General features: G+C 45.3%; 11 protein-coding genes, 1 long non-coding RNA gene and 1 pseudogene across 20 annotated transcripts; 8 read left to right on the top strand and 5 right to left on the bottom strand.

Moving 5' to 3' along the window:
- Window positions 1-12,061: 12,061 nt before the first annotated feature.
- On the bottom strand, window positions 12,062-14,156 carry LOC100822396 (annotated as a pseudogene).
- Window positions 14,157-16,051: 1,895 nt separating this feature from the next.
- On the top strand, window positions 16,052-23,719 carry LOC106866846. Of its 5 annotated transcripts, none has more exons than XR_002962616.1 (5): window positions 18,792-20,791; window positions 22,390-22,473; window positions 22,576-22,719; window positions 23,052-23,196; window positions 23,301-23,719. XR_002962616.1 is itself a non-coding variant. In XM_014902950.1 (4 exons), exons 1-4 carry the CDS (start codon window positions 16,346-16,348, stop codon window positions 23,083-23,085), a joined length of 399 nt encoding a protein of 132 aa, XP_014758436.1. In that variant the 5' UTR covers window positions 16,052-16,345; the 3' UTR covers window positions 23,086-23,173. The 5 variants fall into 5 exon arrangements, 2 of the variants coding, with proteins under 2 accessions (XP_014758436.1, XP_024313899.1); XR_002962617.1 differs by having other exon boundaries at window positions 18,792-20,819; XR_001407866.2 differs by lacking the exon at window positions 18,792-20,791 and adding an exon at window positions 20,860-22,235.
- An 8,300-nt stretch (window positions 23,720-32,019) lies between these two features.
- On the bottom strand, window positions 32,020-33,823 carry LOC100822004 (pentatricopeptide repeat-containing protein At3g29230). Its single transcript, XM_003564047.4, has one exon. It carries the CDS (start codon window positions 33,508-33,510, stop codon window positions 32,059-32,061), a length of 1,452 nt encoding a protein of 483 aa, XP_003564095.1. The 5' UTR covers window positions 33,511-33,823; the 3' UTR covers window positions 32,020-32,058.
- A 2,124-nt stretch (window positions 33,824-35,947) lies between these two features.
- On the top strand, window positions 35,948-51,665 carry LOC100821686 (kinesin-like protein KIN-14L). Its single transcript, XM_003564046.4, has 23 exons — window positions 35,948-36,388; window positions 36,947-37,070; window positions 37,794-37,880; window positions 37,975-38,145; window positions 38,294-38,400; window positions 39,135-39,266; window positions 39,430-39,608; window positions 40,022-40,183; window positions 40,379-40,470; window positions 41,776-41,927; window positions 42,004-42,177; window positions 42,838-42,984; window positions 43,835-44,020; window positions 46,114-46,185; window positions 47,221-47,276; window positions 47,397-47,613; window positions 48,539-48,730; window positions 48,836-49,054; window positions 49,410-49,760; window positions 49,837-49,935; window positions 50,083-50,223; window positions 50,313-50,471; window positions 51,024-51,665. The coding sequence occupies exons 1-23, from the start codon at window positions 36,170-36,172 to the stop codon at window positions 51,459-51,461; spliced, it is 3,876 nt and encodes a 1,291-aa protein (XP_003564094.1). The 5' UTR covers window positions 35,948-36,169; the 3' UTR covers window positions 51,462-51,665.
- Window positions 51,666-54,380: 2,715 nt separating this feature from the next.
- LOC100821382 (mediator of RNA polymerase II transcription subunit 6) lies at window positions 54,381-58,266 on the top strand. The gene is made up of 5 exons (XM_024458011.1): window positions 54,381-54,831; window positions 54,939-55,122; window positions 55,298-55,367; window positions 56,672-56,781; window positions 57,847-58,266. The coding sequence occupies exons 1-5, from the start codon at window positions 54,575-54,577 to the stop codon at window positions 58,006-58,008; spliced, it is 783 nt and encodes a 260-aa protein (XP_024313779.1). The 5' UTR covers window positions 54,381-54,574; the 3' UTR covers window positions 58,009-58,266.
- Window positions 58,267-62,371: 4,105 nt separating this feature from the next.
- On the top strand, window positions 62,372-68,394 carry VRT-2 (MADS-box transcription factor 55). 2 transcript variants are annotated; one of them, XM_010229553.3, is made up of 8 exons: window positions 62,372-62,782; window positions 65,413-65,494; window positions 66,874-66,935; window positions 67,017-67,116; window positions 67,210-67,251; window positions 67,556-67,597; window positions 67,740-67,894; window positions 68,032-68,394. In XM_010229553.3, exons 1-8 carry the CDS (start codon window positions 62,601-62,603, stop codon window positions 68,039-68,041), a joined length of 675 nt encoding a protein of 224 aa, XP_010227855.1. In that variant the 5' UTR covers window positions 62,372-62,600; the 3' UTR covers window positions 68,042-68,394.
- Window positions 68,395-75,041: 6,647 nt separating this feature from the next.
- On the top strand, window positions 75,042-78,860 carry LOC100821772 (MADS-box transcription factor 55-like). Its single transcript, XM_003560869.4, has 8 exons — window positions 75,042-75,055; window positions 75,197-75,257; window positions 76,659-76,720; window positions 76,802-76,901; window positions 76,995-77,036; window positions 78,054-78,095; window positions 78,238-78,392; window positions 78,530-78,860. The coding sequence occupies exons 1-8, from the start codon at window positions 75,042-75,044 to the stop codon at window positions 78,537-78,539; spliced, it is 486 nt and encodes a 161-aa protein (XP_003560917.2). The 3' UTR covers window positions 78,540-78,860.
- A 6,084-nt stretch (window positions 78,861-84,944) lies between these two features.
- Window positions 84,945-91,367, top strand: LOC100846893 (peptidyl-prolyl cis-trans isomerase CYP40). The gene is made up of 10 exons (XM_003564043.4): window positions 84,945-85,350; window positions 87,036-87,536; window positions 88,237-88,324; window positions 88,427-88,479; window positions 89,086-89,190; window positions 90,456-90,531; window positions 90,610-90,647; window positions 90,715-90,798; window positions 90,883-90,967; window positions 91,063-91,367. Exons 1-9 carry the CDS (start codon window positions 85,132-85,134, stop codon window positions 90,889-90,891), a joined length of 1,173 nt encoding a protein of 390 aa, XP_003564091.1. The 5' UTR covers window positions 84,945-85,131; the 3' UTR covers window positions 90,892-90,967; window positions 91,063-91,367.
- A 4,366-nt stretch (window positions 91,368-95,733) lies between these two features.
- LOC100846584 (blue copper protein) lies at window positions 95,734-96,770 on the top strand. Its single transcript, XM_003564042.4, has 2 exons — window positions 95,734-96,058; window positions 96,191-96,770. The coding sequence occupies exons 1-2, from the start codon at window positions 95,878-95,880 to the stop codon at window positions 96,451-96,453; spliced, it is 444 nt and encodes a 147-aa protein (XP_003564090.1). The 5' UTR covers window positions 95,734-95,877; the 3' UTR covers window positions 96,454-96,770.
- Window positions 96,771-96,801: 31 nt separating this feature from the next.
- Window positions 96,802-99,297, bottom strand: LOC100846280 (pentatricopeptide repeat-containing protein At5g18475). Of its 4 annotated transcripts, none has more exons than XM_010229551.3 (2): window positions 97,306-99,297; window positions 96,802-97,062 (listed from the first exon to the last, which is right to left on the bottom strand). In XM_010229551.3, exon 1 carries the CDS (start codon window positions 99,187-99,189, stop codon window positions 97,681-97,683), a length of 1,509 nt encoding a protein of 502 aa, XP_010227853.1. In that variant the 5' UTR covers window positions 99,190-99,297; the 3' UTR covers window positions 96,802-97,062; window positions 97,306-97,680. The 4 variants fall into 4 exon arrangements, with proteins under 4 accessions (XP_010227853.1, XP_010227854.1, XP_014752386.1 ...); XM_010229552.3 differs by having other exon boundaries at window positions 97,326-99,297; XM_014896900.2 differs by having other exon boundaries at window positions 97,337-99,297.
- A 258-nt stretch (window positions 99,298-99,555) lies between these two features.
- LOC112269756 lies at window positions 99,556-100,691 on the top strand. The gene is made up of 2 exons (XR_002961723.1): window positions 99,556-100,083; window positions 100,175-100,691. It is a non-coding gene; the product is annotated as an uncharacterized LOC112269756 (long non-coding RNA).
- Window positions 100,692-101,282: 591 nt separating this feature from the next.
- Window positions 101,283-103,966, bottom strand: LOC100845976 (protein CURVATURE THYLAKOID 1A, chloroplastic). Its single transcript, XM_003564040.4, has 5 exons — window positions 103,240-103,966; window positions 102,992-103,134; window positions 101,901-102,005; window positions 101,740-101,811; window positions 101,283-101,655 (listed from the first exon to the last, which is right to left on the bottom strand). Exons 1-5 carry the CDS (start codon window positions 103,637-103,639, stop codon window positions 101,584-101,586), a joined length of 792 nt encoding a protein of 263 aa, XP_003564088.3. The 5' UTR covers window positions 103,640-103,966; the 3' UTR covers window positions 101,283-101,583.
- Window positions 103,967-104,366: 400 nt separating this feature from the next.
- On the bottom strand, window positions 104,367-105,534 carry LOC100845670 (glycine-rich protein HC1). Its single transcript, XM_003564039.4, has 2 exons — window positions 105,373-105,534; window positions 104,367-105,117 (listed from the first exon to the last, which is right to left on the bottom strand). The coding sequence occupies exons 1-2, from the start codon at window positions 105,461-105,463 to the stop codon at window positions 104,618-104,620; spliced, it is 591 nt and encodes a 196-aa protein (XP_003564087.1). The 5' UTR covers window positions 105,464-105,534; the 3' UTR covers window positions 104,367-104,617.
- Window positions 105,535-111,126: the final 5,592 nt, after the last annotated feature.

The raw sequence follows: 111,126 nt of genomic DNA, 5'->3' as shown, positions 1-111,126 counted from the left end.
CCGACGATGTCGAGCCCCCAGACCGCGAACGGCCACGAGGAAGGAATGACATGTAGGGCTTGCGCCGGCTGGTTGCTCTTCTTCGAATGGAACTGGCACGCTTTGCACGTCCTCGCCAGCCGCTCTGCGTCGGCCAGGGCCGTGGGCTAGTAGAAGCCGTGCCGAAACGCCTTGCCGGCTAGAGCCCGGGAGGCCACATGGTGTGAACATGTGCCTCGGTGTATGTCCTCCAACAATGTGCGCACTTCATCCTGCGGCACGCAGATAAGCTTGACACCGTTCGCACGCCTGCGGTAGAGGTTCCATCCACCACAGTGTACATCATGGCTTGCCGCGCTACCCGTTCCGCGGCGACGTCATCTTCCGGGAGAGCCCCTCCTTTCAAGTAGTGGGCGATCTCTTCCGCCCAGAGAGGGATCTTCCTGCCAACGCATGCCGCTATCTCAACGGCATGGACCCCTGCTGCTGCAGGGGTTCCTTCGGTTGCCGGAGGGGCGTCCCCGGCAGCCGGCTGGGGAGCGACTGAAAAAGCCACTTGCTTCTGACAGAACACCCCCGCCGGAGGTTTTCGGCGCTCTGCTGCCATCTTGGCTAGCTCGTCAGCAGCGAAGTTATCCTTCCGCTTTACGTGCTCCAAACGCAAACCTTTGAACTTACTTTCTGCTTGCGGACCTCCTCCACGTACGGCGCCATTTGCGGGCAGTCGTAGTCCTTGTTCACCTGGTTGATCACGAGCTGGGAATCGCCGCGAACAACTAGGCGCTTAATGTCGAGGGCGACCGCCGCCCGCAACCTGGCGAGCAAACCCTCGTACTCCGCCATGTTGTTGGTGGAGTTTGCGAAGTCGAGTTAGATAGCGAACCTCAACTGGTCCCCTGTCGGTGATTCAATGACGACTCCAGCGCCTGCTCCTTGAAGGCTGAACACACCGTCGAAGTAGAGGACCCAGTGGTCCTCGTCCGGCTTCCCGGGCAGGCTGGTCTCCGATTCATTCTCTTCCACGCCCGTAGATGTCCATTCCGCGATGAACGCTGCCAAGGCTGTGCTCTTAATGCTTTTGGAGTTGGCAAAATGGAGGTCGAACTTCGACAACTCCATCCTCCATTCGGCCACCCTCCCGGTGGCTTCACGGTTGGTGAGGGCCCGCTCAAGGCAGAACCTGGACACCACCATGACGTGGTGTGCCTGAAAGTAGTGGCGCAGCTTGCGGGACGCAAGGAGAATCCCAAGAAGGAGCTTATGTACTTGCGGGTACCTCGTCCGCGCGTCGCGCAGCACCGTACTAACGAAGTACACCGGGTGATGCGCCAACCGCTTCCGTGGTGCCGAGGTTGCCGACTCAGGGGTGGTACCCGGGTCCGAGGCGGTTGCCAGGGGCCGCTCATCCCCCTGCCCCGCAGCCTCAGTCCCTGAGACATCTTCCTCCCTCTCGGCAACCAGCACCGAGCTGACCACCTGGTTAGGTGCTGCTAGGTAGAGTAGCAGCGGCTCACCCAGCTTGGGGGCGACGAGGACGGGCGGCGACCTCAGGTACTGTTTGAGTTCCCGGAATGCCGCCTCGGCCTTGGGAGTCCAGTTGACTGGACCCTTCTTCTTCATCACCTTGAAGAAAGGCAGGGCACGCTCGCCCAGCCTGGAGATGAAACGTCCCAGCGCGGCAACACAGCCGTTGAGGCGCTGGACATTCTTCACCTTGCAGGGGCCTCCATCTTCTCGATGGCTTCTATCTTGCTCGGGTTGGCCTGTATCCCCCTGTGTGAAACAAAGAAACCCAGAAGCTGCCCGGAGTTGACACCGAAGGTACACTTTTCGGGGTTCAGCTTGAGCTTGATCCTGCAGAGGTTGTCAAATGTCTCGCGCAGGTCATCAATCAGCGAGTCCCCACGCTTCGATTTGATGACGATGTCGTCCATGTAGGCCTCCACGTTGCGGCCTAGCTGGGGCCCAAACATTCGCGCAGGGCGCGCTGAAATGTGGAGCCCGCGTTCTTCAACCTGAAAGGCATGCATGTATAACAATAACAGCCAGCCGGGGTGATGAACGTTGTCTTCTCCTCATCCTCAACCGCCATCTTAATTTGATGGTAGCCGGAGAAAGCATCCAGAAAACTCAGCAAGTCACATCCAGCGGTAGAGTCAACTATTTGATCGATACGGGATACAGGGAAGGAATCCTTGGGGCATGCACGATTAAGATCCGTAAAATCTACACACATGCGAAGCTTATTCCCTGCTTTAGGCACTACTACAGGGTTAGCCAGCCAAGTAGGGTACAGAACTTCCCTGATCGCCCCGGCAGCCTTGAGCTTGTCCACCTCTTGCTTGATGAAATCCTTACACTCTTGTGCTTGCCGGCGGACCTTCTGCTTGACGGGGAGCGCGTCCGAGCGCACCGCGAGCCGATGCTCAATCACCTCCCTGTGGACTCTAGGAAGATCCGACAGTTCCCAAGCAAACACGTCGGCATTATCCCGGAGGAAGGTGATGAGGGCGCTTTCCTATTCGGCAGTAAGGTTCGACGGTAACGGTGCGCTCCTTGTCGCCGTCCTGGAGGGGCAACTTCTTCACCTTGGCGGCCTCCTCCCGGAGCTTCTGCCCCTTGCCGGGGCGCGAGCTTGAGCCTGCGCCTCCCCCGACGAGCTTTTGCGGGGTAGCGCGGGCTTTCTTCGTTGCCGGGGCATCGCCTGACAAGCTGCCGCCTCCGGCAGCATCTTCGTCGCCGGCGTCAGCTGCGGCAGCGGCCCGGATGACTTCGCCAACGCACCAGGCCGCGTCCTTGAGGTCGCACCTGATGGAGAGGACTCCATAGACGGACGGCATCTTCATCACGCCATAGGCATAATGTGTGGCCGCCATGAACTTGATCAGCGCTGGCCGACCAAGGATCCCGTTGTAGGGCAACGGGGTATGCGCCACGTCGAACACTATGTGTTCGTTCCTGAACGCTTCCTGGGACCAGAAGGTGCCCGGCAACGTGATGCGTCCCAGCGGGCGCACGATCCCGGGGTTCACCCCCCGAAACGGGTCGATGGGCTTCAGCTGCTCCACCGGCAACTGAAGTTTTTCCACTAGCCTGGCGGACAGGAGGTTAAGCCCCGCTCCGTTGTCCACCAGCACCTTGGTCACCATCATATTGGTAATGATCGGCGAGACGATGAAGGGTATTACCCCTAAACCCAACTGCCGTGTTGGGTGATCGTCGGCGCTGAAGGTGCTCGGCACGTGCGACCACCTCAGCGGCTGTTGCAGCTCCGCATCCGGCAACAGTGCGCACATGTCACGGGTGAGGCGCTTCACCGCGGCGTGGGATGGGAGAGCGTAAGCTCCCCCATGGATGCAGGCGACGCCGCGAGGCTCCTGGAAGCCTGGCTCGTCGCCACTAGTGCAGTCGGACTCGCGCTGCTCCTCAGCGCGTGCCCGGTCGCGTCCCCAGGGTGGGCGGTCCCACCCCGCGCGGGGCTGACCGCGTCCCCCTTGGGGTTCGTCCTTGCCGGCACCGCTGCCGGCAGGCCTCGGTCCCGTTCTGGGGTCGTTCGGGCAATCTCGAGAGAGATGCCCGATGTCACCGCAGTTGAAGCAGGCGCCGGCAGCGCGGCGCTCTTCATGGCGTTGCTCTCGCCGCTGCTTGATCCCTTGCAAAACGCGACAGTTTTGCGCGTCGTGGGTGGAGTTGCTATGGATGGGGCAGCGGGGCGAGTCGCCGGGCTTGCCACCGGACCTGCCACCCGGCGAGGCCTTCTTCGCAGGCCTCGCAACAGGAACCCCTGAGTCCGCAGCGAGAACTTGCTTCCCGCTGCGCTTGCGGGAGCTCTTCTTCTACGAACCCTCGCCAGGGCTCGCGGCAGCCTTAGCTGCTAACTCGGGTGCTAGGCGCCCTTCATCGGCCATGGCGCATTTGTGCGCCAGGGCGTACAGGTCCTGCGTCGTCCGGATCCGGTGCATGCTCAGCTTTTCGCGCATCTTGGGATCGCGGATGTTGATGGCGAAGGTGTTGATGATGGCAGCCGCCTCCGGCTCTGGGATGGAATAGGAAAGGTTGGAGAAGCGGTTGACGAAGGCCTGCAACGTCTCTCCCGGCATCTGCACGTTAGTGTGCAGCTCCGCCATGCTTCTCGGGCGCTTATAGCTGCCCTGGAACGCACTCACGAACTGCTCGCGCAGGTCCGCTCAAGTGGTGATGGATCCGGCGGGCAGGTTGAGCAGCCAGGTTCGTGCTGATCCTTTCAGGACCATCGGGAACCAATTGGCCTTGACCTTGTCGTCGGCGCCGACGGCGTCCATACCCAACGTGTAGGTCAGGAAGAAATCCTTGGGGTTGGCGGTCCTGTCGTACGTACCGACCGCGGGCGCTCGGAACTTACGGGGCCACGTCACCCGCCGCAACTCGCATGTGAATGCGGTGCAACCGTCCTCGGGGCCCATGAGAGCGTCTTCCTGCTCCTGTGGGCGCTGGCGCTCTACCTCACGCATGCGCCGGCGCTCCAAGCGCGGGCGCAAATCCTCTTGCTGGCAGGCATTCAAGATGCCGTGCCCATCGCCCCCCGGAACGGTGGGCGACGAGTTCGAGGACCCCTCCGGGCCCCCGTCTCCTTGGCCTCCCTGCGGAGGGGGAGGATTCTCCCCCTGTCGCGAGGCGAGTGGCGTGTCCCCAAGCTCCGGGTTCTGCCCGTGGCCGGAGCCTACCGGGGCGCCCTCGCCTTGCAGCTACTGGGCGGCCAGAGCGAGGAGCGCATCTAACTCCTCGCCCCACGTCTCGTGCACCGGCATGCCTTGCTGCGGTTTCGTACCGCACCATGACGCACGCAGCAATGATGGCTTCCGTCGGGGTTCGTGCGGGGGGCAGCCGGTTTCCCGAGCGGCTGCTTCCCGCTCTGGCCTCGGACGCCTCCGGGTGCACAGGGTGTGCACCCCCGGGGGTCGCCCGCGACGCGGTATGCTCCTGGTGCCGCTGTCACGGAGCATCCTCGGCCCGCGACTCACCCGCTGCCCGGCGCGGGCGGCACCGTGTGCGCTCGCGCGACTAGCTCCGGCACTGGGGGCAGCTGGTCCCTCGGCCGATTGTCAGGAGACGGCCGAGGAGGTGGGGGAGGCAGCTGTGTTTGCTGCCCCCTCGAGGTCTCAGGGTTCTCCTGAGCCCCCGACTCGGGTCGCATGTCATGCGACCGCGTCTGCGCCGCTGGGGCTTCACGCGGGTCTATACGCGGATCACCAGCCCGCTTGGGGGGCATGGTGACTATTCCCGTCGGCGAAGAAGGCGGGGCCGACGTCGATGCAAACGATGCTGCCGGCGACCACCAGCAGGCTCTTCTCCCGCGCCCCCTACCTGGCGCGCCGGATGTCGTCGCTCGGTCCTCCAACACCGAGGGCGTGCGGTCACGGCCCCCTTTTAGGTCCGGTAGGGGCGTCGGGGTTTGCCCCGGCGATCGCCGGCTCGGCCGATGAGGCCCTGCAGGGCCAGCGAAATGATGTACTAAAAGTGTGCGCTAATCAAAGAACAGATACACGCACGTTTTTACCCAGGTTCGGGCCACCCGGAGGTGTAAAACCCTACGTCCTGCTTGTCTGAGCTGATATTGGTTGTGAATCAAGTGTTTACAGGTTGCCGGATAAGTTCCTGGGTACTCTCTCCCTTTGGCTAGGTACTCCTTACTATTCTCTGCTAATGCTAGGGGCTAACTGTGGGCTGATCGAACTCAACCGAGCCCTACTGTCTACTGGAACCAACTGAGATTCCAACAACCCTTTGACCGTTGGTGGGGGTCCTCCTTTTATACTCAAGGGGATGCCACAGGTGCCACGGTGCATGGGCTACAAGTGTCGAGCGAGGAAGCATACAACTCCCCCCGGGTGAGCTGGTGGCGCGCATGGACGCCACCTCCGTTGCTAAGGGTCTAAAACCCTAGAGTAGGATTGGACAGCCACTGTTCACTTGATCTTAACGGGTAACGCCCCTCCTGTCGGCTCATTTAATGAGCTGTGCGCCCTACTCCTTGTCCCGGTGGGGCTGCGCACCCCACGCCCGCCACGCGCCCGCGTGGCGCTGTTAATCTGCCTACTGGGCCCCACGTTTGAGGCGGGGGCATGTGCCTGGGAACCCCCTGTCTCGGCAAGTCGCTCCCCGGGAAGCGCCCGGGCCCAACGCACCCGGGAAGCGGCTTCCCAGGAGGTGCCCAGGAGGGAATATTCCCAGAAGCCCCGCTAGCCCTTCCGGGCTGGTAGCTTGCCGGACTTCTCGTAGCCACTGCCCGGGATGGAACCTTCCCGGGAACTCGGGGACGGGGCCCACGCGTCGCGCAGTGGTGGTACCCCGGGTGCCACTGGTGCGACACCTTGCAGGTACCCAGAGCAGGGGGTGGTGGCCGAAGAGCCCCCCGCCGTCCGCACGGTTCGCGGCCGGCATGTCGACTTCCCCGCTGACCGTGTGGAGGTCATGGTGACGGCTCATGGCACTGATGCTGGAAGGGACGCTACGGGAAGTGGCGCGGTCCCAACCAAATCCGGCAGAACGGCGAACCTCCCCCTGGAGAAGCCGGAGAACATCGCCGCTCATGCCGGCACGTCGGCCCTGCCGCCGAAGCCGACCCAGCTCCAGGCCTCCATCGAACGGCTGACCGCGCCGGTGGCGTCGAATGCCACCCGGCCCAGCTGCAGGCGGAGTTGGAGTTGGAGCGACAAAAATTGCAGAAGGAAGCTGTTGACGTCGCTCACGCTCGACAACAACTGGATATTTCACTCCGTGAGTATAACAAATCCCATGGTCTTAGTTCTACTGTGTTTACTAACCCTAGCCAAGTTGGGGAGGTGCGAAACCGTGGCAAGAACTTGAATGTCGAGATGACTAGAGATGCTAGGGGTGTGCCAGCAGTGTCGGCAAGTTACGCCTCGCCCTAAAGCTGAAATACAATACCCCTGTCAAGAATCTCAGAGCAGCTGTGGCTGCGGCTGAAGAACTGCCGAATCTTACAGGAGAGGCACTCCGACAGCCGCAGCTACGCATGAAAGAGCTGCTCCGCACAGCTATTGAGCAGAATGAGGCATACATGAGAATGCACGGCAAGCCCGGTGCATCTCAGGTTATTCACTTGGCAGCGGATGCCAAGGCCGAGTTGACAAGCAAGCGTCTTCGCCTGGTGGCAAGCGAGACAAATGTGTCAATTCTGGTCAGGATAAGCAGCTGGAGCGTTATGACCCAGCCCTGGCCGAGAAACAGATGGTCAGAAGGGTTGATGACAGCCAGAGAGGCGTCCCGGCGACAATCGCCGAGACTAGCAAGAACATTACTCGTTTGATCATGGACACCAACCTCGGGGTCCGGCACCCAATACTGCTGCAGGTCAGCAGGGTGTCAGGCGCAACCCCTCATATCGAGGTGAAGATCGCCGATATGACCATTATGATGACGGATACTCGGCCATGGGTGACAAGGGTTATATCAGGCGAGAGCGTGATAATCTCGGTCCACTCGGAGCCCGAGCTGGGAACAGGCCAGTGTCGCCCCTGAATGCCCGACATCGGTTTGACATAATTTATCTATCTGAGCTCCTGGAGGAGCAAGGCCCTCCGGGACTGCGTTGTTTTGCGCATCGGATCATGAGGGAGAGACCAGCTTCGGGTTTCCAGCTGCCCAGGGGTACGATAACATATGACGGCAGTACTAAGCCGGAGGATTGGCTGGAAGCCTATGTCACTGCAGTAAGTGTGGTAGGCGGCAACCACAGATGGGCGGTACGTTATGTACCCAAGATGCTGGTAGGGCCGGCAAAGATATGGCTGAACAATTTGCCGGAAGGCAGCGTCAATTGCTGGATCGACTTTGAAGAAGTTTTCGTCAGCAATTTCACTAGCACTTACAAGAGGCCAAATCGCCCTCAGCAGTTGTCCATGTGCAAGCAAAGAGACAACGAGACTGATCAGGATTACCTGACATGATGGAACAATCTCCGCAATTCATGTGAAGGGATAGTGGAATCGCAAGCCATAGCATGGTTTGCCCAAGGATGTCGGCACGGCAGCATGTTGTGGCAGAAGCTGCAAAGAGAGATGCCGGCTACCCTATCTGAGATGATCCGAATCGCCGACATGTATGCGCTTGGCGATCCGACTCAGCCATCGCCGATGCCGGTAGAACCGCAAAGAGAGCAGCCGACATACAATCATGCCGGGGCATTCCGGAGGAACGATCATCAAGATCACCGCAACAAGAGAAGGGATGACAAGGAGGATTACCGATATGGGCCAGTCCATGTCGCCGCTATTCAGGATCAACCTGATGCCGGCTCCAGCCAGCGTCAGAAAACAGGAAATCAGCAGTGGGTCAAGAAGGGAGAACAAAAGAAGCCCTGGTAGGATAAGCCAAAGTATACGTTCGAGGTGATGCTGGATCAGCCTTGTCGTTTTCACACGACCAACCCCAACAAGCCGGCGAATCACACAACGCGGCAATGTAGCTAGATGCAGCGGGCCGAGAACGGAGAGGCAAGTTGGTTGCCCCTCCCCCACCGCTCACCGGCGCTAACGCCCAGATTCTAGGACCCCCTCCGGCAAATAATGCCTTCAATCAGGTGGAAGACCAAGGTATTCCGCAACATGCCGGAAGAAATGAGTACAAGGAGCATTACCAAAGCTACATGATCTTCATCACTGAGCCAACTGTCAAGCAAAGTCAGCGCAGGCGAGAGATGGAGGTTAATTCTGTTATGCCGGCTGTTCCAAAGTTCATGTATTGGTCGGAGTAGGAGATCAACTGGAACCGGGCAGACAATCTTCAAGTTATGCCCAACCCTGGTGGATACGCTCTGGTGGTCGACCCGACACTCATCGGGCCCGACATTAACGTCAAGTTCACTTGGGTTCTGATTGATAATGGGAGCAGCAGAAATATTCTGTACTGGGACACGATGCTCAAACTCGGCATTACCGATAACATGCTTGAGCCCTGCCGGACTACCTTTCACGGTATTGTGCCGGGAGTGATGATGAGGACATCCCAAATAATGATACAACCACAGCCCCTACAGCACCTACACCTCAAGTACCGGAGATACATGGACCAATTACTAGAGCTCGTGCACGACAACTAAATTATCAGGTACTTTCGTTCCTCCGTACTTCATTTAATATTAATGAGAATATGCTGCTGCCTAAGATGGGTTCTTTTATGTGTTTTAGGAATGAAGGACCTAGCTTGCACCTCAAGGATCAACGTTGGACAGCAAACCATGGAGGTGGCAACAAGGTGGCGGGAGCTAGCTCAAGTGATGATTTCAGAACATTGAAACCGCCATAACGAGAGATGAGAAGAAGGCCGCATCCTCTTCATAAATGGGATTTCGGCCAAGTGGAGGATTCCCCCTCCAATGGGTATCTATGGGCCAAAGATGAGAGTTATAACCTTGCTTTATTGGGTCTAAGGCCATGTAATAGGGTCCAGCCAATTTTTAAATGTTTTCGTTGTGTTTTAGGAGGATTCCTAGGCCGTTTCGGAGTCACTCAAGGGCCTGTCCGAAAACCACCAAGTTCCCCTCCTATTTATACCCCATGAGCCCCCCCATGGAGCCTTGGGTTTTGATTACATAAAGTTTAGCCTTTGCTACTTTCGTGTAATCGCATGTGTCGGTTAGACCACCTGTTTTACCGTCATCAAGACTCCAACTATATTGAATATTCAGATTCGTGAACCTTCATATCTCCTATTCGCAATTTCAGATTGCTTTTCATCTTGTTCTTGCTTGTTCTTCGATTGCTTGCAGGAACAAAGACCTTCGTGGTCAGGTTGATCGTGCCCCCGCGGGATCAATAACCTTCTGGAGTTGGTGTATCGATCGCTAAGGCGCTGCCTCCTAGGTTGTAGTCGGATCGTCAACATCACCTCCTACCAAATTGATAATTAGGTATCTCATCGAAAGATCGGGACACCCTCGAGGCTATCACGTGGTATCAGAGCGTAAGGTTGCTCGGTGAGATTTTTCCAGTTTATCCGTAGTTTAGATCTGTTTTTACCTATCGTCCAGAAAAAGCCAAACAAAAATTAGAATTAGTTACCTTGTCCTAGAACCAATCTGAGCCTTGCAATTTTCACATTAGTATTTGCATTGTTGAATCTTTGTTGCATTAATCATGTCGAGTTGCAAATGACCTTTCTTTTTTTTTATCCCCAGAAACTCACGCAAAAGAAGTTAAGACCGGAAAGCTGCACGTCGGTCTGTAGGAGAATAGCAAAGGCTGTAGTAAGGATAACTCAGAAAAATATGAGAAAATATGGGTTAGAAGCGTATCAAAACAAGCTTTCCAACAAGTGCAAGATCACTCGAAACAGAGGTCGAACGGTGGAGAAAACTGAGATATACTGCACTGCCCCGGTGCCGAAAAACGGGTGCAGAAACTTCGGAGCACGAAAAGTCCACCTTAGAGGCCGAATTTGAGGGTCAAGGAGCCGTTAATTTCAGAGGATGTGCCTCGTCGAGAGCTTTCCGAAAAGTCCTGGAACGTCCAAATCTGACTTTGTATGCAAAAGATACGGCCGTTTTAGTGAACACGGGTCAAACCCACCCGAAACTCTAATTCTACTTGTACTCGGGTCCGAAACTGACTCGAACTCTTCCTCTTTTTTTTTCGTTTTTTTTTCTTTCTTTCCTTTTTTTTTCTTTCCTTTCTTTTTTTTTCACAACTTTCGGAACAACTTGATCTCTAAACAAAATTCGATCTATTATGAAACACTTTCCAAAAGCAGTCTTGATTGGACTCGGACTCGAACTCGAACTCGCGGCTGAAAACTATAACTTGCCGACTCGATGTAGGACTCGACGAGGGACTCGGTGGAAGATATGATGGCGGCGGAAGATTATGGCGGTGGTGTGGCAGGAAGTTTGGTGGCGGAAGTTTGATGGAAAGCAAAAATCTGAAAAACGATCCAATCTAATCCAGCAACTCGACACGATTAATGCAGCAAAGATTCAACAATGCAAATACTAATGTGAAAATTGCAAGGCTCAGATTGGTTCTAGGACAAGGTAACTAATTCTAATTTTTGTTTGACTTTTTCTGGACGATAGGTAAAAACAGATCTAAACTACGAATAAACTGGAAAAATCTCACCGAGCAACCTTAAGCTCTGATACCACGTGATAGCCTCGAGGGTGTCCCGATCTTTCGATGAGATACCTAATTATCAATTTGGTAGGAGGTGACGTTGAATTTTTAGTTTTTAAGAACGTATCAATTTTAATTTTTTAGATTTAAACTTTTAACTTGTAGAAATAAAAAAAACTCACCGTTGTAGATCTGGGCCCTCCATCGGAGCATGCGGGGCTGTCGCATCTATCCGCGTGGAAAGCCGATTCGGGTCAGGTCAGAGGGTGACATGGCGACGAAACGAGTAGGGTTGGACACATGCCGTCTGACAGGTGGGCCCAACCTGTCGGAACTACCATTGAACTTCTTAATCCCTCCAATTAGGGTTTTGTGAGAACGACTGTCTCAATAATTATGGTTTTTTAAATTATTAACAACAATCGTGGTTTTGTGAAACACTAACAACAAGAAGTCCGATTCGTGAAATTTACTCCGGCGATAATGCTGTCATGACTGGTGTTATTGGTGTCGTCGATAATGAACTCATGCCGCTAGCAGGGTTCTTGACCATCGTTGTGTTATCGGCAGGGTGCTCGAGTATGTACTCCATCTGATACTAAATTCTTGTCGAATTTAGGATCGGAGGGAGTAGATGTCAAGTCACATGTAGGCATATGTAACGTGTGTCATCGTGATCGATATGTCTTTCCTTTTTGTTAGAAACAATGGTAGAGAAATCAAGGGAGAGAATCATGATTTCTCAAGATGTTATAGTGGTATGTGAGTGGCATATTTAGAAGGGGCCGGGGTAATCTAAATTCGGCGCATGCTCTTGTCTGTTGTGTTACTAGTAGTTATTTTTGTCCGGTTTTACTAGTATAGTGAATGAGTAAACTTACCTCCTCTTGAAATAAACCACTAGAGCTCAAGTTTCTCGTTTGCGACAATAATAGGGAATCCAAACCTATGGGAAGGTATTTAATTTTGAATGGTAAATAGAATATGCATGGCATATAACAATCTCTTCGGTACATGTTGAAAATTGTACATGTGCAACTGTAATGAACGGTGGAAATGATGCCATGCACGCACATAGGCGTGCATAATTCATTACACACTTTGTGAATCATGCTCGCTGGCAACAGCGATTGAATGGACAAACAAACTAGTGGATTATTTAGAAAGAGCACTAATTTGAGTCATCCATGAAAGGATAGTCCGTGTAGCCAATGACGGGGTCTTGCGTGTAAAAAATGGAGCGGTCGTAGTTGTTCAAGCGAGCTCCGAGCTCGAATCTCCTGGGTAAATCCGGATTTGCCAGAAACAGCCTCCCATAAGCAATGAGGTCAGCGTAGCCATCGGCCACCGCCTTATTGCCTTCCTCTCGATCATACCCACCGGTAGCAATCAGCGTGCCATTAAACACTTTCCGAAAGAGCAAGAGCCCATGGGGAATCTGCCTCTGACTATCCACGATGACCATGCGGGGTTCCACCATGTTGCAGTAAAGGAACCCCTGAAGCTCGTTCAGTTTTCGCACCATGTATACGCCAAGCTCATGCGGGTCGAACTCGAAGCAGCCCATGTCATAATCCGCGAACGGTGATAGCTTGATGCCGACACGATGCGCGCCGATCTCACGTACGACGGCCTCAATCACCTCCACCGCGAAACGGCACCGGTTCTCGAGGCTACCGCCGTACCTGTCAGCACGAGCGTTGGAGCTGTCTTTCATGAACTGCTCCAAGAGGAACCCGTGCGCGATCTCCACCCCGTCGAACCCCGCCTCAATGGCGTTCCGGGCAGCACGCCTGAAGTCATCCACGATCAGAGGTATCTCGTCTGTTTGAAGCCGCCGAGGCTTGGAATGCAGCGTGTCTAACTCAGCGTCGAGTATCATCGTCTCCCTGTTGCTGGTGATGCTGCCGGAGGTCGCCGCGTCCTGCAGCTTCGGCCGGAAATCTATTTTGTTTTGTTTATTCACCATATAAACAGTGAGTCGAATTAGTAAGTAATCACCAGATCAAATAAATTCGTCAATTCACAATTCATCAACTCAAATGGACGGAGATATCGATATCAGATCCTATTGATATATGATCGCTTTCTTAATTGGGAGTAAAAGCGTGTTATATATACCGTGTGTAGCGTACCAGATCTGGCAGAAGAAGAGCGCGCCCGTGCGGTGAACGGCATCAACGATGGGCTTCCATGCGTGGACTTGCTCCTGCGTCCAGATGCCAGGGATCTCCGGGTACTCTTGAGCCGTGGAGGAGACCCCCGTGACCTCGGAGATGAGGAGGCCGCCCCTTGTGGCTCGCTGCGTGTAGGGCTCGCTGCGTGTAGTACGCCGCCGCGTGCGGCTGCGGCAAGTTCCGGCAGGAGCGGCAGCGTGTGAGCGGCGCGAGCACCACCCGGTGGGAGAGGTCGAACTGCCCCATCTTGTACGGCGTCAGCAGCGGAGTATCCTCCTCTTTCGGGGATTTGTCGGCCATTATTGGGGAGTGTACAGTGCAAACGCGATGCGACGGAAGAGCTAAAACTTGCTCTGTTTCTTGCTTCTGGTCGGCTATCTCTTCTATGCATGTGCGATGTGCCTCGCAGCGTCAGATTCCAGTGGCTCATGGTCTGGCAGCATATGTATGTGTTGGAGTGGACCTCTCCGACCGTCCGACGTGGTCAGCTTTTTTAAGTTTTACTTTTCTTTGTTTTACACATGTATTTTTGGAGTGTTTTTCATGTAGTACTTACGTTTTCGTAGCTATGTGGATCGAGTCCTTGTGGTTAGGGCGACGCTAGGCGTCGGCCGGGCGGCAGGAGCGCGACGATCGACCCCCTCCCCAGCCGTTCATCAAGCCGCATCCTAAACGTTCGATTCAGCCTCTCCCTCCCATGTAAACTGAACCAGACTCTGATTTGCAGCAGAATCGGCCGACCGTTGCAGCACCACCGGCCACCATTGGAACCACTGACCGACGGTCGCAGCACCGCCAACTTCCGTTCGAAGCACCGCCTGCCATGATCGCAGCAGCATCAGCCTCTGTTCGCCGCACTGCAGTCCGTCGCTGCAACGCCGTCTGTCGTTCCTAGCCCCGCCTGCCGCCGTTCCAAGCCAGCCGCGCCGCCGCCGATCGCAGCCCCGCCCGCCGCCATTCAAAGCAGCGAACAACGCCATCCGCGGGTTGTCGCACCGTCGGCTGCGGTTTGAAGCAACGCCTCGAAGCATCGCCGCCCGCCCGTCGAAGCACGCCGCCCGCCGCTTGCCACAACCCCGGCCGCAGGTTGCAAGCAGCAGTGCCCCCTCCCCCTTGCAGCAGCGCCGCCCGCCGGTCACAGAAACGACACCTGCCAGTCACAACACTGCTGGTCTTAGGTCGCAGCCCCGCCGCCCGCCAGTCGCAGCACCGCTGGTCTCTGATCGCAGCAGTGGCGGGCTGCCCTCGCAGCATCGACGGTCTCCGCGCGCACCAGTGCCGACGTCCAAGCCTCGACGCAGCACCGAACCCCTCCACTTGCAGCTGTGCCGGCGGCCTGGCGTGAGTGCACCGACGCACTGCGCAGTGATTTAAGATGCGTCTCATGGAAGAAAACAAAGGAGGAGGGAGACGTACGAGAGAGAGAAGAGATAAGAGAGATGGGAAGGGAACCGTTTTCTTCTTGCCACGTGTCAATCACTGAAGGAGGCCGACGCGCGCTAGAAAATCAGTCGGTAGATAGTAATCATTTACCTTGTGGTTATATACGAATTGGTTAGAGGGGTGAGTGTGTGATCCAAATTCTAAATACTCTCTCTCTCCCAAAATAAATGACCTGAATTTGCATAGATTCTTATACAAATTCACGTCACTTATTTCTAGAGCATCTTTCTTTTTCACGGTGAGGGTGGTACTACCACAAAAGGCCCAAAAAGGATGATCCCGCAAAATGAAAAAGAGAGCCAATGATCGATTGAGTTCGTGGGGCTGGGGCTCACAGTGTCATCTTTTTTTTTAGTTTGACCGGTCGATCTACTCTACTCCATTCTCCAATCGTCATGCTTTCCGTCACGAGACTTGTCGACCGATTAGATTGTTTGTGGTCGTTTTACAGCAAGATTAATAGTTTAGCCTACTGCTGGCTATAAGGTTTTGTCATGTCATCTTTAGCTAACGTATAGTTAGCATGTATAATAAAGTGGCTACAAGAATGTATTACTTTGTTATGAGGAGGCCCACATTGTAGTCTCATAGAGTGACTAGGAGCACGTGCTGCAGCTGGCTATTAGATAGTAGCCCACTTCTCTTCTCTCTTCTTTTCTCTTTCCTCCAACTAAGCAAAGATACAATATTTAAATCCTTAGAGCTTGCTTACGTCACCTTATTATTCTTGCTCTTCTCTATTCTGTGGGCACATAACCAAATGTATAGTTTTCATCAAGGACTCGAGGCTCGATCACGGGGCATCATAAAGTGGAATGCCGTATGAAAGTTTGCTTTGGGGGAAAACAAGCAATGTATGGCATGCCCGGCTTCTTAAAAACCACCGGTGACAAGTTTTACATGGATGCAAGATATTCTTGCAGATCATTCGTTTAAGAAAGCTTGAGTTCAGGTCGCCAAATTCGAGTGTTGTTCAGAATCTAACATTGACGTTGCACGTGGGTACGCGGTGCCAACGTCACTACAAACATTCAGTTGACTGCATTTTCTTTTTCTACTAATTATAAAGGCACCAACATATTCTTTACAACGTCCACTCCACTAAACATACATAAAATATTAATAACCTCACAATCAGACTCAGTGAAACAGATTACTCCTTAAAGCAGCATGAGCGCTTAGCGATTACCTGTCGAGACCGAAATTCCGGAGAATCTTTCAGCCCCGTCCGCGTTTGTTCCGGAAACGTTTTTTTCTTTCTTTTTTTTTCTTTCAGCCCCAGCCGCCTCCTCCCCCCACCGGCTTAACTGCCCCGCCGCAGCAACCTTCTCCAGCCGGCCTCCGCCCTGCCCCCCAGCCCGACTCTGCCCTCCCTCTCGATTGCGCCGTGGCCCGCCACCCCCTTCTCGATTGCGAGGCGGTACTCCACGGAGACTACGGTGGCGCCCCTCGCGCGTGAGAAGCTGCGGCATATACGCCTCTTATTCCCTTCTGCCCGCCGGCGACCTCTCCTCATCCCGGAATTGAAGAAAAACAGTTTTGTGGATTTGTTGCTCCTGGTGTTCGCGGAAGGGACGGCGGTGCAGCACTGATAGTAAGGATCGGGTGAAGACGAGTCAGGTCCTGTCCACCGCGAAGATGCTGGCCTGCACGCTCTCGGTGGTCCTCAAGTCCTGCCGCCCTCGCGCGCCCCCCGCCGTCGCCCTTGCGCCCCAAGCGTGTTGCTGTAATAGGCAGCAGCCAAGGAGCATCGGACGACCTACCGTCAGTCCAAGGTGAGCTGTGACCATCTAAGTAATTCAATACTGATTGCTGCGTTGATTTCATCGGGGCAATAGGCGCAACATGTGAATGCGTCTGTATATATTGAAATATTATTCCCTAAGAATCTTTTGAATCTGTAGTGCAAGGCGACTAAGTGTCACAGACCTTCTTACAACAATTTTAGTGGATCAGTCCCCATCATGTCTAATAGAAAGTGAAGTGTTTATCGTACTGATGTTGAGACAGAAAACCAAATCCAGGGGATACTACCTGAAAATTTAAAAGAGAATGTAATGTCCAAACAATAGATTTGAATGGAAAATCAAATTGAAGGTAGACTACCTGTATCATTCTCAAATTAAATCTGTTCAGCCAAGCATCAGGATCATCAACATTTTCTTTAAAGAAAGAGGCAATTATCTGTATATAAGCACCTAAGTGATAGGATTGAACGTACTTTTTTTTTTTGAAAGTGGGTTGTGTATTAATAGGAATTAGAAGTTTGATTACAATCGCGTGTGACCTGGCTCAACACGCAGGAAGGCACAGAGTCGCACAAAACACCGCTGCACAAAACACTACGGCCCCAATTAGCTAAGCCATGCGCCACTTCATTATCAAACCTGTTGATCTTGTGGTAAGTAATTCCCGGGTCGAAGGACATGATCTGCTTGATGTCTTCGATGATGCCACACAGGTGGGAGTGACATTTCTGGGTGCTGTTAATAGCATTAATAACAGAGACATTGTCGTTCTCAATAGTTGCCGGGAGATTAGAGAACATGCGGAGGAGTTTGGCACCTTCCAGGCAAGCAGTAGCTTCAGCAGATTCGGTGTTGGGGCAGTTCATCAAGCTGTTCCAAGTTGAAGCGATGACGACACCGTGGTGATCTCTAATGATAGCGCCCAAGAAGCCGAGTTGTCGGAGATGGTGAAGCTCGCATCCACATTAACTTTAACCATACCTTGGATTGGGGGGCGCCAACCAGAGGAGGCAGCGGCAGGAGCTGGACTCTGCCGAGGAAGGGGATTTTCAATAGGTTGTTTTCCTTTATGATCATGAAAGTGGTCCTTGGAGTTTGGGGTAGAGATCGAATTCACATAATTGAAAAGATATTGAGCTGAAGCTTCGACCTGGGCATCACCTTTCGCAAAGATCACGTCATTCCGGAGGTGCCACGCTCTCCACCATAAGAACAACAGCTTGATTTTGATATCCACACTCACACGATCGAGCAGGACCAGGACCCAATCATTACCAGAATATTGAAGGACATGCTCAGGGGGAAGGGACCAAACCTTGCGAACACTTAAATGCAGAGCTCGAGCTTTGGTGCAGGACATGACGGCATGGAAACCATCCTCCGGTTCCATGCCACAAATGTTGCAGGTCGGCAGCAGATCCATGGCGCGGTTGTGTCTGTTAACCTGCACTGCCAAGGTGTTAGTAGCAAGTTTCCAGCCAAAGACATTAATTTTTGGGTGAATTGGTGCATTCCAGATATTAGCCCAAAGTCTTCTCTGTCCATCCTCGTTGGCGCTGGAACTAGAGAAAGATAAATTATGTTTCAGATCCAGGGCGAGGCGGTAGGCACTCCTAACAGAGAACAATCCAGATTTTTCAAAGTGCCAAGCAACAAAGTCGTCCAAATTATAAGGAAGGGGTTTTATTTTGAGAATCTCATCCGCATCGAAGCCATGAAATATGTTGCGGATGCGCTCGACATCCCAATCACAGGTCCTCGGGACGAGCAGGTCTGACACCCGACGGATACGGGAGTGGTTCAAGGGGGATGAGGCTTGAAGATTGCGTCGAGGAATCCAGTTGTCCCGCCAGACCTGCACCTGTCTACCAGAGCCAATGCGCCAAATGATGCCTTTCTTTAGGAGCTCGAGTCCATGCATGATGCCTTGCCAACACGGGGAAGTACTTTGGATGAACGCCGTATCCGTTAAGGTGCTGTGCGGGTAATATTTAGCCTTAAGTAATCTGGCACATAGGTAGTCTGGAAACTGCAGCAGCCGCCAAGCTTGTTTTGCAAGAAGCGCTTGGTTAAACAAGCGGAAATCCCTAAATCCAATACCCCCGTGAAACTTGGGTTTGATCAGTTTTTCCCAGCTCATCCAGTGAGTTTTCCTCCTGTTTGTTTCATCTCCCCACCAGAAGTCTCTAGCAATGTGCGACAGATCCTCGCAAAGAGTCGCCGAGAGCTTGAAAACACTCATGGTGTAGGTCGGAATAGCTTGGATGACGGACTTAATAAGCACTTCTTTCCCGCCGCAAGAGAGGTATTTTTCAGCCCAATCTGAACCACGTTTACTTATTTTCTCTTTGATTGTTTGGAACTTGCCGTCTTTCATTCTTCCCTCTGGAACCGGAAGACCAAGGTATTTGGCTTCGAAGCGGCTAGACTGAACTCCCAGAATTTGCATGACTGCTTTTGTGTTATTGGCCGAACAAGAGTTACCCAGCATAATAGAACATTTCTCTTTGTTAAGGAGCTGACCGGTGCCTTTCTCATACTCCAAAAGCACTGAGCGGATTTTGAGAGCTTGGTCTCGATTGGCTCTGAAGAATAACAGGCTATCGTCCGCAAAAAGGAGATGAGAAATTCCAGGGCTTCATCAGCAAATATGCAGCTCATGAATAGCTCCCCCATCAATCTCTCTCTGGAGAAGCAGAGACAAACTTTCAGCAACCAAAAGGAATAGGTACGGGGAAAGGGGGTCACCTTGGTGGAGGCCTGTGGGAGTGTGAAAACGCTCCAGCTTTTTGCCATTAAAGCGGACACTATAACTCACAGTGGTGACACAAGACATGATCCATTTAATCCATTGGTCTGCGAATCCAAGCTTGGTCAAGGTGGTTTGTAGGAAGCGCCAGTCGACCCGGTCGTAAGCTTTAGATAAATCAAGCTTGTACGCACAGAAACGACCCTTCTCATCATTGCTCTTTTGTATGGTGTGAATACATTCGAAGGCGATCAGGGCATTATCAGTGATCGCTCTTCCAGGAATAAAAGCACTCTGCGACTGAGAGATGATGTCCTGCAAGAGTGGTCTGAATCTGTTTAGTCAAACATTTAGAGATGATTTTGTAAATCACATTACAGAGACCGATAGGGCGAAAATCTTTCAAATTAGTGGGATCCTTGATCTTTGGAATTAGCACAATGGTAGTGTCATTCACTCCTTCAGGCATGGAACCGGTACGGAAAAATTCTCTAACGGCTCGACAGATATCTTCCTTCAAGAGGGTCCATTGTCGCTGAAAAAATCTGGCCGGCATGCCATCAGGTCCAGGCGCCTTCCATGGGCCGATCTGAAACAATGCGTCACTAATTTCTTCATCCGAGAATTCCCTGCACAGGTTTAAGTTCATCTGATCAGTGATTTTCGGGGTGAAAACCTGAGCAGCAAAGGAGGGATTCACATTGTTGTCGGCACTGTAGAGGTTCTGAAAAAAGGCAGTGGTCATCTGTTCCATAAGCTGAACATCTGCAGTAAGAGTCCCATCAGGTTTCACGAGTTGATTGATATTATTTTTCTTTGCTCGCCAAGTGGCTTTGCGATGGAAAAATTTAGTGTTGCGGTCCCCTTCTCGAATCCACCCAATTCTAGATCTCTGACGCCAATAGATTTCTTCAGAGTCAAGAAGACCATCCATTTGTTTAGACAGAGCAGTAGCCTCTTGTTGACTCGCGTGGCTCGGATTGGCCAGAGCTTGACCAATTTTCTTCCTAGTTTTCTCAATCTTCCGGGGAATGGAGCCAATGGTACGAGCACTCCAGGAGTTCAAGGACTGCATCACACCAGTCAGATTTTTAGCAACATCTCCGAGGTCGGTAGGTCGCCGATGCAGCTCCCAAGCAGCTTGCACCTCACTGTCCAGCTCCTGAGATTGTTACCAAACTGCTTCGTAACGCAAGTGCTTCTGTTTTTCATGAGCTTCTTTATTGGGGTCAAGCTGAATTAAAATAGGGCAATGATCAGAAGCCGGAGAGACAAGATGCTTGACCTGACAGCGAGGAAAAATTTGAGACCAACTCGGGTCAGCCACTGCGCGGTCCAAACGAACTCTGACATTCCTGTCACCAGCCTGTTTGTTATCAAAAGTCCAGGGTAAACCATTAAAGCCCAAGTCAAAGACATTGCAATAAGAAAGAATTTCTCTGAAATCTGCCATCTGCTTATCTGGGCGTCTGCGAGCAGACAGGTGTTCTTTCGGCCACATTGCTTCGTTGAAGTCGCCGCAAGAAGCCAAGGAACATCAACAGAAGACTTGATGCGGCGGAGAAGCTCCCAAATGTGATGTCGGAGGTGAGTACGAGGCTCGCCATAAACAAAGGTGCATCTCCATTTTATTCCTTTATTTAGATCATTGATCATTACATCGATAACCCGGTTGCTCAACCCAAGAAGCTGAACATCTAAGCCCTCATCCCAAAATAAAGCAAGGCCTCCTCCTTTTCCTTTCTTGCCGAGGGACTCGTTGGATGCGGTGACCACATTCTTCAAGCCGAGGCGCCAGCGGAGGGCCTCCACCACCTGCTTACTTTGCCGGGTTTCAGACACAAAGATGATCTTCGGGTGATGCACTTGGACCAGACGGACCAGATCATGAACTGTCCGTGGGCGGCCCAACCCACGGCAGTTCCACGTCAGGATCGTCATTGCTCCTGACAGGCACTGTCCAGCATGCCTGTCAGGTTGCCGACGGCCCCGGGGTCAGCTGCCTCTGAAGTTGCTTCCTTTGCCTCCTGATTTTCTTCCTTCTCTCTGCCTATCTCACTCTGAGCATCACTCTCTATCTCTCTAGCTGCTACATTTGACGTTACATTGTTCTGTGTCCCCTCACTACCTAGAATGATTACAAGAGATACAGATTCTCCCCCCTCAGCAGAGTTGCTCAGGTTCTTGGTCTCATTGGTGTTGTTGAAGTCGCCTTGGTCTTCCATCTCTCTCAGCCTGCGAAGCCCGTCCACGCCAAGGCAAGCTTCAAGGGACGGCCACATGTGAGGTGATTTTTTGGCCGCAGGGGCCAGAGCCATGTCTTCATCTTCGTCAGGTCGTGGCCGCGGAGCCCCCAGGTTTGGGCACTGGGTTGGCACCGCCGACGTGCATCCCTTATCTTTCCGGGCTCTCCTCTTCCAGCTGCTGGTTTCTTGTGTGGAGGGACTGCGTGTTGGTTGTCGGTGGCGTGAGCTGGTGGAGGCTCGGTCGTCAGCTGCGGTTGCTTGACAGTGGTGTCTGAAGGGACGACCAGTTGGTTGCAGGTTGGAGTCGTAGCTTGGGGCAGGTCCTGCACTGAGAGGAGGAAGTAGCTGGTTCGTTGGAGATGCACCACGGGAGGGTAGAAGAACGCTGTCGGCGATCCTGGCCCGTGGTCTCGGGGAGAAACCAGCAGCGCGGTCGTCGTGTCGGAAAGCGTCGACTCCCAATTCGGGGCTGTAGTTGTTCATCTTCTTGCTGTCGGGGAGGGTGCAGTTGTCGATGGCATGTCCGATGAGGCCGCAATGGAAGCAGAAGTTGGGGAGGCGCTCGCAGAAGACGGACACCACCACTTCCTCGTCGGTGACTTCGTCGATGAGGAAGATCCACTGTTGCAGAGCTTTGTTGATTGGCAGGATTGAACGTACATTAGAAGACTATGGTCTATGGATCAATGAGGCACCGTTCATCTAGATTCGTAAAGACAACCCACTGTCCAAGTATTAGAATATAGGTCAAAATAATATGCTCAGAGTTAAAGCTCCATATATGGGTAAGATTAAGGTCTCTGCCTCTCTGGAGCAAATTTTACACATACGATCATCTGAAAACCAATGACAATATTCCTTTGATTTCGACTGATATAGATACAATATGTTAACTGCATTACAATTCTTTTGCTCTTCCATGTTCTTGGGATGTGACAGAGAACGAAGCTATTACTATGTCATCTCGCAATCGCACTGGGCCACCCACCCCATTCCAAGATATAAGCAACGACCAAGACTTGGGTAACTAACAGCCACCAGCGCCCACTAATTGTTAATGCATGGTTCCAATATTTGTCCACTTGGTCGATTTAATTTATTTCTTGAATCTTCTATGTGTTGCAGCTGCCAGATGAAGCTATATTATCTGAGGCCGTTGAATCTCCTGCTTTGCAAGAGTGGGTCAATAGAGCTCCTGGTGTTGGGGATCGAATCGAAGAGATCGCTGGAGCAGAGCAGAGGCGAGTTCATCAGATCATTACCCGTTAGGTAAACTCAATGAAATCCATGAGAGGATCACTGCTATCTATTGTATGGCATTCCATGTCAATACCACTAAGAACTTCCATTTTGTCAATTCTTGAAAATAGTCTGCAGGCAAATGCAGTTCTTCAGTTTGTATAGCTGAAGCTGTTCCCATTCTCTGAATATAATGTTTTGATGTTAAATTACATTGGAAATGCTGCTGCCAAACTGAATTGGTTTTGACATGTGAATACACAAATTCTGTACTCAAACAATTTCTCTTCCAAAAATAGAGGTCAGTTAATTTACCTGCTCTGAACTTTTGTTTCTCTTCACTAAGTGAATCCCTATTGCAGCAACTTTGTCAGTTCTGGAATCTCCAGGAGCTGAAGCTCAAGTGAACGAACTTAGAAAAATGTCAATAAAATTAAGCAAAGCACTGAACTTTGAAGGGATCAGATCAATGGTAGAAAGGGTGTCACAAAAGAACAGCACTCAATGGTGAGTACCTTGTACATTTGGCTTGTTATAGCGTTTGGCATGCACGTGCTAATTGAACCTTGATGCTTTGGAAGTCCTAATATATGTGTATTTTTTCAACATAGGGATGCCAAAGATGTAGAGTCAACAGCTAATCGGTCAATGCAGGAAGTGGGAAAAAACGACGAAAATATTGTCACGGTAGAGACTGAATGGCTCTGAGTTGCCACATGGAAACACTCCTTTGTTATCTCATGGACTCTTGTTATCTCAATTTAGTTGGAAGATTAGAAGTATTTTAATGACTTTAGGTACGCATCTATTCTATATGTTATGAAGATAGCTCAATTTCATATAATATGAAGTCACTGCATCTTCTCAAAACTTGCATTTACTAATTCAGAGGTTTTATGTTAACTCATAGTACATATACACAACCAAGCTGTCATTTATCAAGGAAAAACACTTTTGCTGAATCATAATAATGTGTTATATCCCAAGTTTCTCCCAGTTGAGAAATCATGTATGACATCTGAAATGAATCAGGTTTAACATTTGAACTAGAACTATTATGGTTCAGAAATGTGATTCAAAAAACATGTTTTAAATTTTTTAGGACGTGCATGCACGTACACACTTACTAGTCAAGCGAAAGGGGAGAGATGGGCTGACCTTTTCCCTGCTATTACCATTTGCCATAGTGGGCTTCACCCTGAGATCAAGTGAATTTCGGGCTGTTTTGGCCTGGGAACTCAAGTGTGTTCGTCCCACAAAAACTATAAACAAAAGCGCAAAGTCCACATGTGTTTCTGTGCTAATTAACCTCGCTACAGTTATGTACTAGAATCCTCTCCAAAAGAAGTAAGGATCATCTAGGGAGATGGCTCTTGAGTTCTCCCTCCGCCCCTTCCCCTCGCTCAGGCAAACCCTAGGTCAATGTTGGGAGATCCTTCGTGATTCCGACCATGGGTTCCGGTCATGGCAATCCATTTGGGCGCGCCGGAAACAGTCCATCGAGGTGCACCACTCCGGTTCGTACGTTGGCGCATTTTCAGTTTCCGCTTTCCCCTTTTGCTCTCCCTTTCCTTCCAGGTGGTTCCACGTGGTCGATCACCAATGGTGGACTCTCGCGTGACACTGAGGAAGGGGCTCCACATTCGGAGTGGTTCCCACGGATCGCGACTGTCCTCAGTGGTCAATGGAAGCCGTCGTCGCACGCTACTTCGATTTCTAGGGTTTCTGTGGAGAGCACCAGGGGTGAGGCGTGGCCGCGAGTTGGAGTTGGGAGCGCGCCGCTCTCAGATCTCCCTGTGCGCTCCTTCACCCAGGTGGTCATGGCGGGTCGAGGCAATGGTCGAGCTGACTGGCAGGGAGGTCGTCATGGTGGTTTTGGTGGAGGAGGGGGATGGGATCCCGGTTATGCTCAGGGAAACTGGAATAATTGGCAAGGGCAGCCGCCGTTCCGACCTCCGCCAACGTTCCCTGGTGCGCCGCCACAGTATCAGGTACCGCCTTCTGATCCTTATGTGCATTCTGGCAGGGGATTTGCCAATTGGAATCCGAGGCATCAGACTAGGGGTCAATTCATGGGGCATATGAATCAGAGTAGGGCATATGAATCAGAGTATGGGTGGTTTCCCTCCAACAAACCAGGAGCAATCCAATTTTGGTCAGCACGGCAGTGTTCAAGGGACCGGGCAGGGTGGTTTCGCTGGTGTGGTTCCTCGGTCTGGTGGTGCACAGACTCGGGTGGTGGGCAGGCTGCACGTGGGCTGAATTCTGCTGCTCAGAGAGGAGATGCAAGTAGCAGTGTTCAGAGATCTGTGCAGTTGGGTTCGGGTGCCACTTTGCCACAGCATGCTTCGCCAGCGTCTTCTGATGGGGATAGAGTTTCTGAACAACAGGGCAGTTTGGCAGTGAGGCTTTGTTATAAGTGTGAGCAGGTTGGTCATGTGATTAAAGATTGCAAGACTGTACTCTTCTGTGACGTTTGTGGTAAGGATTCACACCTGACTGCTAAGTGTGTGCTGCCTCATCAACCAAAAGCTACTGTTCAGCTGGTTGGGAGTGCTGCAGATGGCCTACAGATGTTTGTAGCTCCTCTGGTCAAGAAAACTTCTGTGGAACCAAAAGATGCTATGGCCTTGGTTAATGTTCATGTAGGAGAGATTAATGCTGAGCAGTTGGTTAATGCTTTCAAGAGGATGTTTCAGTGGGGATGGACCTGGACTGCTAAAGCCTATGCCCCTGGCAGCTTCCTAATGAAATTTCCTTCAGTTGAAAAGATCAATGAGCTACATCAATTTGGTAGTTTCTGTTTGATTGGTGAAAGAGCTGAAATTCTGGTATCTAGATGGTCTTCTGAAACTTTAGCTCAGTTCAAATTATCTTCTGTGTGGGTGAAGCTCTCTGGTATTCCTGAGTCTCTACTGAATTATCAAGGATTTTGCATGGCTGGATCAATTCTAGGAACTGTTCAGGAAGTGGATATGGTGAGCTACAGGAAGCATGATGTGATTAGAGTTAAGGTAGGGGTAATGGATCACTTGAAGATACCTGAATGGGGTCCATTGACTGTGGATCCTTTCATCTATAGAATTTTCTTCCAGGTTGAGAGAGTGGTTGAGATTGGTGGCCCTCTTATTGGTGGAGTTGTGGTCAGGAATACTTCCAGTCAACCTAGACAGTCAATTGAGCAAGATGGAACTAGGCAACAGAAAAGATTCAGAGATGGCCAAGATGGCAAGCATGATGCTGAACTTCCCAAGGAACTTGGTGATCAGGAAATGGTTGTTTCAAGCCAACCTGAGGCAGATGGTCTGAATGTACTTCACAGAGGAGGTGGTATGCTGGACTTTCAGGGTGAAAGGGCTGAACACAGTGATAGGATTTCTGTTGTCAATCAAGTTAACTTGAGGTTTGCTAAGGAGACAGAACAGTTAGACAACTTGGAATGTTCTGATGCTGAATCTGAACCTAACAGTCCCACTCAATTTGCTAGGAAATGTGGTCTGGGTACACAAGCTATTAATGAGATGAATGCAATGGACTATAATGTAGAATCCCCTGAAAATGTTGTCCCTATTGGTACTCCACCTGCATAGTTTGATGTATGTGGCACTCCTAAGAACTATGCAGATGCAGTTAGAAATGGGCAGAATGGGCCAGCCAAGTCCCCTCTACCAGCTAAAGAGGTTAAAAGTAAAAAAGCCAACATGATTGATGATGGAAATAGAAGGAGAAGCAGTTGAAATGCTAATGATGACAAAGCAGCACTGGACAAGGCCATGGACAGGGCAAAGCTTAAGAACCTGGAAGCTACTAAAGGTAATGATTCAGACAATCCTTTCCCTACTGTTTTAAATTCTACAGCCTTTACTTTACAGCAAATAGCTACTCAATTAGGTGTCAATATTGGTAATTCTGCAGTAGATATTGATAACAACTTGCAAATTATCAAAGGGTTGGAGGAGGCTAGAACAGCGTTATATATGTCTGGTTTGAGAACAAGTAATGAAGTTATCCAGGAACATAATGCAAAATTAGATAGTTTTGATCCTGAAATTATGCATGAGCTACTTTCTTCTTCTGAAGATGAGCAGAATAACTTGTCTGATTTCTTTAACTTTCAGTTTGGTAGTAGCAGTAGTAAAAAAAGTGTTAAGGTTAACACTGGGCATATCAGTGTTAAACCTAAGGTTAAGAGTAGGAGATATAATAAAAAGAAAAGTTAAATGTCAGGTCTCTTTTGGAATGCTAGGGGTTTCGGTCTACATAGTAGAAAGAAGTTTCTTCAGGAAACTATCTTTGAGCAGCAATTAGTTTTTGTGGGTGTTCAGGAGATCAAGAAAAAGGATTTTACTGATGTTTGGTTAAATTCCTTGACTTGGGTTTCTTCTAAAGGTACGTCAGGAGGATTGTTGTTGGGGGTTAATGATTCCTTTTTGAAGTAGGTGAATGTGATAAAGGTGATTACCATATTAGAATGGTTATTTATGATAGGAAAAATGATTTTAAATGGAATTTGGTTATTATTTATGGAGTTGCTCATGATAAAGATAAGGCTAATTTTCTGGTAGAACTAGTTCATATGTTGGGTTATAATGATTTGCCTATTGTTATTGGTGGAGACTTGAACATTATTAGGAAAAATGTCTAATAGGAATAAACCTAAGAAGCCTAGTAAGTGGACTGCATTGTTTAATGGTATTATTGAACATTGGGCATTACAGGAAATAGAACTATCTGGTAGAAGTTTTACTTGGTCCAATAATCATGATCCTTTATTTGAGAAGCTTGATAGAGTTTTGGTTAGTCCTGATTGGTTAGCCCATTATCCTTCAACTACTGTATCTGCTTTGCATAGAGATGTGTCTGATCATGCTGGGTTACTTATGAATTTTAGTAAAACACCACCCAGAGTTGCTAGACCTTTTAAATTTGAATTTAGTTGGTTTTTGCATCAGGAAATGTATCTGATTGTTCATAATGTTTGGACTAAAAGTTTCCCTGGTAAGAATTTTGAGGATTTCTGGTTGAATAGAGCTAGTTTTCTTAGAAAACAATTGAAAGGTTGGCACATTAACCTGATAGGGGCTACCAAGAGACTTAAAAAAGATCTCTCAACATAGATTGATGCCATTGATAGAAACAATGAACATGCTGGTCTTTCTGTTGATGATAGGAATTTAAAGTATAGTTTAAAGCTGCAGTTAGATTCTATTTCTAAGGAAGAAAAGATCATTTGGTTCCAAAGATCCAAAGAACAGGTTTTATTGGAAGGTGATAACAATACTGCTTATTTTATGGCTAGAGCTAGTGGGAGACGAAGGAAAACTAAAAAATTTAGTCTAAATCAAGAGGAGGGGATGATTGTAGGTGATAAACATATTTTAGATTATGCTACTGTCTTTTATAAAAAGTTGTTTCGTCCTAGTGATTCTCTTTCTTTTAGTCTAGATGTTCCTGTTAACAAAGTTTTAGATGATGATGATAGGATCAGGATCATGCTAGATTCTGATTTCACTTTAGAGGAAGTAAAACATGATGTCTTTTCCATGACCTGATGGTTTTCCAATTGAGTTTTATCAAAAATTCTGGTACTTGGTATGCCAGGATTTGATGTATTTATTTAGATTGTTTTATGATGGTAAGCTTAATATTGATAGATTTAATTATGGCAAAATTACCCTGCTCCCCAAAGGGGAGGGGGCTGATAAGATTCAGATGTATAGACCCATTTGTTTATCTAACACTTTGCTTAAATTTTTTACCAAAGTCCTAAATAATAGAGCAATGCTAGTGGCTGATAATGCTGTAGATTTGGTTCAGTCAGCTTTTATTAAGGGTAGATATATATTAGATGATGTGGTGCTTCTACATGAAACTTTGCATGAGATTAATAAGAAAAAGGAGTAGTGCTGTTTTGTCCAAAGTAGATTTCGAAAAGGCTTATGACAAAGTTAATTGGTCATGCCTTATGCAAGTTTTAGATATGAAAGGCTTCCCTGCTCACTTTATCTCAATGGTTATGCAAATAGTCAAGGGGGGGAGTGTAGGGATTAGTGTTAATGATCTGCTTGGACCTTATTTTAAAACAAAAAAAAGGTTTGCGCCAAGGGGATCCTTTATCTCCTATTCTTTTTAATCTGGTGGTTGATGTCTTGAATGTCCTTGTTAAAAGGGCTCAAAACCAGGGGTTGGTTAATGGTTTAGTTCCTGATTTAGTTAGTGGAGGTTTAAGTATGCTACAATATGCAGACAACACTATTTTTCTTTTTGATGGTGATTTACATGGTGCAAGGAACCTTAAATTTCTGTTATGTCTTTTTGAACATCTAACTGGACTTAAAATTAACTTTCACAAAAGTGAGATTTTCTGTTTTGGGGCTGCTGTAGAGAATAGCTTAAATCTAGCTCAGATCTTTACTTGTAAGGTGGGATCTATGCCTATGAAGTATCTAGGAGTACCTGTTCATGTTAGGAAATTGAGTAATGCTGATTGGAAGGCTACTGAAGATAAGGTACAACATAAACTTAGTTGCTGGAAAGGGAAGCTTCTTTCTCTAGGTGGTAGACTGGTGAAAGGGCATTTCTCTCCCAAGTGGTTTTGGTGGTGATGACAACGTGTTTTGTTATCTAATCTTGTGCTAAGCATTTCAGGGTTTATAAAGAACTTGTCACAAGATGAATCGTGGACCCTCAAAAAGGAAAGAAGCGTAGTGGTGTTTAGCGGTTTTTTCGGTTGATTTGAGTCGTAGGACTTCCATACTATTAAGAGGGGATCCACAAGGGAAGGTAACGGGTGAATCAATTTCACGTACACGTCTACACCAAATTGCACCCACTAAAAAGCCTGCCCAAAAAGGTGTGAGAAGAAAACATTTTTCTGAGAGTGTTTCTGGCCTCTCAGGTTTCCTCCCGCCCGAACCTCCGGGTGCTCTCTGTAAGTCCCGGGGGAATATGCGGAACTTCCGGTGTATATTCGGAACTTCCGATCAGCCAGAAGTTCCGGCCTACCCCGACCTGTGCCTAACGGCTCAATTTTTGGAAACCCACTTGTATACCCCTTCGTCCCCAATGAGCCTTTTGACCAAGCAAGCAGCGAAGAACAGCACCACTCACCTCAAGAACACCTCAAGCATAAATCTCCAAGATCTCCCTCCTAGCCACTCATAACTCTTGATTCTTTGAGGATTGAAGGAGAAGATCTTGCTCTAGGGTTTCACCAAGTCAAAAAGTTGATTCTCCTTGTTTTCTTTGTGGATTTCGTTTCTCTTGGGTTGTTGGGAACCCTAGACGGAAGTGGTCACCTCGAGCTTTCCCTTGGTGTGTGAGGAGCTCGGGGCTTGGATTGGGAGCCTTCAATTGAGTTGTGGAGTTTGCCCCGATCAAGTTTGTAAGGGTTCGGCGTTCGCCCTCAAGGAAGCCATTAGTGAAACTCACCTCACCTTTGTGGTGTTGTGAGAGCTCATCCCACCTTTGTGGTGTGGTGAGTTGGAGAATAGAGTGAGCCTTCTTGGCGTCTCTACCTTTGTGGTAGAGCACTCCTCCAAACGGAGACGTACACCGATCCCAATAGGTGGAACTCCGGTGAAATCTTCGTCTCCACATGTGGTATCATTTCCCTTTACATTCTTGCTATCTATTGTTGCTTGAGCTATTGCTTGGGCTATTGCATTTCATTCTAGGGTTGCATTCACTTTAGAGAATCTAGTAAACCCTGGGATTAAGTGTTTGTATCTTTCAAGAAAAGAAAAAGAAATGCTAAAATTTTGTTAGTCTCCTATTCACCCCCCCCCCTTCTAGTCGACCATACCGATCTTTCAACTGGTGCTTTTAAATTCCAGTCTTAGTCATGTACCTTCTTATATGATGTCTGTATATTTGCTTCCTAAGGGGTTTAAGAAAAGAATAGATCATTTTAGAGCTAGACTTCTGTGGCAGGAGGATCAAGGTGTTAGAAAGTACCACCTTGTGAGTTGGCAAAAAGTTTGCCAACCCAAAGATCGGGGGGGGGGGGGGAGAGGGCTGGGGGTTGTGGACTTGACCATTAAGAATATTTGTTTTTTAGGAAAATGGTTGTGGAGACTGGAGAATGGAAATGGTTTATGGCAGCAGATGCTTAGAACTAAATATTTGAACAAAGAGACCTTAAGCCAATGTGAAAGTAAAGCTGGCCAATCCCATTTTTGGCATGGGCTGATGCAGGTTAAAGATGTTTATAATCAGTTTAGTAGGAAGGTAGTGGGCAATGGTAAGAATGTACTTTTCTGGGAAGATATTTGGTTAGGAAATGAACCCTTTAGTGTTAAATATTATAGGCTTTTCAACATCTCTCTTAATCATGGTATTACTGTGGCTGATGCTCTCCAAGGAGGCTGTCAACATATGACTTTTAGAAGAAATTTTACACCAGAGACCTACCGGTTATGGGAGGATCTCAAAGCCCTTTGCTCTCAGATAGAACTGGGTACTCATGCTGATAGTAGTCGTTGGCTTTTGGAGAAAAATGGTCAATTTTCTGTTAAATCCTTCTATAATGTTTTAGCTGTTAAACAGGTGGATTTCCCTTTTAAGTACTTCTGGAAAATTAAGCTACCTCTTAAGATTAAAGTTTTCATGTGGTTAATTGACAAAAACAGTATCTTAACTAGAGATAATCTTTTGCATAGAGGGTGGCAGGGGCCGAAGGAATGTGGTTTCTGTGGGAATGATGAGAGTATAGATCACTTGTTCTTACATTGCCCTCTGTTGCTAAGTTTATTTGGAGGGTGGTTGGTTGCACATTTCGCATACCCTCATTTCCTATATCCATGTCTGCTTTACATACTTGGTTTGACTCTTTCAATGGGAATTGTCAGACAGATTTTAATTGTTGGGTCAGCTGCCTTGTGTTGGTCCTTATGGAAATCCCGAAATGTTATTTGTTTTCAGAATATTTTCCCCGATGATCCCACTAATTTGGTATTTTCGCTATGTTATTGGTTGGATGTTTGGTCCATATTACAGAAATCTAACATGAAGATGCAGCTGTTGGAGGCGTCAGCTACATTGCGCCGGGTCGCGTCTGATGTGCTGAGCAAATCCCATGGCTGGCACTTATGCAAGAGGCTGGAGGCTGGTTGATGGCAGTGTTATATTCTGTTTGCTGTTTTTTGGTCCTTTGCTGGAACTGTAATAGACTTCGGTAGGAGTTTAAAGTTTGGTCGTTCCAGGAGTCTCTGGCGACCCTTTTCTTTTTCTGCTGAACATGTTGCATGTGACCTGAACTGCTATGATTTAAATGAAATCGGGAGCTTGCTCCTTGTTCCAAAAAAAAAAAAAGTTAAGGATCATCCGTGCTAGGTGAAAATGGAATCAATATGAGTGTCAAACAACCGTTCAATATTCATGCTGCTCTTCAGTTTGTGCAGCAGCTGCTAGATCACAGCTAGTCCGGCCAGGCTCCTTCCCGTTCGCCCGGGCCGCGTTCATCATCTTACTCCGTCTCCGGTGCATCTCGACGTGATCCCACCTCTGCAGGGACGCGTACATGTTGGACAGGCCGAACGCCGCGCCGTCGTGGGAGTCCAGCTCCGCGATCTGCTCTGCCGCCCACTGGCCCACCCTGACGCCGTCCTCCTCCCCCTGCTCCGGCCCCGGGCCGCGGGCGTGCGCGTGCGCGTGCAGCAGGAGGCTCCCCAGGATCTTGGCGTTGGGCCTGACAGGCATCGCCCGCACGAGGCGCGTGGCCTCGCCGAGGAGCCCAGCGCGGCACAGGAGGTCCACCATGCAGCCGTAGTGCTCCATCCGTGGAGCCACCCCGTGGACCGGCAGCATCTCTGCGAAGAGCTCCCGGCCCTCGGCCACCAGGCCGGAGTGGCTGCACGCCGACAGGACCGCCACGAACGTCACAGCGTCGGGTTTGACGACCTTCTCGACCATGTCGCGGAACGCCCTGACGGCGTCCTCGCCACGACTGTTCCTCCCGAGCCCCGCGATCAGGGTGTTCCAGCAGAAGAGGTTCGGGGCGCCGCCCGGCATTGTGACGAACACTTCGAGTGCGCGGTCCACGCTGCCGCACTTGAAGTACATGTCGATGAGGGCGTTGCTCAGCACGGCGTCCGCGGTTGTCCCCAGCCGGCGGATGGAGAGATGGATCTCCCGGCCCAAGGCCAAGTCCCCCGCCTGCGCGCAAGCGGACACCGCGGTGGCCATGGTGACCGTGGTGGGCCTCAGCGTCTGCTGCTGCATCAGCCGGCGGAACATGGCGATGGCCGCGGCGGGGTCTCCCCGGCGCAGATACCCGGCCATCATCGTGTTCCACGTGACAACGTCCCGTGGCGAAGAACCGGTCATTCGGTCGAACAGCTCCTGGGCGGCGTCCATCCGTCCGGCCTTGCAGTACCCATCGATCATCGCGTTCCACGACACGAGGCTGCTCGTTGTCGCGCGGAGGCTCGCGTCGAAGACCTCCCTGGCGGAGGCGAGGTCGCCGGCCCTGCAGTAGCACGTGAGCACGGTGTTCCACGAGGCTGGGGTCCTGTCAGCGTCCGGCATTCGGTCGAACAGCCTCCGGGCATCGGCCGTCCTCCCGGAGGCACCGAGCGCGGCTAGCATGGCGTTGAAGGCGATCGAGTCCCTGCGCGTCATTTCGTCGAACAGCCTCTGGGCGAGAGCCAGGAGGCCGCGCTTGCCGTAGCAGGTGAGCAAGGCGGTGGCCATCACGACGTCGGATGCGTGGCCCAGTTTGCAGACGAGGCAGTGGAGGGCCTGTTCTTCGCGGCAGCCGGGGCATGCCGCGACCGCGCGTACTAGGGCGGCGCGGCCGTGCGGGGCCATCATCATCTGCATCTGCCGTATGACCGTATCTTCTCTCTTTTTTAGCTGGAAACTGAATCTCCATTAGCCGATTGATGCCGGCAAATAACCAATACTGGGTTCAAATAAACCGTTCCCCCAGCTGCTTGAACCTATGTTCAGAATTCTGCTTGTGCACTTCAGTTGGTGCTGTATGTTTGTCAAATTCAGTACAGTGGAGAAGAACACAGCTACGGAATTGCTTTTCCTTTCTCTTTCCTTTTTGACGGTGATGAAAACACCCATGGAGAATGTTTAAGCACAGCACGACTTGACTTACTGTTTTATTTGACATTAGTGTATTTTTTAGTCACAAATATATTTGGTATTTGAAAGATTGGGTGCTCATCATTTCATCAAATATGAAGTCATTTTTTCGATAGAATTTTCATTTGGTTGAGTTTGAATTCCTGATTCAAAAATAATGTTTGTCGGCCATGTGGATTTGTAGAGTTAAAGACAAATCCATGGAAATGATGTCTTTTAAAGAGGATTTGAAGTTAGGTATATGTGTGATTCATTGAATTTTAGATTGAAGTTTTGTGCCCAATTATGTGTTAGCCTAACAAGTTGGTTCTTAGAATTACAAAATGAATTTTAGAATTGCAGGCCCGCATGACGAGAGCCAAATGAGTTGCAATATTGAATTTTGGAAACCTATTTATAGGATTTTTCTTGTTTGCACAAGGATATAATAAATTCAATGCATTTTAGCCTGCAAAAAGGCATAGGTTTAAGAAATGTTTGAAAGAAGAACCTTATGCGTAAAAATACTACATGGAATAATAATCTCAATTTATGTCACACTTCATGTGTTTCAGATTCCATATGTTTCGCCCAAGCCTGGTGTGTTCATATCAAAACTTACTCTTTTTGAAACCGAGTGCAAATTCTATACAAGAACATAGGTGTTTAATTAGGAAGAAATAAATAGTTTGTCCAAACCGCCTAAAAACAGAGTATTAAGTGTCTATGATAATTTATTGCTATATTTTGCACTACAGATAATTGACCGGTGCAAACTTCAGTACTCGTAGAGGTTTGTGAACATTCCTACGTAGGAGAGTACCATTACAAGTGTCAATGATTTTTTTGTTCATGAAAAGGAGTAAAAGAAGTGGGCTAGCATACATTTGCTCCAGGAAAGACTTTTCCCGTTTGACTACCACATAATTTATTACTCCCTCCGTCCCATATTAAGTGACTCCAATTTGCTTAAATATGGATGTATCTATGTCTAAAAAGTGTCTAGATACATGTAATAGAAAGTCACTTAATATGAGATGGAGAAAGTACTAACAATCGCAACTTTGTAAACACCTGCATTACATTTTTTTTATCACATGGCAATAGCTACCAAAACAAGTTCTTGGTGGAAACACAAACAAACGTGAAAATAACCGAAGGATAATATGGAAATCTTATTCGCATTTAAAATTATTGCACTGAATTTTGACAAGGCATATTTTAAAACAATTAGGTTCATAAGGGTAGGACAACATGGACATTTTTATTTCAACAACAAACATATTATTAGAAAATATATTACAAACTAAAAAAAAAAATAAGACTAAAAGTAGTTGTGCAAAGCTATAAGGAAGTATGGACCCAACAGTTTTTTAGTGCCCAGTTGGTTAGATTTCATGTGGTGAAATTAACCCATCAGAGGTAAAGTCCTAAACTTGACATTTACATTTGTTTGATTTTATCGCAGGCTTCAAATTGTGATATTCTTCAGTGTGAGCTGACGTACCCATCAACAACAAAATGATTGTTTCATCAACTTGATCATATGCCGGCTCAGTCTATCGGAAGTTCTCATAGGAGTAGAAGTCCGTTAAGTTTTACAGCGCTGCTTCATGTACGACAATTTTCTTAGAATTCACACACTAAGTAGCAGCCATTGATAGCAGCAGCTCGAAGGTGCTACAGCCATTGATCGGAACGTCGTACACAAATCATACCTAAAGGATCCTACATGAAGTAATTCCGTAAGTTTTAATTCTCTCAAAGTTGCTCATAGGGCAGCGTGTATGTGCATATGTCCGTAGGGGTGACGTGCGTGTTTGTGAGTGTTTATACACTTTACAAAACTTTAAATGCACTTCAAATGAGTTTAAAATTTTTGAAGTCACTTGCCGCGGCTTATTAGTACTGGATGGCTTGATTTTTTTTTTCAAAACGGTTCCATTTACTCCACGCAGGTTTCTCAAAGTCCATTTAATGTGTCGACACATTTGGTCACCTTCTGCCATAAAAACCTTCCCGTTTTCTTTCCCCGTCGGGTACACCGACCAGCTACCGACCATGTACTCCGGTGGCCCCGCGGCGGGGGGCCCCAGAGAGTGAATTCAAACCACAACCGAGCCAAGAAGAACAAAAACTGATGCCAAAAAGCTCCCCCGGAACAAGGGAACAAAACAAACGCGACGAAATGCGAAAGCGGAAAAATTTCTGGCCCCTGTCGTCTCTCCCCCTCTCGCGTCTCGGTCTCGCGAAGCGATAGATAGAGTAGAGGGGCACCTTCTCCTCCTCCTCCGTTCACCACCACGGCCTCCTCCTCGTGCCCTCGCCTCTCCCTCCGCGTCCCCCAAAACCCCAGGCCCGCCGACGCCTCCCTCTCGATCTAGGGTTTCCGGTCGTCGCGGCGCCAATGGCGGACACGCGCGGCGGCTGGTCGTGGGACGTCCCCGGGTTCCAGCCGGCTGCCTCGGCGTCGGCGTCTGCTGCCGCGATGCCGCTGGCGCCGCCGACCGCCATGCCCCGGGCGCCGCCGACCGCCATGGTGGCCCGCTCCTCCGAGGGGCCTCCCCGCGCGGCCGGCGCGATGCCCGTCGCCGACCGCCTCGACCAGCTCGCGGACAGCGTCCAGGTGCTAGTTCCGCTCTAGACTTTTGCATTTGGTGGTGCCTGTAGTAGTGTACGGCTCTAGTTTGATTTTGTCGGGATGATGGATAAGCTGGTTTGGCGCTCCGGACCACTGATGCCAAATGTATTTCACATCGATTGAGCGAAAAAATTAAAATAAAGATTTTTTTTGGTTAGGTTCCATGAGTGAGCTACTGATGTACTCCGTAGATGATTTGGACGGCTGTTGATTCCAGCGTTCTTATTCCATACCCTCTTTGCTCGATTTCTTGCGGGGCATAGTAAATGTTCTCTAGTGGGTCCATTGCTCGACCTAGCAGTTTAGCAGCAGATATATTTATAATTTTGAAATTGGTTTTGTTGGTGAGCCGAATTTGGCTGCGTTCAACTAGCAGTGAATTGATTTGAGGTGCCTACAGGTATATGACGTGCCAGTGTGCACATCAACACTGATTTGTGCACAATAATTTATGCATTCGATCCGTGACCCTCTTTTTTCCGTCTTTCTGTTTGTGTTGGCATTTAGCATTTGCGAACTTACATTTATAAATTACACTTGTAGCTTGCTAGAGAGGACTGCTTAGAACTTAGACAAGAAGCTAGTGATCTTCTTGAGTATTCTAATGCAAAACTGGGCCGTGTCACTCGCTACCTTGGATTTCTTGCAGATAGAACTCGGAAACTAGGTAAATTCAAAATCTCTTCATCATGACCTTCAGTTACTTATTAGCTTATTTATTTCCCTTGTGATCAGTTCTGCTTAATCATTGATAACATGTACTAGTTCTGTATGTTCTTCCTTCTCATTTTGTCTTGTTGATGTTAATCTTGACTGGATTTTCCGGGGTGATTATCATTGGGTTTTGATGGATCTTAGAATATGTTATATGCTTGCAGTCAAATTTAGTTCATTAGCATATACAACAGTACCATATGGTTTCAGGTATCTGCAATGTAATGTTTCCTTGTTTGTATAATATAAGGTGTGTTATAGACTTATAGGCAACTCCTCTATTCATATAATCGTGCTCTGTTTTAAAATAGCCAGGCCAGGAGATGATTATCTGTTTAGCTGGTATATGTTACAATTATAGTGAGTTGGACAATAAATCCAATAGGTGGTTAAGTGTATTTTACCATTATGTGACTGGAAGTATGAATAGTGAGTGTATTAACCACTGGTAATAACATTATGTCAAAATCATCAAAACAACATAACTAACCGACTTTGGTTTTTGTTGGATCATCTCATGTTGGTGAGGGCACTTTGTTTTTACCGGTCACGGACCGTTTCAAAAGACATAGAAAATCATGCTTCTTTGTTTGTTGCCACTTGCTCTGTTGTGCTAGGCGTATATATATTTAATATTATTTTCCATAGTTACCTGAGTATTCTTTTGCTGCTGTAGATCAAGCTGCGCTTGAAACAGAAACTAGAATTACTCCTTTGATTCACGAGAAGAAAAGGCTTTTCAATGACTTGCTGACCTTGAAAGGTACCCTACTATGTTTCTTACTGCTTTACTTTCACACACACCTTTTGTGCATGGGGTCTTTTTAGCTTTAGTCATAATTATTAACATTTTGCAGGCAATGTTAAAGTGTTCTGTCGTAGCAGACCATTATTTGAAGATGAGGGTCCATCTGCGGTTGAGTTTCCAGATGATCTTACTATCCGTGTAAACACTGGAGATGAGTCTTTAACCAACCCTAAGAAGGATTATGAGTTTGACAGGGTATATGGACCCCACATTGGGCAAGGTAAGATTGATGTGGTTGTCACATCCTCCCTGTGGATGGTGGCCTATGCAGGTTGCAATAGAAATGATGGATCAAACCTGTGACAAAATGCTAATATTTGTCATATCATTTCTTCTTACACTGATTCTGTCCTTCAAATGCTTTCCAGGTGAACTTTTCCACGATGTTCAACCGTTTGTGCAATCCGCGTTGGATGGGTACAATATCTCCATATTTGCATATGGCCAAAGCCGCTCTGGAAAGACACATACACTGGTTTTCATCTACTCCGATGTCTTTATAATTGTTTTCCATGAACTTGCACATTTGAACTTGCAGAGTGTTTAGGACATACTGATGTCATTCTTAGTTCCAAAATTCTGTTTTAGCCCACCATTTTTTATGTTTCTGTGTTAATGGTTTTTAGAAGCATAACGGTAAAAAGAATAATATCTTGGTATGTGAAGTATCATAATTACCAAGTATATTTTTATCAACTCGTGACTATAACATTACATACCATGTATCTTAGCAAATTATGTAATGGTGCTATTGAGGGCCATTAGAATGATTACTGTTAATCACTTGTGCACAAAGAAATGCAATGACGCTTCTGGAACACCATTCTCATCTACTCCTTCCGTTCCATAATTCTTGTCGAAATCTTACATGTATCTAGACACTTTTTAGGAATAGATACATCCATTTTTGGGCAAATTTGAGACAAGAATTATGGAACGGAGGGGGTACCTTTTATGATATTGAATGAACTTTGAGAGTAAAACTAGTGTATTCGAGTTACTTTGTTGCTTCATAAGATCCAAGCTAACAAGAGGTAAAAGCACATGCTTGCTATGCTCTCTCTTTTTTACGGGAAAACTGTAGAGGAGGCCTAAAAAATATATTAGACAAGAGCAATTTTTACAAGAGGGCTGCACATAAGAACATACATTTGTTTAAATTCTTACATGCAAGATTCTTCAACTAAATTTTTCATTCTTTCTTCTCAGGAAGGATCTAGCCATGATCGGGGTTTATATCTGCGATGCTTTGAGGAGCTCTTTGATCTTTCAAACTCGGATACTACTTCCACCTCACACTTTAACTTTTATTTTACTGCCTGTGAGCTCTACAATGATCAGGTGCTAATACAATTCTGTCAGTGGAATTCGTTATGCCACCGATAGGGCATGCTAAATAGCATATCATCTAGCTATTGTTCCGTGTCAAGATAACATGACTGTAGTTTCCTTTTATAGGTTTTGATGTCATAGCAGCTTAATCTTGTATATTCTTTCCACACAGGTTTGGGATTTGCTATCAGAATCTAGAAGCACAGTCCCAAAAGTTCGGATGGGTGTGCAACAATCCTTTGTGGAACTTGTGCAGGAGAAAGTTGAAAATCCACTGGAATTTTCTGGAGCCCTAAAGATGGCACTTCAAAATCAGTCTGTAAATTCGATGAAGACCATCGTATCTCACCTGTATGTGAATATGTGCTGTTGTCCTCCTCCCCATCCCCCATAATACTGCTGCTTTGTATTATCAGATGTCGTTCTTCTGCCTAGTACATTTGTTGGATAAAGATTTGAAAAGGGCGTGCTTCTGGTGGCATGTTAATGTTTTTTTAGTCCTCAGTGGCTCAACCATAGGTTTGAATATCTCAATATTCACTAGTGCCTACTTGAATATAAAAAGGATCCTTTGCTGTTCTGGATTCATTCCCTTTGAAGAATACTTAATGTTGACTATTCTATTGATGCATCTGTTATTGCCATTGGAACTTTGAATCAAACTTTCTGTACAATATTTCTCCTAAGATACTGTTTGGATAGTTCTTTTAATTTTTTGGTTTGGTTCCTGTCAGAATATTACAAAAATTTCCTTTTCTTTTCAGGATTATTACCATCCATATACACTACAGAAATTGTGTAACGGGAGAACATCTATACAGTAAGCTTTCCCTAGTGGATTTGCCAGCGAGCGAGTGTCTTCTTGAAGAAGATGCCAATAGAGACAATGTAACAGACCTTTTGCATGTCTCGAAGTCACTGTCTGCGTAAGTATTTGACTCGTAACCATGTTTCTAGTTTTTTGGTTTTCATCATTGCCTCATTATTGATTTGATTTTCAGTGGCTATTCATTCTTGCATGAAATGCTACCTTTCAGTGGTGCACATTCTTTTCTTGTGAATGCATTTATCATTGTCTTTTTTCTTTTACGCAAATGTGTTCTGAATGTTTTTATGTTTAGATTGGGTGATGCTTTGGCCTCGTTAAGTGCAAAGAAGGAGCCTGTTCTGTCTGGGAATTCAAGACTTACACAAATCTTAGCCGACTCTCTTGGTAAATAGTTTCTTTCCTTGTAGAGGCTAATGCCTTCTATATATTTGCCGTCTTTAAGTGCAAAGTAGGATGTTCCTGGTTAGTTGCAGCGAAGTGCTAAAAGAGGGTGCACATGGAATCTACCTCCTATGTTCCTTTACTCCCCACACAAGAACTATACATACACAAATGCAGAACTTTTTTTCAGATTGCAGATGCAAAATCAGTCTGTCATGCTACATAATTTGAATAAAAATTAGATCCATGTGATAAGATATAAAAAGATCATTTACCAAAATTCTAATTCTTTATTTTTGGCAAAGACAAATTAAAATTACTATGAAGTGAAGTCTATCTTATTCTCTTATCTGTTTTGTTAATCACAGTTTGTACTGGTTTAATTCATTAGTTCGAAAGGATGCTAGGCCATATGAGACTATGGCTGGATAACAAGCCAGCTCTAACTTGTCAAGCTCATTAGCATTAGCGAGCAAAACAAAATCAGCTCAGCTCTGTTCGTTCAAAGCCCAAGTTTGGCTTGTTTAATTTAACCAGAGGTAATCATGTACAGTGAGCAACTTGAGAAGGTCTGTACTATCTTATACAACATATGTATAATCAAATTTATGTGACTTTGGCAGGTCGCTTGTTAGGCCCACATTTATAAACACGAGCTTAACCAGCCTCACGAGTAACTCTGTAAGTTGCTCGTTAGGCCACTATCTTAACGAGCAAAAAACGCGGCCGGCTCGACTCATTAAGGAAATGACTTTGGAATGAGTCGAGATGCTCATGAGTTTTGGGTTTTCTGTCCACCGCTATATGAAACTCTCACAATCATAACTTTTAATGGAATTTTTTTATGTTTGATAAAGTGCAGTTTTAACATGTGTAGAAGCCACTTCACTAAACACATCCTCATAGCGAACATGTTTCGTGGATGCATGGTTGATTCATGGAAATGCATTTGCTTAGTAAAAATCAGAGTCTCTTACCCCTTTGTTTCATAATCTAAGCTCCCCTTCTACTTTTCACACATTGAGAAATGGTAATAAATGTAAAAATCAACATGAGAGGGAAAAAGTTAGCTTGCATACCCTTGTTGAACAGCGGAACTACCCGATGGCCGATGCTACCATTCATATGGTTATAACTAGGAAAAGTTTGATTAGACACTCTTAGTTTTTGTAGGGCCCTTATATATTTGAACGTGCGGAAGGGCAAATGGCCAAATAGTGCCCTATAGCGCTAAAAGGAGGTAGTATAAGACTAAGTAAAATTTCCACGTCCTACCATTATTGGTTTTACATTCCTTCATTGGTGCAGGAAGTAACTCGAAGATTTTGTTGGTTGTACATGTAAGTCCAAGTGCTTCAAATTTGTCTAGAACTTTGTCAACACTCAGTTTTTCTGCGAGAGCAAGAAATGCTGAATTGAGCCTTGGAAATCGTGATACTATCAAGAAATGGAAAGACGTGGTATAATTTTGATCGATCTCTGCATAATTCCATTATCTCTTATAACCATTTAATCACGATTCTATTTTATTTACAGGCGAATGATTCACGTAAAGAATTACATGAGAAAGAAAAGGAGGTTTCAGACTTGAGGCAAGAAGCTTTGGGGTTAAAACTTTCTCTCAAAGAGGCTAATGATCAATGCACGCTGCTTTACAACGAAGTACAGAAGGCCTGGAGAGTTTCTTCTACACTACAAACTGATCTGAAGGTCAGTACTGTTTAGTTTATTTGCCCCCTTATAATTTTGAATAAATCTTGTGTCAAGGTGAATACAGTCAATTTGGCCGTTACAGCGCGTGATTGTGATAACTTTGAACGCTAATATACACTAAATATTTAGATTTTTCAATTATATTACTCCGTACTAGATTTGTCACCAGAGGTACTTAGATATCATTTTATATCTTTTGCAATTCTTAATATGTTAACAAAGTATTAGTCAAATGCGCATATTGGGCCATTGTCTGAACTCTGAATGTACTTGCAAACAAAACGGTATTTTTGGGAATTTATAGTTTTAGGACCCTGCTCATGGGAACGATTAATACTGGGGGGTGGGGTGGGGGGTGGGGGATGTTAGTAGAAAGGTTCAAAGATTGAATAGTTATAGGTCAAGTTAGCAATGAGCTCTCGTTCTTTTAGGTGGAAAGCTACATTTGATCATCATCGGTACACCGGTTTATGCTTATGATGCATTTCTATTAAGTTTTCAGTAGTTTATTTTGTTAATCTGCCATCCATATACATTTGTAGGATGTTCCCAACTACCAATTATAGTTCACTTTGTAAAGTTTGGATATTCAACCTGCTGTCTCATATTACAAGTTGAAGGATATTGACATTTTAGTTGTCTTGTTATTTATTGCAGTCTGAAAATTTAATGCTCACTGATAAGCACAAGATTGAGAAAGAACAGAATAACCAGCTAAGGGAGCAGATTTCTCGTCTTCTGGAAGTTGAACAAAAGCAGAAAATAAAGATGCACGAACGTGATTTAACAATTCAATCGCTACAGGTCAAATGTTAACCCATTTCCCTACTATTAGCAATCTACGTTTGTTGAGTTAGATTTGGCAGAATTTTGTTTCAATACCGGTGCTTAACTTTTCTCCTTGATCAAGTTACCGACTTACCGTTGCCTCCTTTTTAACATTTTTTCTTGATCAGTGTTATTGTCAACCTACATTTTAGGTTCTTTCTCTCTCTGCTATGCTAGTACAAAAGCTAGGCACGTGTAGTCATGGGTATGGGGTAACATATATCTGTAAACCAACCTACATGATGATGGTTGGTGCATTTCTATTTAGCGAGTGTTGGCTCCATGGCAGAACATGACTATGGCGTTTGGATCATATCATGTCCAAATGGTAGCTGCTTCTTACAAGTTACAATACAGCCGTAAAAAAATCATGCTTATTTAACATTGACTCATGAATAATGGTACAAGTATATAGAACAGACTGCCACTCTTCCTCGGGCTATTATTCACCATGATGTTATTATATAGGTGTGTTTTCTGCATTAGACTCCCGTTCCTGCTTTACGATATATCAAAACATTCTTTTTTTCCCTACTGTGTTTTACTTTACATAGATGTGCCAGCAACTTGCCAACTAACTTCTTTGTTATTTCTCTCCTCATCAGAACATTAGCGACTGTAACTTCTAGTACAATTTGTGATTACAAAATGTGATTACGACCAGATTATCTGTCTCGCTATTTAATAGTGTGTAGCACTGTAGCAATTAGTGGCTACAATTTGAGCTTTTAACTAATTGCTGTGGCTTGCTTATAAAGTCAACCTTTTTATATATCCTGATACCCACTTGTAGTCTGCTTGCTTATTTTCTTCCAACAATTTACAGGCAAAACTTAAGTCCATTGAGTCTCAACTTAATGAGGCTCTGAACTCTAGTGATGCTAGATCAACAATTGGGTCTGAATCTGCTTCAGTTATTTCAACCCCGAAGATGATGGAATCAACTGCTGATTCATCATCAGTAACCAAAAGGCTTGAAGATGAATTAGCAAAGAGGGATGCTCTTATTGAGGTATCAATTCTTTTATGGGATTATCTTTCATCACTATGTATTATTTGTTTCACCTAAATGTATGCAAATTTGAGGTTTTTTACTTGAATTATATGGTTATGTAACTATTGAATGTGAGGTTTTTGCTTGAATTATAAAGAGTAAATGCAGAGAAACACATACGTAGCGGCTCTTGTAACAGAAAACCACGAACCCAGGTTTTTTTAACTGATACCCACGACATGAAGACTAATGAATAACCGAAAACCCGAAAGTGACCTGTTAAGACTAGTTAACCTTCATGGCCCGCATGTCATACATAGAAGCCAGTTCTTTGCCTCACAGCTCATTTCCGGCCGCTCAAGCCGGCTTATTCCCGGCAGCTCCTTCCTCTCTCTCTCTCTCTCTCTCTCCATTCTCTCACTCTTCTCACTCCCGGTTCTTCTTCCCCAGCTCCGGTTGCGAGTGCCTCTGGCTCTTCCCATGCCGACCGCGCCCACCGCCCTGTCGTCTGCCTCGCCTCCTCCCTCCCTCTCTCCTCGTAGAGGCCCCCGACGGCGGCCGAGGAGCCGTGGAGAGCCATGGAGGCGGCTGGAGCTTGAGCCTGTGTGTGCACAGCTCCTTGCTGACGGAGCCTCGCCGGAGTTAGATCCTACATCCGCACGGGGCTCACGACGCCCAGCTGCGCGCTGCCGCCGCTCTTCGCCTTGGAGGAGCTAGACCGCCCCCACCTCCGCCCGCTCATCCGCCTCTCCCGCGCTGACGCCCCGCAGCGCGGCCAGGGACCCGAAGGCCCGAACTGCAGCGACGAGGAGGAGGAGGAAGAAGAGGAGCCAAGCACGAATCGAGCGGGGCGAAGGGGGGGAGTTAATTAAGGGGTTACCGTACGAACTAGCTTCAGTCGCAGAGCTCGGCGAAGTCGCCGGAGCGCAGGCGCCAGCCGTGGTGGCGCGGGCCTTCCGATTTGGGGTCCTTGCAGCGCGTGTTGAAGCAAATCCTGGGCCGCTGCTGATGCGAGGATGGCGGATGGGGCTGCTGCTGTTTCTGCTGATGTGAGGCGCCTGTATGGGGCTGCTGTGGCTGCTGATGCGAGGCGGCTGGATGGGGCTGCGGTTGCTGATGGGATTGGGAAGCGGCCGGATGGGGCTGCGGCTGCTGATGCGAGGCGGGTGGATGGAGCTACGGCGGCGGAGGGGCGGAAGAACCAGACAGCCACAGCGGTGGAGGGGCGGAAGAACTCAGGCCGATCACCGCTGGCATCGCCGTCATGCTCGCCGGTGAAGAAGCAGGCAATGGATCAAGGAGGAGGAAGAAGACGACGGGCAATGCCTGAGAGAAGCCACCTCAAAGGGGATAGCTAGCCTGGGCCGGCTCATATGTCGGCTCGAGCCGTTTCCTTGCACTTGATCTAGTAATTAGGATCCTTTGTATGACATGTGGGCCACGGGCGATTAACTTGGTCCAACCGGCCACTTTCGGGTTTTTTGTTACTCGTTAGCGTATGATTAGTGGGTATCAGTTAAAAACCCTTGGGTTCGTGGTTTTTTGTTACAAGAGCCACTAGATATGTGTCTTTGTGCAATTTACTCAATTATAAAACTAGATCATATAGTAAACCAGTCATAAAGCTATAGCTATATTATATTGTAAAATAATAATAAACCTGGACTTATTTATTACAGACCTGCTAGCTATAGCTTCTATACCCAGATTAGGAGACCTGCTAGCTCAATCCTAACAGCTTCTGTTGTTGATCATTTCCCCGCTGATGTTCAACACTAATTTAAGTGGAGACCTATTTGCATCATGTTACATTTTAGTCGAGTAGTTCTGTAACAGATACCGCTGTTGTTCTTTTGTTTAAGTTCGGTGCTCGTGCTTCATAGCTACCACTCACTACTGCTGTCATCTGGAGTTTCTTATTATGCTATATTTATGTCTATGTTTTTCTATTTTTTATGGTTAAGCAAGATAAGTCAAGTTCCGAGCATTGTCACTTTTCCTAATTATTTCACACTATGAGCCTATGACATCAATTTCTTTAATGATGTCTTCATTTTGCTTATGTCAATTTTTACGAACCTTTGAAGTTTTCCCTGCCTTGCTTAATGTAGAAATTGCATGAGGAGAACGAGAAGCTCTTTGACAGGCTTACTGAGAAATCAGGATTAGGAAACTCTCCTCAGGTGTTCTTGAATATCTTCTCTTTATTCTATCATTGGGTTTGCCCGGTTTGTTATGATATTATTGGTAGTTCTTGATTTTGTTGATGTTGGATTCCTTTACTACTTGTGAAAGATCTCAAGATGTGTTATTTGTAGCATTTTGGGCTGACTGTGCATGAGTCTTGTAGGACATGTTGAGGCATGCCGTGCACTTATATTTGTTAAGGAGGCAGCTAAAATAATACTTTCCTAATCTGCAATTGAGGGTGTGATAAGAGAGTTGATCAAGATCTTCAATTGCTATGGTGTCTAATGATTTTTTTTAAGCCATCTACCTTGGAATGATCTAGGAACGTCACATATATGCAGAAATTTTAGTTTGCTTATTGCCCCTTCCTTTTTAGTCCTTTTAAACATTAATTGTTAACAGAATATCTGTTGCTCTGTTGTCCCTTAGCCTAGTTTGCTTATTGCCCTTTCCTTTTTTGTCCTTTTGAATGGAATCAATGAACGTTAATTGTTAACAGAATATCTGTTGCTCTGTCGTCCCTTAGCCTTTATAAGAGAAAGCTTGTTTAATGTAGCAATTGCAGTAATTCAATACTGGCACGGGAGTTGTTGTTTTAACTTAAATACTCCATGTCTCCCTCCTTTTCAGTTTGTAAGGCACATGCATATTCCTATATCATCAATTTGACCAACGAAATATGACTTGTATGCCACAAAACATATACCATTAGAAACTTCTTTTGAACACAAATTCAGTGCTAATACTTTGTATGCAATATAGTACGTATTTTAGTGGTCAAACGGATGATCTAGGAACACACATGCCTTATAATCTGAAAAGGAGGGAGTATTCTGTCTTCCTTCTCAATGTTTTTCAGGCTACTGCACCAAAATGAGCTGTGCCAAAAAGCTTTTATTTTATAAACACCAATTGTGATACCATTTCTTTTCAGGACTTCAGTAACACTATTTGCAAAAAAATTGAGAAAATCTTTATTTACTTTTTTTTTTCTATGGCATTCTCATGCAATAACTATTTGTCCATAGGCTCCAAGTCCATCTTCAAACCAAGCTACTAATGCTCAGGGAAGGGATATAGGCAGGTAAAATTCTAGATTCTACTATGCATATACACTGATACACGGTTCAATCGGTCAATCTCACTGTTTTTAAATAAAAATTCAATACATGTGATGATGTTCCATTGAGAACTAAATTTGCAGGAGCAACAGTGCCAAAATACAATCACCGGATGTATTTCAATCGGCATTATCTCAGGACAAAACTGGAAACAGTGGAGCTATCGTGAAATCAAGTAATGAGTTAGCAAAAACTACACCTGCTGGGGAGTACCTTACATCCGCACTGATGGATTTTGATCCTAACCACTTTGAGGGATTTGCTGCAATAGCTGATGGTGCAAATAAGCTTTTGATGCTGGTCAGTAATGCTAATTTAACAAAAAATATGTATATTTACTTGTAAGAGTTTTATTCTTTTCTTGCTAAGGTGGTTTTGCATATGCAGTTTCATTGTTGTTTTATTATGACCACCAGCCTTGTACCAAAGCAACGACACATAGTAAACATCTAGTGCCATCAGATAGCCACTGGATTGTGAGGTGATTTATTGGTTCAAAAGATTTGGAAATTCACTATGTGTTAGCAACTTAGCATGCTGTTGTGTAGTTTGATATTTGATGATGCCCGTTTTTGTTTATCCATGCTAGCTGTGGAAGTGTGGCACTATCTGGACAAATTATCAAATTGTTTTAATTTTGATTACTTTTCTATACACAAGAAAAATACGTTGATGGCATAATCTGCCAGTTTTTGACTTTTTGTTTACCCATGCTGGCTCTGGCACTATCCTTTTGATGTCTTGTGCATTTTCTCCCTTCAAAAGAATGTTCTGATTACTTGTCTGTACACAAGAACAATAAGTTGGTTACTGTGTGTCAATCATCCATAATGTCGAGATCAGCACAATTAGTACAAATCCCAACTTTGATAGCTGCCATAGTTGTGTTGGTGCATGACAACAGATATTAAGCCCATTTTCATGTTCAGCGGACTGATGCCAGTCTTTTTTTTTCTTGCATGGAGATACGTGGAGATTTTGACGTGTTGTGTGGAGTCTTGTTTAAGTGACCATGTGTTTATGGGAGTTCTGTTTTATACAGTTCCGTTAACTTAATTCGGCACTACATCTGAAGTCTAAGCCGTTTTATCAATTTTGTTCTGTTTATAGGTTACAGAGGATAGGTGTCGAACGCTAGTTTATTTTTGCAGTTCCATGGTATTCATTTCATAGTTAATGCTAATTTCTCTGCACGAACGCTTTTGTAATTATGATATGCTTGCAGGTATTGGCTGCAGTTATCAAAGCGGGTGCTGCTAGAGAACATGAGATACTTGCTGAGATCCGAGATGCTGTCTTCTCATTCATTCGCAAAATGGAACCCAGAAAAGTTATGGATACCATGCTAGTTTCAAGGGTCAGGATATTATACATTAGATCTTTACTTGCTAGGTCCCCAGAACTTCAGTCCATCAAGGTGTGAAATTACTGTCTTGCTTCTCTATTTTTATAAGCTAAGCAGAGGCCCTATCCTTTTGTACTAATTGTGTTAGGGTATTTGTCAATTTGTTCCTTCATAAAGGTTTCTCCAATTGAACGTTTTTTGGAGAAATCAAATACTGGTCGCAGCAGAAGTTCTAGCAGAGGAAGTAGTCCTGGCAGGTCTCCTGTTTACCACCATGATCATGGTTCACGAATTGCTGTGATTGATGAACATGTGCATGGTTTCAAGGTCAACATTAAACAGGAAAAGAAATCGAAATTCTCTTCGATTGTGCTAAAGCTTCGTGGGATTGAGGAGGTATGTCTTGTTCGCATTTAGGTGCTGCATAATGTTGTTAGCAGTACCTTTCATACCATGAAAATTGCCTGTGCATACTATTATGATATGTATTTCATTTTGGGCATCTCTGTGGCTAACTGTTGTAGTTTGAGTTGGTTCTGATGGGTTCCTATGCTTTATTGCTGGTATGGTCGCATCAGTAGAGATTTTAGTTATGTTGATGTGTCAGGCTAGGACATGTTACGCTGATCTATTGGTGCCAGTAACACTGGCTGATGTGAATCGCTTGACATCTGTTGCATTCCTTTTTGGTGGATGGCTTATTTTAATACCTGCTAGGATTGAGTAATTTGTACTATGTTACATTTGACAGGAGACATGGAGACAACATGTCACTGGAGGAAAGCTTCGGGAGATTACTGAGGAGGCAAAGGCTTTTGCCATTGGAAACAAGGCCTTAGCTGCTCTCTTTGTTCACACACCAGCTGGTGAATTACAACGCCAAATCCGAGCATGGCTTGCAGAGAACTTTGACTTTCTATCTGTAACTGGTGGAGATGTTGCTGGAGGAGCTACCGGGCAACTTGAGTTGTTATCTACTGCTATTATGGATGGATGGCTGGCTGGCCTTGGTACAGCGCAGCCCCCAAGCACTGATGCTTTAGGCCAGCTTTTATCCGAGTATGCCAAGCGTGTTTACACATCACAGCTTCAACACTTGAAGGTTTTATTTACCTGCCTTGTAATCTGGTCTAATAATTTGAGTACAATTGTTTCTCTTATGCTTTGTAATATTGCAGGACATAGCTGGCACATTGGCAACAGAGGAGGCTGACGACCCTGTTCATGTCAGTAAGCTACGTTCTGCTCTGGAGTCCGTCGATCATAAAAGAAGAAAGGTGCATGCCTCGTAAAATTTTACTTTCTAGGTGTCAGTTGATGTATGACACAGCCATATTCCTGTACTCTTTTCATAGCTTACTTCACTTAGACTATGTGAGTGGACATTTGTACTCGTAGCATCTCAACTCTGTTATACTCATCAGATCATGCAGCAAATGCGAAGCGATACTGCCTTGTTAACCAAAGATGAAGGTGGCTCGCCTATCCGAAATCCTCCAACTGCTGCTGAAGATGCACGACTAGCATCTCTCATATCTTGCGACAACATCTTAAAACAAGTCAAGGTCTCTGATGCTATCTATTTGTATTTCCTTTTATGTTTTATTGGGAAATATGTTTACTAACACCATGCTTGTTCATTTTTGGACACCAGGAAGTAATAAAACAAAGCTCTACCAGACCGCTGCGAAAATCAAAGAAGAAAGCGTTGCTAGATTCATTGGATGACCTCTTGGCACAGATGCCTTCTCTTCTTGACATTGATCATCCATGTGCTCAGAAACAGATCACGGAGGGACGGAATGCTGTAGAGGTATGTACTATCTTGGACTCCTTTTTTCTGAAAGAAGATAAGTAGTTAAATACCACCCCTCGAATGGAAATGGGTTATGATAAAATGGCGAAGGATTGTCTGTCCTAGTTTGCTAGTTTTCAATGTCACATTGTAAGAGGTTTAGTGAGTTGCCCTGGTTGCCAATCTCTTCAGTTTGTTTACAACTTTACGTACAGGTTAACTAATCATCACTCTCTGGGTTTATGCTGAGTCATCAGGATTTGGGGCATTACCTTTATGTTTTGCATTTTGTCTTGTGTGGAATCTTAGCTGATTTGTGATAGTAATGAATATTAAAAACACGTAATGGGCTCACTGCTTCCTAAGCATAACAAATCCCAAAACCTCAGCTATATAACCTGTGTTCCTTTCTATGAGGTCGGCAGCCTCAAAGCTGATAAGACCCTCAGATGCAACAACAACCCCATTATCTTCCAAAGAATCCTGGATTACCTTGCGGATGACACCCCTCAACTAAACGTTCCTTATCCAAGTTTAGCTTAAGCGAGACTAACATGTATATATGTGCAGTCACTACAAGAAGATCCTGATCCTGTCCCTGATCCTAACTCGAATTCCAACCCGCTGGGAGAGAGCGAAGTTTCTCAGTGGAACGTCCTACAATTCAACACTGGAACAACTGCACCTTTCATCATAAAATGTGGAGCAAATTCGAGCTGCGAACTAGTTATCAAGGCTGATCAAAGAGTTCAGGAACCTAAAGGCGGCGAGGTAATCCGTGTTGTTCCGAGACCATCTGTTCTTGCAGAGATGGGCTTTGAGGAAATGAAAGGTGTGTTTGAGCAATTGCCAGAAGCAGTCAGCTTGCTTGCGCTGGCACGATCGGCGGATGGTACAAGAGCCAGGTATTCTAGATTGTATAGAACTTTAGCTAGCAAAGTACCAGCCTTGAAAGAAATTGTCGCCGAGATGGAGAGCGGTGGTGTTTTCAAGGATGTCAGATCATAGTGTTAGTTCATTTGTAGAGTTTTATATAATGTTGTATATGGGTGCCATTTGAGGGTATCCCTTGTAACCTTATTCTGTTTATACCATGAGTATGCCTATGTTGTAACATTATTTTTTGGTCAAGAGAGTTCATCTTGTTTCTCTGCCTGCCACACTTTGGGTGGTCGATGTTTCAAAGTACTAAAAGGTAGTTGCACCAGTCTAGATCACGGAAGCTTTCCAGGTCAAGAGAGTTTCTCCTTGTAAATGTTACTCCGTAGTAATTTTGCTGCAGTTGTCATCCATTTAAGCCGTCTGGCTATATTCTGATATTTTTTCTCGTAGGGTACGATCATTGTGCTGAAAGGCATTGCTTTGACAACAAAAATCTGACAATAGCATGGGGACATCTCACGCGTTATTTGGTATTTTCTCCTGACATAGCCACGTTCCAGTTCGGTTCAGATCTGTAGTATTTTTCAAGTAACAAAAAAAACTCATCGAATTTATAAGAAATTCAGAAGTTCTGGCAAATCATTCTTTTCGGTGTAATGTGTTAGTGTTACCTTTGTCTTCTTTGGAAGGGAAAAGTCTTTAGCTTTATGGGGATGAAAGACGCACAAAACATAGTACAGTAATTATATTTTCCGTTTATTTTCTTTTATACTTGTATTTTACTGCTACTATTTCGGTTTCAAATAGGCCAAAATAGCCTACCAAAACATCTTATATTTAGAAACAGATTGTAGTATATACTTTCTTTGTCCCATATTAAGTGCTGAAATATTACATGTATCTAAATGTATTTTAGTATATAAATATGTTTATATTTAGAAAAATTTGAGTCACTTAATATGAGATAAAGTGAGTATTTGGTCACTCATCCTACTCTTAAAAGTTAAAACTATTTTTAATATGCATTGAGGCTTTGATTCCGTTTTCAGCTTCCCGCTTCAGTCTCGTGTTGAAGATAGTTGTAATCTTGGTTCCGACATTAGAATCGGGGACCTAAGATGTTTTTGGGGTCTGTGGTACTTGTCACGATTTTGTTTAGATACGCATATATCTATATAGTGAAACGCATCTACATACATGTGTATCTAAACAAAGCTACAACAATTAATATTGATGGGAGAAATATTTTACTTTTATATTTTTTTAGTCCAAAAACGTCTAAGCATGGATATTATACTAGTCAAGGGATCCAAGTAGTACAATGATGCGAGATGGACATCTACCTTACCTTTGTATGCATATACTCCATCCGAAACTTTGTATTAAATTGGCAACACTTATTATGGATCGGAGAAAGTATATTCTATCGGATGTCCCTGAAGGGACACATTATCCATTGTAGGCCCTAAATCTTTTGTAAAGGTGTCAAGTTAGTTCTAATACTTTTAAAATGCACTTTTGGTTCCTAATACTTTCATAAGTGGTTCATCTCAGGTCCTAAGTATGTGTCTCTAGATGTAACAATGTCACTTGGCTATTTGGACCCACAAGTCGGTTGACAAGCTGGATTTTCTTTTGCCAAAAGAAAACCCTGCCTCCTTCTCGTTTCTCACCCGTGGTCCTTTTCTTTCTATGCTTTGCGGCTCTGGCCCTCTCTTGAATGTCCCGCCCAGCTATTTCGCCAGAATATCCTTCACCGTTGGTCTCCTCGGCAGCACCGGATATTTTGTGAAGAGAGCAGAGAAGGGGAAGGGCCACGAGTAGGAAATGAGAAGAAGTCAGTTTTTTTCTTCAAAGAATTCCCATTGAAGGGTTATATGATAGGTGGATTCAATCCATGTGGCTGGCCATGTCGACAGATCAGACGCACACAAACAATATTGGGACATGAGACGTACAAATTATTAAACTATTATGACTCAATCGCGCATTTTGAAAGTATTAGAACTAATTTGACACATTTAAAAAAATTAGAACATACATTGTATTTTTATTTTTTTATTATGGATCGGAGGAAGTATGTTCTACCATAGAGACACATTATCCATTTGCCACTTACAGGTATACTGATTCAAGCAGTGTAGTATACGAAACCGTCCATATCACTTTTTGTGGGTTTTATGATTTTGTGGGTTTTATGATCTATATCAGCATGAAAATTATTATTCCGTATCAGAGCACGCCAGAATTTTGTTGACTATCGTTTGGTGCTGAATTTTTTACCGAGGATAGATCTTGAGTTCTTGACAAACCAAACATACCCGAAGTCGTTCCTGGGCACTCTTCCTGGGAGAAAAATCCTCTATGACCTGGGTCGTTCTCCCTCCATGGCTAGACCACACTGAACGATCGACACCTGGCAAACCGAATCTTGAAGCAATCCTGATTCTCTTCCTCGTTGAATCCTCCTTCCCCTTTCGTCCAAGCACGCAGGTAAGCAGGTTCCCATTCCTTTCTCCAAGCGCCGGCCCTAAGCCTTGGATCCCCAGCTACCTCCTCGACGCTGCCGCTTCGTCTCCGCCGATCTTCCCACCGGCGACAACCATGCTCCTAGGCGCCATGGCTGCTCATCCCTGCCGGCACAACTCCCCTGCTCGCTGCGTCGCAGGACCTTCGTCGCTCCGTCTCCGCTACTCCCACCCGGTCCAGACCACGCTCCCCGGCGTCCAGCAAACGTATCGCAGGGGAGTTGTGCCGGCAGGGATGAACAGACATGGCGCCGAGGAGCATGGTTGTCGCCAGCGGGAAGATCGGCGGAGACGAAGCGGCAGTGTCGAGGAGGTAGCTGGGGATCCAAGGCTTAGGGCCGGCGCTTGGAGAAAGGAACGGGAACCTGCTTACCTGCGTGCTTGGACGAAAGGGGAAGGAGGATTCAGCGAGGAAGAGAGTCAGGATTGCTTCGAGATTCGGTTTGCCAGGTGTCGATCGTTCAGTGTGGTCCAGCCATGGAGGGAGAACGACCCAGGTCGTAGAGGATTTTTCTCCCTCTTCCTGGGCCACCCTCCACATCGAGCAATTCTGCTCTACACTGCATCCTCCTCCGCCGCGCTCCGACACCTCAGCCTCCTCCCCCTCGCCGGCGCCGCCATCCACCATCCGCGCAACTCGCGCCACCGCCGTCTAACACCCACTCGATCTGGTGTATTAGTTCCTCCCAAGACAGCGCACCCCGGGCGGCGATGGCGGCGACGCCGCTGCCCCCGGCGGCGCAACTGCCGCCCCCGCCGCCGGGCGACAGCGCGGCCGCGCTCCCACCCCCTCCGGGCACGGACATGACGGGGATCTGCTTCCGCGACCAGCTGTGGCTCAACACCTACCCGCTCGACCGCAACCTCGTCTTCGACTACTTCGCCCTCTCCCCCTTCTACGATATCACCTGCAACAACGAGTCGCTCCGCTCGCGCCAAATCCACCCCCTCGACATGTCCCAGCTCACGTAAAACCCTAGCCTCCCCCTTCCTCCTCCGCCGTCCCTCTCGCTCCCCGATTCACAGGAAGCGAGGGTTACTACCGTTGTTGTTTCATTCTGTGTGGTGGTCGCAGGAAGATGACCGGGATGGAGTACGTGCTGAGCGACGTACAGGAGCCGCATCTGTTCGTGATTCGCAAACAGAAGAGGTTGAGTTCCGAGAAGTCTGATCCCATGCTTCCCATGCTCGCTTACTACATCCTTGACGGCTCCATCTACCAGGCGCCCCAGCTTTGCAATGTTTTTGCCTCCCGCATAGTAAAGCTCTCCTCTCCCGGTTCTCTTTTTTTCAAGAAATTTCGCAACGATAATGTGATATAATTGCTGTGCTTTGCCATTTGCACACATTTTCAGTGATTCTTCAAATCTAATTGCAGAGTTTAGATTGCTTGTGACTTATTTTGTTTTCCTTGGCTTCCTGTAACATTTTCAGAGTAGGGCTATGCACCACATATCAAAAGCATTTACTACGGCATGCTCAAAGTTGGAGAAGATTGGGAATGGTATAGTCTTTATATCTTGCCTGCCTCTTACCTCTCTGTTTTTTTACCTGACTAACCATCTCTTATGAGTGGTAGTCAAGTTTTTAGGAAAAGTTGTATTTCCAGCAAAATATGTATAGGGAACACCCGGCTGATCTTATGCATTTTTGTTCTCCACAATTGGAAAAATTGAAACAAGCAGTTGCACTATTGGTCAGGATAAATGCAGTCACTGATTCATTATTAGATTCATAAAAAATTAAATCATGTGCATATTTTTCTAGAGGAAATGTGCTTTATGCCTCTAAAGTACCAAATTTCAGAGCTAACAGAGTCCCCAAAAATGTCCCCTATTTTCTTTCGGCTGTTAATTTAATTCCTTACCCCTTTCGGAGAAGGAAGAGAATCTAACTTCCATTTACCATTTTAGTTTCTTGACAGACTTCTAGGGTTAATTTGATTCCAAAATTCTTGTAAAAAATTTAATTGCAAATGTCCAGTTTAGCTCTCCTCTCCAAAACTTGCTTGCTCTATTGTCACTGGGTTAGTAGGGTTCAGATTTTCCGAAATTCAAAATCTGGGTACTTGCTGTGTAAGCAGTTGCTGGTCTATTTTATGATGGACTCAGTCAAGTTCATTTCCTGTTATTCATTTAACCTTCATTAGTTTCTAGCCTTGATTAAAAGAGCAATGATATTCCAAAACCAACCTATTTCAGAAATCCTGGTACCCAGCAATATTTCTGGAAATCTAGTGACTGCTGATTAATTTCTACTCTCCCCTTTTCACAAAGGTTGGCGTATTTTGTTTCGTTAAGACAAGCTTTTGACCAAGAATTACTCTATTAATATGTAAGTTATACGATACGAAACCATAATCATTAGCAAGAACTTTTAAAGATGAATCCATTGATATAAGTTTCATGTACGAAAAAACACATATCAATAGAGTTTTTATTGGTCAAAGCCTTGTCTTAACGAAACAAAATACGCCAACCTTTGTGAAATGGAGGGAGTAAGACCTAACCCCAACTACGGTGATCAGTATGTGGCAGCTCTTTATTTATGCTTTGTTATGTGCGGCTGTAGTTTGTCTGTTCACGGCTGTTGGTTGTCGTGGTCCTGTCTTGTCAGCCAGCAGCAGGGTGACAGCTCAAAGACAGACATTAGGGTAAAATGGGCAAAATAAATTCCTTTGTAGGTTTAGAACTGTGGTTTTGACTGGTCGCTTGCATGAAATAGTCTTTACTCGACTACTGTATTTCACAAGTCAAATGTTGCTTATCGTACAAGCATCACTGGAATCTCTGGTTTTGTTCTTTACAGTGGAAACAGAGTCTGATGCGGCAGCTTCTGAATCGAAGACCCAAAAGGAAGCAATTGACTTGAAGGAATTGAAACGTGTTGATCACATCCTCATGTCTTTGCAGCGGAAGGTAATATTAACCCTTTTGTGCAACGAATGTCTGATTTAGATAGCAAAACTTTTTCTTTTTCAAGAATGCAACCCAGCGGGTGCATCATCAATATAAGAAGGAAGGGCCAGAAGGCCAGTTACAACACCGCATAAGCGCTTACAACGCCACTAGGTGGCAAAAACACAATAAACAACCCTACGTAGCGTCCATCTAGCAACCCACTCGCCAACATGGCAGCAAAAGACGGAGCACATAATCCCGCATTCGCCCATCACACCATCTCCTCCCGGATGCTGTGGAGCACCGTCAAGGTCGAGGGAGTAGCTCCATTGAAGACCACGTCATTCCTATGACACCAAATGGACAACAACACCAGGGTGATCGCCGTCCTGTAACCTTTGATCACCCCCCGCGGGCCACCACGCCAGCCCACCAAGTCCTGGAGGTCAGACTCCACGGTAGGTCTCCAACCCGCGCAGTTCCAGGCTACCGGGACGGTCTCCCAGATCTGTCTCGCAGCAACACAACTCAGAAGGAGGTGGGAAAGGGTCTTCGGCTCCTGCCCACGAAGCGGACACTGGGAGGGGTGGGGCAGCCCTCTCCTCTGCAACCTATCAGCCGTCCAACAACAGTCTTTAGCCGCAAGCCAAGCAAAAAACTTGCACTTGCCCGGAGCCTTCGTCTTCCAGACCTGAGTTGCCAGGGGTCCACAGTCGATCCGGCAAACAGAGTCCTGTAAGCAGACTGCGCTGAATACGACCCATCAGCAGACCAGTTCCACACCAGGATATCCTCGGCACCCTCATCGAACTGGACGTCACGGATCCTCGTCCAAAGGACAAGGAACTCGCGGATGGCCTCCTCACCCAAGTTGGGTCCCATTACTTCTTCCATGGTAGTAGACGCCAGCCCTTAGCCAAAGAAACTTGTGTCTGATGCGTCCTGCACTAAAAGAGAATTCTCTAACTGCATATGAATCTTGCTGCTTTATCATACTCGAAGTATTATAGTATTTGTTATCTCATCAACTTGTTTTGTCAACCATCTGTTAATTACAATAAAACTTGACATCTTTCTTCACAGCTGCCTCCTGCTCCACCCCCTCCACCCTTCCCGGAGGGCTACGTCCCTCCATCTGCATCGGATCAAGAGAAAGCGCCAGATGATCTGTCGTCTGAGGCATTGCCTCCCTCAATTGACCCTATCATTGATCAAGGGCCAGCAAAAAGACCAAGATTCCAATGAGATTGCAGAAGTGACTGACACAGTGATGACCTGTTTGTGAATTCATAAGTAGAGTTTTGTAATTCCTGAGTTGGGAGGCCTATATTGCCGTTATGATGTCAAAAATGGGAATTGCGTAGATTTTCACAGATAGACTGAACTAAGAAATCCTCTGAGATGTTAAGGGGCACCGTACCCCTTTGCTTCAGCTCACAGTGGCAAAGTAATGTTTTTACGGTAGCGTTAATTGTTATACAAAATAGAGAGTTTCCGGCTTTCTGCACATAGTGATAGTAGTGTATTAGGTCGACCATCGAGCAAGATACCTTAACAATCACGAACCTCCGTGCCACACTTTGCTTGAAAAGTGCCAAACTGGAAGAAAATACATGTTTAACTTTCATTAACGTACGTTGTTATAAGTGAAAATCTCCAGGTTCGCTGCCAAGCTGTGATTGGACAACAGGACTCAGCAGGTTAGTTTGTTGGAAAATAGTCTCAAGAGACCTAATACATGTGGTCAATCCACTCTATTATACTCGCTCCGTCCCAAATTAACTGACGTGGGTTTGCATAAATTCTTATACAAATTATTTGGGAGGGAGGAAGTAATTGTTAATTTTCTTTCTCTCTCTTGATGCTTTGAGATTAGTTTTGAATGCTAATCTTGCCAAGTGTCATGTGATGCACGTGTTCTTTGGAGAGACCAGGTCTCTTGGGATTATTTTTCTAATTTGTTGGGGGCGGACATCAATCTCACACAATAATAATCTAGTTAAACCCGGCCAAAAGCTCCCAAGCAAAGAGGGAACGAAACTTAAGAGTATCAGTTCAACGTCTTCTCGTGTATGACACAACAATACTTGTTTAGTACCCAGTACCCACAGCCTAAGGGCTGTTTGGAATGTTGTATTTTTAGTAGGAGAGGTTACTCTCGAATATGTTTGATTCAGCAGTCTGAAACGCAATCACATTACCGTGGTATGAGCAAGCGTAAAATCTTGTTTGGTTCGGTTGGAAAATATTTGGATTACATTTTCTTAGATTACAGACTGTTAGAATTTGGTGTTGTGGGCCTGATCAGCTTAAACCCAATTTTAATAAATTCTAAAAATCTCAAAGACCCATTCATGAAGTGGGATGAGAAGAGTGGAATGGGAATAGTCCCACCTTGATGGTTTAGAGTGAGACCAACATATAAGGGATGTTGCTTCTCACCTATTGAGCAAGTGAGCAAGGGAAATCCCCACGCGCGCTCCTCTTGCCTCGCCTCGACGCGCGCTCGCGCCGCGTTTCGTGGATCAAGGCTGAGCCGAGCCATGACGGTGGTTTTGTCACGCGCGCGAGGTATTTTTGGAATCTGTTACGGACGAGTGCAGATTTTGTGGAGTCTGTTCAGATTTCCTAAACCGAACCGACCTATACCTGTGTGACTATATATACAGCCGCCCCGTCCCTCTGATCAATACGCAACATAACCGAGCTAAGATTTCGCCTGTCTCTCGCTTTTGCGTCGTTGTTGTAATCTACTCCATCCCGAGCGCCGGCGTGCACCAGCGATCAGGAGAGCAGGTCTCCGGAATCTTTTGCCTTTGCGATCATGTACGGTAGAGGGCGAATAAGGTTTTTGGGAAGCGCTCCGCACGACTGCTCACTTCCGTCACCACGGGTCGTCTACCGTCCAAGTCGGGCGGTGCTATGTGCCGCCGTCTTCATCGCCAGGAACGTCGTCAAGTCAACTCGATCGTCATCACGGCTTCTTCATCTTCATCAAAACAGTACGTAATCCGTGATCCGATCTACTGTTTAGTTATGATCTGCGAGATTATACTATTGTTGATTGTGCTGTTGAATACCTCTAGGATATTCGAGATGCATATGCTAGTTGCTACTGTCGTCATGATCCTATATTATGAAATTAATCATTAATTTGTTATTCTCGAAATTGCTTAATTTTCCAACACAGACTAGTACAAAATCGATTACATCCCAAACCCAACGTAATAGGGACGCAATACATCAGACCCTCTCGTCATCCCTAGGCCTTTCGAGCCGCCATGATTTATTTCACCCTTCCTTCACAAGATCCATGCAACCTGAGTCGTCTACCTAGTTACTGATTGCAAGTTGTCTATCACGGGATATTTGAAAATGAATCCTGACAGTCCCGTGCATGGGATTTTCAAGTAATTTACTTGCGACAGGTTGCACCACATATGTTTCGAATTACAAAGTCAGCCAATTCCACTTTGAGCCAAGAACTGTCCACTTGTGACAGGTTAGGCCAAATTTTAAAATTTTGACTACTCCATCCATAGCAGATTTTAAATATGCAAATTCAGTTTGCACTAGATTTAGTCCCTAGCACGCAGAATAACCGTGTGTTTACTTCTTTAGACGGTTTTTGCTGAACACGCAAGGTTTAAGCCGAGTTGATGTAGACGAAATGGGGTTCAGGAAGGGAGCAAGGCATCGCCCCTAGGGATGCCGTTGGGGAGGGTTTGGGTTCACCCGTGAATTGCCCTCCCCATGCCCATAAGGATACGCACCTGTAACTTGCCCTCCCCGTTTAACGCAATTCATCGTAATCCACAATTGCTCCACTCGTTCCCGACCTAAGCCGCATGCATTCTCCCCGATTCGGCCGCTGTCAGCAGAATTAGCTTCCTGCCTCCCTCCTGGCTCCCGTAGCACGTCAAAAATCAGACGCCACACCTTTACCCTTCCTCCGCCTCTACGGCGCATCAAGGAAGGGGATTCATGGAGGGGGAGGGGGCCGGAGATGGGAGGAGCAAGAGCGCAGGCGAGGGAGAGTTGGAGGCGGGTGTCGCTTGGTGTAGAGGAGGGAGGCGGCGTCGTTGTGGTGCAGAGGTCATTGGAGGCGGACGCCAATCAACAAGTATGGGTATTGTCCATACCCGCTCCTACCCCGAAGAATTATTGTGGGCAAACAAACTTTCCCCATACCCGCCCATTGCTCCGAGTAATGGGTCGGGCAACAGGTATGGGTTACCCACCGGCATCCTGACACCGCCCCTCCCCCACCAATCCCAAACCAACATATTCGTGTCGGCTACCTCGTCTTCCTAAGAATCAATTGGAGGCCTTGTCTCCGATTCACCGTGTTGCTTGGAGGTGGCACATCATGGAATCATGGTGATTGTTCATCGATGACAACTTGTCACTCTGAATCAGGCACGGGTATGTGTATGCGTGTCTCAAGAGGACTTGGTTGTAATTTTGATGCTGCATCCTGTCCTCAGATGTAAGCATGGGCCGCACACCTCTAGTGGGGTCTTCCAGCCTCACCTTTGTTTGATATCAAGTGGCTTTTTTTTTGCAGGTAAGTGGCTTTTTTTCTATAAGAAAAACAAATTCGAACATACCCTAAATCCTTTATGCGAGAAGGGTCGCCTCGACCAATCGTTATCGCAGAAAAGCAGCATGATGCCTAGCTAGAAACACAGAGACCATATACCTCTAACCTAAATTCGGGAAACAAAAGAAGAAAACCAATCTGTAAAGTGAATCTCCACTTACAAGACGGCCCCCCGTGATTGCAGGGCTCCACCCCCCGTGAGAGATTGAGAGTGCGTGAAAGCTCCTCCAGACATTCACCCTATTCCTCTACAGTTCCACGCGCCTCACAGGCCAATGGCGAAACACTGCGGCAGCAATAGTAGCACCATTCACAGCCAAAGAGGTGACACACACAGAAAAAACCTGCACCCACGAATCCCTGCAATTCATCCGTCAACTCGTCGTCGTCCTGCTTTTCCCCCCTCCCACGCCACGACGCGTCCCACTCCAACGTCCAAATCAATCAAAACCAGCCTACAGAAACGCGATTATTAATAAGAGAGCTCCATCCAGCAAAGCCAGCCTCCCCCCACTCGATCGTACGTCCTCTTTTATTAGCTCAGCTGGCTTTGATTCCGCCTTGCCAATCTTGCCGTGGCCACACGTTTGGTTTTGATGCCAAGAATCCGTCGTGGCCACTTACTTGAACCCAACACCGACCCGAGCCCGAGCCCGACTCGTTCCACGAACCTATCTATTTCAGGTCCGGCCGAGCAGCACGCACAGGCGGAGCCACAGGGTTGGGCGCCGGAACAGGGAATCCCGGCGGCCGCGCGCATACGCCCACGCGCGGCCTGCCACGGCCAGTACTGTTCCCCTCCGCCGCCTCCACCCACCTCGACACCTTTCCTTATCAGGAAGCCGAGGCCGCGGCTTTTACTAGCTCCAAAAACCGTAGTATAGCCGAGAGAGGAGAGGTCCGTGTGGCCGTGCGCGGATATTTTCTTTTGCGGGGCATAAACAAGGACCGATACGATGCGGCCAAGTGGCGGATCGAGACCCCGGCCGGTTTGTTTATTGGCCATCTGCTTACTGTTCCCCCTCGCCAATGGGAGCGCCGTCCCGTCCCCCTCCCTTCCTCTCCCCCTTTCCTTTGGCGAGTCCTCCAGTCGCCGTTTATATACTACGCGCACACGCGCACAGTGCAGTCTAAATCTGCTACGAGTACTTCTCCTTTGTTCGTGCGGGTGAGGAGCGCAGGGCGGCGCACGGCGGCGAGGGATTGGGTTTGAGGCCTCGAGTGGGGGATCGATATGGCGCGGGAGAGGCGGGAGATACGGCGGATAGAGAGTGCGGCGGCGCGGCAGGTGACCTTCTCCAAGCGGCGGCGCGGGCTGTTCAAGAAGGCCGAGGAGCTCGCCGTGCTCTGCGACGCCGACGTCGCGCTCGTCGTCTTCTCCTCCACCGGCAAGCTCTCCCAGTTCGCCAGCTCCAGGCACGTATGCTATACACGCTCTCGCTATCTTCTTCCCCGTTTCTCGCCTCATCCGATCTCACATATGCGCGTGCCTTTTATGTATTATCGCTTCTCTTCTCGTTTGCTTTCTTCTGTTAGATCTGCGTCTCCCCCTCGAGCGCCCCCGCCTCGGTGGGGATTCTGGATCCTTCGCTGCACTAGGGTTTCCCGCACAGCAATCACTAATTCCTCCTCCATCTCGAGGGCGTAGATTTGGCTCTCAACTCGTGATATCATCATGTCATGCTACGGAACACCACTCAATATAGTATACTTTCTACTTGTGGAACAACGATCCATTTTTTCGATCCAATTCCGGCTGGATTTCCGAAGCCGGCTCCTTGCCTTCCGGAGAAGTGGGGAATTTTTTCACTGTAGTACAGGAACAGGACCAGATCGATCGATCGATCTTCCCATCTTTTGCTTTGTGTTTACGCGCGCTTGTTTTTATGCGGGGAACACTCTATTGCCCGGTTCCTTAGCGGCACCGGTTTTCGCATCGGTAAAAATAAACTCCCATCTCTCGCTGGATCGGCGGCACGCGCGTTAGAATTGCGGTCTCTCTTCTAATCGTGCACGCCCGTACGTACCTGTGATTTTATGTGGTGGTGGCATGCCCGTATGCATACGTGCATTCCCTGAGGTCTCTCGTGTTCTGTGCAGCCGTAGATATAGCTATTTTAGTGCTCCAGTTTGGACTCCTATACCTTTATGGGATTTTGTGTTCTGCGGTTTGTGGTTCGATCTGAAAGAGAAAAATAACATTTCAAGTACCGAGAGGATACGTGGCCTTGCATGTTCCATGATCATCATATCCAAGGGCACGTCGTTCTGCGGTTCAGGATTCAGGGTGCACTTTAAACGAACGTTAAAATTATGCGAGTGTCTTTGGCTAATTGTTGCAACGGAATGTGCGGTTGGGATTTCTTTGCAAGTGAGGGTACACAGTTGATGCAGTATATATGCATATTAAACAGTTGTTAGTCTAGATAGTAGGAAAGGCATCTATCTTTTTTTTTTTGCGGGTAGGAAAGGCATCTATCTTTGATTTAAAAACAATATTCATGTGCCTTTTCTTATGATTGTTTTCCTTGAGTCCTAATTGTGTGCGCTACACGATGATGTGTTATTAATGTACTTAATGAGAAGAGATCTGAGATCTCTGAACTACTGGAAGAACACTAAACTTGTGCACTTGGATGGATAATTTGTTGAATGATTGAATCGATCATATATAGAACAATGAAATTCTTTGTTTAATTGTGGGTTCACCTTAAACACTTCATAATCAAAACACGTATAATTAAGGTATTTCTATCCAGTAGTTCTTCCTGATGACACAATGCTTACACTAGTAAGAGGTATTTATGTGATTATATGCGTGGCCGCCATGCTTATTATAGTAGTAGTAATTTAGATACAAATATCCCATCTGCAGCTTTTTAGTGTATTAGATGCATGCTATCGAGTTTGCTGGACTGTACGCACAATAGATAGCATCTGATTTATACTCCCAACTTCCAGGTGATCTACAAGGCACACGCATATATTTCCTGGATCACCGATTTTACTAACGAATCTCCCTCCGTCCCATATTAAGTAACTCAAATTTGCCCAAATATGAATGTATCTATGCCTAAAAAGCATCTAGATACATGTAATATATATAAAGTCACTTAATATGGGACGGAGGGAGTATATGATAAAAATTATCATTAAAAAATTCTTTATAATACGAATCTAATGGTATAGTTCTCGTGCAATGTAATACATGGTAAGGAGCATCAATTGTGGCCTTCAATCTCCTTTTCTTCGCTGGAGATTCATGTTTCAAGTTGAAGGAGTACTGAAGCTCGGTCCATTCATTGATTCATAGAAGATCGATACACTCAAAATGAGTTCAGTGACCTTGAAGGAAGATAAAGTAGTAGTGCATTATCCCAGTGACCTTGTACATCTTATAAATTGACTCTGGGACAATCCAAAGAGTTTAACATCTTAATTAGAACGCCATCTATTTTTGTTCATCCTTTTTTCTGAACATATATATGTGTCTTTTATTTAGCATGCCATCTAAACTAATTCAAGAACCAATAGTGTTATCCTACATAGTGGATATGACTGCTTTGTTTTCTTCTTGAAACCTCTTTCCTTGGCACTCTACGAACCTCAACAACTAAATTGAGAAACTGCTGTTGTGTATACAATAAAATAGATGGTTAGCTTAAGAAAGACGACTGCTTAAGAAATCTATTGACTGTTGTGTATACCATTGGATCTATTGGTTTGCAATTTATCTAATTGTTTCAGTTGGTACTTATTCTCACACTATTGACTGTATATGATTTGCAGGCTATTCCTCCTTTATGTACATTTAAATTAATTTAATAGTACATGATACTGTAAATATGATATGCCTCTGATCAATATTGCAGCTTTTATGTTGGTCTAGGTACCTCAAACACTTTTCCAGCTACAAGTTTGATTGCGTTACTATTATGTTATTTATTTTCATGATTTTTTTTCGAGGATGAATACTGATATGATTAATTTCCTGATAGACAGTAGCTTTGTGCAAATACTGATATGATTTTATTTTGGTGAAACAGTATGAACGAGATCATTGACAAGTATAGTACTCATTCGAAGAACCTGGGGAAATCAGATCAGCAACCTTCAATTGATTTAAATGTATGCCGAGCAATCTAGCTATTCTTTTTATATAGAATCTACGGAGCAAAAAGTTTATGACATCTTCTTTTCTAGTTGTCTAATAAAAAATAATGTCCTTTGCCGATCATAAATAAGTTCGACGTTAATCGAAATATTTACGGTGCGCTGTCACTTAATTGCATGGAAAACAAACTAAATAGGGATACCAGGAAGTCTACGTTGTCTCTATATTTCACGGAAAGAAGTCCAATTTTCACCCTCAAGTGTATGTCACTGGATCAAGAGTAGTGTACCATCATGACATGATGACCAGGACAATGGTGCTAAGCACTGTGGCACCTACGCCGCCTTCTTCTTCCTCAAGTCTCACCCATCTCTCTCATTCCATCACCGGCGAGAAGAACCCAACGAAGACTATGATTAGTGAGCACTAAGGAAGCACGAGGAGAATTGAGGCAAAGAGAGAATATAGGGAGAACAGTGGGAAGGAACAAAGGACGGCGCCACAACGAGCTCTCCGAAGAAGCATAGGTCGTGGGTCGTCGAAGGTGATGGTGAACATGAAACGAGGGTTTGGTTTCGAAAAAATAAGATGAAATAAAGGTGACGAGGATAGTGTGGTCGCACGGTATCTGCGGTGGGTGCACGTGGAGGCGAATCTAGGACCAGCAAAGTTGGGTGAGTGTAAATAATCTACAGAAGGAGAGGATTGCACAAGCAAGAGGAATTTTGGAGGGTCTCACCGTGGGCAGAGATTCGGTGCAGCAGACCAGTGGCTGGACTTGAGTGAGAAGGCAGCTGCGTAGGCACTGTGGTTCCTGGGAGGTTGCATCATTGTGTCGGTCGTTGTTGGCATGACGGCGGTGTCTCTTGGGTCGCCGATGGTGGCAAATACGGTAGTGAAATCTTCTCCGCTGACAATGGGGACGAGAGTGGAAAGGGAAGTGCATGGGAAATGCAAAGTCAGATCAGTCAAATAGAGGCCATAGTCACAATCAGCATCTATTTGCCTCAGAAGAGCCAGAACATATGCCATGTTAGTTTGAACCCACCTAGAATTTATCATGTATTATATACATTGTAGGGGTACACCACACCAAAACACTTCTGGGGTTATTGATCCGGTGACATACATTTGGAGGTGAAAATTAATCTTCATCCTTATTTCCTGAGTAGACCCTGCTCATGATTTGGCTCATCCTTCCAGCTTGTGCCCTATTTAACTGGCCCACTGGACATGTTCTAAGCCCGAAGCAGAAGGCCAAGATTTCATTAATTTCGAATCATTTACTGTGAATTTCCAGATCTGCCAATCTGAATTTGCACAGATCTCATAAGAAACTCTGTCATTGTGCCTAATTTATATGCTAGTACTGACATCTATGTGATCTTGTCAGGTAGAACACAACAAGTACAACAGTTTGAATGAACAACTCGCAGAATCAAGTCTTCGGCTTAGGTAATGTTTCATTTGATCCTGGCTTTGTGTGTTAACTTAAAACTTGTTTACTACTGATGCGATGTTCTATAATCTACATAGACATATGAGAGGTGAGGAACTTGAGGGGTTGAGTGTCGGTGAATTGCAGCAGATGGAAAAGAATCTTGAAACAGGACTGCAGAGGGTGCTTTGTACAAAGGTAGGGTGGCTTCCCTTTTATTCTTCTTAAGTTTGGTTTGGGTTGCCAGACACAATGTCAATCGTTTCACACGACATATATATGTTTCTGCAGGACCAACAATTCATGCAACAAATCAGTGAGCTCCAACAAAAGGTGAGGAATGAGTAAACTCCACTGCTTTTTAAAATCTGTTCTTAGAAACAGGGGACACCCATGTCCTTTTTTTGTACTCTGGACACAAGTCAAATTATCAAATCAGTGGCTTCTTTTGGAGTACTTATCATTATTATTTTAGGTTGTTTTTATTGTTTTTTCTTTTGGAACCCTTTTCAAGAAAAAAAATTAATAACTTGAATTGCAATTTAATAGTACTCCCTCGACCGACATTGTTTTGGTTAATAGAACTCTGTGTACTTCTTCAAGAAAATTTTATAATGAGATTTCGTCTTTCTTGTAGGGCACACTGCTGGCAGAGGAAAATTCGCGCTTGAGAAGCCAAGTAAGAAGATATTTGCTGCATCTGTAATCCTGCACTTAATCAATCTTTAAAAAATGCAATCCGAACAACCATTCTAGTTTCTCTATAATTGGTGGGGGCGGCGGAACACAAATTTAAGTGCTGCTCGTGTGATTGGATGTAGATGCCTCAGGTGCCAAAGGCCGGCAAGATGACTGTTGTCGAAACTGAAAACGTTGCCACTGAAGATGTCCACTCATCTGAATCTGTGATGACGGCATTGCATTCGGGGAGCTCGCACGACAATGACGACGGTTCTGATATATCCCTGAAGCTAGCGTGAGTCCCGGACAAAACGCTTTTCTGCCTCCTTGGGAATTTTAGATTAATGCTACTATAAAATTACTACAATACCATATGTTCCTAAAAGGCGTTTACAGATTCAGGGGCTCTGTCTAACTCTTTTCACCCGACAGGTTGCCTTGAAAGTACGGGGCGCACCTGAGGACGTCCCTTGTGATGAGTGGAGTTTCTCTCCTTCGTAGAGAAGATGCCATGTTACGATGGAGACTCCAAGACTGACTGGAATGATCCCATAGTAGAAGCCAGATCAGTTTAACCTGGCTCGTCATTGTCACGTGCATGCATGCAATTGTTCCCCTTTGCTTGGGTGTGCACCGGACTTGTAGCGTAGTGCTATGTGTAGTGTTTCTTCGCTCCTGCGACTTGTATCATTCGTGCAAACTATGTACCTAAGGCTCATGTGTACTTCGTTGTGAAAGCTTGTTGGCCTAAGCCATTCTCAGTGCATTGTTACCTAGCTTGCTGCTGATGGATAATTTTGTTGTCCATGCATGGTGATGGTGAAAACTTTGTTGTCCATGCATGGTGATGGTGAAAACGCATGTACTTATCTTGAACCATCCTCATTTGCAATATTGCGATGGGTGAACGACCTGAATTGAAGCCGCTTAGGGCCCGTTCGGATCTACCATTCTCGGCGGGGATCAATGGGGAGTGGATCAAATTTAGTTCAATTTCCCCTCAATCCACTCTATAACCTGTCGGGAATGGTGCAACCAAATTAGGCCTCATGGTGAAGCGGTCGAATCGCTGCTTCTTTGGTCTTCCTCACCGCTTCTTCTTGTAGCTCTTGATGAATGTCTAGTCCCACCCCATTAGGGCTAGTTCGGTCGCAACAATCTCTGCAGTGATTGACAGGGATTAGGGAGAAATTGAACTAAAATTGCATCAATCCCGGTGGATATGGGCATAACCGAACTAGGCCTTAGGGTTCGTTCGGTTACACATGGTTTAGAGAAGATTGGGAAGGGATTGTTGAGAATAATTATTTATGATTAATTATTAGCTAATTAATAGTTAATTAGAGAGTTAATGATGTAACGGTTCGTGTCCCAATTTTGCCAAAATTGGGACGCGAATGCCCAAAACTTGGGACACCAATGCATGTATTGGTGTCCCTTCCCCTTGTATATATATGATCATCGTTCAATGGATTAGAACACACAGATTCATTTTACAACAGGGATTTGGGGAGGAAATCCGGCCCGATAATCCCTCTTGATCCCCACCGGGATGGGATTAATCGAATGAGGCTTTACGGGGATTCATTGAGCTTAAACGGAGAATATATTGGTTACCAAGCATGAGAGGGCCACCTAACGTACCCCGCTTCGCTACCATTCGGTCAAATCGTTGCCCCTTTGGTCTTCTTCACCACTTCCTGTAGTTCTCAACTGGGTTGGCCATGTCTAATCCCACCCTATTACAAGGATTCAGACAATCATAATTGTATTGAGTTTGTAGAGAGTGATATGGTAAAATGTTGGGTTTATTTTTTGTGTGAAGGTAAAATGTTGGTTACCATGCTCCTTGAGAGCAGTGCTTCTAGTTCTTACAAGAATAAACAAGCTGCTATAGTGGTGCAGTTTACTTGTAGAAGAAACTTGGGCTAGACCGACCGCAGCCTTTTGTGCACCAGACGAGTGTAGCGCACTAGGAATCTAGGATATGGGCTGGGGAATGTTGGCGGGCCATGGCATGTTTAACTGTTTGCCGTTTCAGGGCCTAGATGATCCGCTCCACCACATAAACCGTTTTCCGCGGACGGACTGAAGTTCCGAGGATACGTTTTGTTTTGGTTGTAAAATTTTCGCTGGATGTTTTGCTAAAATGAACTATTTCCTCCGTCACATATTAAGTGACTCAAATTTGTCCAAATATGGATGTATCTATGTCTAAAAATGTTTAGATACATGTAATAAAAAGTCATTTAATATGAAACAGAGAAAGTAGTAGAAAATGTAATGCCGTTTAACTGGAAGAATTGGCTGCTATTAAACAATTACTAAATTTTTGGTTAGTATCAAAAGTTTGATTAGGTGAACTTTGGCTACCATCTAAAAATAAACACCACGTGCGCAGAACAAGATAATTACGGGATTAAAAAGAAGAAGAAAAAGAACGACCGCTAGAAACAAGATAGGACAAAAGACATAAGTCGGGATAAAAAAAGTAAAAAACGAGACATGTCAATATGAGATGTCTTGACGTTATCTTCATGAGAAAGTGCATATAGTTTGCATGCCCCGTTCAAAAGTTTATTTGTATTTAAATTTTCGATATAGGGAAAGAAAAAAACTACCTCTTGAACCCACATGTTCTCCCATAGCACTCCGTAAATCATACTCAGCAAATCCGCATATGAGGTGCAATTTCTAGGCAATTTGAAGCAGCAACAGCTTGCAAAAGTTGGAAGATTAAAGCTGAACGCAAGGTTCAGTTTTTCATGTGGCTTTTGATTCAGAACAGACTTGGACCGTCCACAGATTGATGGCCAGAAATTGGCAGCATGATGGGACTCGCAAATTGTGCTATCAGGAGATTGAATCAGCTGCTCATATGGGGCTCAGATGTTCCTTCTCCAAGGAGGTTTGGCATAACTTTTCTGCTGATCAACCATTGCTCCAGCATGTTGCGGCTTCCAGTTCAATTAAGGGGTGGTGGAAAAGACTCAAAACTGCTCCAAAATGCAATGAAAAAAAAGAAGATCATCTCACTCGCTTCATATATTGTGTGGAACATTTGGAAAGATAGAAATAGAAGAGTTTTTGACCAAAAAAGCTTAACTGCACAAAGAGTACGGCGCTAATCAGAGATGAGATTAGCCTCCCACCTCCTAAGTGAGGCTTCAGCAGTATCAGATCTTTTCGTTTTTCAGGTTTCCTTTTTGTTCTTTGACTGCTTGTTCAGTCTGTAAATTTGTTTGTTCTCTTCTTAATCCAATAGCTGAGCACCTCCTAACTTTCCTAAAAAAAGAGCACTCCACGTGTCACACTAGGAGATCCCCCTCCCACAGTGAGGGGTTGCAACCTCCTAAGGAGAGTCGTCGATTTCAAAATCTGCCGGCTTAGTCTCTCATAAGCTCTCGTAAAGTTAGGGTGTGCGTGCGTTTGTAGAGCTGAATGTACGTTTGTATTTACGAGCGTGTGCGATTATGCTATGTTCCCAAAAAAAAAATTGTGGCATACAAACTTTAAAAAAAAAAAAAGAGGGTCCCCTCCCGTGTGTGAAATAATACTACTTATTTTTCAAAATGTAATGTTCATAAATTTAGTCCATGATCAAACTTTCTCAAATTTGACCAACCTTTATGACAAAATATTAACATCTCGGTGCAAAATTAAGATCGTTAGATCCATTGATTTTTTTAATATTATCCTAGTTTGAAATGTTATATCCTTGAACCTTTTTTGTTATAATCTTGGTCGAACTTTAGATGACACATTGTGAAACTAAAACAAAAAATTGAACTACAAAATATTAATGGACTCAATTCTCGTCACATTTTAAATTAGCAAATCCCCAGCTCTCTTTTTTAAGAGTTCTAATTTTTTTTTAAGTCGAACGTCTTAATGTCCGATCAAGTTTATTGGGAAATATATTAATGTATGCCTAGAATATCAAATAAGTATACTATGAAGATAAATATAACGATAGATTTTTACATAATAATAATTTATAGTTGTAGATGTTGGTAAAAAAAATTATAAACATAATCAAATTTAATAAGTTTGACTTAAATCGAAGCTAAACGTCTCATATAAACAAACATAGGGAGTACTCCCTCTGATCCTAAATTCTTGACTCAAATTTGCTAAAATATGGATGTATCTATTCTTAAAAAGTGTCTAGATACATGTAATATTTTGACAACAATTTAGGATCGCAGGGAGTAGTATTTTACATATTTATAGTACGTTTTTTTGTTCTCCTCCGAAGTCGCCGATCAATTTACAAAATGAAACTTTCTGCACCTTTTTTCTTTTAGATTTTTTAGACTCTTACTGAGTGTGCGAGCTCCGAGTAGTAAATTGCACTAAATTCTTGGGCCACCGCTATAATTCCACTCGACCATCGCGTTCACGAGGTTGGACGACTAACCACACCCCACGAGGGTCTAAGGTCTTGTTTGGTTTGAGCCGAGAAAAAGTTGGTTGCCAAAAATATTAAAAATATTGGTCAAACTTTTTTTTTCGCGCTGGAATAGGGAGCTTTACTAACGATTAAGGGTCACATTAAAAGCAAAATTCTGGAGCTCAGCAAAGTCTTGGGGCGGCTTAGGGCACTCAGCAGTACCATCTACACCCCTATTAGAACGAAAACTAGGCTTATGAACTCCCTTCAAACGCTCCCTACTCTCCAAGGACTTGCCCTTCACATCTGCTGGTTTAAGCCGGAGATTACCCAACGACTCCAAGTAATTAACAAGGAACTGAGCACTGCCGACAATCGATGCCTTCCCATCTCCAAAATGACGTTATTGCAGAGGTGCCACGCTTGCCAGAACAACATCAAGTGGTGAGCGCGCATCTCCTTCGATGATCCATAGGGGAGCAGCTGGAGCCACTCAGGGCCTCTCCCCAGCTTGTCCTCTGGTGGCAGCTCCCAGTGCTGGCGCATCTCATCCCGGAGTGCTCGCGCCTTTGTACAGCCAATCACAGCATGATGTTCATCCTCCTCCTCCCGCCCACAAATATTGCAGGTCGCGAGCACCTCCATTCCCCGCCGTTGCCTGTTCTTCTGGGTAGCTAGGGCATTGCGCGCCAGCCTCCAAGCAAAAACCCTAACCTTTGGGGGAACCCGAGCCAACCAAAGAACCTTCCAGTGTTTGCGACTTCCATCGGTGGTAGAACTCGAGGAACCAGGATTCTGTATCTGCAAGCGGTCGCGGATCGCCAGGCGATGGGTGCTCCTAACAGAAAAAATCCCAAGCTTGTCATAGTGCCAAGCGATCCTGTCCTCCACCTGACCTTGTGGAATTTGCAGGCGCAGGATCAGCTTTGCATCATGTGGCCAGAAAAACTCATTGACCACAGCCTCGTCCCATCTTCTCTCGCCCTCCACCATAAGGTCCCTGACAAACTTCCTCCTCGTGCGTTTCTGGAATATATCCAGAAATTTTAAGGGCATCGTCCCGAGCAAGCCAGTTGTCCCGGATAATATGCACTTTCTCGCCCGTACCAACTCTCCAGATCATGCCCTTTTTCACTAGCTCCAAGCCATGCACAATGCCCTGCCACGACGCCGATCCCCCCGAGCTGAAGACAGTATCATGTATTTGTCCAGCCGGGTAGTAACATGCCTTCAACAACCTCGCGCACAGGCTGTTCGGCTCATGGATAAGCCTCCAGGCTTGACGTGCAAGCAACGCCTGATTAAAAGCTCTGAAGTCCCTAAACCCCATGCCTCTGAAGCTCTTCGGGACAGTTATCTTGTCCCAAGCTAACCAATGAATCTTGCGATCATTTTCTTCGTCTCCCCACCAAAAATTCCTCACCAAGTGAGATAGGTCTTCACATAGCCCGGCTGAAAACTTGAAAATTCCCATGGCATAAGTAGGAAGAGCCTGCAACACTGATTTGATCAACACCTCCTTCCCTCCTGCCGACAAGTACTTCTCAGACCAATCAGACATGCGTTTATTGAACTTATCCTTTATGCCTTTGAACTGATCATTCTTCATTCTTCCGTTTGGCATAGGCAGTCCCAAATACTTCTCCTCAAACCCAGCCTTCTCAACTTGCAAAATTTCCTTCACAACTTGTTGATTGTCTGACGTGCAAGAACGGCCAAACATTATGGAGCACTTACTCGCACTCAACAGTTGCCCAGTGCTCTTCTCAAACAAGGTTAGCACCTCCTGGACTTGCAAAGCTTGCTCTGCCGTGGCTCGAAACATCAACAAGCTATCATCCGCAAAGAGCAAATGCGAGATACCCGGCGCTCCTTGACAGATTCTCAGATCATCCATACGTTCAGTTTCAATTTTGTGCTTCAAGATGCAAGATAAGCCATCATCCACAAATAGAAAGAGGTAGGGTGACAAAGGATCACCTTGGCGAAGACCATGCATTGGGGAGATCGCCTGAAGCTGCTCCCCATTGAGGCGCACCGTGGAGCGTACAATGGCGACACATTGAAGAGTCCACTGTATCCATGTGCGATGAAAGCCCAGCCTCACCATGCCTCCAACGCCCCCCAATCCACTCGATCATAAGCTTTTTCCAAGTCAAGCTTGTATGCACAGAATTCCCCACGTTCATCATTGTTCTTTTGCATGGCATGTATACATTCAAATGCTATTAGAGCATTATCAGTGATCATCCGGCCCAGGACAAAGGCACTCTGTTCGGGGCTGATGATATCCCCCAACAGCGGACGTAGTCGGTTCACCAAGCACTTGGACACAATCTTGTAGATCACATTGCAGAGACTAATAGGTCTGAAATCCTTCAACGTCTCCGGATCACCCTTTTTTGGAATAAGCACAATGGCCGTATCATTTACATCTTCCTCCATCACTCCACCCTCAAAGAATCTACATACTGCCTTCGTAATATCCTCCCAAGCACTTCCCAATTCCGTTGAAAAAACCTGCCTAGGAAGCCGTCCGGCCCAGGTGCCTTTAAGGGTCCAATCTGGAAAAGGGCATCGCTGATCTCCTTGTCAGTAAACGGTTTGCACAGATCCTCGTTCATAGCTTCAGTAATGACGTGATCATATAAGTGCACAATCTCACTCGGGTCAACAGCAGGATCACGAGTATAAAGTTCCTGAAAAAAGGACCTCGCCATGCGCCCGATCTCCTCCCCGTCCTCCTCCCATTCACCATCCTCCTTCCGGAGCTTTTCAACTTTATTCTTCTTAGCACGCCACACAGCCTTCTTGTGAAAAAAACTTGTGTTTTTGTCCCCTTCCCAAAGCCACGCGATACGTGACCGCTGAAGCCACATCATCTCCTCCTTATAGAGCAACTCATCCATCTCTCTTTCCAGAGTCATTTTCTCAAGTACAGCATCCTCCGATCTCCCCAGAGCACCTCAGCTGCTGGTGGTCAAACTTTTTTGTCCATGAATTAGCCAACTTTTAAAAAATAAAATAAAAAATGACAAATAGCATTGGCATGCCAAAACCATGGCTATTTTTTTTAAATAATACGAATTATTTAATCATTATTGAAAATAATTTATTAAAAATAATACACCCTCGACCTGGGCCTGGCCTACTGGAGCTAATCGGCTTGGCCCAAGCCGATTAGGCCCACTCGGCCTCGCCCAGGCCGACTGGAGGCCGGTTTGCCAAGCCACAGGCCAGGAGGCAACCTTCAATTGATTTAAACGTATGCCGAGCAATCTAGCTATCCTTTTTATATAGAATCTACGGAGCAAAATGTTTATGACATCTTCTTTTCTAATAAAAATTAATGTCCTTTGCCGATCATAAATAAGTTCGATGTTAATCAAAATATTTACGGTGCGCTGTCACTTAGTTGCATGGAAAACAAACTAAATAGGGATATAATGCGCACGACGGTACCAGGAAGTCTATGTTGTCTTCTATATTTCACGGAAAGAAGTCCAATTTTCACCCTCAAGTGTATGTCACTGGATCAAGAGTAGTGTACCATCATGACAAGATGACCGGGACAATGCTGCTAAGTACTGTAGCACCTACGCCGCCTTCTTCTTCCTCAAGTCTCACCATCTCTCTCATTCCAATCAACGGCGAGAAGAACCCAACGAAGACTATGATTAATTAGTGAGCACTAAGGAAGCACGAGCAGAATTGAGGCAAAGAGAGAACATAGGGAGAACAGTGGGAAGGAACAAAGGACAGCGCCACAACGAGCTCGCTGAAGAAACATAGGTCGTGGGTCGTCGAAGGTGATGGTGAACATGAAACAAGGGTTCGGTTTCGGAAAGAAACAAAGGTGACGATGATAGTGTGGTTTGGACGGTACATGTGCTGCGGTGGGTGCACGTGGAGGCGAAGCTAGGATCAGCAAAATTGGGTGAGTGTAAATAATCTATAGAAGGAGAGGATTGCACGAGCAAGAGGAATTTTTTAGGGGCTCACCGTGGGCAGAGATTCGATGCAGCTGAGCAGTGGCTGGACTTGAGTAAGAAGGCCGCTGCGTAGCCACTGTGGTGCCTGGGAGGTCGCGTCATTGTGTCGGTCGTTGTTGGCATGGCGGCGGTGTCTCTTGGCTCGCCAATGGTGGCAAATACGGTAGTGAGATCTTCTCCGCTGACAATGGGGGTGAGAGAGTGGAAAGGAAAGTGCATGGGAAATGTCAAGTCAGATCAGTCAAATAGAGGCCATAGTCACAATCAGCATCTATTTGGCTCAGAACAGACTGAACATATGCCATGTTAGTTTGAACCCACCTAGAGGGGTGATTTATCATGTATTATATACATTGTAGGGGTACACCAAACCAAATTTCACTTCTGGAATTATTGATCAGGTGACATACATTTGGAGGTGAAAATTTGTCTTCATCATTATTTCCTTAGTAGACCCTGCTCATGATTTGGCTCATCCTTCCAGCTTGGGCCCTCTTTATATGGCCCACTGGACATGTTCTAAGCCCGAAACAAAAGGCCCAGATTTCATTAATTTCGAATCATTTACTGTGAATTTCCAGATCTGACAATCTGAATTTGCACAAATCTCATAAGAAACTCTATCATTGTGCCTAATTTATATGCTAGTACTGACATCTATGTGATCTTGTCAGGTAGAACACAACAAGTACAACAGTTTGAATGAACAACTCGCAGAAGCAAGTCTTCGGCTTAGGTAATGTTTTGTTTGATCCTGGCTTTGTGTGTTAACTTAAAACTTGTTTACTACTGATGCCATGTTCTATAATCTACATAGACATATGAGAGGTGAGGAACTTGAGGGGTTAACTGTCGGTGAATTGCAGCAGATGGAAAAGAATCTTGAAACAGGACTGCAGAGGGTGCTTTGTACAAAGGTAGGGTGGCTCCCTTTTTATTCTTCTTAAGTTTAGTTTGGGTTGCCAGACACAATGTCAATCGTTTCACACGACATATATATGTTTCTGCAGGACCAACAATTCATGCAACAAATCAGTGAGCTCCAACAAAAGGTGAGGAATGAGTAAACTCCACTGCTTTTTAAAATCTGTTCTTAGAAACCGGGGACAGCTATGACCCAGGTCCTTTTTTGTACTCTGGACACAAGTCAAATTATCAAATCAGTGGCTTCTTTTGGAGTATTATTATTATTATTATTATTATTATTATTATTATTATTATTATTATTATTATTATTATTTTAGGTTGTTTTTATTGTTTTTGGTTTTGGAACCCTTTTCAAGAAAGAAATTAATAAGCTTGAATTGCAATTTAATACTCCCTCCGTCCCATATTCCCTCCGACCTATATTATTTGTCTCATTTTTGTCCCAAAATGAATGTATCTATGTTTAAAAGTGTCTAGATACATGCAATATTTCGAAAAAGTATTACCGGCAGCAGGGAGTATGAGACTTGCATGTAACTAACAGAGTAAAATGTGTTCCGTGGGTACTTACCTCAACTGGTAGCCGTGTAGGAAATAAATATTGGGAACCTTAGTGGTACATGCCCTTGTAGTATGCTGGAGATAGAAATCCATATGAATATGTATGCATATGTAGTAGATATGTGCATGTCGTGCGCAACAAATCAGTTCCCAAAAGTTGTCACAATAGCATGATTTGCTAAACAAGAGAGGTACGTTGACTATTATTTGTGAAGTCAAAGTAGAACCTTCTTTTCCTGGGAGGAAGGTGGAACTTGTCAGTTATGTTACACATCAATACTTGGAAATGTAACTGCGCATATTATGAAATTCTTATCAGCAATTTCTCAGTGCTTTCTCTGTAGATTTTCGGACGTGGGACTTTTTTTATTTGCTTTCGAAATTTATTCAATTAATCAGAAGAAATGAGTATTTCAACACACATGCAACCGATGGATTTTTGTTTGATTGCATTTTTCTCTTTTGGTTTTACCATCCAGCATCACAAAATTTCTACCCCAGATGATTATTATTATTTGGTTAATAGAACGCTGTGTACTTCTTCAAGAACATTTTATAATGAGATTTCGTTTTTCTTGTAGGGCACACTTGTGGCAGAGGAAAATTTGCGCTTGAGAAGCCAAGTAAGAAGATATTTGCTGCATCTGTAATCCTGCACTTAATCAATCTTTAAAAAATGCAATCCGAACAACCATTCTAGTTTCTCTATAATTGGTGGGGGCGGCGGAACACAAATTTAAGTGCTGCTCGTGTGATTGGATGTAGATGCCTCAGGTGCCAAAGGCCGGCAAGATGACTGTTGTCGAAACTGAAAACGTTGCCACTGAAGATGTCCACTCATCTGAATCTGTGATGACGGCATTGCATTCGGGGAGCTCGCACGACAATGACGACGGTTCTGATATATCCCTGAAGCTAGCGTGAGTCCCGGACAAAACGCTTTTCTGCCTCCTTGGGAATTTTAGATTAATGCTACTATAAAATTACTACAATACCATATGTTCCTAAAAGGCGTTTACAGATTCAGGGGCTCTGTCTAACTCTTTTCACCCGACAGGTTGCCTTGAAAGTACGGGGCGCACCTGAGGACGCCCCTTGTGATGAGTGGAGTCTCTCTCCTTCGTAGAGAAGATGCCATGTTACGATGGAGACTCCAAGACTGACTGACTGGAATGATCCCATAGTAGTAACCAGATCAGTTTAACCTGGCTTGTCCGTGCATGTATGCAGTTGTTCCCCTTTGCTTGGGTGTGCACTGGACTTGTAGCGTAGTGCTATGTGTAGTGTTTCTTCGCTCCTGCGACTTGTATCATTCGCGCCAACTATGTACCTGAGGCTCATGTGTACTTAGTTGTGAAAGCTTGTTGGCCTAAGCCATTCTCAGTGCATTGTTACCTTGCTGCTGATGGATAATTTCGTTGTCCATGCATGGTGATGGTGAAAACGCATGTACTTCTGTTAAACAACCCTCATTTGCAGTAATGCGATGGGAGAATGACGGAAATTGAACACGTGCATGGTGAAGCAGTCGAATCGCGCTGCTTCTTTGGTCTCCTTCACCGCTTCTTGTAGCTCTCGATGAATGTCTAGTCCCCATAGGATTCTTTCGGTTACACATGGTTTAGAGAGGATTGGGGAGGAAATCTGGCCCGATAATCCCTCTTGATCCCCACCGGGATGGGATTATTCGAATGAGGCTTTACGGGGATTCATTGAGCTTAAACCGAGTAGAATAGTGAAATACAATATTGGTTACCAAGCATGAGAGGACCACCAACAATAACCCTTCCTATAGTTCTCAAATCGTTGCCCCTTTGGTCTTCTTTCACCACTTCCTATAGTTCTCAACTAGGTTGGCCATGTCTAATCCCACCCTATTATGAGGATTCAGACAATCATAATTGTATTGAGTTTGTACCGAGTGATATGGTAAAATGTTGGTTACCATGCTCCTTGAGAGCACTGCTTCTGGTTCTTACAGGAATGACCGCAGCCTTTTGTGCACCAGACGAGTATAGCGCACTAGGAATCTAGGATGTGGGCTGGGGAATGTTGATGGGTCATGGCCTGTTTAATTGTTTGTCGTTTCAGGGCCTAGATAATCCACTCCACCAAAAAGAAGACTGAAGTTCCGATGATACGTTTCGTTTTGGTTGTAACTTTTCGGTGGATGTTTTGCTAAAATGAACTAGAAAATGTAATGTTGCATTACTGGAAGAATTGGCTGCTATCTAAACAAAAAGGAAGAAGAAAGAACGACTGCTAGAAACAAGATAGGACAAAAGACATAAGCCAGGATAAAAAAAGAGTAAAAAATGAAACATGTCAATATGAGATGTCTTGAAGTTATCTTTATGACAAAGTGCATATAGTTTGTATGCCCCGTTCAAAAGTTTATTTGTATTTAAATTTTCGTTATAGGGAAAGAAAAAACTACATGTTGAAAGACCCCCACATGTTCTCCCAGAGTCACGGTAGGAGATCCCCCTCCAACAAGGAGGGGTTGCAACCTCCTAAGGAGAGTCATCGATTTCAATATCTGCCGGCTCAATCTCTCAGAGGTTCTCATAAAAGTAGGGTGTGCATGCGTTCCTAGAGCTGAGTGCACGTTCGTATTTACGAGCGTCTGACTATACTATGTTTCCTGAAAAACAAAAAATAAAAATAAAAATTGTGCCATACAAACTTTTTTTTTTGGGGAAAAGAGGGTCCTCTCCTGTGTGTGAAATAATACTACTCCCTCCGTCCGGAAAAGGATGTTTGAAATTTGTCTAAATTTGGATGTATCTAGATACATTCATATTTTGAAAATTTGCGACATCCTTTTTAGGACGGAGGGAGTACTTATTTTTCCAAATGCAGTGTTCATAAATTTAGTTGACGGTCAAACTTTTTCAAATTTGACCAACCTTTATGACAAAATATCAACATCTCAGTGCAAAATTAAGATCGTTAGATCCATTGTAAATGTTTTTTTATATTATCCTAGTTTGAAATGGTAAAAATTTTTTATATTATCCTAGATCCATTGTAAACAAAAAAATCAACTACAAAATATTAATGGGCTCAATCCCCAGCTCTATTTTTCAAGACGTTCTAATTTGTTTTAAGTTGGCGTCTTAATGTCCGATCAAGTTTATTGGAAAATATATTAATGTCTACAATATCCAATATGTATACTATGAAGATAAACATAATGATAGATTTAATAAAGTTAATTTAGAGTTGTAGATGTTGGTAAAAAATATAAACCTAATCAAAATCTAAGAAGTTTGACTTAAATCCAAGCTCAACATCTCATATAAACAAACATAGGGAGTAGTATTTTACATATTAATAGTATGTTTTTTTTTCTCTTCTAAAGTCGCCGATCAATTTTTAAAATAAAACTTTGTGCACCTTTTTCTTTTAGATTCTTTAGATTTTTACTGAGTGTTCAAGCTCCGAGTAGTAAATTGCACCGATTTCCGGGCCACCGCTATGATTCCACTCGACCATCAAGGTTAGACGACTAGCCACGTGCCACGAGAGTCCAAGATCTTGTTTGGTTTGAGCCGAGGGCTGTCTTACCAAGGTTGGTTGCCAAAAATATTGGTCAAACTTTTGTGTTTCCATGAATTAATTAGCTAATTTTAGATAAAAATAATGAAATAAAAATGACAAATAGCCCAAAACATTCGGCTAGCATCTAAACAAACACCAAATATTTGGTACAAGTGTACCGTGGGAGCAATCAAACACACCCAAAACCCAAACCTAGCCCCAACCAATAATTCGCAGGAACACGACGACACGCGGCACGCAGGATCGTACTTGGCGGCCAATGGCCCCGCGGGCACCGTGCATGCGCGCCGCATGGCTTCCCCGATCGCGAGACTGCGACTGCTCCGCGCGCGGCGCAGGAATCTAGAAAAGGCAGGCCGGTGTAGAGCAACAATGGTCTACTTGCCGAGGAGGGCCGTAAACTAGACCAGGGGACCCGATCCGTCCGTGGAGTAGTACGGCCCGCCGACCGCCGCGTGCCGTCCACGTCGCGCGGGGCCCGAAACGGCGCCCCCCATCGCCAGGGTGACGAGACAGCGACCCGACGTAGAGGAATGGCCCAACGGAGACCAGATTTGGAGGAGGGGACGCTAAAAAATTGGAGAAAACAACGTGAGATCAAATCGCAGCGTCCGAGAGAGGCAGATGGCGGGTCCACCTGGGCCATTCTCGGTGGTTACAGTTTCAGCCCCCGAGACGAGGGGAGGACAGGGAGTGTCCAGCGAGAAAGTCATGGCCTCATGGGATGGGATCATGGGAACGACCGAGAGATCGTGGAGGGGACCGAGCTATCCGGGCAGGCCGGGGACTCTGATACGTCGTTCTGCGTACAAGAACCACGACGATGCAAGCTAGAAACGCGAGCGTGATGATCGGGTGGGGCGTCCGTTCCCCGTTCAATTGGCCATTTGTTTATGGCCGTAGTCATAGGAACCATACGTCCATACGAGACAGAGAGAAATTCGCTAACTCCAAAATCATCATCCCTGATAACTACTTTTCCAAATTCAGATTAAAGTTTGATCTTGAGGTGACAGAGGAAGGGCATGGGAGATGGGACGGTGAAGGTAGAGATTGCATACATGTACATATATGTCCCGTTTTCATTGAACTAGTCAAAATGACCATGCGTTACAACGGCACAACAAAATAAATTATACATTTAAAAATATGCATTAATTTTTTTCTCTTTGGTCTTTTTTGACAAGCACCAAACACCGGTAGATTCAGGATGTTCTTGTATTTTTTGATAGATCCCACGTAACAATGGCATTTTTTTTTTCTTTTTTTCCTCTCGTCACACCAACTCCCCCGACTTGTCTCGTGCGGTACAAATACAATGTTACAAACATATTTCTGCGAAGGCTCAAACATCAATTGCATTCAGATTTTTGTACATTATATATTCCTAATTCAAGCAATACGAAAATTAATCAACCTGCATTGCCTCTCAGCCTCTCGGTCCTACCCGCAAGAGTATCACTTGATCTGAACCAGTACAACATGATCAATTGAGGTTTATTAATTTCAACACAATTAACTCAATTCTTGGATACATAAAAAAAACACAAAGTTCAAAAGCTATTTTCAGGAGTTCTAAAAAAAGCTATTTTCAGGAGATATAAAATTGGCATTTGTAAACTCGTGCATAACAGATCACCTCCATCATCGGTGCATACGTGCGCGTGCCTGCAGCATCCGCATGAGGACGGCCTCCTCGGCGGCGGCCTCTCCCCTGGCCTCAAACCGGCAGCTGGCGACGACGTCCACGACCTGATGCAGCGATCTGCGGCTAAGGCGGACGAAGTTTCCGGCTGTCGACGAGACTGGGGCTGGCCAGTAGTATGTACTCGGCAGCATGTACTCGATCGGAAGCTCTAAAAAATATTTATAGATCGACAAATGGGTGGATATTTATATTTGGCAGTTCATGTTGTTATCTGAAGCTTATGTATTCTTCCGTGCATGCCGATGAGTGGGTTCCAGTCCAATTCGGTGCAAGTAACAGGCCAGCCTACTTATTAGGTCTAATATACATGCAATCTTGGGGGGCCCACAATTTTTTTTGGAAAGTTTGACAAACGGCGGTGAAGGGAACGGTCCGTATTTTTTAGATTGGTATAGATATCAAGAGATGTACGACTAGATCTTGCTATTTATCTAGTCAAATTAAGTATTCATCCTGTTTCACATAACACCTCATTTTTTTCGTTTGTTCCATAATATATCTCATTTTTTCCTTGACTTTTATACTTATTCTTAATCTAATATGAATGATCAGTCACAAGAAACGAACAAGAGTTGTCTTGGTCTGAATACACAAATCCATATGATGTGTTTTGTGGAACGGACAAGAGTTGTCTTGGTCTGAATACACAAATCCATATGATGTGTTCTGTGGAACGGAGTGAATAGTTAGCATGTGAAAATAAGACAAGCCTCCTTGTGGCTTAGTTAACCGACCCATATACGTGGCCCAACATACCTCTTCTTCCTTCTATTCTCCTCCATCTTTCTTTGCTCACTCTTTTCACAAGCTTATCAAGTACCCTCCTCATGTGTAGCACACTCTCTACCACCGTATTTGTCAATCCACCATAACTGCAACACACTCAACTACTACCCATGTCCGTAGCAACTACCCTTTCAAATCCATCGCTGCAAGACATGGCAGACTGCTTTTCTAACCTGAATGTTCTACTGACTAGTTCACTTCACCTTGATCATCGATTGGAGTTCACTAATCTATTGAGTGAGTTACAAGGGTTATTTCTCCATACACTCTGAGGCGGGTTTATTATGATTTTATATAGCATTTTTTTTCTAGTTTCCTATCAATCACATACCCAAACAAAACGAACTATTTGATATATTTGTACTCAAATAAAATACTGAATTGGTGACGACAGTCCGTCATGTCTTCAAACCCATCACTTGTTCATTAGGTACAAACACTGAAGTGAGAACAAACATAGATTATATGATCTAAGATAATATAATATACTATTTATTATGTAGGGTACGTATTTTTCTCTGTCCGTAGTAGCAACATAAAAGCATTGTGCTAGTAAAATATTAATTACGCACTTGTCCTCCTTCTTTGATAACAACATTGACGAGGGAATGATCGTTCAGGTCCTCAACATTCGTATACCTGAGGTCCTCAACATTCGTATACCTGGTACAGCCTAACAGGGAGTCCACACGAATGCCCATTAAGTATACACAGGTTAAGTCCCTTGGAATGCGGTAAGGAACGTAATCTCGCTATATCAGAATGTACTGATCTGATTGTAACCATCCCGATTATCACGCCCGAGACCTAGCCGCCTGTATATAAGGCTAGGAGGGGAGATCGGGAAGGGCCATCCTCTACACACACGCCAGATCCCATCTGCGCACCACAGCCTCAGAGCTTCCTTGTAGCCTTGATCAATACAAAACATCAAAGTAGGACGTAGGGGTGTTACCTCCTTGAGGGCCCCGAACCTGGGTAATCCTTGTGCCTCCCTTGTCCTTGTTAGTCGACGAGGTTGCTGGTGCACTCCGTGCTCTCCTTAGTCGAAAGCCCTTGAGTTTGGTTATTGCCGAAGTGAAACTTCGTCAAACATTCTTCAACATCCACCGGTGGTTTTGTTGCATGATCTTATGTCATCTTTCTCGATCACCCGATACACAAGAGGCGACTTGTCTTCATTGTGAGTATGTCAAGGAGATCCTACCTTTATTTTGTTTCACTTCTCACAGCTCATTGATAACATAACAAATAAACGCTTTTCGTATATTGGGCCGTGTCGGACTATCATGACAGAGGAAATAAGGATATGCTCTTATCCCACGACAACCAAAACCTAGGGTTTCCACCGGTCCCGCTAATCAGATCCATCTCTATGAGCGACGACACGATAAAACCACCCACCGTAAAACTCTTGAGACCAAAGGACTTTTACCCCACTCCCCGACCTACCGTCAAACACGACGCGGTTCTTGCCGTTAGCCTCCCGAGGAAACCGACGAGTACCACCTCCAGTCCACCGCCGTTTCCACTTCCAGCTCGCCTCGCGAAGCTCCACCCCGGGCTAGGGTTCGATCTCCAGGCCATCTCCGGCGGGCGCAATGGAGGGCGGCGGCGGGGGCGTGGCACCGGCTGCGGCGGCGGCGGAGGCGAAAAACCCGAGGTGCTTCATGGACGTCACAATCGGAGGCGAGATGGAGGGGAGGATCGTGATAGAGCTCTACGCCTCTGTGGTGCCGCGGACGGCAGAGAACTTCCGCGCGCTCTGCACCGGGGAGAAGGGCGTCGGCGCCTCGTCCGGCAAGCCGCTCCACTATAAGGTTAGTACCGATTGATTGGAGCGCATAGAGATTTTGGCTGCTCCCTTGCGCCCCTGTCTGATTTGGTTCCTTCGGTGCTGTTGCTGAGGCATTTGGGTGTTGGAAACTGTAATTTGGTCTGGTTGAGCGAGAAGCGTTTGAGCGATTTGGGAGTAGTTCACATAATCATTGCTCTGCTTAGGGTAGGAACGTCTGTGTTTTGGTGGGATTGGTTAAGCTTTTTGAGCGAAAGGCGTTGTTTCTGATGTGATTGACCGATTATTCTGGGGTTTTCGCGCTAATTTCTGAACCCTGGAATCTGAAATATTGTGTTTGATGTAGTCCTGTATTGTCTCTTCTTTCCTGTACAGCAACCCCCTCAAAAGGATTTTACCTCCTTAATCCTTATTAAAATTGGAATCTGTCTTTGTATGATATCGTCTCCTTTTGTTATATGTCTGGATATTCTTCAATCTTCAGTATATACCTGCCTTGATGTTTTAAGATTCTACGTTCTAACCAGTGCTCTTTTCTTTGTTTTAACTTATTACTATTCAGAAGTAGTAGCTGTGATGTCAAATCGTGTCCTTGGATGTGCAGTGGATTCTATGCACTGCTAACACAAGTTCTGCTACTGTTAATAAGGGCCCATCCCTTTTGACTTCATTATGAAACTGCACCATGCACATATTATCCTATCAAGTATCTTCTCGCGCTAGCTTTTATGCTCTGTCACATGCTCGAGGGAACTGGGAATAAGACACATGCATCTCCTTTGCGCTGCTACAGTATCACTAAACATATGTGTTACCTGTAGGAATATGTAGCGATAAACTATCAGCCGTACGATGCAGTTTGCCCGACATGGTCTTGTGATTAAATCACAACGATGTTCTTATACACACGAGGAACTATAGTGCTAGTGTGCTACCTGGCATAGTATGGAATACCAATTTTTCGTGGTATTTCTGTGACATCATATTCCATTGGCAGGTTAATGCAAACGACTGAACCGCTTTATTTTTCAATTAAAACCTACGAGACATATGGTGGGTGTATGCTTGTGGGAATTCTGGAGGATTTTGGCTCCATTAAAGATATATTCTTATTACCTTTGGGAAGAAACAGAAGCCATCAATCATCACTCTATCTAGATTTGCTTTGCTTCGCTGATGAGCTGATCAACCTTAGTGAAACCATGCCAATGAGGCAATGAGAACAGTGATGCATGAGGACTGAGGAGTGCATAAGTGCAGTGGTACTGACTACTTTCTTTTTGCTCACCTGTTGGAAGCTCTGTCGTGTGTGTGTGTGGATACGGATCCCAATGTGCATAATGGGTAGTTTTGTGTTTCATTGGTGGGGACTCGTACCAATTGTTTACTCTTTACTTTTCCATTATAATGAGTGGTAGTGTTTTTTGTGATTACAATTGGACCGAGCTGCTCACCATCTTAACTTCTGAAGATAATTGGCAATTCTTCTTTTTTTTTTCCTCATAGACGCAGATACCACAAGTACAGGATGAGAGTTGATCAGTGTTTCTTTCATGTTGAGAACTCGTTGTTTAGTAATTTCTGTTTCCGAGCAAAAAATACCATGGTGAAAGTTCGATGTCTTGATGCAGTTGCGTATGCTGCACTGATTCACTACCAGTTTTCCACAGTAAACGCTTAACAGAACTGTGCTAATTGCTATTTTTACAGGGATCATACTTTCATCGTGTTATCAAAGGTTTTATGGTACAAGGTGGAGATTTTACTGCTGGTGATGGAACAGGAGGGGAGTCAATTTATGGTCTGAAGTTTGAGGATGAGAATTTTGTTTTAAAGCATGAGAGGAAAGGAATATTATCTATGGCTAATTCGGGTCCGAACACAAATGGATCTCAATTTTTCATCACTACCACCCGAACACCTCATTTAGATGGGAAACATGTAGTCTTTGGGAGAGTAATAAAGGGAATGGGGGTGGTTCGCTCATGTGAGCACATTCCTGTTGGAGATGCTGACCGTCCTACTGCCGATGCTGAAATTGCTGATTGCGGGGAACTTCCTGAAGGTGCTGATGATGGAGTTGTAAACTTTTTCAAGGATGGTGACATGTATCCTGACTGGCCAAATGACCTCGATGAGAAGCCTTTAGAGGTTTCATGGTGGATTAATGCTGTGGAGGCTGCTAAGACTTTTGGGAATGATAACTTTAAGGTACTTTTCTCTAAGCTAAGCTCCATCTTTTTTGTTTAAATTAGTATTTTGTGGTAAGGTGGTATTTCAGTGGTCTCCTGGTCTCCTTGAAAACCCAACTAAGCTAGAGAGCATGTTTCTTGATAGAGGAATAGAGTTCATTGGTTTCAGTGATTCTCGGTGCTAACTTATCTTAGACACAGAAAAGAACTCATAATCCAAGGATCATTGGAGTAGCCAAGGTTTGTAATTTGAGTTCAGTCAATTATCTTGTCCGGGATAGTGTTGCAACTACATCTGTCTTGCCACAGCCGAGATGTGGGTTCCTATTCCTTGAGAGTGGTACCCATTTTGAATCCGCTGATTGGCCATTTGGGTGGATGGTTGCTCTTTGAATTTGTTCAACATGCATATCCTGTGGCATAAGCGCATTATTCACGATTCTTGTGTTTGTCTTATGGATCAATTATTCATTATTAGAGTTCTGAGCTGATCTAGTTTTGTAGATTTATGTAATGCTGTATTCCTTCCTTCTTATGCCAAACATTGACCAGCTATTAGAAAAATAATATTTGGCATGTGTATAATATCATCTTTGCATCACAATAACCCTGGTCAAAGTTTGGCATAAAATTCCATGTCGACCTTGTATATCAGGATAGGGGGAGTATTTCCCTATATGGTTCCCTGAAGCTAAAGCTAGTGCTTCTACTCTCTACAGAAACAGGATTACAAGACAGCCCTGAGAAAGTACAGGAAAGCTCTGCGCTACTTGGATGTTTGCTGGGAGAAAGAAGAGATAGACGAAGGTAAATCGTAATTTTTGTTGGCTCTGTCACATTGCACAATGCACATATATATCATAAACCTGTCAGATGACAATTGTATCATGGGCATGTCTTGATATGCAGAGAAGAGTTCAGCACTGCGGAAGACCAAATCTATAATACTCACAAATAGCTCTGTAAGATACCTTTTCCAGTTTAAATACTTATTTGCTGGATTCATATCTGCTATTATTTTATCGAAGTAAACCTGGTATTAGTTCATTGACTAACTCTGCCACACCACTTCGCCATGTGGTTGCTGACTTGTAGCAACTAGCAAACTCTTAGAAAGGTCCATAGGTTAGATAGAAGGCTACATTTTTCTTGTCTCTGATTATCTGTTGCACAGCTCTGGGTTGCCTTGTGCTCCTCTTCATTTTTCCTATATGGAGTCAACTGTAAAGCTGATGAGCATTTGTAGCTGAGTTCCATGTGCATACACTGTCATAGAACTAGAATCTCCTCTTTAGTTTCAATCATCACTGTCAGTCAATATATTCAGAACAGAACCCATCTACTTTGTCAGTACCCAATGTTATTTCCTTCTGCATGTTACACAACTCATATACACGGTTTATGATATCATTGTACTATTTTTTGTTTGCCAACTCGGCCACATATGATAATCATGATTTATTATCGTCTCAAAACCTATTAAGTGCTACTCTTGGGATTAATGAACGATACTATTCAATCTCAGCATTGCAAGCACTGCTTTCCGGAAACTGACATTGTTTCTTCAGGCATGCAAAATGAAGTTGGGAGATTTGAAGGGTGCTTTGTTGGATGCGGATTTTGCACTCCGTGAAACAGAGGGAAATGCTAAGGCCTTTTTTCGACAAGGACAGGTTGGTATTGACCTTCTGTATGTAATGGCTCTAAGTTCTTAATTATGTTTTTTCTCCAAATTATACTTTGTTTGCAAAAGCATGTATGGTTTTCTTTCCCACATTCTCTCAAACTGTTTTCAATCTTATATTATCATTAATTGCACACACACGGAGTGGTTCATTTGCTTGAATGGTATATTTTCCATTTTCATATTTCCAAGTGTTTATCTTGTTTAAAGTGCTTAACTATTTTTTCCCTTGTCATATTGATATAATGGCATATCACAAAACCTTGAGATGATTGCCATGTACAGTGGAAGGGTCATATATTCTCTTTATTTCTGTTCAGAAAAATCTGTCCCAACATGGCAACGGACCATCACCATAAATGTATTAAGGTTTTGCTTCAACATTTGGATCTGAGCAATGTTCTAAGTAGCTAGCTATAGTGGTGCTGTAGCTTTTTTGTATCACTGTTTTGCATACTATAAGCGTGATAGCTCCGTATTTGCCATAGCTCTTAGTTAGTGATGGGCAGCTATCGTGCATGGTGCGCATTTTGAATTATTCTTCGTTATAAGGTCCAAATGTATATCTCTTGTAAATCCTGAACTACAACTGAACTTATCAGGGGACCTTAATTTACTCATTTTCAATACTCGGACGTTAATTTTTCATAGCACAGAAGTGATTATGACGAATAACATCATGGTACAGAAGTGATTATGACTAATAACACTTATATCTGTACATTCATCTTTTTGTAGACAAAATAAGCAAGAGGGACAAGTTGTTGCTTGGCCTCTTTCCTCACATTCTGCACACAAGTAATTGCATCATTCATTCAATCATCCTCCACTCTCTCCTTCACTCCACCTTGTCTCATCCAATAGGATGACAACTTTAAAATTGTTTGCCTAGGAAGAGTAAGCATGGCTAAACATTGGATGATTAATTAGGCTTTGGGAGTCCAAATGTACAGATAATCTGAGGACTGCATGTACAGATATAAAGAAACGCAGGGAGTATATATTTATTTTATTTTGTAATGCTAAAAACACAACGAAAGATAGCTGCCATAATACTTGTAGCGTTTCTGAGTCTATTGCAAACTACTATTGTTGTATGTGCTATTATTTGTTTCTAAACTCTTTCTTGGATATCAGTATTGATATCTAAAGTATTTGTAATCGAGCTGAAAAATATATTCTTTGCCTTTTATACATGTATCACATCCAGAAACAGTAATATACTAATGCCAATCTCGTAAATGTGCTCTGCAGGCACACATAGCACTTAATGACATCGATGCAGCAGTGGAGAGCTTCCAGCATGCGTTGGAGTTGGAGCCGAATGATGGTGTGCCTCTTTCCTCTCCATTGTCAATCCATCTCCTAGCCAATGAGTATCTAATAAATTTGTTTCGACAACCTGCAGGAGGAATTAAACGAGAGCTGGCTGCTGCAAAGAAGAAGGTCAGTCTTGATTTCGTTGTGAACCTTGGCTCTGGGTAAATGTTCATTGTTGTAAACTCCTTTACAGATTGCCAACAGAAGAGATAAGGAGCGGAAGGCATTTTCTAGGATGTTCCAACCCTCTGGAAAATCAGACGAGAACAACAACGAAGTAATTTTCAAGTGCCTTTTTATTTGTTGAACTTTCAGTACAGAGGAGGCGCGCAGGTGCTAATGGTCATTTGTTTTCTTGTAGAACAATTGATCTGTAGTTTCTTCCCCCGGCGGAACCTTTTTGGTAGCGTAACCTGGGATACATACTGGAACTGTCCGCAGAAAAGGTCTTTATACCATAGAACTCAACTTTCTGCTCTTCAATGGCATAGTTTCCTGCTCTTACGCCTTGAAAATAATAATTAGGTGATTTATGTTGCAGGTATAACAAGGGAGACTGTCTAGCAAAGAGGCAGACCACCAATCAAAATACATGAAAAAATAGTGGGGGGAAGGAGAGCTTTTGTTTTTGTTTTATTACAGAGGTAGCCGTGGGTCTCCATGCTGTCGGAGGGAGAAAACCTGAGACATTGAACTGAGCACTGCAATTTTTCAGACGTCGCAGGAAGGGCATGCATGCCAAATAGACATGTCCTCTTGTTTTAGACTCATTGTGGTCAAGCCTGACAATTGGTACCTTTTGTGCATCGTTTGCTTGCTTCGCTTTTGTGTCAGCTGTCCAAGTCCCTTTTGTCTGCCACATCCGCATGCTGCCAAACTCTTTCAGGTCCAATGCTTTTGACATAATTTTCTTTCTCGGTGGCGTTTTCACCTGGCGCATGTTTCTCGGTCACAGACCAGCGGTTTGGCATGTTACTGGGTTTGCTTGCGTAAGGGATCGTGGCGTGGCAGAGAACAACCTCTGCTCGTCTTTGTCTCAGCTTATATCGCAATTTATGTTTTTGTTCGTAGTGTTTGTAGAAGGAAAGGGCCCTCATGCACCTGAGAGCAAGGTTTTGCTGTTAGTTCGTAGTGTGGTAGAAGGGAAGGGGCCCCTCCTGCACCTGAGCCAGGTTGTGCGAAGCCTTCACTCATTCTCCATTGATGCCTTGCGGCGTGTGATACATTATCCATTCGTGCCTTGCTTTACGTTATAGAAGGCTTAGATTAGTTAATCTTTTCTGAAAAGCAAAAAGGGGTGGAGTTAATTTGTTTTTATTTTCCTGTCTCCACGTGTTCAAAAGAAATGAATCAATCGAATTGCGAGAAGTTAAGGTTTTGAGTGTTCCCGTGGGAGTTAAACTTCCATTAGCTCATATTTCTAGTAAATGTTTCTATCCTCACAAGAAAAACAACTATAATTCACATTTCGAATATGCATCTTCTAATTACTACAATTCACATTTCAGAATATACTATAGTTCACATTTCAAACAAGCATGGATACAATATCCTTGGGATAATTTTCATCTTGGGAGTTCTGGGTCAATTTGATATCTCATTGCTGAATCGGCCTATTCGAGAAACACCACGGTAACTTTGCACTTTCAAAAATTGTCAATGCAAATCTGGCATATTTTGATAGAAACTGAGATACCTAGGTGTATACAGCATGGATCTGACTTTAAGCCACGATTTAGCCTCGACCAGACACAACAGCCCGACCCTTGCTCCTCGTCGCCCTCACTACTTCTCCCCCTGCACATCGCTCGGCCAGTAGCCGCCGCTCTTGCCCACGCATTGGCCGTTGTCACCGCCGCTCTTTGCTTTTTTTTAAAGGGAAAGCCAGCGTGACATACTTTACATCGTTTGTGGTTACATCCAAGATAAAATGCGGAGAGTTATGACAAACATTAACCAAGAACCGTTTGTGATTACATCCTAGATAAAATCTGAAGAGTCATCGTGCCAAACATTAACCAAGAACTCATTCGTGACTAGCTAAAACATGAGCAGCCTTGTTAGCTTCCCTAGGACAATTCTCAAACACAACCCAACAAATTTAAGAGAAGCTAAAAAACAATCACCATAAATTAATGCAGCCAGGCTAAGATTAAAACCCCTCGAAGCATCGTGTTAGTGACCTCCATGCAATCTGAATTTACCACTAGCCGGTTACACCGCGCTAATTATGCAAGATTCAGGCCATCCCGAAAGGCAAGAGTTTCAGCTGTAACAGCGTCTTCGACATAAGCGAACTTGCAATTAGAAACCACAATAAAGAAGCCGCGATCATTGCGCAGAATAGCACCCGACTCTCCATCACCAGAATCAACATTAAACGCAGTATCAACATTCAATTTCACCGGAATCGCTGCCGCTCTTTGCTTATGGTGGTATGTGCATATATATATATGCATGTAATCGGTTCTAAATTTTTTTTCAAAATGACCGCTCCGGAAAGAGCCAATATCCATTCCATTATGGATTACATACGATTATTAAGCCGCTCATCCAGTCTTGTCTTCCAAGGTACGTATTTCGCCACCGAAATGTGGTCACGTGCATGGTAGCGGGCAATGTAGCGTGAACCTACCTCACATGCCAATAAGAAAGAACTTGTGGATTGTAGACTCGGTCGAGAAATATGCCTCATTATAGAAAAACTCATGATGCACGCATGCTTTGCTGCACTCCCCACACGCAGGTTCAGTCGAGATCCATCTACAGTAATACAATCATACGAGAACGTATAGCACACGCTCGTCGTATCAATATGGCGTCGTGAAGTGCCGTGCATGATTCCAACAAACGGTTGTGTTCTTTATACATGGCAAATGCTTATCTTGATTTTTTTTCCCAAAAGACTAAGAACATATATCTTCTGCATATATATGTTTGAAAAAATATGTTGTTGCCCCCCGTTGGGCTATACTCCCCTCAACAAACCTACCGGTTCGGTTAGGTCTCCCACGCGATCGTTTCTCAGGCTCACCGGCAGGCCGGCGGCAGCGGCGGTTGATCCCAGCTTTTTCCCTCTGCTGGCGCTGGCGCCGATCTGTCCGGATCCTTGGCCACGTATGGAGGTGTGGCGGATCCAGGACGCTCCCCGGCCGAAGGACATCTCATTTTTTTTAGGATTTTTCACTGTCTTCTTTAAGATGGAGATGAGGCGGCGACATTTTGCAGCCAGAATAAGGTCCCTCCTGCCCTCACTCCAGCGGAGGGTGCGTTCGGCGAATCCCTTGTGATCCGATCAGCGTTTTGGGTTTCTGACGAGTTCCTTGGGTTTCATTGGTGTTCGTGTTTGTTAGTGTCTTCAGATCTGGCTCCTCCAATATATGGTTCTCATTTTTTGCAACGGTAGCTGCTCCAGTGTAGTGGTTCTTTGGGGCCTTAGCACGGCGACTACTCCATCGTGTATTAACACAAGCCCTCTTTTGGCAAACTCTGCCCGCTTCCGGTGATTGAGGGGCAAGGACGGTGACCGCCTTCAGCTCGTTCCAGTGGTTGTTGTTGGTCCAAAGACTTGTATGTATTCTTTATCACTTTTATTGCTCTATGCATGTGTTTTTTTTAGAAACACATTACACAATGTTGACAAGACGCGCGTACACTCATCCCAATGAACACACGTGCACACACACTACCCTTATGAGCACCTCCGTGAGACCGAGCCGACAGATCTTGATAGATTGATGAAGTCACCGCATGTGCCTCCATGTTGGCGGGTACGTCACCTAACACTGAAAGAATAGCGTCAGTTAAATCTTGAAATAAATACACGAAATGTGAGCATCCAGGCCAAGTCTATGACTTGAACCTGGGGAACCAGACCACCTGAGTTATGCTCAGTTCAAGTGCTCCGTGTATTGTTCTTCATGATTATTAATAGATTGGTGATCCTGTTCACAAAAAAGGAGCTATACCCCCCATGATAGATCTAACGCTTTTCCGTTTTTTATAGAATTTTTTTAAAAAACTTGTACTGTAGGTTAATTTGCGTGAAGGTCGGGTTGTCGCATGGTATTTTTTTTCCTTCGATAATGCTGATGCGTTTAATTAAGCAGGTTTCACGGCGCAATCCACAAGCATGCTTTGCCTCTCCCGGCCTGCAAATAGCAATTGCTGGAACGTGCACGCATGAGGCGCACGCATTGCTCATACGTCTTCTGTGACTGAATGTCTGAATCCCAAAGCTTAAACGTACCGGAAACATATCAGCGATTTCAAAGGTAAGCGACCGACCGATCTCCCGCGCGACAGTATTAACCAATCCCAGCAAGTTGACGAACGGTCGTCGGATAGTGCTTGGACGGCAACGATTTCGCGCCGTCTGGACCACCCAGGCGGGCCTTACGTGTAGTGGGTCGCAAGGGATAGGTCGTCTGAACTTTGACGGTGGTCATGGAACACGAGAAAAGTTCCCCATAAATTAATTTTCCCCTTAATTTAAGCATGATGGTCAAGTGCTCAACCAATACGGCAATCAAGGCTCCAGTTAATTTACAGATTAAGCACTCTCTCGCTCGAAGCAACTCTCAGCATGACGCGATCATGAAGCACGCACGTACGTACGTGCTGATGTACGTACGTCGACCAGACCAATCACAACACTCACTTAATCATCTCGAGCCACTCTTAATTATCCTCTACTACGTACGGTAATCATGGCTGTTGCCCCCCTAATCCTGAGCAGTAATCTTGGGCTACGGTAATGACCCTGCACTATGGAAACACATCAGCGGCGACGTAGAAGTGACCAGAGCCGGCAAATTATTAAAGTTACCACAACGGTAGATGCTACCCCGTATCACTATTGCCGCTAAATTCCACAGCACTGATGCCCACCAACCCCGAAACACACACACGTCCGGCCACTAAGCACGCTCGCTAATGGCGCACCCAAGGTTACGACGACCAACCCCAAATAACGCGAGCTCAAGTGCATGCCGCTTTAATCGTGTGAACCAAAACTTTAAACAACGACCCCAGAGAGAGAACCCATCAAGTTCTTGTCATGCCCTGTTACTACTACAGTATTACAGTTCTTTCCAGCCTTCCAGGTCCTTCCTTCTCTCTCGATCGACCTCGGCTCGGCTCTGCGCTGTGATTATTATAAGTCAACTTTGCGACATCATCACGCCCCCGGCCCGTGCCTATCCCGGCTCCTATTTATACCCGTGCGACCGCACCTCATTCACAAACCAAACCAAACCAAACAAAACCGAAGCAAAAGCATCCAATTGTAAGCACTCTCAGCAGCTAAGTGCGGATCCATTGTTTGTTTGTTTGTTTGTTTGAGGTAAATTGGGAGATGGAGGCGAAGGGTGGAGCAACGACGGCCGTGGCAGTGCTCTTGCTGCTGCTGGTGGTCGTCCCGGAGGCTTGCCGGGCGGAGCGGTTCGTCGTCGGCGATGCGGCCCGGTGGACGTGGGGGTACAACTACACGGACTGGGTCATCCGGAAGGGCCCCTTCTTCCAGAACGACAGCCTCGGTACGTTATTCAGTTCAGTACTTCAGTTCAGTTGAGTTGAGTGGGTGGCCTTTTGAAAGCACTTGAAAAGGCGTCTACAAACTGCAAATTTGAAAGAAAAAAAAGAGAAGCTAAAATGTGTTTGGGATGCAGTGTTCACGTACGACCCGCCGAACGCGACGACGCACGCGCACAGCGTGTACCTGATGCGGAGCCTGGCGGAGTACCAGTCGTGCAACCTCAAGGCGGCCAAGCTGGTGGCCGGGGTGATGCAGGGCGCCGGGTCGGGCTACGAGTTCGTCCTCAAGAAGCGCAAGCCCCACTACTTCGTCTGCGGGGAGCGCGCCGGGCTCCACTGCACCGCCGGCCAGATGAAGTTCGTCGTCAAGCCCAAGAGCTCCGCCTGCCGCGACTGACCCGTCCGTACCTCGCGCTTCCTCAGCCGTTCCTCGATCAGCCGGTGGTTCGCCGTCTTCATCCTCTGCATGCCTTCTCCTTCTTCTTCTGGCTCAAATCAAATCATTTTAAGCTTTGTTGCTTGTAAGTTAATCATTTGTTATATTTATATATGTGTCGTGTACGTGGTGTATTCGTGCCGAGTACTGCTGTAGTACTATTTATGTGTACCGTGTGTTGTTAGAAATCAAGGGAGGATGTAATGAGAAATGAGGGTCTCTGAGTAGCTTCTGTGTTATGCTCTCCTGGTTTAAACAGAACAGTCAATAGCCTTGAAGCCTTTCATGGTCAATCTGATGAAATTTCACTTCCGAACTTAACTATATTAGGCAGTTATTCAAGACAACACTTCTTTTATCCATCATAATTAAGTTTCCCTGGGAGCTTCCTTACAAAGAGGTTTCATTGGGACCTTCTACAAGAAAACTTTGTTTCTCTCCGTGACTGTAAATTTAAAAGGACTTTGCATTCCAACTTTTCAACAGCCCAGCCTACTTCAGTAGCTCAGAAGTCGGAACCACCCGGGCGCCCGAACCACCTCGCTGCTAGAACCACATCACCCTTCAAACCTAAATGGACAAGTAATAATTTCAGAGTTTTATAAAAACAGGTGTCCTGAAGCAAACCACTGCAAAATTAGAGATTGAATCGTGGATGCTAACATCCTAAATATAACTGATGAATGCACAGAATGACAGCAAAAGAATGATGGAGTGAGAGACAACAGATGCAATTCGCTAAATTGATTGCCGTGATATGACCATTGGTGAGCAGTAAGCCATCTAAAATCGCCAAGAGAGTAGAAGACACACCACCAAAGGGAAATGAGGACCTCTCTTTCACATGGTTACTCCACCTTCAGTTTCCTCAGCCAGTGATGACGCATTTTAGCCACCAATACATTGAAGTAATCAATGCTCCATGCCCACCTCCAGTGGTGGTGGATTGATGGATTCTATTGCAAATTGGCTCAGGTCACCGGCCTTGTTGAATTTTTTTTGCAAACAGTGTTCTGTTGCAGATCACATGCCCCTCGTTTGTCATCTGCTCATGCCTGATCATCTTATGTTGGAAGTGATTTCTTCAATGTGTCATCAATCCATTGTTGAGCGTCCTTCACCTGATTGGCATCCCCTTTCGGTCGAAAAATCAGCCAAAGTAACCTATACTATGCTGAGTTCAGTTGCTCATCCCTCGGTGATCAAGACATCTAGAAGCTCAACAGATCTCCTAAGTTTTCTGTCCCGGCACACAGCCTCGACCAGCTTTCCCCAACAACTAGTATCTGGCTTGAAGCCAACGCTGGCTAATCCATACAATGCGACTGTGGCATCTGCCACTCGCCCAACACCACAAAGACCAATCAACAGGTCGTTTGAGGCAGCATAGTGTGGTAAAAATCCTCGTCCAAGCATCAGTCCCAGCAAGCCAACGGCCTTCTCCATATCTCCACATGAGCATAGACTATTCATCACAATCCGATAGCTCGCGACGTTCAACTGAACTCCTTCCAGTGGCAAGCTCCTGAGCAAGTCCATCGCTTCCACCATCCGCTTATCTTTGCACAGCCCTTCAATCAGCAGATTATAGGTGACAACATCAGCCTTACATCCTTTCTCCCTCATCTCCCGCACAAGATCGATACCCTCATCGACACTCCCATGTCTACAAAGGCACCCAATCAGTGCCGTGTAGCTGACAGCGTCTGGCTCCACCCCAGCACTCTTCATCTCCTCAAACACCATCCTTAAATTCTCCAGTTCGCCTTTCCTCGAGTGTCCATTCATCAGTGTGGCATAGTTGAAAGCGTTTGGCTCACATTCATTCTTCCTCATAAATCCAAAGATCGTCCGTGCCTTATCCACCTGCCCCAGCCGGCAAAATCCGTTGATGATCACATTGTATGTCAGCTGGTCTGGCACGATGTGGTCTTTCTCAATCATCTCCTCAAACAGTTCAAAAGCTTCCTTCATCTTACCAGCACGACAGAGCCCACCTATCAAGGTTGAATAGGTGACCAGGTTTGGCCTCACATCTCCGCAAGTGTACTCACGCATTTCATCGAGCACTCTGAAGGCAGTCTCCGAATCACCATTCTTGACGTAGTGCTTGATGAGTATGTTATAGACGCAGGTATTGGGAGTGGGCAGGTATTTGTTCCGGGGGTCACGCAGGTCGGCTATGAGATCGGAGAGGACGTCGGGGCAGCGGGAGGAGACGAGGCGGTCGAGGCAGACGGCGAGGGCCTTGTGCGAGACGCGGCGCCGGCGGAGGAGCGACGGCAGGAAGCGGAGGAGCGCGAGGGCGTGGTCCGGGGGGAGGAGGCGGAGGAGCGGCAGGAAGTGCGGCTCGAGGAACCGGCAGGGCATGGAGGCGGCGCGGCGGAGGATGGCCGCGGCGGCGGACGGGAGGCGGGCGCGCGCGAGGCGGATGAGGAGCGCGGAGAAGGTGGCGGCGGTGTGCGAGAACCCGCGCTGCCCCGCGGCGGCGTTGAAGAGGTCGAGCGCGCGCTGCCCGGAGTCGGAGGAGGCGATGAGGCGGGCGAGGTCGGGGTGGTCGACGTACCGCGGCGACGGGGAGGAGGGCGGCGAAGGGGGTGGAGGTGGCGGCGAGGGCGCGGCGCGGGTGGGGCTGCGGTACAGGAGAGGGGAGATCCACGGGAGCGGGGCTTTGGCGGACGCCGGCGGCGGTTTCATGGCCAACAGTGGAGGCCGGAAGGAGCCTTTCTGTTGCAGCAGCAGCGTATGAAGGGTTTCACGGCGGAAGCGCACGCCGATCAGGACAGTGGCTGAGTGGCACGCCCGAACCAGCGGCCTAAACCAAACATTATATAAACGCTAGATGATTACGGCCCTTTATTTTTTCTTCTCGTTCAGCTTTTGGTCTTTTTAGCAACCTCAAATGCTCTTCTTCCGTTTACACGTGAAGGCACTTCCGGACATGCTTTTTAGTCATGTCTGGACTGAAAAACCAAACATGCACACATTACATTTTACTTTTAGTAACACAAGGTTTTTATTCAACCCATAAGTCTAGTGACATAACTCTACAAACTTAAAGCCGAAGAGTTCTTCGGACTTGCACGTCACGGTCACGGTTACTATAGCATAATATAATCACAACCAGATTGTCACCGCCGGATACTGTAGTTTTGCTGGGCGATCCGATTTTGGGTTAGTCGGCGGCGTGGCTTCCGGCGAAGTGCGCATGCGTACCGACGCCGGCGACGCATGTTAGGCCTGGTGCGCTGGCGTTTTTAGAGAGTTCCAGAGCCTGTGCGCTGGCGTGCTCGAGTCGGTGATTGTCGTTCTGGTGCCTTCCACGCCGTCAATATATAGGGCGCCACCGGGCGTCGTCGCCATCGCCCGAAGCTCTGCGCATCTTTGTTCCTTCTTGGCTATTCCCTGTCGGGGCCCCTGCTCTTTTTCTTCCGCGCTGCTTGGCCTTTCTTCTTTGTTCGCTGGGGCTCGTGGCAGCCGGCTTCGTTTAGGGTTTCGCTCGGCTGCGGCGGTTGCTCTTGGTGCGTTTTAGCATCCGCCGGATTTGTTGATTTCTGAATCTAGGGTGTTGCTGCTCCGTCGCAGTTGCAGGTACGTTTTCTCTGGTGATTTTTCGATGTTGCTGCCCGCGAGTTGCTGTTGGTGGTTTGAGGAATTGAGGATGTGTTTCTTCTGTGTGCAGGTCGCTCGTCGTTTGAGGTTCTCGTTGCCAAACACTGCTAGAGGTGGCGTTTCTTCTCTGCACAGGTCGCTCGTTGTTTGGCTGGAGCAACGCTACGAGAGGTGTGTTTTGTTTTTTCATGATTTCTGATTGGATCCACGATGTTTCAATCTTGGATTGAGCGGTCTAGCAGGTGCCGGCATGTGCTGGAGGAGAAGACCGGGTTGCCTAGGCTGGACACCAAGAACAAGAATAAGGCTAGAGATGGGAAGAAATGAGTGGCACTGGATCCGACCCTGTGACAATTTCTAATGGTTCTGTTCAGCTAAGATTGTCAAATGCAATTCCAAGAGAAAAGGGAAACGTTGCCTTACTTTTTTTTGAGGGGGGGGGGAGGGGATTTGCTTAAGGTGAAAGTTGTTCATGTAAATTTTTAGACTAAATTCCACTTTTTACCCTCAAGATTCATTTTCCTTTTGACAAGTTATACTCCATTTAGTGGGGATTCCATTTACCTTGAAGGTGATTACTTGCCTTTCTTCCTTGTTGTTTCTTCTGCAATGATATTTTTGCCACAGAACATAGTTAAATCTGAAAGACATGGCCCATCGTTTTTTTCTCAAATGATTTTTTTTCCAGAACATAGTTAAATCTGAAAGACATGGCCCAACAAGGTTTGCTCTGTTTTGGAACCAAACAATAAATAGCTTACGGGCCAGATGATTTAATCAGCAATAGGCATGTTTCAGTTATTTCACTGCACGTTAGGTTTCAGCTGGTGTTCCTTTTTCCCTTCAGTTTTGTTAATACTGTAGAGAGGTGGATTTGATGGCAATGCCATGTCACTGGAGTTAGAGTTCTGGTTCTATTCGTTGGCCCTTGTTTTTTGTAACATGTATGGTCTCTGCTGTGCGTAAAAACACTTTGCTGTTGTACATGACATAATAAAATTACTCAAGCATCGTCCGTATTTTGTGTAGTGTTTACATAGGATTGTCTTGAAAGGACTCTAGCAGGTTCTCAAGTACAGTTATGTTCGATGGAAAAGGAAGTTCTGAATAGTTGATCTCATGTTGATCCTGGTACATTCCGAGTCCGGGGATCTAGCTATATCAGGTAATTAAATATATACTCCCGGAAAAACCATTCCATACATAAATAATGCTGGCAACTTTCATACGCAAATACCCCGTCCAACTAATGCCACATCACCATTTCTTCCTCAGTAAAAAGTCAAGAAAAATAATTCTACGATAAATTCAGCAACAACTATGTTCCGATTGATGGGACAGCCGCGCGGCAACGCGGGCGTACACACCTAGTGTAATTTAAACTCACAAGTTTTAACATGATTGAGATGCCAGACACTAGTGTATTTGTTACAGAGAAAACATGACACTGAAGCCAAATTGCAGCCATATGCATACACATTACTCATCACCAGATCCAATAACCCTCCTTTTGAGATCACCAACTTTGAGAAGCAATTCATCTCTGTTTTCCTGCGAGTGTAAATACATGGTTATGAACGTTCAACATAGTAGAGCGCACGATTAACAATTTTAGCAAAGCAAATAGAGACGCACCTTGAAAATAAGATACCGTATGCTGAACCAAATTGCGTATCCCAGGCCTACAATTTCCAGTATCTTTGGGAGCTGACGAAAGGATTGCAATCAGTTAGAAAGTTCTATGATGGTAGAATGAATTTTACATTTACCTAGCTAAAGATTCAATAAATACAGACCAGGGGAACGGAATCAATTGCTGAAACAACAGCAGATAAAATCCACCCAGCAAAGAAAGCACCAGAGCCATACATGACATATGCAGATATCTCCTTGAAGCCGAACTGTAAAATCAAAACAGCAAAGAAGAATCCATTAATAATCAGAAACCAACCACATATAGTTGGAAATAAACTAAAACAACCAATATTAAGTTCTTTCTGCAAATTATATGGCCGAACAAAAAATCAGCTTTCTGTGAACTCGCAATGGAAAAACAAAGAAAAGAGTGATAATTTCGCACACTTGTGAGTTCCAGAAACAAACAAGAATATGTTTAAATTGAGTTGAAATACATGAAGAATCATGGGAATATTAAGCCAATAAGATCATCAGCCAAATTATATCTATATTTTTTTGATGCAAAATACAGTAGGGAAGGTCCCTACTGAAATTATATCTATATGTGCATGCTGATTGATGATGCTTAGAGCATTTTCAGTTCTGGGTATCACAAAACAGAACTTAACAACAGTATTAGAACCAGAGTTTTCTGCATCTAACTTCTGTTCTAGAAGTTTTTTTAGCAACTTCTAGAAGAAATTTTGCCAACCTCATAACAAATTGGGAGTTTTGGACATATAGAAGAACAAATACAGAAGGTACCCCTAAAAAATGTTACAGAAGGTAAATGCCCATTTCTTAACTACTGCCAGTCTTTCAATATGTAATCTGTGCCAAAGGATCAAGGATCAGCGCATGATTAACTCTAAATCCTCGAATCTTAATTAGAAAATAAGATTTTTATAAAGAACTTCATTCTCTAAAAAATATTTATAAAGAACCTGTTAAGGTGTTGAACTGTTGACAACTTACTAATTTTAGGACATATAACAGTTAATCTTTTCTAAGAGCATCCACAAAGTTAGGATAAGTATTGATTCTCCATGTGACGTAGAGTTGACAGCAAAATAGCTCCTCTATAGATGCCATGAATGGCTTCATGCGCTGATCCTTCCATACTTGGTTGATAATTTTATTTGACAGTCAGACAGTAATACCTCGGACGCAATACAACAAACAAGCTGCGTGCAAAACAAAAAAACGTCACCTTGCTGGCAAGCGCCTCGTCACCGGCGCTGTCCACCGGCACCAAGCTCTGTTCGAGCGACGCGAACGGCACGGTCACAGTCTTCTCCACAGTAACGCCCACGAACAACGGGTTAGGAAAATCCCAGCCAGTGCAGCGCAGCCCTGCACAAGCACACAACAACAGAACACGAAACAACAGAACAGTTCTCATGTCAGGGTTTGATGCATTCAGCCGGTAAAACAGATGATCGTCGTCGCCGACGAGACCTCGAGCTGGAAGGCTGCTGCGGTGGCGGAGGGAGGTACGCGCGGTGGGAGCGACGGTGTACGGGGATGATGTGCAGCGGCGTTGGAGGGGGAGACCGGCGGCGTTGGTGCAGAGGAAGGCCTGCATTGCGGCGTTCGCTTGTTCTGTTGCCGTTCGTGCGCTTCTCTCGGCAGCGAGGACGAAATGGTTTTTTGCGCGAAGCAAAGCAGAGGTTGTCGCGTGAACTGATTGATATTCACGGGTGGCGAGGGTCATCCTTCGTTCTGTTACGTGCCACACCAAACGTAGCTTAGCATGCCTTGTGAATAATGTGAAGTGATGTCTCGAGAGCTTATCTGTTTTGTCTCTATTTTCCCCCCTCTCTAACCTTTTGTTTCTGGATAGGTTGTGCTGACACATTTCTTCTCTTTCACTCTTCGCTTCACATTTAGATGTACTCTCTTCTTTATGTACTTGATTTTGTGTGATGCATGGGTCTTGGCACCCCTTTCTCTCTGTTCTCCATCTCACTTTTACGAAATTTGGGTAAGTAGGTTTCTAATCGAAGTTTGGTAAGTTGGTTACTTAGGCCATTAGAGCGTGTATAATGGGGTGATGGCAAGATTTACATCGCTAAAAAACTCCTGTTCCAAGAGCTAAAAATGTGAATCCATGGCAAACATCGTTGCAAAGTGCCGTGGTCCCAAGGGATATCATCGCGACAAGGTGCCCAAGGTTTAAAGCCACTGCAAAAGTATCATAGCTCCAAGAGCTCCAAGGGTTGTGATCGCGGGAAAGTGCCTAAAGTTTAGAAGCTTGTGCCAAAAGTACTAGCTCCAAGCGCTAACGCCTCTAATCCAAGGGTTAAGACCGTCGCAGAGTATCATAGCACCAAGAGCTACGTCCACGACAAATGCCTACAAGTTTGAAGATGTTTTGCTAAACAATCCCAACTCTGCGAGCTAGCAGCGCGGTACAAGTGACAAGAAGCTAAAAGTCTATTACTCCTCGCAGAAATAAAAGAGAGGAACATGACAAAGCCCCTAACTCTGGTATTGTCCCCTGACACCAGTTAATTCATGTATTTTCCCTCAACGACAACGCGTGGAAAATAATAAAATTTCTATAAGACTATAACTTAACCAACTTTTAATAAGAAAAAAACAAACCACACAATTATTTGTTTATGTCATTATACAATGTGGCACAATGTATAAAAAGTACAACATATTAGGTTTTAACCACACGATGCTAGCTTGGTCAATTGATTTCACTTTTATGGACTTTGCTATTACATGGGAGCATGAGGACCATATTATATATCCTAGCGCATCCAACATCACCACATATTGCCAGCTTATTTAACACATATACGCATATTTAGGTGCTTCCTTAGTTTCAACCACCATGCTGACCTCTTCCACCATATCCACCTCCAGGATAACCACCGCCATTACCACCGGATCCTCCTCCATAACCTCCACCCCCGCCGTACCCGTTGCCGCTACCGTATCCACTGCCAGAACCGCTGCCATACCCACCATTGTTGCCACCCCCGTAGCCAGGATTATTGTAACCGCCACCACCATATCCAGGACCATAGCCTCCGCCACCGTAACCAGGCCCATACCCACCACCATTGTGTCCGTAACCTCCACCATTATTTCCGTATCCTCCACCCTTGTTTCCATATCCTCCACCATTGTTTCCTCCACCATTGTTTCCATATCCTCCACCGTTGTTACCATATCCTCCACCTCCACCGTTGTTTCCATATCCTCCACCATCATTTCCGTATCCTCCGCCGTTGTTTCCATATCCTCCGCTATTTTTGCTTCCACCTCCCCACTTCTCGTTCTTGATGCCCGCCCCAGGTTTCACATTCTTCTCATCAGATTCTGTGAGCATATAAGAAATATCATTTAGGTTCCAGTATGCTCACTTGAAAAATGTTACAGTAACTTTTTTGTGTCTACTTTATCCAGGCCAATTTGCTAACTAATAAGTACATTATGTTCTACTCCCTCCGTTTCATAATTCTTGTCTCAAATTTGCCTAAAAATGGATGTATCTATTCCTAAAAAATATCTAGATACATGTAATATTTCGACAAGAATTATGGAACTGAGGAGTCCTCAGAGAGAGAGAGAGACCTTTAGCATCAGTGAGATCTCTAGCATGTGCGGAGAGAAGCAGGAGACAAGCCAGTACAACACCGAGCGGAAGTAGAGACTTGGAAGCCATTGCCAATAATCAGTACTTATCGAGCTAGCTAGCAAGCTTAATCAGATCGATGAGAATATACGCTCCGGCTGTGTCCTATTTATAGAAGATGCTACACAAGCACGCACGCTTAATTTGTACGTAGCCTATCGCTCCGGATACTGATAAAGTTTCCCACTCTCAATAACTACATGCACTGAAACAGTTGGCTGTTAGGATATATATGATCCAATTACAGGGCTGAGGTTTTCTCTAAAATCGTTATCATGCTTTATTAGCTAAGCCCCATAGAGCAGGGCATTGACATATTGATCATCCCTGGTTTACCTGTGCTCCAGAGCGTGTAGAACAACTTTGCTAATCAGATCCAACTAACAAAGTACAGATCGTCGTGGTGCATCCGTGCCTGAATTAATCTACTCCCTCCGTCCAACAAAAGATGTCTCAAGTTTGTCAAATTTAAATATACCTAGTCATGACTTAGTGTATAGATGCATTCAAATTTAGTCAAAGTTGAAACATTATTTGTTGGACGGAGTGAGTATATCTTTTTTCAGTGATTTACTTTACCAATATTGTAGAGAGTTTAGATTTTTTTGCGTGAAAATGAAGTACTACTCCAACATTTGTTTAACGCATGGTATGTAATTTTGAGAACTCGAAAACCCTCAGACATAAAAAAAAAGAAAGAAAACCAAAGCTGGATTTCCGGTATTCGAAATGAAATGAGAGGGCAAGAGCGTGACAGAGAAAGTACTTTAGTGCTTGTACGAACAACAATAATATAGTTCCATTTCTGTAGTCTTTTCCTCGAAAAAAAAATCTATGCAGTGGTCTTTCTCAGCAAGTTGTTTGTCGACCTACTCACTGAAGATGGTTTGTGGCAGAAATTAATTCATAAAAAGTGTTGGGATATGTGTTGGATATATGCATGGATAGGGTTTATTGCTCTACTTGTGAACAAAAAGACGATGCCGACATAATAGCACACACATTGGGGAGCCGGTGGCATGATGTCGGCGCTAAAAGACTTAGTGCGATATTCTAGCGGTATCAACAGAGATGTGCGCTTGGAGTCCTGGGAGACCTTTTTGTCAAGGGATAGATTAATGCCATAGCCTCGTAACGGTAGAATTGTATTGATGAGGGATACACTGGGTACGGACAGATCAAATGTTGCGTTTTATCTAGATTCAGGTCTAAGGATTGGGTAATAGATCTACTTACTGTTACCTGACTTGTACTCCCTTCCTCCGATTCATAATAAGTGTTTTAAATTTAAATTTAGTACAAAACTATTTTGTACTAAATCCAAAACATTTATTATGGATCGGAGGGAGTATAATATTGGAATAAATGGTAAACCTTTTTTACAGTAGATAGTACCCACCAAGTTGGTGAAACTTGACGGATTAAGTTACGTGTCTATCATAGTTTTCTGTAATTCTTTGATTGCCCTCCCTTCAGGCGGAACCCTTGCAACCATTATATAGGTGCGGTATGGCGGTTGTACATGTTTTACTAACAGGAATCCATCACGCGTCGGGCTGGTATATCTTTGTCGTGTATGGGTAGACCAATGTTACTCCTTTTCATGTAACCCATGAGGTTTCCGAAGTGTACTCTCCGCACTAGCCTAGCTAGGTTAGTGTGTAACCCCGTGTGGCCGTTGCTTAGGTACGTGTATATCCGCAGGACGGCCATTAATTGATACGACCCAAATGCATCTACTTTTTAATCTTGTTTTGTTGATTTTTACCAATTTTATTATAGTTTTTGGGACTAACCTATTAATAGTAGCAATGATTGCACAAGCTCTTGTTTTCCTCTTTGTCGTGTAAGAAATTTATGAAAATCAGATTAAAAACTAGGAAACTACAAGGTGAGATGGAATTCGGAGCCGATCAAAATCTATCTTTGCATGATCAGTTCTTAGCTAAGTTTGTCGGATTGACACATAAGAATGGACTCAAACCAGAGAATTCGAAAAATGAAAGTTGTTACTCATGTTCGTGTCTTTTCAACGCATGTTTGAACGTCCAAACAGAGTTCATGCGCATCTTGAGTACTCAAATCTTTATCTATCAAAAACTGTCATTGCAACAGTCCAAAAGTGAAGGTGTGCGAGATTGACCGTAACTCTTTCCATGCTTGATGGATTTTGAATTTGGTTCATCCTATCGACTCATTAGGAGATAAGGGAGACTTTGGAAGGCTCTAGAATTTCCCAAGGCCCTTAGATCAGATGGTTATGGATTGGATGACCAAGAAATGTTGGAGTCTATATATTGAAGGAAAAACCTAGTTTTTGAGAGAGCCGCTGTGGCAACCCAGACCCGTAAGGATCCGGAATCTCTGTGTATTCTGTACTAGTTCCTGAATCAATAGCTAGTACGCACAGTCCAAGATGAAATACCAACAACACACGTCTTTTTATTAACGATAAACAATAATCCAGAGTACATAGCAACCCTTGATTTTCACAACCTAACTATGTATTTTGGGTCAAACTGACACTCACATAGCAACCCTTGATTTCCCTGACCCATTCTGTGGGATCCATCGAGTAGATACTCATTCTGTGGATGCTTCCATCGAGTCAAAACAATTTTTGGTTTTTGAAAACAAAACTAGAAGATCTCCTCTTAACCAGACTTAGTAGCTCAAAAATCGCCCGTAACCAAGGGCATGGCTAATCGATTAGATTGACACTCTCGAGAGGTTTGTACACTTTACCCACCAGACACAATCAGTCCAAAGTGTTGCCTAACGACAAGCGTGCGCAACAGATAAAGATTGTGACGAAGTCTTTCACTAGAATACCCCTATACTTAATCCTGGCACCGCCCGCCCCATATGAGCACATTGGCCCCTCTCCGGATGACGATACCCAAGTAAGGGTTTCCCGCTAGTTACTCGACTAAGCAGAGCCATAATAGCAGGTGGTTGTACAGGTAAGCTTTTGGGTTTCATTGGAAAAGAATTGAACTTTTAGATTCTGGACGGCGGTCCCCACCGAATTCCTGAGCATCTGCAGAGCCGAACTGGATGCTGCCCTTGTCGACAACCAAATGGTCTCAAACATACCACTCCGCCCAGTTGAAAACATTTTGAGGTTTTTTTTCGAAAACATTTTTCCAAACACATACGACTCAATTCTGAGCACTTAATACTTTGAAAATAGTTTTGGGTCTCTCCCAGTACAATAATGTAGCTTTACTTTGTAAAAACATACAAGTAATAACTTAAGGTAATTGGTGGCATGACAAGAACCTATAGGCATCACTTAGGACATAGCTAATAAATTGCAAACACATTTTATAAATACTTCATAACAATATAAACCTACACATGCATGCCTACAACTTGTAAACAAAGTAGCATATGCAAAAATTATAGGATTCTAGATGATCAAAGGTATCCACTTGCCTTGGCCTGTGTTGATACAAACTTCTTCTTCACGACACTTAGCACAATCACACTCCGAATCATCTATCGCGAAGAACAAATAACAACAATAACCACATTGTTCGATAACTCCAAATAAATCCAAATGAAGAACCAAAAGTGATCATCAACGATTATCTTTATTGCTAAAGCACAGGATAGGGTTTCAGAAAAGATGGGAAATAGTTTGATAGGATTTATAACTAAGGAATAACACTATGCCCTTAATATCCCACATGTTTTATTTATGAAAACATGAACAATGCACATCTCATGATTCAACTAAATTATTGCAAGATATGCAACAATATGACAAAACTATCATGCAAACTATGCATCTTGGGTGAACATGATAGATAATAAAAAGCATCAAGTTAATTGTTGTTCTAGCATGCTATGCTGCTGTTTTTTAGTTAAAGTAATTAATTTGAATGCATCTATGCAATGCAAACACAACTATACATAATTTATCAATGCAAATTGATAAAGCTACATGAGAGTTAATTTTATTAGTTGTTTCTTATTAACATGCAAAGGCTAACTATGACATAAACCTCATGATGCAATTTATAGGTAAGAAAATAGATTATACAAACTATTTTAGTGATACCCAAACCTAGAAAAGATAGATAAAGAACCTAGGGTTTATGATAGCAAGATTGGAAAAGAATCTCTAAGTTGTAGGGACAAAATAGAGAAAAGAAAACTAATCTAAATGAGTTGAAGACATGGACATGTTTGATCAGATCATAACATGTGATAGATGCAAAGGAAACTTGGATTAGAAATAAGAAACTTGGGTGAGAAATCAATACAAAAGGCTAGGACTGAATTGGAGTTGAAACGGTTAAGTTGTGGCTGCTAACAGATACAAACTTCTATGGATCATGGGATACCATATATGGACATGAAAAGGTGCAAAAAGGGGTTCAGAATGTAGGGTTGGATGGATTATTGTCAAAACAGAAAGATAGGGACTTCGGAATACAGCTAATCAATGTTTCAACACAGATAGGATGTAACAGTGTTAACAGATAGCAACTTTGGTGGAGGATGAACTAGTGTTGATGATACAAAACTTGTGCAAGAAGTGCACTGATGTGTATAACATGATGTAGTAGATAATCTGCAGAAGGTTTGAGACCAAACGGATCTATGGAATATTCTACAAGAATTTCGAAACATGGCTAATCTAGAAGCAGGATGCTGTGAATAGCAACTTCAGATAAAGATTAACTACGGAAGAAAATCCAGACGGGGCATGAAAACTGATCTAATCTGTAGAGAACGACGTGATCTAAGCATATCAGAAGGAATCGGATAAATAGGATGTACGGTTGATAATCTACAAGGCACAGAAGTAGGCTAATCAAAACAGACTGCAGCTCGAAAAACAGAACAAGAAAGCTCACCGGAGAAGATGAAGTTCGCCGGAGTTTATAAGAGTCGGCGAAACTGAGGTTTCCGAAGTCGAGGCTATGGTGGATGGTGTTCTAGGCGTCGATAGGGATCTAAAGGTGGTGATGGCTCGGGCTAATTTGAAGGGAGGTGGTAGCAATTGCTCGCCCGAGTTTGCGTGGAATTGGCGACGAAACCTCGAAATTGGCCGCGGGATTGACAGCGGCTTCGATCTCGGTTTCGAGGGATAGGTTGGGACTCTCCAGGGCGTCAGGTTGGGGGTATTTATAGGACGTAGGGCGCTCGGGATAAGGCCGGCATCGGTGGAGGTTTTAACGAGTCGGTTTCGCTTAAAATTTGGAGGAGACAGAGTCGGGAATGGTTTCAATCTTGTTGGGATAGATTCCTTGCCGTCTGGGGCACGAACTAGAGCAGAAAACGCGGAGGAAAACGGTTCGGGTGATGGAATCCGTGGTGGAGGCAGCCATGGAGTCCTGCTCGTCCTCGAGCTCGAGTTTGGGTTCGGCTGTGGCGCTGCGCGGGCAGGGGCAGGGTCAATGCGGGCTGGGGATGGAGGAGGCGTCCAGGGGCTGACCTTGGCGGCGGAGATCCGGAGAGCAGCAGCGAGCGGCCATGGCGCTACAGCCAGGAAGGAGGCACGGGCTGGGCAGCCACGTGAGGAAGAAAGAAGAAAGGAGAGAAAAGAAAATAGAAAAGAAAAGAAAAAAGAGAGAGATGGGCCATTGGATGGGAGATGGATGGACAAGATTAGAAGATACCTCTTCGGTACACTTCAGTAAAGACGGGTTTCAGTAGAATACGCCTCCTTGCAGAGAAAA

This window comes from Brachypodium distachyon, chromosome 1 (genome assembly GCF_000005505.3).
Source record: "Brachypodium distachyon strain Bd21 chromosome 1, Brachypodium_distachyon_v3.0, whole genome shotgun sequence".
Classification (NCBI taxonomy): domain Eukaryota; kingdom Viridiplantae; phylum Streptophyta; class Magnoliopsida; order Poales; family Poaceae; genus Brachypodium; species Brachypodium distachyon.
The sequence above is the reverse complement of the archived record's forward strand: the minus strand, read 5'-3'. Positions and strand labels throughout refer to the sequence as shown.

What these genes read in the sequence shown, in the direction of transcription:
- LOC100846280 (XM_010229551.3), bottom strand. Translation starts at nt 99,189, where the DNA reads ATGAAACCGCCGCCGGCGTCCGCCAAAGCCCCGCTCCCGTGGATCTCC.
- LOC106866846 (XM_014902950.1), top strand. Translation starts at nt 16,346, where the DNA reads ATGCTGGCCTGCACGCTCTCGGTGGTCCTCAAGTCCTGCCGCCCTCGC. An exon ending in CGACCTACCGTCAGTCCAAG is followed by an intron (nt 16,483 to 22,389) that starts GTGAGCTGTGAC and finishes GGGATGTGACAG; the next exon opens with AGAACGAAGCTATTACTATG. An exon ending in AAGCAACGACCAAGACTTGG is followed by an intron (nt 22,474 to 22,575) that starts GTAACTAACAGC and finishes TATGTGTTGCAG; the next exon opens with CTGCCAGATGAAGCTATATT.
- LOC100821686 (XM_003564046.4), top strand. Translation starts at nt 36,170, where the DNA reads ATGGCGGACACGCGCGGCGGCTGGTCGTGGGACGTCCCCGGGTTCCAG. An exon ending in TGGACCCCACATTGGGCAAG is followed by an intron (nt 38,146 to 38,293) that starts GTAAGATTGATG and finishes AATGCTTTCCAG; the next exon opens with GTGAACTTTTCCACGATGTT. An exon ending in TAACAATTCAATCGCTACAG is followed by an intron (nt 42,985 to 43,834) that starts GTCAAATGTTAA and finishes AACAATTTACAG; the next exon opens with GCAAAACTTAAGTCCATTGA.
- LOC100821772 (XM_003560869.4), top strand. An exon ending in AGAGGGTGCTTTGTACAAAG is followed by an intron (nt 76,902 to 76,994) that starts GTAGGGTGGCTC and finishes ATGTTTCTGCAG; the next exon opens with GACCAACAATTCATGCAACA. An exon ending in TCAGTGAGCTCCAACAAAAG is followed by an intron (nt 77,037 to 78,053) that starts GTGAGGAATGAG and finishes TTTTTCTTGTAG; the next exon opens with GGCACACTTGTGGCAGAGGA.
- LOC100821382 (XM_024458011.1), top strand. Translation starts at nt 54,575, where the DNA reads ATGGCGGCGACGCCGCTGCCCCCGGCGGCGCAACTGCCGCCCCCGCCG. An exon ending in CTCGACATGTCCCAGCTCAC is followed by an intron (nt 54,832 to 54,938) that starts GTAAAACCCTAG and finishes TGGTGGTCGCAG; the next exon opens with GAAGATGACCGGGATGGAGT. An exon ending in TCATGTCTTTGCAGCGGAAG is followed by an intron (nt 56,782 to 57,846) that starts GTAATATTAACC and finishes CTTTCTTCACAG; the next exon opens with CTGCCTCCTGCTCCACCCCC.
- LOC100846893 (XM_003564043.4), top strand. Translation starts at nt 85,132, where the DNA reads ATGGAGGGCGGCGGCGGGGGCGTGGCACCGGCTGCGGCGGCGGCGGAG. An exon ending in TTGGGAATGATAACTTTAAG is followed by an intron (nt 87,537 to 88,236) that starts GTACTTTTCTCT and finishes TACTCTCTACAG; the next exon opens with AAACAGGATTACAAGACAGC. An exon ending in GGAGTTGGAGCCGAATGATG is followed by an intron (nt 90,532 to 90,609) that starts GTGTGCCTCTTT and finishes GACAACCTGCAG; the next exon opens with GAGGAATTAAACGAGAGCTG.
- LOC100845976 (XM_003564040.4), bottom strand. Translation starts at nt 103,639, where the DNA reads ATGTGTCAGCACAACCTATCCAGAAACAAAAGGTTAGAGAGGGGGGAA. An exon ending in CAGCAGCCTTCCAGCTCGAG is followed by an intron (nt 103,135 to 103,239) that starts GTCTCGTCGGCG and finishes GTGCTTGTGCAG; the next exon opens with GGCTGCGCTGCACTGGCTGG. An exon ending in TACGGTATCTTATTTTCAAG is followed by an intron (nt 101,656 to 101,739) that starts GTGCGTCTCTAT and finishes TTACACTCGCAG; the next exon opens with GAAAACAGAGATGAATTGCT.
- LOC100822004 (XM_003564047.4), bottom strand. Translation starts at nt 33,510, where the DNA reads ATGCAGATGATGATGGCCCCGCACGGCCGCGCCGCCCTAGTACGCGCG.
- LOC100846584 (XM_003564042.4), top strand. Translation starts at nt 95,878, where the DNA reads ATGGAGGCGAAGGGTGGAGCAACGACGGCCGTGGCAGTGCTCTTGCTG. An exon ending in CTTCCAGAACGACAGCCTCG is followed by an intron (nt 96,059 to 96,190) that starts GTACGTTATTCA and finishes TTTGGGATGCAG; the next exon opens with TGTTCACGTACGACCCGCCG.
- LOC100845670 (XM_003564039.4), bottom strand. Translation starts at nt 105,463, where the DNA reads ATGGCTTCCAAGTCTCTACTTCCGCTCGGTGTTGTACTGGCTTGTCTC. An exon ending in AGATCTCACTGATGCTAAAG is followed by an intron (nt 105,118 to 105,372) that starts GTCTCTCTCTCT and finishes ATATGCTCACAG; the next exon opens with AATCTGATGAGAAGAATGTG.
- VRT-2 (XM_010229553.3), top strand. Translation starts at nt 62,601, where the DNA reads ATGGCGCGGGAGAGGCGGGAGATACGGCGGATAGAGAGTGCGGCGGCG. An exon ending in TCAGTGAGCTCCAACAAAAG is followed by an intron (nt 67,252 to 67,555) that starts GTGAGGAATGAG and finishes TCTTTCTTGTAG; the next exon opens with GGCACACTGCTGGCAGAGGA. An exon ending in ATTCGCGCTTGAGAAGCCAA is followed by an intron (nt 67,598 to 67,739) that starts GTAAGAAGATAT and finishes GATTGGATGTAG; the next exon opens with ATGCCTCAGGTGCCAAAGGC.